This window comes from Pseudophryne corroboree, chromosome 1 (assembly GCF_028390025.1).
Source record: "Pseudophryne corroboree isolate aPseCor3 chromosome 1, aPseCor3.hap2, whole genome shotgun sequence".
Lineage (NCBI taxonomy): Eukaryota > Metazoa > Chordata > Amphibia > Anura > Myobatrachidae > Pseudophryne > Pseudophryne corroboree.
This window is the reverse complement of record NC_086444.1, coordinates 862,806,211-862,950,389: the sequence shown is the minus strand read 5'-3', so window position 1 is coordinate 862,950,389 and position 144,179 is coordinate 862,806,211. Positions and strand designations below refer to the sequence as shown.

The following is a 144,179-nucleotide window of genomic DNA, read 5'->3' as shown; positions in this document are numbered from 1 at the left end:
TCGCCCAGTGTGTAGGGCCTAATAGTCATGGCATTGAAAAAGTCTGTTGCAAGACGGATTGTAAATATTGTGACACTGCCACGATTATGGCAGTGTCACAATATTTACCCTATAATCATTTACTCTATAATCATAGACATATATTAAAGATATTTGAACACAAATTAATGTTAAAAAATACTGTATTAAAAGTGTAGAAGCAATAATTTTAACATAATTTAGTTTAGTATCATTTTACCACTTGCATATAATATACTATGTGAACTAGTATGTTCTGCAAATTTTTATTCAGTTACATTCATTAAAAAATACTCCCTCTTTTATTGTTTACTTTTTGAATACTACTGCATTTAAAATTTGGTCACTCACTTACAGATGGGTCCACGGTTATCTTGACTAGTTTTCTGCGCCTAGGCACAACATGACTTATTAGCATAAACCCTTCATCTATTGTTCTCAGCTGCAATACAATACAGAGAACAATACAGCAGGGGATTAAGGGGGTCATTCCGAGTTGATCGCAGCCAGCAACTTTTTGCTGCTGCTGCGATCAACTAATCCCCGCCTATGGGGGAGTGTATTTTAGCATAGCAGGGCTGCAATCGCTTGTGCAGCCCTGCTATGCTTAAAAAAATTCCTGCAAAACAAGACCAGCCCTACAGCTACTTACCCAGTGCGACGGATCCAGCGATGAAGTTCCCGGTCCTGACGTCAGACATCCGCCCTCCTTTCGCCTCGACACACCTGCGTTCTTCTTACCACTTCCAGAAAACGGCCTCCAACGGTGAGTATCCGCCGCGGACCGCCTCTCCGCTGTCAATCTTCTTTCGTCCAGCGCTGCGTCTTTTCTTCTCGCTAGGCGCTCCGTTGCCTGGTGACGTCTGTCGCCCTGCAGCGGCGCGGGTGCGCAATGCGCACGCCACGCATGTGCTGTTCTGACCCGTTCGCACCGCAGCGAACAACCGTTGCATGCGAAAGGGTCAGAATGACCCCCTAAATCATTACAGCAGGGGATTAAGTCCGACTAGCCAGTCTCAGTTAATCCTATTAAAGGTCAAGATAAACTTGGACCCATCTGTATGTCCTTTGTTTTTGTTTTGTTTTTGTTTATTTTCCCATTTGTATTGGGCTCTTGTTGCCCTTTTTCTGTATTTAGTCCTATATTGACTGGCCATTTAAAATAAGAATTATAAAATTAGTACATAAAATGTTCTATATATACTTGTTATTGAAATTCATGTACCACTGAAAACTCCAATAAAAATGTTTTGGAAAAAAAAAATTAATACATAAAAAAATACCTCCTAAAAGAGTACTAGCCATTGTGTTTCCTGAAATACTTGTACAAATACAGAAGAGTCTTAGCTGTGATGGCTATTTAATAAATAGCTTTTATTTGGAATTCCAAAATGCATTAATATTGCAGATAGCATAATAAATCAGGAACTGGCGGGGCAAGGGTCTGGAAATGTGCGTGTCCAACACAATGATAGTAAATTCTGCCTACATGAGCATTGTTTATATATAGTGAGGCCATGTAGCTGATACTCTATTTATTTTCTTTCTAAACTCCCAGTTGATATAAATCTTTATCTTTGAAGTGAGTCCAATATCCCAGCACTCATTTAATTAGTGTAAATTTACATCTGCATTAGGGAGTAGTAGAGTCGTCAGCATCAATATAGACTTGTAAATAATCACAGAATAAAATAGCAGGTCAGTAAGCGTGCAGGGAATGTGCACAGAATGCAGATCTTACATTGTGAAATATTAATTAATAGTCATTTTGAAGTTCTGCACATTATGCTGAATAATAATTACAAGTATCACTGTATACCAGTAGATCATATATAATATGGAGTAAAACATATGTAATCTCCAAAATACTTCATACATAATAGGTTAGGAGACCGCCGGTCACGACACCTCCACCTACATCCCGCTCCCTCACTATCCTGACGGTGGGCAGAGTGTGAATAGAACCTGTGGCCTGCAGCCTGGCAAGCGCAGTGAGCCCGCAAGAGGCTTGTTGCGCTTGCCTCCCCCTCTCCCGACATTCTGCGGCCGGGTTCACGGTGTCGGGGTGCTGACCGCCGGGATCCCGGGTACCGGTAATGCAATACATACCCATTATAACAGCTGTCATTAACTACAGTAACATCTTACTACCATTACAAGCATAATCAAATGATAAAAGTTTTGCTCCGTAATTCTCTACTGCCAAAAGAATCTGTCAAACCGAAATACATGTTACGGTATGTAGTTTAAACTTGCATTGGTAACAATTACATTACAGTATCTATCTATATATATATATATATATATATATTAGTGATGAGCGGGTTCGGTTTCTCGGAAACCAACCCACCCGAACTTCAGCCTTTTTACACGGGTCCGAGCCGTGCTCGGATTCTCCCGTGTGGCTCGGGTAAACCGAGCGCGCCCGAACGTCATCATCCCGCTGTCGGATTCTCGCAAGATTCGGATTCTATATAAGCAGCCGCGCGTCGCCGCCATTTTCACACGTGCATTGAGATTGATAGGGAGAGGACGTGGCTGGCGTCCTCTCCGTTATAGTAGAAAAGACTGAGTGACTTAGTTATAATTGTGGGGAGGATTGGGGACGGGGAGCAGCTGTTAGGGAGTACAGTGCAGGGTTTTGATTATAATACCACCAGTGAGTTTAATCCGTTGTTTCTCTGCCTGAAAAAAACGCTCCACCATATCTGTGCTCACTCAGTGTGCTGCACTGCTGCATGATATATCTGTGCTGAGTGCACTGCTCACACTGCCTAATTGTGGGGACTGGGGAGCAGTTATAGCAGGAGTACAGTGCACAGTTTTGCTGACAGTGACCACCAGTCCAGTATACGTTTGTCTGCCTGAAAAACACTCCTGTGGTGGCTTTTTTTTTCTTCATACTACTAGTTTAGCAGTCTGCTGACAGTGTCCACCAGGTCCGTTATTATTATACAGTATATTATATATATATAGCAGTACGGTAGGCCACGGCTGTACCTACCTCTGTGTCGTCAGTGCACTCGTCGTCCATAAGTAATATAATACTATACTATCCATCCATCTACATTGTATACCTGTGGTGGCTTTTTTTTTCTTCATACTAGTTTAGCAGTCTGCTGACAGTGTCCACCAGGTCCGTTATTATTATTATACAGTATATTATATATATATATATATATATATATAGCAGTACGGTAGGCCACGGCTGTACCTACCTCTGTGTCGTCAGTGCACTCGTCGTCCATAAGTAATATAATACTATACTATCCATCCATCTACATTGTATACCTGTGGTGGTTTTTTTTTTCTTCATACTAGTTTAGCAGTCTGCTGACAGTGTCCACCAGGTCCGTTATTATAATACAGTATATTATATATATATATATAGCAGTACGGTAGGCCACGGCTGTACCTACCTCTGTGTCGTCAGTGCACTCGTCCTCCATAAGTAATATAATACTATACTATCCATCCATCTACATTGTATACCTGTGGTGGTTTTTTTTTTCTTCATACTAGTTTAGCAGTCTGCTGACAGTGTCCACCAGGTCCGTTATTATTATACAGTATATTATATATATATATATATATATATATATATATAGCAGTACGGTAGGCCACGGCTGTACCTACCTCTGTGTTGTCAGTGCACTCGTCGTCCATAAGTAATATAATACTATACTATCCATCCATCTACATTGTATACCTGTGGTGGCTTTTTTTTTCTTCATACTAGTTTAGCAGTCTGCTGACAGTGTCCACCAGGTCCGTTACTATTATAAAGTATATTATATATATATATATAGCAGTACGGTAGGCCACGGCTTTACCTACCTCTGTGTCGTCAGTGCACTCGTCGTCCATAAGTAATATAATACTATACTATCCATCCATCTACATTGTATACCTGTGGTGGTTTTTTTTTTCTTCATACTAGTTTAGCAGTCTGCTGACAGTGCCCACCAGGTCCGTTATTATTATACAGTATATTATATATATATATATATATATAGCAGTACGGTAGGCCACGGCTGTACCTACCTCTGTGTCGTCAGTGCACTCGTCGTCAATAAGTAATATAATACTATACTATCCATCCATCTACATTGTATACCTGTGGTGGCTTTTTTTTTCTTCATACTAGTTTAGCAGTCTGCTGACAGTGTCCACCAGGTCCGTTATTATTATACAGTATATTATATATATAGCAGTACGGTAGGCATCGGCTGTACCTACCTCTGTGTCGTCAGTGCACTCGTCGTCCATAAGTAATATAATACTATACTATCCATCCATCTACATTGTATACCTGTGGTGGTTTTTTTCTTCTTCATACTAGTTTAGCAGTCTGCTGACAGTGTCCACCAAGTCCGTTATAATTATACAGTATATATATATATATATATATATATATATATATATATAGCAGTACGGTAGGCCACGGCTGTACCTACCTCTGTGTCATCAGTGCACTCGTCGTCCATAAGTAATATAATACTATACAATCCATCCATCTACATTGTATACCTGTGGTGGCTTTTTTTTTCTTCATACTAGTTTAGCAGTCTGCTGACAGTGTCCACCAGGTCCGTTATTATTATACAGTATATTATATATATAGCAGTATGGTAGGCCACGGCTGTACCTACCTCTGTGTCGTCAGTGCACTCGTCGTCCATAAGTAATATAATACTATACTATCCATCCATCTACACTGTATACCTGAGGTGTTTTTTTTTTCTTCATACTAGTTTAGCAGTCTGCTGACAGTGTCCACCAGGTCCGTTACTATTATACAGTATATTATATATATATATATATATATATAGCAGTATGGTAGGCCACGGCTGTACCTACCTCTGTGTCGTCAGTGCACTCGTCGTCCATAAGTAATATAATACTATACTATCCATCCATCTACATTGTATACCTGTGGTGGCTTTTTTTTTCTTCATACTAGTTTAGCAGTCTGCTGACAGTGTCCACCAGGTCCGTTATTATTATACAGTATATTATATATATATATATATATATAGCAGTACGGTAGGCCACGGCTGTACCTACCTCTGTGTCGTCAGTGCACTCGTCGTCCATAAGTAATATAATACTATACTATCCATCCATCTACATTGTATACCTGTGGTGGCTTTTAGTTGTGCACATTAAAATATGGAGAACAAAAATGTGGAGGTTAAAAAAATAGGGAAAGATCAGGATCCACTTCCACCTCGTGCTGAAGCTGCTGCCACTAGTCATGGCCGAGACGATGAAATGCCATCAACGTCGTCTGCCAAGGCCGATGCCCAATGTCATAGTACAGAGCATGTAAAATCCAAAACACAAAAGATCAGTAAAATGACCCAAAAATCAAAATTAAAAGCGTCTGAGGAGAAGCGTAAACTTGCCAATATGCCATTTACGACACGGAGTGGCAAGGAACGGCTGAGGCCCTGCCTATGTTCATGGCTAGTGGTTCAGCTTCACATGAGGATGGAAGCACTCATCCTCTCGCTAGAAAAAAGAAAAGAATTAAGCTGGCAAAAGCACAGCAAAGAACTGTGCGTTCTTCGAAATCACAAATCCCCAAGGAGAGTCCAATTGTGTCGGTTGCGATGCCTGACCTTCCCAACACTGGACGGGAAGAGCTTGCGCCTTCCACCATTTGCACGCCCCCTGCAAGTGCTGGAAGGAGCACCCGCAGTCCAGTTCCTGATAGTCAAATTGAAGATGTCAGTGTTAAAGTACACCAGGATGAGGATATGGGTGTTGCTGGCGCTGGGGAGGAAATTGACAAGGAGGATTCTGATGGTGAGGTGGTTTGTTTAAGTCAGGCACCCGGGGAGACACCTGTTGTCCGTGGGAGGAATATGGCCATTGACATGCCTGGTCAAAATACAAAAAAAATCAGCTCTTCGGTGTGGAATTATTTCACAAACAAATGCGGACAACAGGTGTCAAGCCGTGTGTTGCCTTTGTCAAGCTGTAATAAGTACGGGTAAGGACGTTAACCACCTCGGAACATCCTCCCTTATACGTCACCTACAGCGCATTCATCATAAGTCTGTGACAAGTTCAAAAACTTTGGGTGACAGCGGAAGCAGTCCACTGACCACTAAATCTGTAATCAAGCTCCTGCAAACCACACCACCAACTCCCTCAGTGTCAATTTCCTCCTTAGACAGGAAAGCCAATAGTTCTGCAGGCCATGTCACATGCAAGTCTGACGAGTCCTCTCCTGCCTGGGATTCCTCCGATGCATCCTTGAGTGTAACGCCTACTGCTGCTGGCGCTGCTGTTGTTGCTGCTGGGAGTCGATCGTCATCCCAGAGGGGAAGTCGGAAGACCACTTGTACTACTTCCAGTAAGCAATTGACTGTCCAACAGTCCTTTGCGAGGAAGATGAAATATCACAGCAGTCATCCTGCTGCAAAGCGGATAACTGAGGCCTTGGCAGCCTGGGCGGTGAGAAACGTGGTTCCGGTATCCATCGTTACTTCAGAGGCAACTATAGACTTGATTGAGGTACTGTGTCCCCGGTACCAAATACCATCTAGGTTCCATTTCTCTAGGCAGGCGATACCGAGAATGTACACAGACCTCAGAAAAAGAGTCACCAGTGTCCTAAAAAATGCAGTTGTACCCAATGTCCACTTAAATACGGACATGTGGACAAGTGGAGCAGGGCAGACTCAGGACTTTGTATCACCGCTTTCTAGAATACGCACACAGCTGAAAACCTCTTACGGCAACTGAGGAAGATCATAGCAGAATGGCTTACCCCAATTGGACTCTCCTGGGGATTTGTGGCATCGGACAACGCCAGCAATATTGTGCGTGCATTACATCTGGGCAAATTCCAGCACGTCCCATGTTTTGCACATACCTTGAATTTGGTGGTGCAGAATTATTTAAAAAACGACAGGGGCGTGCAATAGATGCTGTCGGTGGCCCGAAGAATTGAGGGCCACTTTCGGCGTACAGGCACCGCGTACAGAAGACTGGAGCACCACCAAAAGCACCTGAACCTGCCCTGCCATCATCTGAAGCAAGAGGTGGTAACGAGGTGGAATTCAACCCTCTATATGCTTCAGAGGATGGAGGAGCAGCAAAAGGCCATTCAAGCCTATACATCTGCCCACGATATAGGCAAAAGAGGTGGAATGCACCTGACTCAAGCGCAGTGGAGAATGATTTCAACGTTGTGCAAGGTTCTGCAACCTTTTGAACTTGCCACATGTGAAGTCAGTTCAGACACTGCCAGCCTGAGTCAGGTCATTCCCCTCATCAGGCTTTTGCAGAAGAAGCTGGAGGCATTGAAGGAGGAGCTAAAACAGAGCGATTCCGCTAGGCATGTGGGACTTGTGGATGGAGCCCTTCATTCGCTTAACCGGGATTCACGGGTGGTCAATCTGTTGAAATCAGAGCACTACATTTTGGCCACCGTGCTCGATCCTAGATTTAAAACCTACGTTGTATCTCTCTTTCCGGCAGAAACAAGTCTGCAGAGGTTCAAAGACCTGCTGGTGAGGAAATTGTCAAGTCAAGCGGAACGCGACCCGTCAACAGCTCCTCCTTCACATTCTCCCGCAACTGGGGGTGCGAGGAAAAGGCTACGAATTCCGAGCCCACCCGCTGGCGGTGATGCAGGGCAGTCTGGAGCGAGTGCTGACATCTGGTCCGGACTGAAGGACCTGGCAACGATTACTGACATGTCGTCTACTGTCACTGCATATGATTCTGTCACCATTGAAAGAATGGTGGAGGATTATATGAGTGACCGCATCCAAGTAGGCACGTCAGACAGTCCGTACGTATACTGGCAGGAAAAAGAGGCAATTTGGAGGCCCTTGCAGAAACTGGCTTTATTCTACCTAAGTTGCCCTCCCTCCAGTGTGTACTCCGAAAGAGTGTTTAGTGCCGCCGCTCACCTTGTCAGCAATCGGCGTACGAGGTTACTTCCAGAAAATGTGGAGAAGATGATGTTCATTAAAATGAATTATAATCAATTCCTCCGTGGAGACATTCACCAGCAGCAATTGCCTCCAGAAAGTACACGGGGACCTGCGATGGTGGATTCCAGTGGGGACGAATTAATAATCTGTGAGGAGGGGGATGTACACAGTGAAAGGGGTGATGAATCGGACGATGATGATGAGGTGGACATCTTGCCTCTGTAGAGCCAGTTTGTGCAAGGAGAAATTGATTGCTTCTTTTTTGGTGGGGGCCCAAACCAACCAGTCATTTCAGTCACAGTCGTGTGGCAGACCCTGTCGCTGAAATGATGGGTTCGTTAAAGTGTGCATGTCCTGTTTATACAACATAAGGGTGGGTGGGAGGGCCCAAGGACAATTCCATCTTGCACCTCTTTTTTCTTTCATTTTTCTTTGCGTCATGTGCTGTTTGGGGAGGATTTTTTTGAAGGGCCATCCTGCGTGACACTGCAGTGCCACTCCTAGATGGGCCAGGTGTTTGTGTCGGCCACTTGGGTCGCTTATCTTAGTCACACAGCTACCTCATTGCGCCTCTTTTTTTCTTTGCGTCATGTGCTGTTTGGGGAGTATTTTTTTGAAGGGCCATCCTGCGTGACACTGCAGTGCCACTCCTAGATGGGCCAGGTGTTTGTGTCGGCCACTTGGGTCGCTTATCTTAGTCACACAGCTACCTCATTGCGCCTCTTTTTTTCTTTGCGTCATGTGCTGTTTGGGGAGTATTTTTTTGAAGTGCCATCCTGCGTGACACTGCAGTGCCACTCCTAGATGGGCCAGGTGTTTGTGTCGGCCACTTGGGTCGCTTATCTTAGTCACACAGCTACCTCATTGCGCCTCTTTTTTTCTTTGCGTCATGTGCTGTTTGGGGAGTATTTTTTTGAAGGGCCATCCTGCGTGACACTGCAGTGACACTCCTAGATGGGCCAGGTGTTTGTGTCGGCCACTTGGGTCGCTTATCTTAGTCACACAGCTACCTCATTGCGCCTCTTTTTTTCTTTGCGTCATGTGCTGTTTGGGGAGTATTTTTTTGAAGGGCCATCCTGCGTGACACTGCAGTGCCACTCCTAGATGGGCCAGGTGTTTGTGTCGGCCACTTGGGTCGCTTATCTTAGTCACACAGCTACCTCATTGCGCCTCTTTTTTTCTTTGCGTCATGTGCTGTTTGGGGAGTATTTTTTTGAAGGGCCATCCTGCGTGACACTGCAGTGCCACTCCTAGATGGGCCAGGTGTTTGTGTCGGCCACTTGGGTCGCTTATCTTAGTCACACAGCTACCTCATTGCGCCTCTTTTTTTCTTTGCGTCATGTGCTGTTTGGGGAGTATTTTTTTGAAGGGCCATCCTGCGTGACACTGCAGTGCCACTCCTAGATGGGCCCGGTGTTTGTGTCGGCCACTTGGGTCGCTTATCTTAGTCACACAGCTACCTCATTGCGCCTCTTTTTTTCTTTGCGTCATGTGCTGTTTGGGGAGTATTTTTCTGAAGGGCCATCCTGCGTGACACTGCAGTGCCACTCCTAGATGGGCCAGGTGTTTGTGTCGGCCACTTGGGTCGCTTATCTTAGTCACACAGCTACCTCATTGCGCCTCTTTTTTTCTTTGCGTCATGTGCTGTTTGGGGAGGATTTTTTTGAAGGGCCATCCTGCGTGACACTGCAGTGCCACTCCTAGATGGGCCAGGTGTTTGTGTCGGCCACTTGGGTCACTTATCTTAGTCACACGGCTACCTCATTGCGCCTCTTTTTTTCTTTGCGTCATGTGCTGTTTGGGGAGTATTTTTTTGAAGGGCCATCCTGCGTGACACTGCAGTGCCACTCCTAGATGGGCCAGGTGTTTGTGTCGGCCACTTGGGTCGCTTATCTTAGTCACACAGCTACCTCATTGCGCCTCTTTTTTTCTTTGCGTCATGTGCTGTTTGGGGAGTATTTTTTTGAAGGGCCATCCTGCGTGACACTGCAGTGCCACTCCTAGATAGGCCAGGTGTTTGTGTCGGCCACTTGGGTCGCTGAGCTTAGTCACACAGCTACCTCATTGCACCTCTTTTTTTCTTTGCGTCATGTGCTGTTTGGGGAGTATTTTTTTGAAGGGCCATCCTGCGTGACACTGCAGTGCCACTCCTAGATGGGCCAGGTGTTTGTGTCGGCCACTTGTGTCGCTTAGCTTAGTCACACAGCGACCTTGGTGCACCTCTTTTTTTCTTTGCGTCATGTGCTGTTTGGGGAGTATTTTTTCAAGTGCCATCCTGTCTGACACTGCAGTGCCACTCCTAGATGGGCCAGGTGTTTGTGTCGGCCACTTGGGTCGCTTAGCTTAGTCACACAGCGACCTTGGTGCGCCTCTTTTTTTCTTTGCGTCATGTGCTGTTTGGGGAGTATTTTTTTCAAGTGCCATCCTGTCTGACACTGCAGTGCCACTCCTAGATGGGCCAGGTGTTTGTGTCGGCCACTTGGGTCGCTTAGCTTAGTCACACAGCTACCTCGGTGCAAATTTTAGGACTAAAAATAATATTGTGAGGTGTGAGGTGTTCAGAATAGACTGAAAATGAGTGGAAATTATGGTTATTGAGGATAATAATACTTTGGGATCAAAATGACCCCCAAATTCTATGATTTAAGCTGTTTTTGAGGGTTTTTTGAAAAAAACACCCGAATCCAAAACACACCCGAATCCGACAAAAAATTTTCAGTGAGGTTTTGCCAAAACGCGTCTGAATCCAAAACACGGCCGCGGAACCGAACCCAAAACCAAAACACAAAACCCGAAAAATTTCCGGTGCACATCACTAATATATATATATATATATATATAATATATATTAACATTACATTACAATACGGTATCTGCACAGACTGGTATATTTTACCATAATCCACAGTGACATCTGGTGGCACAAAAGTATAAATAAAAATATTTATTATTAGTTGAAGTAAGAAAATATGCAAATGTTTATATTTCAATGTTAAACAAGCCTTACTGTAAGAATACACTTTTTAAATGTATTACAGTGTTAATGTACAACTTTTTACTAAACACAAAAAAATCATTGCCAAATCTTCAGTGGGAAAAATGTACATGTTGTTTGTGCAGATAGATGCATATTACTGTTATAATAGACTGTGTAATTTTATATGTGTACAGTGTCTGAAACAGGGACTGTGAATGTGTGTCAGGGGCCCACACTGCAGGATCCACGACTATGGAATCTATGAACTAAGCCTTAGAGAGAGATACAGTGGATGGAGATAAAGTACCAACAAAACAGTCCCTGTCATTTTTAAAACACAGCCTGTAACATGGCAGTTCTTAGTTTATCGGCTGGTACTATATCTCTCTCCACTTTATCTCTCTCCAAGGTTGACGGGCTAAATCAGTAAGGATAGCAAATTCTGCTAATCAGCAGAATTTGCTATCCTTGTGCTCGCATGTTGGGGCCCGCCCAGCATACTGACTGGCGCTTCCCCCCCTCGACAAGCAGAAATTGCAATCGCTTTGCAATTTCTGCTTGTCAGCAGAAAATAAAGATGACTCCTGCCGGCGCAGCTTAGCTGCGGCTGCAGGTGTCCCGGCGCCATTTTACCTGTCGCGGCGGCTGCGTTTGATGTCACATAGCACTCCCTCGATACGCCCCCATTTGCGCCGCACCGCCCACCGTTCGGGTAGCCCCGCCCCCACAACGCTCTGTCTCCTCCCTGGAAATGGAGCATGTGCACAGCGTCTATTCACTGCTGTTCTGCATTGAGTGCAGGAGCCTCCCGACTGCCCCCCCACTGCGGGACACTGCGGCCCGCGGGTGGGACAGCGGGACAGTCCCAAAAAAACGGGACTGTCCCGCAAAAATCGGGACAGTTGGTAGGTATGGTACAGTATATAGACCCCTTAGTCTTATTTTACATTGAAGCTGGGTGGCTAATGGCACTGCACTTCATCGGAAGTACATTTGCCACCTCTCTAAAGGGAATGCGGTAGCAATACCGCCGGTTGGGATCCTGGCGCATGAGATACCAGTGCTGGAATCCCGACACATTAGAATCACGAAAGGAGCCAGCATACCAGTGCTGGGATCCCGAATGTTGGGATCCAGATCGCACAGACAGCGGGGCACGTAAGTACCAGTGACGTGCGGTGGGGTGAGGCAGGTGAGGCAGAGTACTGTCATACTAACGTTTGGGCCAGAGGTTTGACTGCGTAAAGTATATGAAAAATACAAACAATGGGGTATATTTACTAAGATTCGTATTTTCCCGTTTGAGGTCAAAGTTCAATCACGAATGACATCGAAAGTGTAAAGTTGCAACTTTTTGAATTTTGGGGGTAATTCCAAGTTGATCGCAGCAGGAAATTTTTTAGCAGTTGGGCAAAACCATGTGCAGTGCAGGGGATGCAGATATAACATGTGCAGAGAGAGAGAGATTTGGGAGGGTTATTTTGTTTCTGTGCAGGGTAAATACTGGCTGCTTTATTTTTACACTGCAAATTAGATTGCAGATTGAACACACCACACCCAAATCTAACTCTCTCTACACATGTTATATCTGCCCCCTCTGCAGTGCACATGGTTTTGCCCAACTGCTAAAAAATATCTTGCTGCGATCAACTTGGAATTACCCCCTTAGTACGACGAATTTACTAAGCTGCCGTATTCTGCATTTTCAGATTTACCGATGTCGATATCATTCGTTTTTTTAGGCAGTATTTTACGTGAGTGACTTGTAAAACACTGCCGACTTTAATACAATTAATCTCGGCCGGATCTGATAGATCCGTGCTGGGCTTCATTGTGCACCTTTTAAAAAATTGTAATCAGTGTTAAAATAAAATAAAAAATTGCGTGGGGTCCCCCCTCCTAAGCCAAACCAGCCTCGGGCTCTTTGAGCCGGTCCTGGTTGAAAAAATATGGGGGAAAAAATTATAGGGGTACCCCCATATTTAAACAACCAGCACCGGGCTATGCGCCTGGTCCTGGTTCCAAAAATATGGGGGACAAAAAGCGTAGGGGTCCTCCGTATTTCTGAAGCCAGCACCGGGCTCCACTAGCCAGATACATAATGCCACAGCCGGGGGACACTTTTATATAGGTCCCAGCGGCCCTGGCATTACATAACCAACTAGTCACCCCTGGCCGGGGTACCCTGGAGGAGTGGGGACCCCTTCAATCAAGGGGTCCCCCCCTCCAGCCACCCAAGGACCAGGGGTGAAGCCCGAGGCTGTCCCCCCATCCAAGGGCTGCGGATGGGAGGCTGATAGCCGTTTTGTCAAAAAATTTATATTGTTTTTAGTAGCAGTACTACAAGTCCCAGCAAGCCTCCCCCGCAAGCTGGTACTTGGAGAACCACAAGTACCAGCATGCGGAGGAAAACCGGGCCCGCTGGTACCTGTAGTAGTACTACTACTAAAAAAATACCCCAATAAAAACATAAGACACACACCTTGAAAGTATAACTTTAATGCATACATCCACACCTCCATATACACATACTTACCTATGTTCACACGAGGGTCGGTCCTCTTCTCCATGTAGAATTTATGGTGTACCTGTTGAAAAAATTATACTCACAAAATCCAGTGTAGATGGCTCCGCTTTTAATCCATTTGTAATCCAGGTACTTGGCAAAATAAAAAAACGGATACCCGACCTCGCACTGAAAGGGGCCCCATGTTTTCACATGGGACCCCTTTCCCCGAATGCCAGGAACCCCTCTGACTTATGTCTAAGACGGTTCCATCAGCCAATCAGGGAACGCCACGTTGTGGCATTCTCCTGATTGGCTGTGTGCTCCTGTACTGTATGACAGGCAGCACACGGCAGTGTTACAATGTAGCGCCTATGCGCTCCATTGTAACCAATGGTGGGAACTTTGTGGTCAGCGGTGAGGTTACTTTCGGTGTGTGTGTGTGTGTTGTGTGTGTGTGTGTGTGTGTGTATTTGTACACGGGTCCTTTCCGGGATTCCTATGGCGGAAACGGGACCTGGTTCACATTGACCCGGCTTACCCATTCACACAGCACCGCGAGTCAGGTTGAACCAGTGTTTAACCCTGCTAGTTATCCAGGTTGAAATACTGGGTCGCTTGACCCGGGTTATTTCAACTGGCCCCTTCCAGACTGCACCACAAACCCGGGTTGCTGCACATTCACGTGCAAGAACCGGGTTATTGCTGGCAGTCTGAAAGGAGTTATACATATGCACAGAACATATACACGTATACACATACAGAACATGCATATACAGAACACATACTGTATACACACATAGAACACAGACATAAACAGATACATATACTGTACACACACTTACACTGACTTCTGGAGCCTATCTTGAGCAATGAGGGAGGATGCCACCGGCAAACCAGCACCTGCCCCCCACCCCCTCTTGGCAAGTGGTTTAAATTGTGACAATAGTATATAATATGATTACTAGAGCTGCCACCACATCATGCAGTTTAAGCATACTTTCTACTTTGAATGTCTCCTCTCCGGGAGAAGCCCGGAGAGGAGACGCTGCAGGAGACTTCGGGGGCGGAGGCGGGCTGTGACATCATCATGCCTCACCCCCACATCCGCAAAACACCACGATTCGCGGGTCGTGGGAAGGGGGCGGGGCTAAAATGACACGATTCGCGTCATTTTAACCCCTTCCTCACTCCACGGACCCGCGAACTCAGGAAAGTATCTCTCCATCTTGCCCCCATCACTAGGATGCGGACAGGATGCGGGAGACCTGCCTACTCTTCCGGGGATGCGGGGGGCTACCCCAAAAATCGGGAGCCTCCTGCAGCTTCCGGGAAAGTAGGCAAGTATGACTTTAAGGGACAGAGCAGAGATGCTGCTCGTGCCCATTTGTAGCAGCTACTTCTACCAAGTTTGCTGTGAGTGTGTATTTGAGTTCTCAATCAGTGCACTGGACCAGAGAGTAGCTACCAGGAAGAAGAGACAGGAGCCTTACTCTGAGGTGGGAGAATATGTGCTTAGAAAGTGCAGTACTGGTTCTATTATGTTTGTGTAATTATTTATTTATTTATTATGGTAGGTTCTTCTACTGCTCCCCCAGAATCCCGCATTTGCTCCAATGTTCCGCAGAGTGGCAGATTGTCGAATGCCTTTGGAAACCCCCCTCTAGAAATCCTGCGTTTGCCACTGGAGGATGCCACAGCAGCAGGAAGTCTGAATGACTCTGGGCAGGTGCATGCATTATAATTAGGCCCCACCCACACAGCATAACGATGGGTCAGGTGGGAGGAAGCGGAGCCAATATGACGTGAGTATATGAAAATCATGTCATATTGCCCCACCACCACCACCGACCTATGAATCGCAGCATACAGCCACGAGGGGGTGGGGCTCCCAACACAGATCATGGGACAAAGTGTATAAAAAAATATTGGAGCATAAAAGGAGGTTTCTGGGTACTCAGAAACCCCCCCTGCATGCACTAGTGTTATGTTTACTACAATATGGGAGTAATTCAGAGTTGATCACAGCAGCAAATTTGTTAGCAGTTGTGCAAAACCATGTGCACTGGAGGGGGGGCAGATATAACATGTGCAGAGAGAGTTAGATTTGGGTGGAGTGTGTTCAAACTGAAATCTAAATTGCAGTGCAAAAATAAAGCAGTCAGTATTTTCCCTGCACAGAAACAAAATAACCCACCCAAATCTAACTCTCTCTGCAAATGGGGTGTGGTTCATCAAATCGACAGTGTCTAGGTCAACAATGTTTAGGTCGACCACTATAGGTCGACAGTCACTAGGTCGACATGGATGGAAGGTCGACAGGATTTCTAGGTCAACATGTGCTAGGTCGACAGGTCTAAAGGTCGACATGAGGATTTTTTTTTTTTTTTTGGTGTCGTTTTCTTCGTAGAGTGACCGGGATCCCAAATTAGTGCACCGCGTCCCCTCGCATGGCTCGCTTCGCTCGCCATGCTTCGGGCATGGTGCCTTCGCTTCGCTCGGCACACTTTACCGTTCCAATCGTAGTCCACGTGGATCGTTAAGTATGAAAAAATTCAAAAAAAGAAAAAAAATGTGAAAAACTCATGTTGACCTTTAGACCTGTCGACCTAGCACATGTCGACCTAGAAACCCTGTCGACCTTCCATCCATGTCGACCTAGTGACTGTCGACCTATAGTGGTCGACCTAAACATTGTCGACCTAGACACTGTCGATCTTCAGACCGGATCCCCTGCAAATGTTATATCTGACATGCCCCCCCTTGTAGTGCAGGGCCGTAACTACGTGTGTGCCAAGTGGGCTTGGCACACAGCGCAGTTGCCCTGAGGGCGCACGGCCAGCGGCATGTAATGAGTCAAATTGACTCATTACATGCCTCTGAAGTCTGCGCCGTGCGCCGCCGCGCTGTGGAGGAGAGCTACAGCGCCGGGCAGGTGAGAAGGAGGAGGAGGGAGGGGGACTGGAGCCGCAGCAGCGCTATTTCATTGGTAGTAAGCGCCGCTGCAGCATCCCCCTCTCCTTCCGTATTGGCTGCCCGGCGCTGCTGTGGATGCTGGGATGCGGTTCCTCCATCCCAGCATCCACAGCAGCGCCGGGCAGCCAATACGGAAGGAGAGTGGGATGCTGCAGCGGCGCTTACTACCAATGAAATAGCGCTGCTGCGGCTCCAGTCCCCCTCCCTCCTCCTCCTTCTCACCTGCCTGCACCGAGGGAGCTGCACGAGGAGCCTGTCAGCGGGGAGATGGTAAGTATGTATCTCTCTTTCTCTCTCTCTCTCTCTCTCTCAGGGGGACACCGTCTGCCAAAATGTGTAAAAAGGGGGCCTGGCTGCCGCAATGTGTAAAAAGGGGGACTGGCTGCCGCAATGTGTAAAAAGGGGGCCTGGCTGCCGCAATGTGTAAAAAGGGGGACTGGCTGCCGCAATGTGTAAAAAGGGGGCCTGGCTGCCGCAATGTGTAAAAAGGGGGACTGGCTGCCGCAATGTGTAAAAAGGGGGACTGGCTACCGCAATGTGTAAAAAGGGGGACTGGCTGCCGCAATGTGTAAAAATGGGGACTGGCTGCCGCAATGTGTAAAAAGGGGGACTGGCTGCCGCAATGTGTAAAAAGGGGGACTGGCTGCCGTAATGTGTAAAAAGGGGGACTGGCTGCCGCAATGTGTATAAAGGGGGACACCGTCTACCGTAATGTGTAAAAACGGGGACGCTGTCTGCCGTAATGTTAAAAAAGGGGACGCTGTCTGCTGTAATGTGTAAAAAAGGGGACGCTGTCTGCCGCAATGTGTAAAAAGGGGGACTGGCTGCCGCAATGTGTTAAAAGGGAGACTGTCTGCTGTAATGTGTAAAAAGGGGGACGCTGTCTGCTGTAATGTATAAAAGGGGTTCTACCTGGTGTAGTGGCGCTACTGTGCAGCGTAATTTGAATAATGTAGACACTGTGCACCGTAGTATGAATTGCTATTATTTTGTGGCCACGCCCCTTCCCCATGAAGCCACGCCCCTATATATATTTTTGCGCGCCTACGGCGCGCACTGCCCTATCTTACATGGGGGGCGCCAATGTCGTTTCTTGCACACAGCGCTAAAATGCCTAGTTACGGCACTGCTGTAGTGCACATGGATTTGCACAACTGCTAACAAATTTGCTGCTGCAATCAAGTCTGAACTACCCCCTAAAACCAAGCCATTAAGCAAATGCATGTACAGTATAGCCTGAAGTAGGCTCATTGGCAATTATACAAGATATAAAATTAACACATGTGAATTATTTTACTATTTTTATAACTTCATTAGTACAGTATGTTTACAGTTGTTTCACATGTGCTAAATTATAGAACGCACACATTTCTAAACAGTTTTAACCATTCACCATTTCATGACACTGTAAATACAATTTACATTCACTTCATGTCAACTATATAATAGTAATTAAAAAGACACTTGCACACAAAAATATTTAATTTGTAAAATAAATAAAATATATTAGATTCATTAGGACTTCCCTTTGCTGGCCTGGATTCAATATAGTGCTGGAAACATTCCTTACAGATTCTGGTCCATGTTAACACTGTAGCATCATGAGTTGCAATAGATTTGTCTACTGCGCATTCATGCGGCAAATGTCCCTTTCCACCGCATGCAAAATATGCAGTAATATAGTAAATAACTGTGGAGGCCATTAGAGAACACTGAAGTCCTTGTCAGGTTCATGGAACCAGTTTGAAATGACGTGTGCTTTGGACAACACGGTATCCAGTCGTAAGTAGAGTTTAGAAAATGGGAAGATAGGAAGACCGTGGCCATAAATCTGGTAATTAGCAATAATCAGGTAGGCTGTGGCATTTAAATGATACTCATTTGGTACTAAGCCCCAGATTTATTAAGCTTTGGAGAGTGATAAATTGCATAGTGATAAAGTACCAACCAATCAGCTTCTAACTGTCATTTTTCAAACACAGCCTGTAACATGACAGTTAGGAGCTGGTTGTTTGGTACTCACAGAGTTATTCATGTAGTGATATATAAGCAAAAAACACAGCAAGGACAGATACGATCATATTTATACACTGAAGAAAAAAGAAGACTTTTCTTTATTAGTATAAAGTCAAGTGTGCTGAGAGGTCATTATTGAAAAGTAACCTGTATTTGGGTGTAGTAGGGTATGCCGGCAGCCGGACACCCTGCGACCAGCATACCGGCGCCGGAAGCCCGACCGCTGGAATACGGCAGTGGCCAGCGCAAATGAGCCCCTTGCAGGCTCGCTGCGCTCGCCACGCTGTGGGCACGGTGGCGTGCCACGCTATCTATTCTCTCTCCAGGGGGGTCGTGGACCCCCAAGAGGGAGAAAATGTGTCGGTATGCCGGCTGTAGGGATTCCGGCGCCGGTATATAATGTGCCGGGATCCCAACAGCCGGCAACCTGAAGACCACCCCTTTATTTGGTATGCATTAAAAAAGCTTATTCTACTAGCAAAAATTGGCAGTTTTGTGTATCAAGATTAGTAGTGATAAATACAAATCATAAATGATTCAAGTGTAAGTATTTGTTTCTGATGATTATATTATATTCAGTGTGCTAGAATCGCACATACTGTACTAGTAGACCCTTGATCCTTTCTTAATTTTGTATTACTTGCATATTATTTCTGTTCAAAAGACAGCTCCATCCTCCCCATTCGATCCATAGTGAATTAAGCCCACTGTCCCATTATAGCCGCTCATAAACATCCATATTAATCTCCAGTCTGGAAGTCTAGTGCTTCATAATTCATAATACAATTAGTCATGTGCATTGTAGGCTTACATGTCACAAATACAGTACACTGTGAACATTAAAGTGCAGGATTTATATGTATATTTAAATCCATTTGTCGAAGTCGAAAAATATTGCAGTACACACATCACGTACAAACTACACACAGATGGCCTCCGTGCGTGTACTTGTTCTGCAGTGCGTGCGCATATTCGCAATTTGCGTATGGTTGCTCCCGCGGTCCTGCACATTAGCGCGTGGTATGAGTATTTACGGTAGGGTTTGTGGACGCATGGAAAAGCTATCAAAACACATTACATATTTAATCCAAATAGTGCACAATGTACACATAGTCTCCCTGCATCACACCAGCAAGTTACAAAAGTTTAATTGGTATCAGAACAAAGGGATTCACCTTTACAGGATAGGAGGGGACAGAACAAGGTTATAAGGTGGTGTTTGGTATCCAGCTGTAGGGTATTTTAAGGGTAATATTCCGGTGTTGGTTTGCAGAAGATCGCATGTTCCTGCGAATAGTTATGTGCAGGAGCAGAATATAGATATAAACTGTATTTACTGTACATTAGATATGCGGCGGGAACCCAGAGGAGACCACCCACAAGTGCATCTTGAACAGACATCGCCCACCTATTCAAACCAACCTATGACCTCTCCTGTACTGTAAATGACAATCCCTGTGTCCAATGGACAAAGATATTACAGTATCCATTGTGTTAAGTTTTGGAAGATTGTATAAAAGGAGCTAGCAGCAGGCCTGGTCTCTCTCTCTCTCTCTCTCTCTCTCTCTCAAGACTCACAAAGTTATCTATCTAGATGACAGAGGACCAGACTGGGTAGCGCGGCGAAATTCAAACAAGTATGTACCATTGACTGTAGCCATTGTTCTAGTGTATTGTATTGCTTTGTGATTGTGACCCCCTTTCAGTAATAATATGCTGTGGTGTCGGAACCCAGCAGTTTAAATACAAATCTGGTGTCGTGTTTTCCTTTCCCTGCTAAGGTTTAAAGTGTATTACTATCGCATGCATATCTGTTAAGGGTTCACTGTGTAACTTTGGGTGTGTACGCACTGTGTGTACTTTGTACAGCCAGTGCGGCATTTGTACGCAAAGTCCGTACACGGTACGGGACTCTGTACGCTTATGGTGTAATAAGTACGTAGATTGTGGATTAAGTATAGCGGCCGCAGCGGCTTCATTTAAAGTGTATGAAATGTCTTTTTAAAGTGTTGCTTTTAGTCCTGTATGTAAATCAGCATTTACAATTGGGGGCATCGTCCGATTTCCACATACTCACAGCCTAACAGGTCATAGCAGACTTAATCTATCAGCAAAGGGCAGAAAGACAGTATCCTACGTAACCTTTTCGTGGTCGATGGATGAACTGAAAACCCTACTTGTGTGCTGATTAGATGACGTCTGCTCTGTATGGTTTGCAGAGGTGCTGGTAGAACCCGTAATACAACAGGAAAAAAGCTATTTAAAACTCTGTGAATTTTTTTTGGCGCCAAATAGCGTACACAAAAGGCACCCATACTTTGCATACCCTCTCACATTGTTGCCATAAAACTCAGATTGCTAATTTCATTTTGATCTGTGTGAAACCGGAGATATTTGTTGCTATATAGTTAAAAAATAAAATAAGTGTTTAAGGAAGTAAGTGTAAAGATACAAACTCAGTCTGGCCTGGTTGTAAAGGTTTATACAGAAAAAACTGGGTGTTGTGTTAAGTGAGTGATTATAGTTAGCATTGCTCACATTTATAGAAGTTGTGGGATTTGTTTTACTGCAGACGCACGGTTTTGTACACGTGTCTCTGACAAAGTACAGGACTGCGCAAGCAGCGTAAAAAGACACGCACGGTCGCGTATTTACGCAAAGTGCGTAAGAAGTGTGGGCGATAAGTACAAATTACACAATAGTGTCGTTTAGTTCAAAGGTGGGACAGTAGCCATGCTACAATAGCACAAAACTACTCGGTTTCTAAAGCAGATTAGTATAAAACTTTTGTTTAAACTGTATTGCCTCTGGGGTAAAGCTGCCTATCTGAATGAATTAACATTTTCTGTACAGAAAAACCAAAGTGTATTTGAGTGAGCGAACGTAGGAGAGAGTGGATTTGAACCCCGGAAATCGGGTCCCGTGGTACACCAAGTAAGTGGAGGCTTGGTGGCGCGAGGCGGCTGACTCAAGTTAATATAGATTGAAATACGCAAATCGTGAGGAGATTTGCAGAGGAGCGTAATAGGGAATTGTGGATTGTGTAGTATTGAAGTAAAAAGGTTTTTTGTTACGCTCCGAGCTGAGGGTCGCAGTTTGTACATCGACCCGTGGTTGTACGGCAGATAGGTAACAAGTACCTATACACTGTGCGATTGGACCGCGCGTTTGTTGGTGCGATATATAGCTCAACTTGATACCCCTTTTACGAGCTTTTTGCGTAAAATCGCGGTATCATTAGCGCTGTATAGAGCATACGCAAGCGTGATTTGTGTATAAGTGTATAGGGAGTTTTCGCTGGTCTCTCTCAGGAAAATCTCCAGCGGCAGATATTTACTGGAAAAGGTAAGTCACTCCTAACACTTCCAGTAAATAGAAACTAGATAGGGCCTCACTGGGTACGCGGTGGTCACTATTGGAGTGAGTCGTGGTACTCAGCGGAGAAGGAGCGAGTGAAAGCGCTAAGTGTCTTTCACCGTCTATCTGCGGTGTGCATTGGGGATTGCGTTTATTGGCAAAAAGTCCGCGATGGGATCCAATTGCACAAGCAGTGGGCGTTTAGTAGCTAGGGTTCAGGCTGAAGAAGAGGGACCGAAAAGGTCAGAATTGCGACCGAGAGGGTCACCAAGGTTTATTATGTGTGAAAAGTATGGTTCACACACGGAGGCTTTTTGCAATGACAAAGATAGGGTACCATTCCCTAAGGTGGGCAGCTTTTAACCAGAGGTATTGCAGAACTTAAGGATAAGTATATGTCTGATAAAATCCAGAAAACAAAGGATTAGACATACAGATTGTTTAAACTTATGGCAGCAAGAGGGGGATGTGCAAAGGGAATTAGCTTGCGCAGCAGGTTCCAAACCTAGCGGGAAAACAATGGCGACCGCACCACCACCACCATATATTGTTGGGGAGAAAGTGGCTACAAGCAATGGTGCATTGGTACAGGATAGGAATGTGATTGATAAATGTACTAACGCTAACCCTTGCCTATCCAGCATCCGCCAATAGCCCCATCTTCCCTGTGAAAAAGAGTGGGGGGAGGGGTTACAGACTAGTGCAGGATCTAAGGGGGATAAACAAGATAGTTGAGAGCCAAATCCCGTAGTGCCCAATCCAGCTGTCATCCTCATGCAAATTCCCTCTACTGCAAAATTCTTCACTGTCATTGACCTCTGTTGTGCTTTCTTTTCTGTCCCTCTTCACCCTGACAGCCAGTACCTTTTTGCCTTTACATACAGGGGAGTACAGTACACCTGGACTCATCTCCCCCAAGGTTTCATTGACAGCCCAAGTATTTTCTCCCAGGCTTTGCATGACTGTTTACAATCCTTCCAACCTGAGAGTGGATCAGTACTAATACAGTATGTTGATGACTTATTGTTGTGTTCTGACTCACTCGAATCGTCCTTGAAAGACACGAAACAGCCTCTGTTTCATCTTTCCCAAACGGGACACAAGGTTTCAAAGGATAAGTTGCAGTTGTGCAGGACCAGGGTCAAATATTTGGGACATTGCTTGTCTCAAGGACTGAGACACGTCACTGCTGATAGAATACAGGCGATTCGTGACATGACTCTGCCACAAATGCAGCAACAGATCCGCACTTTCCTTGGAATGTGTGGGTACTGTCGAAACTTGATTCCAGGGTACTCTATACTGGCTTTACCTTTGCAAGAAATGGTCTCTTCGAACAAACCAGAACGGATCTCGCACACAGATGAGTCCGAACTGGCATTTGAGAGACTCAAACAGTGCCTATCACAGGCACCTGCATTAGGTATGCCAGATTATGAGAAGCCCTTTGAATTGTATGGTACAGAAAGTGCAGGGTGCGCGGCAGGCGTTTTAACTCAGAGACATGGTGATGCCAGCAGACCGGTAGCTTATTACAGTGCACAGTTGGACACTGCAGCGCGGTCTCTCCCCACTTGCTTGCGAAGTGTTGCAGTGATAGCTTTGCTGGTAAGTAAAAGCGAGAACGTAGTGTTAGGACATGACCTGACCATTCATACACCTCATGCAGTATCAGCCTTACTAAACTCAGCCCAAACCAGACATGTCTCATCTGCACGGTTTACAAAGTGGGAATTATCACTGATGGTCCCGGTAAATATCACCATTAAGAGATGCAGCTCACTAAATCCTGCAACTTACTTGCCAAGTGTGCCTGGACAGGCACAAAGGGTGGAGGATGAGAATGTTGGTGAAGGAGGATTTAGTGCAGACACTGATACGCATGATTGTATGGAATACCTGAACCAGACTTTCACAGCAAGACCTGAGATCAGTGACAACCCACTGGAAGGAGTAGACTTTACCTTCTACACTGACGGTAGTTGCCACAGACAGACAGAATCGGGAGACTTGTGCACTGGATATGCAGTTGTAGATGACGAAGGTATTATAGAAGCTGAACCCCTGGGCCCACCGCACTCAGCACAAGTTGCTGAGTTGGTCGCCCTAACCAGAGCATGTGAAATGGCCAAGGGTAAGTCAGCTAATATATACACAGATTCAAGGTACGCCTTTGGAGTGGTGCATGATTTCAGGGCCCTATGGCGCCTTGGAAATTTCATGACGGCAGCTGGCACACCTGTAGCGCATGCGTACCACATCAGAAGGCTTTTGACAGCAATACAGGAACCAGACAGAGTGGCTGTTATCAAGTGCAAAGCACACACTTACAACCAAGACCCAATTTCACTTGGTAACAGCCGTGCAGATGAAGCTGCTAAATCAGCAGCAAGCACCCCCATACAAACGAACATCACATCACTGATGACATTTAACACGATCAACACACAACAATTAATCGAAATGCAAAATTTGTGTTCCATACCGGAAAAGGCAGTCTGGAGGGCAAAGGGGTATGGCCAGGAATCCTCAGGACTGTGGACAGGTGGACATGGTAAGCCGGTGGCCCCCAGAGCATATCTTCCAAGCCTAGCTGAGGCGGCACACGGTCTGACTCATCTGGGCAAAGAGGGTATGTGCAAGCTGGTAAGAGCCTACTGGTGTGTGCCAGGATTCTCTTCTCATGCAGGTAAGAGAGCAATGACATGCTTTACTTGCTTGAGGAAGAATATTGGAAAGACAATACCAACAGAGCCATCCCATATCCCTCCTACAGACGGACCTTTTCAGGTAATACAAATCGATTTCATACAGTTACCACCCTGTAGGAAATTAAAATATGTGTTAGTTTGTATTGATGTATTTTCCAACTGGGTAGAAGCGTTTCCTGCTGCCACAAATACTGCTACGTTCACTGCAAAAAAAATTGTGCAGGAATATGTGTGTAGATATGGTATCCCTAGAATAATTGAAAGTGACAGGGGTACCCATTTTACAGGTGAAGCCTTTCAGGTCATGTGCAAACTGATGGGAATTAATAGCAAGCTGCATACTCCGTACCGTCCACAGGCAAGTGCAAAGGTAGAGAGAGTGAACAGCACTATTAAGAACAAGCTGAGCAAATTAATGGCTGAAACTGGATTGCTGTGGCCAGAAGCTTTGCCACTAGTGTTGTACAGCATCAGAACCACTCCCAGGTCTCCCCTTAACTTATCACCCTTTGAAATTCTTTTTGGTCGACAACCTCATGTAATGATAGACCCCCAGGATGATTTGAAATGTAATAATGAAGTGACTGTGAAATATTTGGTTGGGATGAGCCAGCAGCTGAGAAATCAACAAAGAAATTTAAAGCTGGTGATCCCTGACCTACCGAACAGTAATTGTCATGACATTGAGCCTGGGGATTATGTAATGATTCAAAATTTCTTACGCTCAGGTTGCCTCATAAACAGGTGGGAAGGACCATACCAATTCTTGTTAACCAGCACGACAGCATTGAAGGTCGCCGAAAGAGAGACTTGGGTCCACTCATCCCACTGCAAGAAGGTTGCTGACCCGGAGAGAACTCGTGACAAAGAGCAGAGTGTAGAGAATCTCGTATCACTGGAGTGTCTGTTCCGGGAAAATTGAGTGGCAGGACTGTTTAAGGGCATCTGAGCACAGAGAGTAACAAGATCTAGAATGGTTGTCGTACCATTTTTCTTTTTTCACCTCCGTCTGCAATTTCCTTTCTTTTTCTCCTTCTTATTTTCCTCCTTTCCCCTAACGAAATGGATCGATCACAAGAGACTGCGTTTAGGGTTCTGTTAGTAATTCTGGTTTTGATCAGGACAGTTTGTTTTGGTGAGGGTCCCAGAGAGGTCGAGCAGGGATCTGGAATGGGTTCTGATGGTGAGTACGAAGTTGTAGGATCTCAGGAGCAGCACATCACTTTAGTAAAGGCTGACATCAGTAAGCGCTCTGGTAGTCAGGGAGCTCGGAGGCACTGTGAGGGGTTATTGTCTGATGAATATTGTATTTGTAGGAATTGTGAGAATATAGTAGAGGATGGGTGCATCCAGAGATGTCAGTCCAACCTTAATATCAACATGGACCGCCATCCGTTGAGTGATTACCACTCACTAGTGGGTAAGGTCTTAAACCAGACAGAATGCTGGGTGTGCTCACAAGTACCTCAAGGTCAGTGTAAGTCAGGATTAGTACCATACCCTTTAGCAATAGATGAGGTACTCTAATTGCGGGGTGGGAGACCGGTGGACAAGAAATTCAATATCTCTAGGCCCCCTAGTTTGAAGCTCCACCAGTATCATGTAGACAGGTCCTTATTGTGTTTTATTTCCAATTACCGAAAACCGGGAAATTGGGAAGTGGCGTGGAATAACCAGACAATGACCTTTTCATACAGAGCTGATAGGATACCCATAGACTCTGTACTTGTACGCCAAATAGCCAACAGTGGGAGGTATTATTGGTATAGGTATACTCGTGGGAGCAAGACCATGTGGGTTGGAAAAGTATTGCCAGGGTGTTGTGCTCATATCATCCAGCCCGATACTTGTACTGAGCAGATGGGAGAACTAGGGACTGGTTTCTTTACTTGGAAAATTTGTAATATGGTGATGTTATATTTTGTCCCCTATGTTCTCCCAGATGATGCCTATTTCATATGTGGGAGGAAGGCGTACAAGTGGCTTGCCCCGAGCTCAGAGGGATTGTGTTATATTGGGAGAGTACTACCAGAGGTCATGACCATAACCCAAGATAAAATGAAAGACGTTCACCGCAGTGCTCAGGCTCCTTATACTCATACTCACTACGAACACATCATCAAGAAACACCTCATAGATAGGGCAGAGCACGCAGCCTCTGATTTGATCCATGAATCCACAGGGATTCAGTTCCTTCTCGCATTAGACATTACCCGTACTGCCAGAGGAACTATAAATTATAGGTATATCCATGCGCTAGCGAACTTGATAGATAATATCACTGAGATGTATGACGACACCTTCAGGTATACGGGAAGGGAGTTACAAGCTTACAAGAAGGAACTGATCCAGCACAAGATGGTCCTTAATTATGTCACAGCTGTGACAGGTGGGTACTGTGTTACTCTGGCAACTCAATATGGTGTGAAGTGCTGTACTTATATTACGAACAGCACTGACGACCCAACGGAGATTATCGATCAAAAGATGGACGATATCTTGCAGTTGAAGTGGGAGTTCAGGAGGAAGCGCAACCTTACCTTAGCGACTGTGAGTAATGAACTGACCGGCAGGGTCTCATGGTTGAACCCACGCAAATGGTTCTCAGGTTTAGGAGAGTGGGCTCAGAATGTCATTATGAGTGTTGGGAAGTTTCTCCTTTGTATCCTGGGAGTCGTCATAATTATTGGTTCGATATTTAGGTGTGTTCAAATTCTAATGCGGCGCAAGCACGGCACAAATTTAATGAGTCTAAGGAGCGAGGGCGCTGTTATAGCAGCAGATTTAATTTACGACCCATCCATAGAGACAGTGTTATGATAAGGATTGCAAATGAATTTCATGGCCTGTTTCTTTCACCCGTTTTTCTTTTTTTGTCTCCCCCTCTGCCCAGATACATCCATCCGGAAAAGACATCAGCCCTACCCAAAATGTTTATGTGAATGTATTTTTATATATGTGTCTTATCTTCATCTCTGCAACCTCCAGCTAATGGCACACATAGTCGACAGGTGATATCCACATATACTAGCACTCACATATGTTTCCCCATCCATGTTTCATCAACTAAATGTGCACCCCATTTGTTGGAACAAGAAGCCGAAAAGAGCTCGGTAGTGTTTGTTGGCCCATTTACAGACCCTTAATACGGGATGAGAAGGATTTAATGTATACTTTGCAATACCTCGAAGCTGATGTAGAACATATACGGCATGATGATACATGCCCCTCAGACATGGATTCATACATACATGCTTTTACTATTCCAATAGGTCATACATTTCCCACCTACAACTCTCCCTCGATCATCCAAACTTCTGTAGATATTGTAGAGATATTTTTCTGTTTATTGATTAGGCAGTGGCAGTTATTGGTGACTGCCAAAGGGTGGACTGTCGAAGTCGAAAAATATTGCAGTACACACATCACGTACAAACTACACACAAATGGCCTCCGTGCGTGTACTTGTTCTGCCATGCGTGCGCATATTTGCAATTTGCGTATGGTCGCTCCCGCGGTCCTGCGCATTAGCGCATGGTATGAGTATTTACGGTAGGGTTTGTGGACGCATGGAAAAGCTATCAAAACACATTACATATTTAATCCAAATAGTGCACAATGTACACATAGTCTCCCTGCATCACACCAGCAAGTTACAATAGTTTAAATGGTATCAGAACAAAGGGATTCACCTTTACAGGATAGGAGGGGACAGAACAAGGTTATAAGGTGGTGTTTGGTATCCAGCTGTAGGGTATTTTAAGGGTAATATTCCGGTGTTGGTTTGCAGAAGATCGCATGTTCCTGCGAATAGTTATGTGCAGGAGCAGAATATAGATATAAACTGTATTTACTGTACATTAGATATGCGGCAGGAACCCAGAGGAGACCACCCACAAGTGCATCTTGAACAGACATCACCCACCTATTCAAACCAACCTATGACCTCTCCTGTACTGTAAATGACAATCCCTGTGTCCAATGGACAAAGAGATTACAGTATCCATTGTGTTAAGTTTTGGAAGATTGTATAAAAGGAGCTAGCTGCAGGCCTGGTCTCTCTCTCTCAAGACTCACAAAGTTATCTATCTAGATGACCGAGGACCAGACTGGGTAGCGCGGCGAAATTCAAACAAGTATGTAGCCATTATTCTAGTGTATTGTATTGCTTTGTGATTGTGACCCCCTTTCAGTAATAATATGCTGTGGTGTCGGAACACATGTTATATCTGTCCCACCTGCAGTGCAACATGGTTTTGCCAATTAGAGGAAAATGTTGTTTTGCAAGCAACCTTGAATTAGGCCAGAAGTCTGTATGCTTCTCTGAACATTTTAAATCTGCCCCACCTGCAGTGTAGCGTCGTTTTGCCCAGGTGCATAGTTACTTGTTCTTTCTTACTTTGGGGGTACTTCCAAGTTGATCGCAGCAGGAAATTTTTTAGCAGTTGGGCAAAACCATGTGCACTGCAGGGGGGGCAGATATAACATGTGCAGAGAGAGTTAGATTTGGGTGGGTTATTTTGTTTCTGTGCAGGGTAAATACTGGCTGCTTTATTTTTACACTGCAATTTAGATTGCAGATTGAACTCACCACACCCAAATCTAACTCTCTCTGCACATGTTATATCTGCCCCCCCTGCAGTGCACATGGTTTTGCCCAACTGCTAAAAAATTTCCTGCTGCGATCAACTTGGAATTACTCCCTTTATTCCCAACTCAGAATCAGGCCCAATTTCCAGCAGAAACTATGTCTGTCTGCTTAGTAACCAGGTGTGTTAGATAAAAAGATAAATTCTCGAGAGATAACTAGCCAAATTTAAAATCCCAGAACATTTCCTCTGGGGCTGTAGTAGTCCTGATCAGTTACCACCTGGGACTAATTTATCAACTGGTTTGGGTTAAAAAAAAGTAACATAAAACAGCAAAATAAAACACAATACATTGTGGAGGACAACTTTAGTAAGATTATTTATTTTACCAATGTCTCAAATGTCTTTTACCAAAAGGGTATTCGGCAACCCCTGCAAACTATAAATTTGCGCCCTTCCATACTTTACAAAAGGGACAGCACATATAATTCTCCTTGTAGCAGTGACGCTTATACACATAATGCTCCCTGTAGTAATGCTGGTTACACACGTAACGCCCCCTGTAGCAGTGACACTTACATCCGCAACACCCCCTGTACCAGTGACGCTTACACACGCAACGCCTCCTGTATCAGTGACGCTTACACATGTAAAGTCCCCAGTAGTAGTAATGCTTGCACACGTAACGCCCTCTGTAGTAGTGACGCTTACACACGTAACGATACCTGTACCAGTGACGCTTACACACGTAAAGCCCCCAGTAGTAGTGATGCTTGCACATGTAATGCCCCCTTTAGTAGTGACGCTTACACATGTAATGCCCCCTGTAGTAGTGACGCTTGCACACGTAACACCCCCTGTAGTAGTGACGCTTGCACACGTAATGCCCCCTGTACCAGTGATGCTTGCACACGTAACGCCCCCTGTACCAGTGATGCTTGCACATGTAACACCCACTGTACCAGTGACCCTTGCACACGTAACGCCCCCACTGTAGCAGTGACGCTTACACATAACGCCCCCTGTAGCAGTGATGGTTATACATGACGCCCCAGTAGCAGTGACGCTTACACACATTATGCTGCACAGTCACACATACACACACCACATACATACACACACAAACTGTACATACATTACAAACATACACAGTAGCACATACAGTACGCACACATAAATGTAGATCATAGGCGCCGATTCCATGGGTGCTCCCGGCCTGAGCACCCACGGACCGCGAAGAGCACCAACGGAACCAGCCGCTGCCACCGTAAAGCTAGCCGCCGCTGCCCCCTCAGTAGACTGAGATGCGCTGGGGGCTGCGGAAGTACTTCTGTACCATAGCAATGTAAAAAAACAACCAAAAATGTCTGCCGCCGAGGAGGAGACAGACACTAGAGGTCACATTTGACCTCTAGTGCTTGTCTCCTCGGCGGCAGGTATTTTAAGAGGGTGTTTCTTTACACTGCTATGGTACAGAAGCGCTTCCGCAGCCCCCAGTGCATCTCAATCTACTGCGGGGGCTAGCAGTAACCACTGATGCCCGCTCCCACTCTCCCTAACTTTACTGAGGCAGCGGCCAGGAGACACCTGGCAACATGCAGGAAACCCCTGGCAATGCACAGGAGACCCCTAGCAACGTGCATGAAACACCTGGCAATGCACAGGAGACTCCTAGCAATGTACATGAAACCCCTGGCAACGCACAGGAGACCCATAGCAATGTAAGTGGCATTATTGTTTGTGGGTATAAAACTGTGTCAGGGCCATAACTGTGTGTATCATAATATGTAATTGGCATTACAGTGTGTGGCATAATGCATAATGGGTGTTATGGTGTGTAGCATAACGTGTAATAGACATTACGGTGTGTGCAGAGACGTTTCTAGAGAGGAGGGGACCCGTGTGCCGGCTCCGTGTGTGGGCCCCCTCCTCTCCTGTAGCCGTCACTGACACTGTCAGCGCTCTCAGCACCAAGACTCTGGCACAGTTTCAGAGTCTACAGCGCATGCGCAGGACTCAAAAAAAAAAAAGTCAGCCGTGCTATTTTTCCGGAGTCCTGCGCATGCGCTGTTGACTCTGGCACTGTGCCAGAGTCTCTAGCGCTCAATGCGCTAGCAGTGGCGGTGATGGCTACGGGAGAAGAGCGGGCCCACACAGTCACCGAGGATGCCGGAAAGGTGAGTATAGAAGAAATGGGTGCAGTTTGTTCGGTGTGGGCCCCCTCTGGACCCAGGGGCCCATGTGCACCACACACACTGCACCCATTAAAGATTAGCAAGTGTGTGTGTGGCATATAGTGTAATAGACATTACGGTGTGTGGCATATTGCGTAATGGGCATTACAGTGTGTGGCATATTGTGTAATAGGCATTACAGTGTGTGGCATATTGTGTAATAGGCATTACGGTGTGTGGCATATTGTGTAATGGACATTACGGTGTGTGGCATATTGTGTAATGGGCATTACGGTGTGTGGCATAAAGTGTAATGGGCATTACAGTGTGTTCCATAACGTGTAATGGGCATTATGGTGTGTTGCATAATGTGTAATGGGCATTAGTCACTGCCGCGGCCGCCCGTTCATTCCGGCTGCTGCCTCCCGCTGAGCACCCACAAGCAAAAATATAAATCGGCACCTATGATATAGATACTGTATACACACACACATATATATACATACATATACTCACACACACTTACACTCACACACTCTCTTTCCAGCCGCTTACATAAGGAAGTCTGGCAGCTCATCCTCCTGTGTTGCAGGCTGCAGACTAGCCCCATGTAGACCCGCCCCTTTTTCCCATGTAGATCTGCCCCCATTCATGTCTGCACACTGCACTCTGTGAGTCTGTGACAGGGGAGGGGGAGAAGAGGCATCATGCTGCCGGCCCGCTGCCTGTGGTAGACTGTGACAGGCACAGCAGCCGGCATCAGCAGGGACATTTGCTCAGCACAGGGATACTGGGCAGGGAAAGCGCCTCTCCTCCCTGGCGCCTCCCTGCACTGCATCCCTTTGCTGAGCGGTTAGCGCAGAGCCTGCATAGACATTTGCATACACATACTGTTTATGATCAGTATGTAAATGTGATTCTACAGCAGTATGCTGACTGAGCTGTACACATATTTATGTATGCAGTGCCCCAGCAGCAGTCATTACTATTATTGGCATTTACACCTTCCGTATGCTGGATGCAGGATATAAAGCATACTGTGCACAGTACACATGCATCACTCGAAATGGTGAGGAGCTGTGGAAAACACATGCCCAGGTGAAGGCTGGTGAAGGTTCTAAAATGCTCAGCACCAGAGGGGTCGAAATGGGGGTGGGTAGGTGGTTAGGAGGCAGCTCCCCCCCCCTCCCCCAGACATGAGAGAGGCACTGATACTGGGGCAGAGGAGTGCTAGGTGAAGTACCGCTGCCACACTTAGTGCCTGCTCGACCATAACATGCACACACAGTCACACCAGGGCATTGGCTCAGTAATGGCCTGGTGTCACTGCTGGAGATCAGGCTTTTTCTGCTGAGGATCGCTGGGGAACAGGGACTTGCTGGCACACGCTGCCCAGCAGGATAGCCAGGGCAAGAACCTGCTGCTGACGTTTGGAGTGGAGGACGGCTTTAAATTTGCCACCAAAACTGTCATATATCTGCTGACCTCCTGCCATGTGGTCACCATACTGCAGATATAGTAATGCAAATAATACAGTAATGATTCACCCACACACATGATTAGCATGTCACCCACTGTCGCAGTGTGCTGGGAAGCTAGGGACGCCAAACTAAAATTATATCTTGCCCCCCCCAACCTAAAAATGTTCTAATGCCCCTGCTCAGCACGGCATATACCGCATGGTATATTGAAGATAGGCATATGTGAACACATCTGTAAAACGACAATATCCTGTATGAAAAAGTTTGATCTGCATTACAACATGCAGTTGTCAAGTAAATGGATACTTTGAATATAGGTATTGCCTAAAGAATCCACAATTCAAAACTGCACACAAGAGTATATTTACTAAAAGCCGATTTTAGTTCTATTTAAAATCAACCAGAATAGAACCAACATCCCCACAAAATAGACTACAGTGTTTCTATTCCAAATAGCGCATTTACTAAAAATCAATTTTGAGTTCCTTTTAAAAAATGCTAGGTGATGTGCGTTCTGCTTTGAAGTTCTAAAAGTTTCCATTCATAAAAAAATCGACCCAAAATCGATAAAACTATTATCAAAAATCTACCAAAAAATAGACCCAAAATATACAAAAGCATTCTATTGGTCAAAACAGGTCACATGCACTGTACTACTCACAAACACCTTCATTCCTGGGCTAATTTGCATATCCACAATTTTGCTGTACCTGTCAATGTCATGATTTATGCAGTCAGAATGCCCCACATGCTTCTATACCATGTTTGTTTTCATCATATTGATGTTTCAGACAATTTTACATGAAAAAAAAAAATCAAATAGAACTATTTCTGATCTATTGAAAATGGTGATTTTGGGTCGATGTTGGGTTGATTTTCAAATAGACTATTAGGAAATATGGGTTAGGAATTGAACTCTATGTTAAAGTATTGAAGGTTCTATTGTAGTTCTATTTAAGTGTAAAGTTCTAATACAGTCGGTTTTTGGTCGATTTTGACTTTAGTAAATACCTGTCACACAAAATTGACTGAAAACCAAAATCAACTTTTAGTAAATATACCCCACAGAGTCTATCAGCTTCTGATTATTCACCCCTTTCAGTGTGTACATCCTCATCCTCACAGAGTATTAATTCGTCCCCACTGGAATCCACCATCACAGGTCCCTGTGTACTTTCTGGAGGCAATTGCTGGTAAAGGTCTTCCTGGAGGAATTTATAATTCGTTTCGATGAACATTATCTTCTCCACATTTTGTGGAAGTAACCTCTTACGCAGATCACTGACAAGGTTACTGGCTGCACTAAACACTCTTTCAGAGTACACACTGGAGGAGGGGCGACTTAGGTAAAATAAAGCCAGTTTGTGTAAGGGCCTCCGAATTGCCTCTTTTTCCTGCCAGTATACACATGGACTGTCTGACATACCTACTTGGATGCTGTTACCGATATAATCTGCCACCATTTTTTTCAATGGTGACAGCATCATGGTGGTCATTCCGAGTTGTTCGCTCATTGCCGATTTTCGCTATATTGCGATTAGTCGCTTACTGCGCATGCGCAAGGTTCGCAGAGCGCATGCGGTTAGTTATTTTACACAAAAGTTAGGTATTTTACTCACGGCATAACGAGGATTTTTCATCGTTCTGGTGATCGTAGTGTGATTGACAGGAAGTGGGTGTTTCTGGGCGGAAACTGGCCGTTTTATGGGCGTGTGTGAAAAAACGCTGGCGTTTCTGGGAAAAACGCGGGAGTGTCTGAAGAAACGGGGGAGTGTCTGGGCGAACGCTGGGTGTGTTTGTGACGTCAAACCAGGAACGAAACTGAATGAACTGATCGCAATGGCTGAGTAAATCTGGAGCTACTCAGAAACTGCTAAGAAATTTCTATTCGCAATTCTGCAAATCTTTCGTTCGCAATTCTGCTTTACTAAGATACACTCCCAGAGGGCGGCGGCTTAGCGTGTGCAATGCTGCTAAAAGCAGCTAGCGAGCGAACAACTCGGAATTAGGGCCCATATGCAGTGACAGTAGACATGTCAGTAATTGTTGGCAGGTCCTTCAGTCCAGAGCAGGGGCCTAATTCAGTAAGGATAGCAAATTATGCTAATTACCAGAATTTGCTCTCCTTTGGATCGCATGCTGGGGGCCACCCATCGCAGGGCAAGGCCGCCCAGCATGCTGACCGGAGCCTCCCATGTGATCGCAATTTCTGCTTGTTAGCAGAAACTAAGGAAGCCTCCTGCAGGCGCAGCTTAGCAGCACCCGGAGACCTGCCACCACCCTCCTGATAGCCGCCGTGATCACACCGCTGACACTCCACCATTTAGCTGCCCCCACCCCCCATTACGCCGCAACGCTCCGTCTCCTCCAAGGAAACTGACCGTTGCCAACACTTGTGTCCGCTGGAAAGAGAGATACAACGTAGGCTTTAAACCTAGGATCGAGCACGGTGGCCAAAATGTAGTGCTCTGATTTCAACAGATTGACCACCCTTGAATCCTGGCAAAGAGACTCAGTTTCAGAGTCTACAGCGCATGCGCAGGACTCAAAAAAAAAAAAGTCAGCCGTGCTATTTTTCCGGAGTCCTGCGCATGCGCTGTTGACTCTGGCACTGTGCCAGAGTCTCTAGCGCTCAATGCGCTAGCAGTGGCGGTGATGGCTACGGGAGAAGAGCGGGCCCACACAGTCACCGAGGATGCCGGAAAGGTGAATATAGAAGAAATGGGTGCAGTTTGTTCGGTGTGGGCCCCCTCTGGACCCAGGGGCCCATGTGCACCACACACACTGCACCCATTAAAGATTAGCAAGTGTGTGTGTGGCATATAGTGTAATAGACATTACGGTGTGTGGCATATTGCGTAATGGGCATTACAGTGTGTGGCATATTGTGTAATAGGCATTACAGTGTGTGGCATATTGTGTAATAGGCATTACGGTGTGTGGCATATTGTGTAATGGACATTACGGTGTGTGGCATATTGTGTAATGGGCATTACGGTGTGTGGCATAAAGTGTAATGGGCATTACAGTGTGTTCCATAACGTGTAATGGGCATTATGGTGTGTTGCATAATGTGTAATGGGCATTAGTCACTGCCGCGGCCGCCCGTTCATTCCGGCTGCTGCCTCCCGCTGAGCACCCACAAGCAAAAATATAAATCGGCACCTATGATATAGATACTGTATACACACACACATATATATACATACATATACTCACACACACTTACACTCACACACTCTCTTTCCAGCCGCTTACATAAGGAAGTCTGGCAGCTCATCCTCCTGTGTTGCAGGCTGCAGACTAGCCCCATGTAGACCCGCCCCTTTTTCCCATGTAGATCTGCCCCCATTCATGTCTGCACACTGCACTCTGTGAGTCTGTGACAGGGGAGGGGGAGAAGAGGCATCATGCTGCCGGCCCGCTGCCTGTGGTAGACTGTGACAGGCACAGCAGCCGGCATCAGCAGGGACATTTGCTCAGCACAGGGATACTGGGCAGGGAAAGCGCCTCTCCTCCCTGGCGCCTCCCTGCACTGCATCCCTTTGCTGAGCGGTTAGCGCAGAGCCTGCATAGACATTTGCATACACATACTGTTTATGATCAGTATGTAAATGTGATTCTACAGCAGTATGCTGACTGAGCTGTACACATATTTATGTATGCAGTGCCCCAGCAGCAGTCATTACTATTATTGGCATTTACACCTTCCGTATGCTGGATGCAGGATATAAAGCATACTGTGCACAGTACACATGCATCACTCGAAATGGTGAGGAGCTGTGGAAAACACATGCCCAGGTGAAGGCTGGTGAAGGTTCTAAAATGCTCAGCACCAGAGGGGTCGAAATGGGGGTGGGTAGGTGGTTAGGAGGCAGCTCCCCCCCCCTCCCCCAGACATGAGAGAGGCACTGATACTGGGGCAGAGGAGTGCTAGGTGAAGTACCGCTGCCACACTTAGTGCCTGCTCGACCATAACATGCACACACAGTCACACCAGGGCATTGGCTCAGTAATGGCCTGGTGTCACTGCTGGAGATCAGGCTTTTTCTGCTGAGGATCGCTGGGGAACAGGGACTTGCTGGCACACGCTGCCCAGCAGGATAGCCAGGGCAAGAACCTGCTGCTGACGTTTGGAGTGGAGGACGGCTTTAAATTTGCCACCAAAACTGTCATATATCTGCTGACCTCCTGCCATGTGGTCACCATACTGCAGATATAGTAATGCAAATAATACAGTAATGATTCACCCACACACATGATTAGCATGTCACCCACTGTCGCAGTGTGCTGGGAAGCTAGGGACGCCAAACTAAAATTATATCTTGCCCCCCCCAACCTAAAAATGTTCTAATGCCCCTGCTCAGCACGGCATATACCGCATGGTATATTGAAGATAGGCATATGTGAACACATCTGTAAAACGACAATATCCTGTATGAAAAAGTTTGATCTGCATTACAACATGCAGTTGTCAAGTAAATGGATACTTTGAATATAGGTATTGCCTAAAGAATCCACAATTCAAAACTGCACACAAGAGTATATTTACTAAAAGCCGATTTTAGTTCTATTTAAAATCAACCAGAATAGAACCAACATCCCCACAAAATAGACTACAGTGTTTCTATTCCAAATAGCGCATTTACTAAAAATCAATTTTGAGTTCCTTTTAAAAAATGCTAGGTGATGTGCGTTCTGCTTTGAAGTTCTAAAAGTTTCCATTCATAAAAAAATTGACCCAAAATCGATAAAACTATTATCAAAAATCTACCAAAAAATAGACCCAAAATATACAAAAGCATTCTATTGGTCAAAACAGGTCACATGCACTGTACTACTCACAAACACCTTCATTCCTGGGCTAATTTGCATATCCACAATTTTGCTGTACCTGTCAATGTCATGATTTATGCAGTCAGAATGCCCCACATGCTTCTATACCATGTTTGTTTTCATCATATTGATGTTTCAGACAATTTTACATGAAAAAAAAAAATCAAATAGAACTATTTCTGATCTATTGAAAATGGTGATTTTGGGTCGATGTTGGGTTGATTTTCAAATAGACTATTAGGAAATATGGGTTAGGAATTGAACTCTATGTTAAAGTATTGAAGGTTCTATTGTAGTTCTATTTAAGTGTAAAGTTCTAATACAGTCGGTTTTTGGTCGATTTTGACTTTAGTAAATACCTGTCACACAAAATTGACTGAAAACCAAAATCAACTTTTAGTAAATATACCCCACAGAGTCTATCAGCTTCTGATTATTCACCCCTTTCAGTGTGTACATCCTCATCCTCACAGAGTATTAATTCGTCCCCACTGGAATCCACCATCACAGGTCCCTGTGTACTTTCTGGAGGCAATTGCTGGTAAAGGTCTTCCTGGAGGAATTTATAATTCGTTTCGATGAACATTATCTTCTCCACATTTTGTGGAAGTAACCTCTTACGCAGATCACTGACAAGGTTACTGGCTGCACTAAACACTCTTTCAGAGTACACACTGGAGGAGGGGCGACTTAGGTAAAATAAAGCCAGTTTGTGTAAGGGCCTCCGAATTGCCTCTTTTTCCTGCCAGTATACACATGGACTGTCTGACATACCTACTTGGATGCTGTTACCGATATAATCTGCCACCATTTTTTTCAATGGTGACAGCATCATGGTGGTCATTCCGAGTTGTTCGCTCATTGCCGATTTTCGCTATATTGCGATTAGTCGCTTACTGCGCATGCGCAAGGTTCGCAGAGCGCATGCGGTTAGTTATTTTACACAAAAGTTAGGTATTTTACTCACGGCATAACGAGGATTTTTCATCGTTCTGGTGATCGTAGTGTGATTGACAGGAAGTGGGTGTTTCTGGGCGGAAACTGGCCGTTTTATGGGCGTGTGAAAAAACGCTGGTGTTTCTGGGAAAAACGCGGGAGTGTCTGAAGAAACGGGGGAGTGTCTGGGCGAACGCTGGGTGTGTTTGTGACGTCAAACCAGGAACGAAACTGAATGAACTGATCGCAATGGCTGAGTAAATCTGGAGCTACTCAGAAACTGCTAAGAAATTTCTATTCGCAATTCTGCGAATCTTTCGTTCGCAATTCTGCTTTACTAAGATACACTCCCAGAGGGCGGCGGCTTAGCGTGTGCAATGCTGCTAAAAGCAGCTAGCGAGCGAACAACTCGGAATTAGGGCCCATATGCAGTGACAGTAGACATGTCAGTAATTGTTGGCAGGTCCTTCAGTCCAGAGCAGGGGCCTAATTCAGTAAGGATAGCAAATTATGCTAATTACCAGAATTTGCTCTCCTTTGGATCGCATGCTGGGGGCCACCCATCGCAGGGCAAGGCCGCCCAGCATGCTGACCGGAGCCTCCCATGTGATCGCAATTTCTGCTTGTTAGCAGAAACTAAGGAAGCCTCCTGCAGGCGCAGCTTAGCAGCACCCGGAGACCTGCCACCACCCTCCTGATAGCCGCCGTGATCACACCGCTGACACTCCACCATTTAGCTGCCCCCACCCCCCATTACGCCGCAACGCTCCGTCTCCTCCAAGGAAACTGACCGTTGCCAACACTTGTGTCCGCTGGAAAGAGAGATACAACGTAGGCTTTAAACCTAGGATCGAGCACGGTGGCCAAAATGTAGTGCTCTGATTTCAACAGATTGACCACCCTTGAATCCTGGCAAAGAGACTCAGTTTCAGAGTCTACAGCGCATGCGCAGGACTCAAAAAAAAAAAAAGCCAGCCGTGCTATTTTTCCGGAGTCCTGCGCATGCGCTGTTGACTCTGGCACTGTGCCAGAGTCTCTAGCGCTCAATGCGCTAGCAGTGGCGGTGATGGCTACGGGAGAAGAGCGGGCCCACACAGTCACCGAGGATGCCGGAAAGGTGAATATAGAAGAAATGGGTGCAGTTTGTTCGGTGTGGGCCCCCTCTGGACCCAGGGGCCCATGTGCACCACACACACTGCACCCATTAAAGATTAGCAAGTGTGTGTGTGGCATATAGTGTAATAGACATTACGGTGTGTGGCATATTGCGTAATGGGCATTACAGTGTGTGGCATATTGTGTAATAGGCATTACAGTGTGTGGCATATTGTGTAATAGGCATTACGGTGTGTGGCATATTGTGTAATGGACATTACGGTGTGTGGCATATTGTGTAATGGGCATTACGGTGTGTGGCATAAAGTGTAATGGGCATTACAGTGTGTTCCATAACGTGTAATGGGCATTATGGTGTGTTGCATAATGTGTAATGGGCATTAGTCACTGCCGCGGCCGCCCGTTCATTCCGGCTGCTGCCTCCCGCTGAGCACCCACAAGCAAAAATATAAATCGGCACCTATGATATAGATACTGTATACACACACACATATATATACATACATATACTCACACACACTTACACTCACACACTCTCTTTCCAGCCGCTTACATAAGGAAGTCTGGCAGCTCATCCTCCTGTGTTGCAGGCTGCAGACTAGCCCCATGTAGACCCGCCCCTTTTTCCCATGTAGATCTGCCCCCATTCATGTCTGCACACTGCACTCTGTGAGTCTGTGACAGGGGAGGGGGAGAAGAGGCATCATGCTGCCGGCCCGCTGCCTGTGGTAGACTGTGACAGGCACAGCAGCCGGCATCAGCAGGGACATTTGCTCAGCACAGGGATACTGGGCAGGGAAAGCGCCTCTCCTCCCTGGCGCCTCCCTGCACTGCATCCCTTTGCTGAGCGGTTAGCGCAGAGCCTGCATAGACATTTGCATACACATACTGTTTATGATCAGTATGTAAATGTGATTCTACAGCAGTATGCTGACTGAGCTGTACACATATTTATGTATGCAGTGCCCCAGCAGCAGTCATTACTATTATTGGCATTTACACCTTCCGTATGCTGGATGCAGGATATAAAGCATACTGTGCACAGTACACATGCATCACTCGAAATGGTGAGGAGCTGTGGAAAACACATGCCCAGGTGAAGGCTGGTGAAGGTTCTAAAATGCTCAGCACCAGAGGGGTCGAAATGGGGGTGGGTAGGTGGTTAGGAGGCAGCTCCCCCCCCCTCCCCCAGACATGAGAGAGGCACTGATACTGGGGCAGAGGAGTGCTAGGTGAAGTACCGCTGCCACACTTAGTGCCTGCTCGACCATAACATGCACACACAGTCACACCAGGGCATTGGCTCAGTAATGGCCTGGTGTCACTGCTGGAGATCAGGCTTTTTCTGCTGAGGATCGCTGGGGAACAGGGACTTGCTGGCACACGCTGCCCAGCAGGATAGCCAGGGCAAGAACCTGCTGCTGACGTTTGGAGTGGAGGACGGCTTTAAATTTGCCACCAAAACTGTCATATATCTGCTGACCTCCTGCCATGTGGTCACCATACTGCAGATATAGTAATGCAAATAATACAGTAATGATTCACCCACACACATGATTAGCATGTCACCCACTGTCGCAGTGTGCTGGGAAGCTAGGGACGCCAAACTAAAATTATATCTTGCCCCCCCCAACCTAAAAATGTTCTAATGCCCCTGCTCAGCACGGCATATACCGCATGGTATATTGAAGATAGGCATATGTGAACACATCTGTAAAACGACAATATCCTGTATGAAAAAGTTTGATCTGCATTACAACATGCAGTTGTCAAGTAAATGGATACTTTGAATATAGGTATTGCCTAAAGAATCCACAATTCAAAACTGCACACAAGAGTATATTTACTAAAAGCCGATTTTAGTTCTATTTAAAATCAACCAGAATAGAACCAACATCCCCACAAAATAGACTACAGTGTTTCTATTCCAAATAGCGCATTTACTAAAAATCAATTTTGAGTTCCTTTTAAAAAATGCTAGGTGATGTGCGTTCTGCTTTGAAGTTCTAAAAGTTTCCATTCATAAAAAAATCGACCCAAAATCGATAAAACTATTATCAAAAATCTACCAAAAAATAGACCCAAAATATACAAAAGCATTCTATTGGTCAAAACAGGTCACATGCACTGTACTACTCACAAACACCTTCATTCCTGGGCTAATTTGCATATCCACAATTTTGCTGTACCTGTCAATGTCATGATTTATGCAGTCAGAATGCCCCACATGCTTCTATACCATGTTTGTTTTCATCATATTGATGTTTCAGACAATTTTACATGAAAAAAAAAAATCAAATAGAACTATTTCTGATCTATTGAAAATGGTGATTTTGGGTCGATGTTGGGTTGATTTTCAAATAGACTATTAGGAAATATGGGTTAGGAATTGAACTCTATGTTAAAGTATTGAAGGTTCTATTGTAGTTCTATTTAAGTGTAAAGTTCTAATACAGTCGGTTTTTGGTCGATTTTGACTTTAGTAAATACCTGTCACACAAAATTGACTGAAAACCAAAATCAACTTTTAGTAAATATACCCCACAGAGTCTATCAGCTTCTGATTATTCACCCCTTTCAGTGTGTACATCCTCATCCTCACAGAGTATTAATTCGTCCCCACTGGAATCCACCATCACAGGTCCCTGTGTACTTTCTGGAGGCAATTGCTGGTAAAGGTCTTCCTGGAGGAATTTATAATTCGTTTCGATGAACATTATCTTCTCCACATTTTGTGGAAGTAACCTCTTACGCAGATCACTGACAAGGTTACTGGCTGCACTAAACACTCTTTCAGAGTACACACTGGAGGAGGGGCGACTTAGGTAAAATAAAGCCAGTTTGTGTAAGGGCCTCCGAATTGCCTCTTTTTCCTGCCAGTATACACATGGACTGTCTGACATACCTACTTGGATGCTGTTACCGATATAATCTGCCACCATTTTTTTCAATGGTGACAGCATCATGGTGGTCATTCCGAGTTGTTCGCTCATTGCCGATTTTCGCTATATTGCGATTAGTCGCTTACTGCGCATGCGCAAGGTTCGCAGAGCGCATGCGGTTAGTTATTTTACACAAAAGTTAGGTATTTTACTCACGGCATAACGAGGATTTTTCATCGTTCTGGTGATCGTAGTGTGATTGACAGGAAGTGGGTGTTTCTGGGCGGAAACTGGCCGTTTTATGGGCGTGTGTGAAAAAACGCTGGCGTTTCTGGGAAAAACGCGGGAGTGTCTGAAGAAACGGGGGAGTGTCTGGGCGAACGCTGGGTGTGTTTGTGACGTCAAACCAGGAACGAAACTGAATGAACTGATCGCAATGGCTGAGTAAATCTGGAGCTACTCAGAAACTGCTAAGAAATTTCTATTCGCAATTCTGCGAATCTTTCGTTCGCAATTCTGCTTTACTAAGATACACTCCCAGAGGGCGGCGGCTTAGCGTGTGCAATGCTGCTAAAAGCAGCTAGCGAGCGAACAACTCGGAATTAGGGCCCATATGCAGTGACAGTAGACATGTCAGTAATTGTTGGCAGGTCCTTCAGTCCAGAGCAGGGGCCTAATTCAGTAAGGATAGCAAATTATGCTAATTACCAGAATTTGCTCTCCTTTGGATCGCATGCTGGGGGCCACCCATCGCAGGGCAAGGCCGCCCAGCATGCTGACCGGAGCCTCCCATGTGATCGCAATTTCTGCTTGTTAGCAGAAACTAAGGAAGCCTCCTGCAGGCGCAGCTTAGCAGCACCCGGAGACCTGCCACCACCCTCCTGATAGCCGCCGTGATCACACCGCTGACACTCCACCATTTAGCTGCCCCCACCCCCCATTACGCCGCAACGCTCCGTCTCCTCCAAGGAAACTGACCGTTGCCAACACTTGTGTCCGCTGGAAAGAGAGATACAACGTAGGCTTTAAACCTAGGATCGAGCACGGTGGCCAAAATGTAGTGCTCTGATTTCAACAGATTGACCACCCTTGAATCCTGGCAAAGAGAATGAAGGGTTCCATCCACAAGTCCCACATACTTAGCAGAATCGCTCCGTCTTAGCTACTCCTTCAATTTCTCCAGCTGCTTCTGCAAAAGCCTGATGAGGGGAATGACCTGACTCAAGCTGGCAGCGACTGAATGACTTTACGTGTGACAAGTTCGAAGGGGTGGAGAACCTTGCACAACACGGAAATCATTCTCCACTGCACTTGAGTCAGGTGCATTCCCCCTCCTTTGCCTATATCATAGGTGGATGTATAGGCTTGAATGGCCTTTTGCTGCTCCTCCATCCTCTGAAGCATATAGAGTGTTGAATTCCACCTTGTTACCACCTCTTGCTTCAGGTGATAGCATGGCAGGATCAGGAGTGTTTGCCGACGTTCCAGTCTTCGGCATGCATTCACTGAATGTCAAAAGTGGTCCGCAATTTTTCGTGCCAACGACAGCATCTCCTGTACACCCTTATCATTTTTCAAAAACTTCTGCACCACCAAATTAATTGTATGTGTAAAACATGGAAAGTGCTGGAATTAGCCCAGATGTAATGCACGCACAATATTGGTGGTGTTGTCAGATATCACAAATCCCCAGGAGAGTCTAAATGGGGTAAGCCATTGTGTGATGATGTCCCTCAGTTTCCGTAAGAGGTTGTCAGCGGTGTGCCTCTTACGGAAACCGGTGATACACAGCATAGCCTGCCTAGGAATGAGATGGCATTTCTGAGATGCGGCTGCTGTTGTTGCTACGGAAAGCAATACATCTACCCAGTGGGCTGTCACAGTCATGTAGTCCTTAGTTTGCCCTGCTCCACTTGTCCACATGTCCATGATTAAGTGGACAGTGGGTACAACCGCATTTTTCAGGACACTGGGGAAACTTTTTTTTTAATGTCCCTGTACAGTCCACGAATCGCTTGCCTAGTGAAGTGGAATCTAGAAGGGATTTGGTACTGGGTACACAGTACGTCCAGCAACTGTCTAAATCCCATTGTACTAATGGCAGATACTGGACGCAAGTCTAACATCAGCATAGTTGTTATGGCCTCAGTAATCCGCTTTGCAACTGGGTGACTGCTGTCATATTTCATCTTCCTCGCAAAGGACTTTTGGACAGTCAATTGCTTTGTTGAAGTAGTCTTCCAACTTCCTCTCTGCGCTGACGATTGACTCCCAGCAGCAACAACAGCAGCTGCAGCAGCAGTAGGCGTACCACTCAAGGATCCTCCAGAGGAATCCCGGTTAGGAGAGGACTCGTCAGTCATGCCAGTGACATGCCCTGCAGAACTACTTAGGTTACTGACTGAGGAAGAAATTGACATTGAGGGAGTTGGTGGTGTGGCTTGCAGGAGCTTGGGTACAACAGGAAGAAGGGATTTAGGTGTCATTGGACTGCTTACACTCTTACCTAAAGTTTCTGAACTTGACAATGACTTATGATGAATGCGCTGCAGGTGACGTATAAGGGAGGATGTTTCTAGGTGGTTAACATCCTTACGCCTACTTATTATGGATTGACAAAGGCAACACATGGCTTGACACCTGTTGTCTTGATTTGTGGAGAAATAATTAGAAGAGGTGGCTTTTTTGGTATTTTTCCCAGGCATGACAATTGGCTTTTTCATTCCATTGACCACAGCTGTCTCCACTGGTGCCTTATTCAAACAAACCACATCACCATCAGAATTCTCATCGTCAACTTATTCCTCAGCTCCAGCTACACCAATATCCTCCTCATCCTGGTGTACTTCTACAGCAGGCATTCCCAACCACGGTCCTCAAGGCACACCAACAGTGCAGGTTTTAGTGATATCCAGGCTGCAGCACAGATGGTTAAATCAAAATAACTGAGCTACTAATTAAGTCACCTGTGCTGAAGCCTGGATATCACTAAAACCTGCACTGTTAGTGTGCCTTGAGGACCGTGGTTGGGAATGCCTGTTCTACAGTGACATCCTCAATCTCCATATCAGCAACTGGACTGGTGGTGTTCGTCTCAGCTCTTGTAGGGGGCGTGCAAATGGTGGTGGGAGCCCCCTCCTCCCACACAGTCTTGGGAAGGTCAGGCCTAGACATCGCAACCGTGGACACACTTGGAATCTCCTTGGGGATTTGTGATATCTCTGAATGCACAATTGCTTTTTCCTGTGCTTTAACAAGCTTAATATTTTTAATTTTTCGAGAGAAGCTGAACCACCAGTCATGAACATAGGCCAAGGTCTTAGTCTTTCCTTGCCACTTTGTGTCGTGAATGGCATATTGCCAATTTTACGTTTCTCATCAGAATTTTTTCCCCCTGATTATTAATTTTTGCTTCTTGGATTTTAGATGCCCGCTATGACATTGGGCATCGGCCTTAGCAGACGACGTTGATATAATTGCATCGTCAATGTCATGACTGGTGGCAGCAGCAGCTTCAGCACTAGTACTAGGAACTGGAAGTGGTTCCTGATCTACCACTATTTTTTAATCCAAATTTTTGTTCTCCATTTCACAGAAAAGCACCCCTTTATTATTACAGCATACAGAGCAGTGCCCCTTTATTTTCACAGTACCCCTGTATTTTACTGCATACAGGGCCAGTGTACTTTTATTTTAACAACAGCACCACTGTACTTTTACTGCACAAGAGACCAGTATACTTTTATTTTAACAGCACCCCTGAATTTTTACAGCATACAGGGCCAGTGTACTTTTATTTTAACAGCACCACCCCTGTATTTTTATTGTATACAGGACCAGTGTACTTGTATTTTAACAACAGCACCCCTGAATTTTTACAGCATACAGGACCAGTGCATTTTTATTTTCACAGCACCCCTGTATTTTTACAGCATACAGGGCCAGTGTACTTTTATTTTAACAACAGCACCACTGTATTTTTACAGCATACAAGACAGGGCCAGCACCCCTGTATTTTCACAGCATACAGGTGGGCAGTGCCCCTGCCCCCCTGCACAACAGTGACAGCCAGGACAGCAACACCTGTGTACAGCTGCAGCACCCATAACGGCACATGAAACACTAGTGACAGCCAGGGCAGCAGCCCTAACAGCACAGGGACACCAGTGACAGGAAAAGCAACCGTAGAGAGCACACACTGACCCCACCCAACGCCACCACCCATAGAGAGAGAGGTCTTTCTCCCTCACTCTCCAAGTTGGGAGTGAAAATGGCAGCAACGTTCGGCTGTTTATATGGAATCCAAAACCTGCAGGAATCCGACAGCGGGATGACGTTTTGCCTCTTTCTGGTTTCCGAGTCTGGCGGGAAGTCCTGGGCTGGACTCGGATTCTGGTTCGGAGCGTGATGGTCAGGGGGGTTCGGTTCTCTGAGAACCAAACCCACTCATCTCTACTTTAAATAATTGGACCCTATAGAATTGCATGAATCAGTCTGACTTGGCTAACCATTACATTCTGAAGGTGTGTACACACGGTGAGATCCTTGCTATGCCCAATTTTGGCTATGCGATTTCCTTTGAACTCCTACGATCTCTGTGCAGTGTGTTCTGACTCAGTCTCATAAAACAGCTTCTGTGATCACTGGTTCCTGTGCTGTATGCTCTGGTTCAGTATACTGTTACAGCTGTTATGTTTCGTAGTTCTGTTTCTAAATACAACCTACTGTACTACTGCTCTGATTCCTGGCAGGGCCTAGCTGGGTCTCTGGTGTGGCTCTTGAATGCGCATACACGTTCCGGTTTCCAGTTTGCCATCCAGGTACTCAGCATTTATTCCTGGCTGAGTTGGATGAGTTCTATATTGCTGCGTCTGCAGAGCTAATTCCCTTTATATTTACTTACACCATCGGCTGACATCTAGTGGCATATACTTTGGTACGCACTCTGAATTCAGCTAATCTGAATCCAATCCAGTCTCCGTCATGATCACTGTCTGCACTCACCTCAGTTACAGGCACACACCTAATGTGGTAAGAACAGTACTAGACTTACCTTGGGGTCTCTTCTTGCTGGCTACACTGAGCGGCACTAGGCCCACCTGTCATTGAATTTACCTGGACTCTGCTAATATTATACTGTGACTCATTAAGGAGTGTATTCCTGCAATGTGTCGGGACATTCATTTATCTGTCTTATACTCTGCAAGTGTGGAAACTAGCTGCATGAAAATCTGTTACATACAGGGGATGCGTTTAATTTGCCAGCTGTCGGGATCCCGGTAGTCAGAATACCGACGCTGACAGACAAAAATGCAGTGGCTGTGGCATACAAGACACCCATAGGGTGGGAATAGATCCTGTGGTGAGCGCAGCAATCCACAGAGTCCGCAGCGTGGTGAGCACAGTGAGGTCAAAAGCGGACTCTTTGTGCTCGCCCCGCTGCCGGCATTTTGGCTGGTGGGATGCCGCTGTTGGGATAGACAGCTGACATCCCGTCTGTCGGTAAATCATACGGAATCCATATACAGTGGTGCCTGAGAGTTTTGGAACCCATTCAGAATTTTCTAGATTTCTGCTTGAATTTGTGTAAAAGAACCTCAGAAGTTCTAAAAGTACACAAAGAGAACCAAATCAAACAAATGAGACAAAAAAATTAGATATGCTCATTGTTTTTTATTTGTGAATATCAGACTTTGATAGATCCCTGTTCTTCTAAAAAGACAGGTTGTCCACTCACACCTGACTGCCATCCCATAGACTGAAATGACCTGACTTCAATTTCACCTTTAAAATATCTGCTAAGCCTAAATATTCACATACTTCTGCCACTCACAGATATGTGATATTGGATCAATTTCCTCAATAAGAAAATGAGTAAGTTTAAATTTTTTGTCTCATTTGCTTTTATTTGCTTCTCTTTATCTACTTTCAGTACTTGTGTGAAAAACTGAGGCAGTTTTAGGCCAAATTTCAGCAGAAATATAGTAAATTCTGAAGGGTTCACAAACTTTGAAGCACCACTGTATTTATGAGTTTTTATTCAATTTATATATTTATTATTATTTTATTTATTTATTTATTTATTTTGGGGGGGATATGACCTGGGAGAGCAGAGATTGGAAGGGATGGAGACAGCCTACTCTCCTTTTTTAATTCTACCTTACTTTTTATTATGGAGTTGTCATATAATGTAATTTTTCACAACATCAAACAAAATATTGCAAACATTTAAAAGTGTTAAAAACATGGCTTGGAAAGGCTCATAAGTACATTTCATATTTCTTTTTATTTTACACATTTCAATATGAATAAAATACATTTCCATACACTGCTCAAAAAAACATAGGGAACACTTAAACAACACAATGTAACTCCAAGTCAATCACACTTCTGTGAAATCAAACTGTCCACTTAGGAAGCAACACTGATTGACAATTTCACATGCTGTTGTGCAAATGGAATAGAAAACAGGTGGAAATTATAGGCAATTAGCAAGACACCCCCAATCAAGGAGTTGTTCTGCAGATGGTGACCACAGACCACTTCTCAGCTCCTATGCTTTCTGGCTGATGTTTTGGTCACTTTTGAAAGCTGGCGGTGCTTTCACTCTAGAGGTAGCATGAGACGGAGTTTACAACCCACACAAGTGGCTCAGGTAGTGCAGCTCATCCAGGATGGCACATCAATGCGAGCTGTGGAAAGAAGGTTTGCTGTGTCTGTCAGCGTAGTGTCCAGAGCATGGAGGCGCATGTGTCTACTTAAACGATCCGAAACAGACTCCATGAGGGTGGTATGAGGGTCCGACGTTCACAGGTGGGGGTTGTGCTTACAGCCCAACACCGAGCAGGACGTTTGGCATTTGCCAGAGAACACCAAGATTGGCAAATTCGCCACTGGCGCCCTGTGCTCTTCACAGATGAAAGCAGGTTCTCACTGAGCACATGTGAATGACGTGACAGAGACTGGAGACGCCAAGGAGAACGTTCTGCTGCCTGCAACATCCTCCAGCATGACCGGTTTGGCAGTGGGTCAGTAATGGTGTGGGGTGGCATTTCTTTGGGGGGGCCGCACAGCCCTCCATGTGCTCACCAGAGGAAGCCTGACTGCCATTAGGTACCGAGATGAGATCCTCAGACCCCTTGTGAGACCATATGCTGGTGCGGTTGGCCCTGGGTTCCTACTAATGCAAGACAATGCTAGACCTCATGTGGCTGGAGTGTGTCAGCAGTTCCTGCAAGACGAAGGCATTGATGCTATGGACTGGCCCGCCCGTTCCCCAGACCCGAATCCAATTGAGCACATCTGGGACCTCATGTCTCGCTCCATCCACCAACATTTGCACCACAACATCCACCAACAATTGCACCACAGACTGTCCAGGAGTTGGCGGATGCTCTAGTCCAGGTCTGAGAGGAGATCCCTCAGGAGACCATCCACCAACTCATCAGGAGCATGCCCAGGCATTGTAGGGAGGTCATACAGGCACGTGGAGGCCACACACACACACTACTGAGCCTCATTTTGACTTGTTTTATGGACATTACATCAAAGTTGAATCAGCCTGTAGTGTGTTTTTCCACTTTAATTTTGAGTGTGACTCCAAATCCAGACCTCCATGGGTTAATAAATTTGATTTCCATTGATAATTTTTGTGTGATTTTGTTGTCAGCACATTCAACTATGTAAAGAACAAAGTATTTAATAAGAATATTTCATTCATTCAGATCTAGGATGTGTTGTTTAAGTGTTCCCTTTATTTTTTTGAGCAGTGTATTATGTGATTCACCACAACCCTATCCACAAAACTCTAATGTCTGAAAACAAGATTCCAATACTCTTGAGAAGTAAAATTGCTGTTCCTGTCGACCAAAAGTCTGAGAGCTTCTGCTTCTTTTTTTGATTGCTCAAAACTAGGCTTCCACATTTGCCTCATTGTGGACTTAGTTGTGAGTTCTGGCCTGAATGAAAAGGCTTCTGGGGCTGGACAAGTCAGGTGCGTTGAATTAGCTTTCCATTGCTTGACATTTAGACCCTGTTAAACAAAAAAGTGCATTAATAAAGCATACTTTCAGCATTTCTGGAGTATTTTAGGTTTCCCAATTATATTTTCTTTCATATTATTTTGATAAAGTGTTAATAAGCTACATTTATTTTTTATCTTTCTTTCCCTGGTACCACCAGTAGGCTGTGGAAACACAACTACCATGGTGATATGCATGTGTGTGCGTGTGGGATGAGGGTGGTGGGGGTTAGATTAATAGGGGTAAAATAGGATTTTAATACCTACCGGTGAAACCTTTTGTCTTAGTCCGTAGAGGATGCTTCAAGAACCATGGGGTATAGACGGGATCCGCAGGAGACATGGGCACTTTAAGACTTTGAATGGGTGTGAACTGGCTTCTCCCTCTATGCCCCTCCTCCAGACTCCAGTTTAAGTAACTGTGCCCAGGGAGAAGGACATTTCGAGGAAAGAATTTATTGTTAAACCACGGTGAGCATCTTACCAGCTCACCCCTCCAGTATGCCGCAGAACGTGGCATTCAATAGAACACCAGCCGACGGCATGAAGAATATGCCGCAATACGCTGACATAAAGCGTAACACAACCTGTGTGTAAACACAACCAATAACAGCATAACACATGCCATGGCATGAATATCGTCACCAACAGGCTGACTTAAATGCAACACACCATGTGTGTAAACATACCCAATAACTGCAGATACAGTACGCACTGGGACGGGCGCCCAGCATCCTCTACGGACTAAGAGAAAAGGATTTACCGGTAGGTATTAAAATCCTATTTTCTCATACGTCCTTGAGGATGCTGGGGATGCTTCAAGAACCATGGGGTTTATACCAAAGCTCTAGAACGGGCGGGAGAGTGCGGATGACTCTGCAGCACCGATTGACCCAACAAGAGGTCCTCAACAGCCAGGGTATCAAACTTGTAAAACTTCTCAAAGGTGTTTGAACCCGACCAAGTAACTGCTCGGCAAAGCCGTAATGCTGAGAACCCTCGTGCAGCCGCCCAGGATGAGCCCACCTTTCTGCTAGAATGGGCCTTCACCGATTTCGGTAACGGCAATCCAGCCGTAGAATGAGCTTGCCGAATTGTATTACAGATCCAGCGTGCAATAGTCTGCTTGGAAGCAGGAGTCCCAATCTTGTTGGGATCATACAGGACAACAGAGCCTCCATTGTACTAATCTGAGCCGTTCTGGCGACATTAAGACAAAGCCGCTGATTCAGACACCCGCCTTGCAGATGCCAAGGCCAACAGCATGACCACTTTCCAAGTGAGGAATTTGCGCTCAACCTTATGTAAAGGTTTTCAAACCAATGAGATTGCAGGAACTGCCACACCACGTTAAGATCCCATGGTGCCACTGGGGTCACAAAGGGAGGTTGGCTGTGCCGCACTCCTTCCACGAAGGTCTGAACTTCTGGAAGGGCGGCCAATTCTTTCTGAAAGAAAATTGACAAGGCCAAAATTTGTACTTAAATGGAGCCTAACTTTAGGCCCGCATCCACACCTGCTTGCAAAAAATGGAGAAAACACCCCAGATGAAATACTTCCGTAGGAGCCTTCGTGGATTCACATCAAGACATATATTTTCTCCAAACACGGTGATAATGTCTCGCCGTTACTTCTTTTATAGCCTGAAGTAGTGTGGGAATGACTTCACTGGGAATACCCTTTCGGGCTAGGATTTGGCGTGCAACCGCCATGCCGTCAAACACAGCCGCAGTAAGTCTTGATACACACACGGTCCTTGCTGTAACAGGTCCTCTCGTAAAGGAAGAGGCCAGGGATCTCCTATGAGTAATTCCTGAAGATCTGGATACCAGGCCCTCCTTGGCCAGTCTGGAACAATGAGTAGTGCCTGAACCCTTGTTCTTCTTATGATCTTTATCACCTTTGGAATGAGTGGAAGTGGAGGGAACACATAGACCGACTGAAACACCCACGGTGTCACTAGGGCATCCACTGCTATTGCTTGAGGGTCCCTCGACCTGGAACAATGTCTCTGAAGTTTCCAGTTGAAGCGAGACGCCATCATGTCTATTTGAGGAATTCCCCAATGACCATCCACTTCTGTGAAGACCTCTTGATGAAGACCCCACTCTCCTGGATGGAGATCGTGTCTGCTGAGGAAGTCTGCTTCCCAGTTGTCCACGCCCGGAACGAAGACTGCTGACAGAGCGCTTGCATGTCTTTCCGCCCAGCAAAGAACTTTTGTGGCCTCCGCCATTGCCGCTCTGTTCTTTGTTCCACCCTGGCGGTTTATGTACGCCACTGCTGTTATGTTGTCCGACTGAATCAAGACGGGCAGACCGCGAAGATGTTCCGCTTGCAGAAGGCCGTTGTAAATAGCCCTTAATTCCAGAATGTTTATGTGCAGACCAGCTTCCTGGCTTGACCATTTTCCCTGGAAAATTTTCCCCCTGAATAACTGCTGCCCAGCCTCGGAGACTTGCATCCATGGACACCAGGATCCAATCCTGGATCCCGAACCTTCATCCCTTTAGGAGGTGAGAACTGTGCAGCCACCACAGGAGAGATTCTGGTCCTGTAAAATAGGATTATTTTCTGGTGCATGTGCAGGTGAGACCCGGACCACATGTCCAACTGGTCCCGCTAAAACCACTCTGGCATTTAACCTGCTCACTGAATGGCCTTGTAGGCCACAACCATCTTTTTCATCAACGGAACTTATTGATGGATTGACACTGTTGCAGAACTGACCCAACTCTGAATCCTTAGAGCTTTTTCAACTGGAAGAAACAAACTCTCAACAGTTCTGTATCTAACATTATTCCCAACGCCGACAACCGCGTTGTTGGGATCAACAGTGATTCTGGCAAGTTCAGGAGCCAACCACTTTGTTGAAGAACTGTCAGGGAGAAAGCAACGTTTTGCACCACTTGTTTCTTGACCTCGCCGTACTCAGGAGAGCGTCCCAGTACAGAATAATAATTACTCTTTAACTATCGAAGGAAAACCAACATACCGCCATCACTCCGGTGAATTGGTAATGACAATCCTGAATAGCAAACCCAGGTAAGCCTAATGTGGAAGAAACCGTACTTAGACCCTCTTTCTCCTTTTACAGATTGGAGATCCCTGCCCTGAGAGATTCCATCTTGTAGTACAACTTCTTAAGTAGAAATTTTTGGGATTTTAAATATAGGATTGTTCTGACCGAGCCGTCCGGCCTCAGAAGCACGAAAAAGCTTGAATAACAGCTTCTTTTTTGTGTGTGTGTGACCGGGACAGCAGGACAATGACCTGATCCTGACAACTCTTGTATGGCGTCGCATACTACCTCCCAGTCCAGAGGAGAATCGGTAAGGTCTATTCGAAAAAACAGTGAAGGTAATCGTCTGGAAACTCCAATATGTCCGTTCCAGTACTGACTAAAGGTGTGGGCTCCCGCAAGATAGACCCAGCGTTATGCGGTGGATGTGGCAGAAACAGAGGATTATTTCTGCTTCTGCGAACTTGAAAAGGCTGCTGACCTCTTACCTTTTCACCTTCCTCTACCTGCAAAGAAAGGGAAAACCGTATCCATTCGGTCGAAATGACTGCATCCTACAAAAATGCGTCACCAACCGTTGTGAGGGAACATATGTCAAGAAGGTACACTTACCAGTGGTATCTGCCGAGATCAACTTAATAAGCCATCCCCAAACCAGGTTTCACCTTCATAGGGAAGAGACTCCAGTTCTTCTCGGACTCAGCCTCAGAATTCCATTGGTGAATCCACAACGCCCTCCTAGTCGAGACCGCCATGGAATTGGCTCGCGAACCCAAGAGTCCTATATCCCTTGTAGTCGCACGGCAGTATGCTGCAATGATATAGACATGACCCAACTTAAGGAGTACCCTGCATACAACTACTCCCCCATGCGCATGTAATGCCAGTATAAACAACGCACATGCGGACACATAATTAGAGTATCACATATCTTCCTGCATACGATCCTTTGTGACAGGGCCCCTTGCAGAACAGGGGGTGACTCTCACTTTATTCTATCCACGGCGGGAAAAGAATAAACACTCTGAATCCTTGACCCAGAGTTTTTTTTCAACAGAGCGCTCAGCACATGAGAAGGAATAACTTTACCTCAGCATTCATTATAAATTTCATGTATATATATATATATATATATATATATATATATATATACACACATATATATATATACCTTTAAATGCACCTATACACATATATCCATATATATATATATATATATATATATATATATATATATATATATATTAAAAAAAAAAAAACACGTATACATATATCCTTTTGTCAGGAACAGCAGGGTCCCTAGTGACGTTAATACGTTCTAATGTGTATGAACATGCACTGAATGCCGATTTTGTGGATCTAATCAGGAAACATTATGGTCGACATAAGAAACATTATTCGAGTCGATCTCAGGGAGTAGTAACTGGGCAAAATAAAATTTTTGCAATCCCGAGGGGTCTGAGAGAAATCTATTCTATGAATACGACTCCCTCCATAAATATTATCATGTCTGTGATCGTGCCACAGACCTATGTAACCTTACTATACATACATATACATATAGCTCTTTCTGATATGCATCACATTATCATGCCAAGTTCCACCCAGTCAAATATTGTTGGTGCCGACAGGGTCACCCCCCCCCCTCCGCGTCTCCCATATAGTTTTCTCTTGGAAAAAATATACCTCTACCGGCATGTTGACATTTATTTTCATGTACCAAGTACCATTAGGAGTCATTCCCTTTGTGGCAGAGCACTCAGCCTCAGATATGCCGACACACGTGTACCAAACACCCACCGACATTACACTGGCTATAAGGGATAGACCCCAGTACATTCTGTCAGGGAAACACAGAAGGAGTTTACCAGCTCATTTCCACGGCGCTCATGATATAGTGTGCTTTATTTTTAACTTATTTTGCACCAAACAATTGTGCCCCCCCCTCGTTTTTCACTCTGATCTGTACAGCGGTGCTTTGGACGGACCAGCGTCTCTGTGAGGAGAAAAAGGCGCTGAAATGAGCTGTGAGGGGGAAGTCCCGCCCCCTTAATGGCGCGCTTCAGCCCCGCTATTACTTACATATACTTATACTGGCGGGGGTTAAATATAGTGCCTAGACACGTATATACTCGATTGCCAGTCTCTGTTGAGGATTTATATGCTGCCCAGGGCCCCCCGCGCCCTGCACCATACAGTGCCTGTGTGTGTGGGAGCATGGCGCACAGCGCGGCCGCTGTGCGGTACCTCAAAGCCGTCACTGAAGTCTTCTGATCTTCTTCTACTCACCAGTCTTCTGACTTCTGGCTCTGCAAGGGGGGTGACGGCGTGGCTCCGGGAATGAGCATCTAGGCGTACCTAGCGATCAGACCCTCTGGAGCTAATGGTGTCCAGTAGCCTAAGAAGCAGAGCCTTGAAACTCACAGAAGTAGGTCTGATTTCTCTCCCCTAAGTCCCACGATGCAGGGAGCCTGTTGCCAGCAGGTCTCCCTGAAAATAGTAAACCTAACAAAAAGTATTTTTTCTGAGAAACTCTGGAGAGCTCCTCAGTGTGCACCCAGTCTCACTGGCCACAGAATCTAACTGGAGTCTGGAGGAGGGGCATAGAAGGAGGAGCCAGTTCACACCCATTCAAAGTCTTAAAGTGCCCATGTCTCCTGCGGATCCCGTCTATACCCCATGGTTCTTGAAGCATCCCCAGCATCCTCTAGGACGTATGAGAAATTTACTATTAAAGCTTCTGAAAACGAAAAGTGGTGATGTTGCCCATAGCAACCAGATTCTATCATTTCTCTATTGCATCCTAGAAAATCATAGACAGAATCTGACTGGTTGCTATGGGCAACATCACCACTTTTCATTTTTAGATGCTTTTAGTAAATATACCGTATTGTCAGTAGCAAGGTTATTTAAGGTCAACCTTGCGGTTCCCATCATTGACTACAATTAATCAGTTCCCATCATTGACTTCAATGGAGCAGTTCCCACCACTGAAGTGAATGGGGGAAGTTTTGATTGAAAGTCTCCTATGGAGCCGCCCACTGCTCTCCTAATTACATGAGACACGTAGTCCCGGCATTCACGTAGAGGAGCAGTGTGTATTATCACATACAGTTACTCATGTCCAGCATGGATTAGGTTGCATTTGTTTTAACCTCTTGGATGCCTACATGGAATGAAGAGGACCTCATCTACACCAGAGACAGGAGAGTATGATTTTTTTTTGCAGCAGCAAATGGGGATGCTACTTGGACATGGGGACCAAATGGCTACAGGGAGTCTAGATTAAGTATGTGTGAGTGTGTTCATTAAAGTTGTATATTCATTTTTATTTATCTTACATCCTAGAGGATGCTGGGGTCCACATTGGTACCATGGGGTATAGACGGGTCCATTAAGAGCCAATGCCACTCCTACCAGACTCCATTTAGAAAATGTGCCTGACGGAGCTGGTCACAGCTAGGGGAGCTCCACAGGAGTTTTCCTGCTTTTCTCATTTTTATTAGAGTATAGGCACAGGGAGGCTGCTGGCAACAGCCTCCCTGCTTCGTGGGACTTGGGGGGGGGGGAGTAATGTCCAACCCTGAGAGGTTAATGGCCACTATCACCGCTGACAGGACACTGAGCTCCTGAGGGTGATGATCGTTAGCCGCCCCAGGCGACCGCTCACTCCCGCAGCATGCTGCCACCCCCTAACAGGGCCAGAAGATTCCGGTGGCGAGTGAGTCACCGGCGCCCCTGACAAGCGAGGAGCCGGTGTGAATGGCGGAAACAGGGTAGGAGCGCAGTACAAACTACGCTGCGGAGTGCTCAGCGGTACATCAGTGTGGTGGCCAGGAGGGGCGCCCTGAGCCAGCGACGTTAATACCCTACACTGGTCACTAAAAGGGCTTTCAGGGACCTCGGTAACTGTAGCTCTCATCTCCCAGCCCCAGTGTGCTTTGCAGGTCCGGCTTCAGCAGCCACAGCAACACCTGCATGATTAACACTGCGGGCGGGACCGGAAGGAGGAGACTGTCCAAGATCCCTGCGCTCACTCTGGACCCTGGAGTACACTCCCCAGCACAGCCGCGAGTTCAAGATGAGAGACAGGGACTGTCCAAATCTTGAGAGTGTTATAGTTCTAATTTTGTCACCCTCTCCTTGTCACCTACCCTCTCCCTATCACCCTCTCCTTGTCACTCACCATCTCCTGTCACCCACTATCTCCCTGTCAACATCTACCTATCACCCTCTCCTTGTCACCCCGTCTCCCTGTCACCCTCTCCTTGTCACCCACTATCTCCCAGTCACCCTCTCCTTGTTAAATTATGAAGAAAATATTTTATATTAATTGAGGCAATATTAATAGTTAAATGACCATCCATGCTGGCACTTATAGCGCCACAAGGTTGTCATTTAAATGGTGCTTCTATAATTAATTAATTTAATGAGGGGGGCAGGCTGAGAGGCACAGAGTGAATGTGGACGCTGTGAGGCTGTGAAGGGGGTAGGCTGAAAGAGACAGGTGGGATGCTGAAAGACAGAGTATAGGGGGCAGTCTGAAACACACAGAGGCACAGAGTGAAAGGGGGGGGCTGGCTTGTTTCAGTGTATTTTATGTAGATCTGTGCGACACATGGTCATTCTCCTACAAACGTCATACCGAAGGCGGGTGCACAGAAATGAGGCGTGGCCTTGTCAGGCCACACCCTATTTTTGCGCACGTGCCTTCAGCGCGCACTTGATGTCCGTCTCTTTGGCTTAACGGCAGATACTTTCGGGCTCTTTTCCTCTGACTGGTTGGCCACCCCTGCTCTAGGATCTCCCCTAGCTGTGATCGGCTCCTCCGGGCACATTTTCTAAACTGAGTATGGTAGGAGGGGCATAGAGGGAGGAGCCAGCCCACACTCTCAAACTCTTAAAGTGCAAGTGGCTCCTAGTGGACCCATCTATACCCCATGGTACTAATGTGGACCCCAGCATCCTCTAGGACGTAAGAGAAAAGCTAGGTTTTAAAAATTACTACAATAAAGAGTACCCCCACAAAGAGGTAAATCTTTCTAGGTTTCCTGTTCTTTAACGGGAAAACCCTTGCCTTTTGATTCAATTATAAATTTCGTCCGGGGAGCACCACCAACACTGAAAATAAGTACAAGATCGTTCATATCTTTCCCTTATATCTTTAAGTGTATAGGGCCCTTTAGTATAATGGGCATTTAACAAAGAAAAAAGTACTTGGATAAAATATTTCTGTATTCCTCAGGCTAATGAGGAATCAAAGTAGAAAATGAGTCTCAGGAGAGGTACATTTTGTGGGCTGGTGAAAGTAGGCAGATGTTGGTTTACTGCATTTAAACCGTGGTTAGTAACATGCTCTTTAGAACAGCAGGTGCCAATGTGTCAACAGGTATACAACCTTCTCCATCTGTTTAAATTATGTATTGCTTGTAGTTGAAAGCATTCTACGTGAGCAGAATTCATGGGTGAAATAAAGTCATGCTTTGCATTCAGGGACTGAGTGGAACACATACCGTATATACTCGAGTATAAGCCGACTTTTTCAGCACTTTTTTTTGTGCTGAAAAAGCCGCCCTCGGCTTATACCCGAGTCAGTGGAAGAAGGGACACGGAGGGCACAGCGCGCGGCTCTCCTGTGTCCCTCCTGCGTCTCCGGTGGCGTGTGTGTGTGTGTGTTAAATGAACTGCCCGTTCGTGAGCTCTGATTGGCTCACGAACCGGCACTTCATTTAACACATACACGCCGCTGGAGACGGAGATGCAGGAGGGACACAAGAGAGCCGCGCGCTGTGCCCTCCGTGTCCCTCCTTCAGAAGACAACGCGGGAGCCAGGGCCGGAACTAGGGGGGGGCTAGGGGGGCAGGCGACCTGGGCGCCGGATTGGAGGGGGCGCCGAGACCCCCTAACACCCGCCGCGGCACTTTTAAACCCCCTTCTCCCGAGTGCCCAGCTCAGGGGGCGGGGTTTTGCGGAATGACGCGATTGCGTCGTGACGTCACGGCGCAAACGCGTCATTCCACGAAACCCCGCCGGAGGAGGGAGAAGGGGGAGCCGCGCAGACGAGGAGGGAGAGGCGGCTGAAGAGCGGCGAGAACCGCTTCAAATGTAAGTCAGCCCCTCTCCCTTCCTCTCTCTCTCTCTCTCTCCCTCCACCACCTGCCGCAATGTGTAAAATGGGGACCTGTGCCTGCCGCAATGTGTAAAATGGGGACACTTTTTCCTGCCGCAATGTGTAAAATGGGGACACTTGCCAGCGTACTGTGTAAAATGGGGACCTGTGCCTGCCGCAATGTGTAAAATGGGGACACTTGCCAGCGTACTGTGTAAAATGGGGACCTGTGCCTGCCGCAATGTGTAAAATGGGGACACTTGCCAGCGTACTGTGTAAAATGGGGACCTGTGCCTGCCGCAATGTGTAAAATGGGGACACTTGCCAGCGTACTGTGTAAAATGGGGACCTGTGCCTGCCGCAATGTGTAAAATGGGGACACTTGCCAGCGTACTGTGTAAAATGGGGACCTGTGCCTGCCGCAATGTGTAAAATGGGGACCTGTGCCTGCCGCAATGTGTAAAATGGGGACACTTGCCAGCGTACTGTGTAAAATGGGGACCTGTGCCTGCCGCTATGTGTAAAATGGGGACACTTGCCAGCGTACTGTGTAAAATGGGGACCTGTGCCTGCCGCAATGTGTAAAATGGGGACACTTGCCAGCGTACTGTGTAAAATGGGGACCTGTGCCTGCCGCAATGTGTAAAATGGGGACCTGTGCCTGCCGCAATGTGTAAAATGGGGACACTTGCCAGCGTACTGTGTAAAATGGGGACCTGTGCCTGCCGCAATGTGTAAAATGGGGACACTTGCCAGCGTACTGTGTAAAATGGGGACCTGTGCCTGCCGCAATGTGTAAAATGGGGACACTTGCCAGCGTACTGTGTAAAATGGGGACCTGTGCCTGCCGCAATGTGTAAAATGGGGACACTTGCCAGCGTACTGTGTAAAATGGGGACCTGTGCCTGCCGCAATGTGTAAAATGGGGACACTTGCCAGCGTACTGTGTAAAATGGGGACCTGTGCCTGCCGCAATGTGTAAAATGGGGACACTTTTTCCTGCCGCAATGTGTAAAATGGTGACACTTTTTCCTGCCGCAATGTGTAAAATGGGGACACTTTTTCCTGCCGCAATGTGTAAAATGGGGACACTTGCCAGCGTACTGTGTAAAATGGGGACACGTGCCTGCCGCAATGTGTAAAATGGGGACACTTTTTCCTGCCGCAATGTGTAAAATGGGGACACCTGTCTGCCGCAATGTGTAAAATGGGGTCACCTGTCTGCCGCAATGTGTAAAATAGGGACACTTTTTCCTGCCGCAATGTGTAAAATGGGGACACCTGTCTGCCGCAATGTGTAAAATGGGGTCACCTGTCTGCCGCAATGTGTAAAATGGGGAATGGGGACACTTGCCTGTCGTACTGTGTAAAATGGGGACACTTTTTCCTGGATATGAAATTTATGTTAGAAAAGGCAATTTTTCAGGTAAAAAAGTTCTGAAAGAGATATATATATATATATATCATATTTTTATTCATTTATTTATTTATTTATTATTTTTATTTATTTATTGTAAAAGATTTATTTATTTTTGCGGGGGGGGGGGGGGGGGGGGGTGTCAAATGACTACCTTGCCCCAGGTGACAAAAATCCTAGTTTCGTCCCTGCCGGGAGCGACGGAGGGTAAGTACCCTTCCTGGCACTGTGGGGCATATCTGGCAGCATGAGGGCACATCTGGCACTGTGGGGCATATCTGGCAGCATGAGGGCACATCTGGCACTGTGGGGCATATCTGACATATCTGGCAGCATGAGGGCACATCTGGCACTGTGGGGCATATCTGGCAGCATGAGGGCACATCTGGCACTGTGGGGCATATCTGTCATATCTGGCAGCATGAGGGCACATCTGGCACTGTGAGGCATATCTGGCAGCATGAGGGCATATCTGGCACTGTGGGGCATATCTGGCACTTTGGGGCATATCTGGCAGCATGAGGGCATATCTGGCACTGTGGGGCATATCTGGCAGCATGAGGGCATATCTGGCACTGTGGGGCATATCTGGCAGCATGAGGGCATATCTGGCACTGTGGGGCATATCTGGCAGTATGAGGGCATATCTGGCACTGTGGGGCATATCTGGCAGTATGAGGGCATATCTGGCAGTATGAGGACTGTGTACGGCTAGAGCTGCATTTCCCACCCTAGGCTTATACTCGAGTCAATGAGTTTTCCCAGGTTTTTGTGGTAAAATTAGGTGCCTCGGCTTATATTCGGGTCGACTTATACTCGAGTATATACGGTAATTAGTATAAACAAAACTAGCAATATTAAGGAGAGGATTGAATGACCATTTCCAAGTCATCAACCAGTTCTGAGCCAAACACACATTAGAACCGGGGGCATAAATAGAATATCAATAAAATAGAAATAATAAATGGAAACTGAAAACAAATTTATATGCATGCATCCTATATTTTTCTAACCTGTTCCTAAGACTTTCCATTTGTAGGATATATTAAAAAAAAATAAGATTTTAAACCTACCAGTAAATCTTTTTCTCCTAGTCCGTAGAGGATGCTGGGGACTCCGTAAGGACCATGGGGTATAGACGGGCTCCGCAGGAGACATGGGCACTATAAAGAACTTTTAGTATGGGTGTGCACTGGCTCCTCCCTCTATGCCCCTCCTCCAGACCTCAGTTAGAGAACTGTGCCCAGAGGAGATGGACAATATGAGGATTTTGTTAATCTAAGGGCAAGATTCATACCAGCCCACACCAATCATACCATATAACCTGGAATATATGCAACCAGTTAACAGTATGAACAAAAAACAGTATCAAAGACCGATTCTAACTGTAACATAACCCTTATAAAAGCAACAACTATATACAAGTCTTGCAGATGTAGTCCGCACAGGGACGGGCGCCCAGCATCCTCTACGGACTAGGAGAAAAAGATTTACCGGTAGGTTTAAAATTTTATTTTCTCTTACGTCCTAGAGGATGATGGGGACTCCGTAAGGACCATGTGGTTTATACCAAAGCTCCCTACTGGGCGGGAGAGTGCGGATGACTCTGCAGCACCGACTGAGCAAACGCAAGGTCCTCATCAGCCAGGGTATCAAACTTGTAGAATTTTGCAAAAGTGTTTGAACCCGACCAAGTAGCTGCTTGGCAAAGCTGTAATGCCGAGACGCCTTGGGCAGCCGCCCAAGAAGAGCCCACCTTCCTAGTGGAATGGGCCTTTACTGAATTTGGTAACGGCAATCCAGCCATAGAATGAGCCTGCTGAATCGTGTTACAGATCCAGGGAGCAATAGTCTGCTTAGAAGCAGGAGCGCCAACCTTGTTGGCCGCATACAGGACAAACAGAGCCTCTGTTTTCCTAACCCTAGATGTCCTGGCTACATAAATCTTTAAGGCCCTGACTACATCCAGGGACTTGGAGTCCTCCCAGTCCCCCGTAGCCACAGGCACCACAATAGGTTGGTTCATATGAAATGAAGAAACCACCTTAGGCAAAAATTGAGGACGTGTCCTCAACTCTGCTCTATCCACATGGAAAATCAAATAGGGGCTCTTGTGGGACAAGGCCGCCAATTCGGACACCCGCCTTGCAGATGCCAAGGCCAATAACATGACCACCTTCCACGTGAGAAATTTTTATTCCACTGTTTGAAGAGGTTCAAACCAGTGAGATTTCAGGAAACTTAACACCACGTTAAGGTCCCACGGTGCCACTGGGGGCACAAAGGGGGGCTGGATGTGCAGCATTCCCTTTACAAACGTCTGGACTTCTGGGAGAGAAGCCAATTTTCCTCTGAAAGAATATAGATAGGGCCGAAATCTGTATCTTAATGGAGCCTAACTTCAGGCCCATATCCACTCCTGTCTGTAGAAAGTGGAGAAACCGGCCCAGATGGAATTCTTCCGTAGGAGCATTCTTGGCTTCACACCAAGATACATACTTCCTCCAGATACGGTGATAGTGCTTTGCCGTCACCTCCTTCCTAGCCTTTATCAGAGTAGGGATGACTTCCTCCGGAATACCTTTCCCAGCTAGGATTCGGTGTTCAACCGCCATGCCGTCAAACGTAACCGCGGTAAGTCTTGGAACACACATGGCCCCTGCTGTAACAGGTACTCCTGAGAGGAAGAGGCCACGGATCTACTGTGAGCATTTCCTGAAGATCTGAGTACCAGGCCCTTCGAGGCCAATCTGGAACAATGAGTATTGTCTGCACTCTTCTTTGTCTTATGATTCTCAATATTTTTGAGATGAGAGGAAGAGGAGGAAACACATAGACCAACTGAAACACCCATGGTGTCACTAGGGCGTCTACTGCTACTGCCTGGGGGTCCAGTGACCTGGCACAATACCTCCGAAGCTTCTTGTTGAGGCGTGACGCCATCATGTCTATTAGAGGAATTCCCCAACGACTTGTCTCTGCAAAAACTTCTTGATGAAGTCCCCACTCTCCCGGATGGAGATCGTGTCTGCTGAGGAAGTCTGCTTCCCAGTTGTCCACTCCCGGAATGAAGACAGCTGACAGAGCGCTTACGTGATTTTCCGCCCAGCGAAGAATCCTGGTGGCTTCCACCATCGCCACTCTGCTCCTTGTCCCGCCTTGGCGGTTTACATGAGCCACGGCTGTGACGTTGTCTGATTGAATCAGAACCGATAGGTCGCGAAGAAGATTCTCCGCTTGTCGTAGGCCGTTGTATATGGCCCTCAATTCAAGTATGTTGATGTGTAGACAAGCCTCCTGGCTTGACCATAATCCCTGAAAATTTCTTCCTTGTGTGACTGCTCCCCATCCTCGGAGGCTCGCCTCCGTGGTCACCAGAACCCAGTCTTAAATGCCAAACCTGCGACCCTCTAGAAGGTGAGCACTCTGCAGCCACCACAGGAGAGACACCCTGGCCCTGGGGGACAAGGATATTCTCTGATGTATTTGTAGATGGGACCTGGACCACTTGTCCAGAAGGTCCCACTGAAAAGTCCTCGCATGAAACCTGCCGAAGGGGATAGCCTCGTAGGCTGCCACCATTTTTCCCAGAACACGAGTGCATTGATGAACAGACACTCTTTTTGGTTTTAGCAGGTCTCTGACCATGTTCTGGAGATCCTGGGCTTTTTCTAATGGGAGAAAAACCCTCTTTTGTTCCGTGTCCAGAATCACGCCTAGGAATGATAGCCGAGTCGTTGGAACCAATTGTGACTTTGGCAGATTGAGAATCCAACCGTGCTGTTGCAGCACTTTCAGGGAGAGCGACACGCTCTTCAGCAATTGGTCTCTCGATCTCGCCTTTATCAGGAGATCATCCAAGTATAGGATAATTGTGACTCCCTGCTTGCGCAGGAGCACCATCATCTCCGCCAATACCTTGGTGAAAATCCTCGGGGCCGTGGAAAGCCCAAACGGCAAAGTCTGAAACTGGTAATGACAGTCCTGTACAGCGAATCTCAGGTACTCCTTATGAGGGGGGTAAATGGGGACATGAAGGTATGCATCCTTTATGTCTAGTGACACCATCAAATCCCCCCTTCCAGGCTGGATATTACAGCTCAGAGCGATTCCATCTTGAATTTGAACTTTTTGAAGTACAGGTTTAGGGATTTTAGATTTAAAATGGGTCTGACCGAACCATCCGGCTTCGGGACCACAAACAGGGTTGAATAATACCCTTTTCCCTGTTGGACCAGGGGAACCTTGACCACCACTTGCTGTCGACACAGCTTTTGAATTGCAGCTAACACCGCTTCCCTCTCCGGGGGTGAAGCTGGCAAGGCCGACTTGAAAAATCGGCGAGGGGGCACCTCTTCGAATTCCAGCTTGTTGCCTTGGGAGACAATTTCCATCGCCCAAGGATCCACGTCTGAAAGAATCCAGATCTGGCTGTAAAGTTGAAGGCGTGCCCCCACTGGTGCGGACTCCCTTAGGGGAGCCCCAGCGTCATGCGGTGGATTTTGTAGAAGCCGGGGAGGACTTCTGCTCCTGGGAACTAGCCGAAGCAGGTGTTCTCTTTCCTCTACCCTTACCTCTGGCAAGGAAGGAGGAGCCCCGACCTCTACTGGACTTATGCGACCGAAAGGACTGCATCTGATACTGTGGAGTTTTCTTTTGCTGTTGGGGAACAAAAGGTAAAAATGTAGATTTACCCGCGGTAGCTGTGGCAACCAGGTCTGCGAGCCCCTCCCCAAACAACACTTCACCCTTGTAAGGTAAAACCTCCATATGCTTCTTTGAGTCTGCATCATCCGTCCATTGGCGGGTCCATAGAGCTCGTCTCGCAGAAATAGCCATGGCATTGGCTCTGGACCCAGCAGCCCAACGTCTCTTTGAGCGCCCCTCATATATAAGACTGCGTCTTTAATGTGGGCTAAGGTTAATAAAATGGTATCCTTGTCTAGGGTATCAAGGCCAGCTGACAAGGTATCTGTCCATGCTGCAACCGCGCTACATACCCATGCCGATGCTATTGCCGGTCTGAGCAAAGCACCTGTATGCACATAAATAGACTTTAAAGTAGTCTCCTGTCTGCGATCAGCAGGATCCTTGAGGGCTGCCGTGTCCGGAGACTGTAGCGCCACCTTCTTAGACAGGCGTGTTAAAGCCTTGTCCACCCTGGGAGAGGATTCCCAACGTACCCTGTCCAGTGCAGGGAAAGGATACGCCATAAGAACCCTTTTGGGAATCTGCAGTTTTTTATCTGGAGTTTCCCAAGCTTTTTCAAATATCTCGTTAAGCTCATGAGATGGGGGAAAGGTTACCTCAGGTTTCTTTTCCTTATACATGTGCACCCTCGTGTCAGGCACAGAGGGGTCATCTGTGATATGCAAAACATCTTTTATTGCAATAATCATACACTGAATACTTTTTGCCACCCTTGGGTGCAATTTAGCATCATCGTAGTCGACACTGGAATCAGAATCCGTGTCGGTATCAGTGTCTACTATTGGGGATAGGGGACGTTTTTGAGACCCAGAAGGACCCTGTGACCCAGTCCAATCCGTGGATTGACTCCCTGATTTCTCCCTGGACTCTGCTTTGTCCAGTCTCTTATGTAATGAGGCCACACTTGCATTTAACATATGCCACAGGTCCATCCAATCATGAGTCGGCGTTGCCAACGGAGACACACCACTCATCTGCTCCACCTCCTCCTTGGACGAGCCTTCCGCTTCAGACATGCCGACACACACGTACCGACACCCCACACACACACAGGGATATATCTATAAGGGGACAATTCCCCAACAAGGCCCTTTGGAGAGACAGAGAGAGAGTATGCCAGCACACACCCAGCGCCAACTGACTCTGGAATAAAACCCAGATAGCGCTTTTTATATATATATATACCAATGTGTATACACTCACTGCGCCTTAAAATTGCGCCCCCCTCCCCCCTCTTTTTAGCCCTCTGTCACCGAGTTCAGCAGGGGAGAGTCCGGGGAGCCAGCTTCTCTGCAGCTTCTGTGGAGAAATCTTCTTATACTCACCCGGCTTCTATCTTCCGGCTCTGTGAGGAGGACGGCGGCGCGGCTCTGGGACGAACGGCGGGGTGAGACCTGCGTTCCGACTCCCTCTGGAGCTAATGGTGTCCAGTAGCCTAAGAAGCAGGGCCTATCATTTAAGTAGGTCTGCTTCTCTCTCCTCACTCCCACGATGCAGGGAGCCTGTTGCCAGCAGTGCTCCCTGAAAATAAAAAACCTAACAAAATTCTTTTTCAGAGAAACTCTGGAGAGCTCCTCTGTAATGCATCCTATCTCCTCTGCACACAAAATCTAACTGAGGTCTGGAGTAGGGGCATAGAGGGAGGAGCCAGTGCACACCCATACTAAAAGTTCTTTATAGTGCCCATGTCTCCTGCGGAGCCCATCTATACCCCATGGTCCTTACGGAGTCCCCAGCATCCTCTAGGACGTAAGAGAAATTATAATTTGATTCTACAATATACAGCACATCAGCACTTTTTGTTTAGTTAAATACTCTTCTACATGTATGTATATTTTTTAGCAGACAAAGAAGACTTTTGAGTTTGATATTTTAGGTAAGTCAAAGAGTTCCAGAACATCTTCCATTATCATCACTTAATGAAACTGCAGGTATTCTAAATGCATTTCACCTAAACCTCCCCTTGTGTTTTAATCTGAAGCAGTGATACAATTTAGCCTGCTGGCTTCCCAGAGAATGCAAATTGTGATGTTACCAAAAGGAGAAGGCTGTGATTGCTACATGTTAACAGAAAAACTGCTGAGTCTGGATTCTATTAAATCTGACATGTTAGGACAAGGAATGTGCACGTTTCAAGCCTTTACATTTGAAAAAAATATAATTATGGAAAAATATATTAAACATATTCTCAAGCAAAAAAAAAAAAAAAAAAGAAACACACACACACACACACACACACACACACACACACACACACACACACACACACACACACCTTACTGTTATAGAACTAGTAAAAACATAACAATTTTGCTTGTTTAAAGTATATTTCACCTGTATTATTATTATTATTATCACATATTGGTAAGGCGCCACAAGGGTACAGCAGCGTTGTAATTCTTTATCTAATTGTAATGTAAATTACTTTTAATATGATAATGCAAAATATCCAGAATCTTGCAGCGTATTGTATGACTAAAGGTTTTTGTTTTCTTTAATGTTTATTCTGTACTTTGGAATTTAAGTTAACTACTAACTATACTCAGTCAGGGAATAATTGTATTAAAACTATCAAATATATAGCAAGACAGCACAGGTGAGCATATGATATTAATTATAAACTAAAATACACAAAAAAAATATCAATAATACAGAACACACTTTAAATAATAATAAAACAAACAAAGGGGGTAATTCAGATCTGATCGCTGCTGTGCGTTTTCGCACAGCGGGCGATCAGATCCTAACTGCACATGTGTATGCACCGCAATGCGCACGCGCGTCGGACAGCAATAACGGGCATTGCCGGTCAGCGACGGGATGGTGCGAAAATCCAATTGCACGGGCGTTCGCAAGGTGATTGAATGGAAGAGGCCGTTTGTGGGTGGCAACTGAGTGTTTACTGGGAGTGTCCGTAAACACGTAAGCGTGCCCAAGCGTTTTCAGGGAGGGTGTCTGACGTCAGCGCAGGCCACGATCAGCCTGTTCTCATCGCACTGGAGGAGTAAGTCCTGGGTTGTGCACAGACTGCACAAAGTGTTTTTTTGCAGCTCAGCTACACATGCGAACGCACACTTGCACGGCGAATTTACACTCCCTCTGTAGGTGGCAACTATCTGATCACAGGACAGCAAAATTAGCAGCCCAGCAATCAGATCTGAATTAGGCCCACTGGTTAGTTTTTGGCACACAGATATAAAACTAAAACTTAGTTATTGTAAAAAAAAAAAAAAAGATAGTCATAGCTGAATGTCATGGTCACTGGTTATGTATTCCCACGCACATGTGTTTTCAGTGCTAATTAGTTGTATTTGTACTTCAGAGACAGTGGGCCTAATTCAGATCTGATCACTGGGCTGCGTTTTTTGCTGCTCTGCGATCAGATAGTCCCCACCTACATGGGGAGGGTTAAATCGCTGTGCAAGGGTGCGGTCGCATGTGTAGCAGAGCTGCACAAACTAATTTTGTGCAGTCTCTGAGCAGCCCAGAACTTACTCTTCCCGTGTGATCGATTCCTGCTGATCGGGGCCGGAGCCGACGTCAGACACCCTCCCTGAAAAAGCCTGAGCCCGCCTGCGTTTTTCCAGACACTCCCTGAAAACGGTCAGTTGCCACCCACAAACGGCTTCTTCCTGTCAATCTCCTTGCAAACGCCCGTGCGAATGGATCCTTCGCACCAGCCCGTCGCTGACCAGTGAAGCCCGTATTAGCTGTGCAACGCGCCGGCTCAGTGCGGTTCATGCGCAGTTCAGATCTGATCGCCCGCTGTGCGAAAATGCACAGCAGCAATCAGATTCGAATTACTCCAAATGTCCATATGACCCTAATTGTTAGTAACCAAGCAAAGGAATATTAGTCAGTTTGTCAGGAGTTTAAAATGTTAGCAGTCTCTTATCCCAGTCACAGGGGTAAATTTACTAAAGCTGTTGATACAGATTTGGTGATGTTGCCCATAGCAACCAATTAGATGTTGTCTAGCATTTCTCTATTGCCTTTTAGAAAATGATAGACATCATCTGATTGGTTGCTATGGGTAACATCACCAATTCCCTGTTTTAGTAGCGTTAGTAAATATACCCCATGGTATTAGCCAAGCAATATTATAGTAATCTTATTAGTAGAAGCAGCTTGCATGCAATAAAGGTCACTTATTTGTTAGTATCTCCACAATTAGTAGGTGCAAAGGTATATTATTGTTACCTGCTCTGTGAGTACTGCATGCTTACCAGGTTATAGTACTATTAAACAGATTAATGTTCCTTGAATTATTATTATCCAACACACAGCTATAGTGCTATACATACCTTTTCCTGTAGTCGTATGTTATCCCACACTCTTCTACACACCATGCACTCAAAAGCATCAACGTAGTTGTCCTGCGTTACATCTTGCACACCCCAAGTTCTGTCTTTAAGGGCAGTAACTAAGTGATTGTTGCTGATATGACCTTGAAGTTTCCACTCTAAAAATTCCATATAGTGTCTGTCATCTTGGTCCAAGTGCTTAATGTATTGTGCAAGTTCTCGAGGATGCGAAAATCTGTCAACAATGATCACACTTTTATTGCTTGGCAGCCAGTCCTCAATGTTACTGGCCCCATAATATACTGGAATAGACCCCAGTTTAAGAGGTCTCCACAACTTCTCAGTTATGTAATCCTCACAAACCGCATTTTCAAATGCAAGGATGAACTTGTACTGAGCAAGTATGTTGTAGAACTGGGTGTCATCCATGAAAGATGGGTTGCTGACTTGTGGAGGTAAGTCTCTGTTATGCAAGCACTCACCATAGGAATCTACAGCAATATAATTCATTAGTTCTTTAACATAAGTATCCCGATCTGATGGGGGATCACAGTCAGACTGCACATATACTACTGGAGCAAGCCTTCTTCTCAGAGCATTCTTTTTTCGCAAAGGTACAAAGTACTCAAGAGATGTCAGGGTCTGCAGATCCTCCAGATATTGGCTTGTCAATGGCAAATGGGAATGTCGGCTGAATGTAGCAGTGTGGTTAAACATACTTATGGTTGGTTGATGAAACAGTTTGTAGTTGTTTTTTGGGGACTCTTCATGAAATAAAGCCCATTCATGATAAAACTTACGTGGAAGTGGTAAGCTGCCTGTGCTGAAATCTGTGCCTATAAACACAATACAACTGTCACAATGAATATTAGTCACAATGAATATTAACAAACAGCATCATTAGTAACCTTTACTTAGATGTTTTGTGTTACTCCACCATTTACATTCACTGCTATATTTAAAAAAAAAACTGGATTCCACAGGGAATAACATCGGGGTGTAGAGTTGGATCTTGATCCGAGACACCAACAGGCTAAAGCTTTGACTGTTCCCAGGATGCATTGCACCGCCTCCTCTATAACCCCGCCTCAAGACGCTGGAGCTTAGTTTCGTTAACCTGTCCAATGCAGTAGCAGGTAAAAGAGATGGTAGGTGTTAGTCACATAGAACCACATTCTCACGACAGGAGAAGGGACTAGCGGCTAATGCCATACAAACTCAAAGAAACTAAGTGCATCAGGGTGGGCGCCCCGTGGAATCCAGTGTACCTCGCAGAAAGAGCTTTAACTATGGTAAGTCTACCATAAATCTCCTTTTCTGCAGCGGGGTACACTGGTATTCTACAGGGAGTAACATTGGGGATATCCTAAAGCAGTTCCTCGTGGGAGGGGATGCACTGTAGCGGGTACAAGAACCCGGTGTCCAAAGGAAGCATTCAGGTAGGCAGAAGTATCAAAGGCATAGAACCTGATGAACATGTTCACTGAGGACCATGTAACCGCCTTGAACAACTGTTCAGCGGACGCGCCACGGAGTGCCGCCCAAGAAGGTCCAAAAGACCGAGTAGAATGAGCTTTGATAGCAGCAGCTGGGATACCAGCCTGCGCATAGGCTTGTGCAATCACCATTCTAATCCATCTGGCCATGGTCTGCTTATTTGCAGGCCAGCCACATTTGTGAAAACCAAAAAGTACAAAAAGGGTATCTGACCTCCTGAGGGAGACGGTCCTCTCTATGTAAATATGGAGAGCCCGTACCACATCCAAAGACCGCTCATTGGAGGACAAACTAGAAGAGATAAAGGCCGGAACCACAATCTTTTGGTTAAGATGAAAAGATGATACCACCTTAGGGAGATAACCAGGGCAAGTTCGAAGAACTACCCGGTTATGGTGAAAAATCAGAAAGGGTGGATGACAGGACAAAGCGCCTAAGTCTGACTCCCTCCTAGCAGAGGCAATAGCGAATAAAAACACGATCTTAAGTGTAAGACATTTTTGATCCACAGACTCAAGAGGTTCGAATGGAGACTCTTGCAGGGCATTTAAGACAATAGACAGATCCCATGGAGCCACAGGAGGGACATAGGGAGGCTGAATCCTTAAAACACCCTGAGTGAAAGTATGAACGTCAGGAATAGACGTAAGTTTCCTCTGAAACCATACTGACAAGGCATATATATGAACCTTGAGGGAGACCAGACGAAGGCCTAAGTCCAAGTCCTGTTGCCGAAAAGCCAAAAGTCTGGAAGTTTTGAAAGTATGTGCATCATAATTCTTACCAGCGCACCAGGTGATGTAAGAATTCCAGACCCTATGTCAAATCTGTGCGAAAGCCAGTTTACGGGCTTTCAACATAGTTTGAATAACCGCCTCAGAGAATCCCTTGGCCCTCAGGAGTGAAGCTTCAAGAGCCACACCATCAAAGCCAGTCTGGCCAGGTCCAGGTAGACACAAGGGCCCTGAATGAGGAGGTCTGAGCGTTGAAGAAGTAGAAGTAGAAGAGGACGATCTATCGAGAGACCCTGCAGGTCTGAGAACCAATGCCATCTAGGCCACGCTGGAGTGACTAGAAGTAGTATTCCTCTTTCTTGCTTGAATTTCCGCAGTACCCTGGGCTGGAGTGATACTGGAGGGAACACGTATGGCAGCCGAAAGTTCCATGGAATTGCTAGTGCATCCACAAACGCTGCCTGAGGATCCCTTGTCCTTGATTCGAAGACCGATACCTTGTGATTGTGTTGAGGCGCCATCAGATCTACATCTGGTACGCCCCACTTGTCCACTAGGAGTTGAAAGACTTCCGGATGAAGACTCCACTCTCCGGCGTGAATGTCCTGACAACTGAGGAAATCTGCTTCCCAGTTGAGGAATGAACACTGCTGATTTTGCTTGCAGATGGCGTTCCACCCAACGGAGGATATTGGATACTTCCAGCATTGCCATGCGGCTTCGAGTGCCGCCTTAATGATTCATGTACGCCACCGTGGTGGCGTTGTCCGACTGTACTTGAACAGGCCTGTTCTGTACTAGAGGCAGGGCCAATGTCAACGCATTGAACACTTACCGCAATTACAGAATGTTTATCGGGAGGAGAGATTCCTCCCTGGTCCACCGAACATGGAGAGAGTGTTGCTCCAACACCACACCCCAACCCCGCAGACTGGCATCCATTGTCAGGAGGACCCAGCTGGGGATCCAGAAGGGATGGCCCCTGCTCAACTGTTGGTCACCAGATCAGTGACAGACGAACCTCCGGAGTCAAGGAGATCATTTGAGACCTGATCCAATGAGGCAGGCCGTCCCACTTGGAAAGGATTAACCTCTGCAGAGGTTGGGAATGAAATTGAGCGTACTCTACCATGTCGAAAGCTGACACCATGAGGCCTAGTACTTGCATCGCTCTTGGGCGAGAGAGGAAATATCTGATCCTGTCCTGAAGTTTCAGGAATTTCTCTGGAGACAAAAACAATCGTTGGTTGTGTGTGTCCAGTAGTGCACCATGTCCGAGCTGGGACCAGCGAGGACTTTTTCCAGTTGATGAGCCACCCGTGGGCTTGTAGGAATTGGACCGTCAGTTCCAGATGACTGAGGAGGACCTCTTGGGAGTTCGCCAGGATCAGCAAGTCGTCCAGATACAGCAGGATTCCGATTCCCCGACGGCGGAGAAGAGCCGTCATCACGGCCATGACCTTGGTGAAGATCCGAGGGGGCCATAGCCGATCCAAAAAGGCAGTGCCTGGAATTGATAATGTAGGTTGCGAATAGTAAACCGCAGATATTGCTGATGCGACATGGCAATATGTATGTGCAGGTAAGCATCCTGTATGTCCAGGGATACCATATAGTCTTCGGGTTCCATGGCCAGCACTATAGAGCGCAGAGTTCCCATACGGAATTTGGATACTCTCACAAACTTGTTCAAGAATTTGAGGTTGAGTATAGGCCAGAAGGACCCATTTGGCTTCGGAACTAGAAAACAGGGTCGAATAGTATCCCCTGCCTCTCTGAGACAGAGGTACCGGCATTACCACTCCTGTATCCAGGAGGGATTGTACAACCAAGTGTAGAGCTTGCGCTTTTAACGGATACGCAGGGATAACCGCTGTGCAAAACTGGCGAGGGGGGCGTCTCTTTAAAGAGATCGCGTACCTGTGAGAGACAACTTCTCGCACCCAGGAGTCCGAAGTAGTCATTAACCAGGCCTGGGCAAACTGCAGAAGTTGGCCTCCCACCCTGGGGTCCCCCAGGGGGAGGCCTGCCCCGTCATGCAGCAGGCTTGTCTTGATTGGAAGCAGGCTGACGGGCGGCCCAGGATTGTTTAGATTTAGGCTTAGTGGTTTTGGAAGCACAAGCCTGTCGTGGATACGCCTGATCCTTTGCTTTTCCTGGAGGTCGAAAGGAACGAAAGGTGGTACTCTTAGCCTTCGGAACAGAAGGATTAGTATTTGGAAGAGACGCAGTCTTGGCAGCAGCCAAGTCAGTTACAATCTTGTTCAGATCCTCCCCAAATAGGATGTCTCCCTTAAAAGGGAGCACCTCCAAGGTCTTTTTGGAGTCCAGCTACACCTTCCAGGACCTCAACCACATAATTCGATGAGCCAGGATGGACGTAGTAGATGCCTTGGCCGCCATTACACCTGCATCAGAGGCCGCCTCCTGAATATAGTGGGAGGCTGTGGTAATATAAGATAGATATTGTCTGGCAGTGTCAGAAAAAAATAGGATTTTAATTACCTAATGGCAAATACTTTTCTCGTAGTCCGTAGAGGATGCTGGGGTCCATATTAGTACCATGGGGTATAGACGGGTCCACCAGGAGCCATTGACACTTTAAGAGTTTAATAGTGTGGGCTGGCTCCTCCCTCTATGCCCCTCCTACCAGACTCGGTCTAGAAACTGTGCCCGAGGAGGCAAAATACTTTGAGAGAAGGAATTACACAGATAGTGGCGAGATTCATACCAGCTCACACAACAGGCAAATCTGACTAACATGTCGGAACAACTCAGCAACAGCTGAAACAGTAAATAACAAAGAACTTACCTAGGAACCAGGCAGAACTGAACTATAAACCAATGCTGGAAAACGCAGCGCTGGGCGGGCGCCCAGCATCCTCTACGGACTACGAGAAAAGGATTTACCGGTAGGTAATTAAAAATAAGAATTTACTTACCGATAATTCTATTTCTCATAGTCCGTAGTGGATGCTGGGGACTCCGTAAGGACCATGGGGAATAGCGGCTCCGCAGGAGACTGGGCACATCTAAAGAAAGCTTTAGGACTAACTGGTGTGCACTGGCTCCTCCCCCTATGACCCTCCTCCAAGCCTCAGTTAGGATACTGTGCCCGGACGAGCGTACACAATAAGGAAGGATTTTGAATCCCGGGTAAGACTCATACCAGCCACACCAATCACACCGTATAACTTGTGATCTGAACCCAGTTAACAGTATGATAACAGAGGAGCCTCTGAAAAGATGGCTCCCAACAATAATAACCCGATTTTTGTAACAATAATAAGAATTTACTTACCGATAATTCTATTTCTCGGAGTCCGTAGTGGATGCTGGGGTTCCTGAAAGGACCATGGGGAATAGCGGCTCCGCAGGAGACAGGGCACAAAAGTAAAGCTTTTACAGGTCAGGTGGTGTGTACTGGCTCCTCCCCCTATGACCCTCCTCCAGACTCCAGTTAGGTACTGTGCCCGGACGAGCGTACACAATAAGGGAGGATTTTGAATCCCGGGTAAGACTCATACCAGCCACACCAATCACACCGTACAACTTGTGATCTAAACCCAGTTAACAGTATGATAACAGAGGAGCCTCTGAAAGATGGCTTCCTAAACAATAACCCGAATTAGTTAACAATAACTATGTACAAGTATTGCAGATAATCCGCACTTGGGATGGGCGCCCAGCATCCACTACGGACTCCGAGAAATAGAATTATCGGTAAGTAAATTCTTATTTTCTCTATCGTCCTAAGTGGATGCTGGGGTTCCTGAAAGGACCATGGGGATTATACCAAAGCTCCCAAACGGGCGGGAGAGTGCGGATGACTCTGCAGCACCGAATGAGAGAACTCCAGGTCCTCCTTTGCCAGGGTATCAAATTTGTAAAAATTTACAAACGTGTTCTCCCCTGACCACGTAGCTGCTCGGCAGAGTTGTAATGCCGAGACCCCTCGGGCAGCCGCCCAAGATGAGCCCACCTTCCTTGCGGAATGGGCCTTAACAGATTTAGGCTGTGGCAGGCCTGCCACAGAATGTACAAGTTGAATTTTGTTACAAATCCAACGAGCAATCGACTGCTTAGAAGCAGGTGCACCCAACTTGTTGGGTGCATACAGTATAAACAGCGAGTCAGATTTTCTGACTCCAGCCGTCCTTTAAATGTATATTTTTAAGGCTCTGACAACGTCCAACAACTTGGAGTCCTTCAAGTCGTCTGTAGCCGCAGGCACTACAATAGGCTGGTTCAGGTGAAACGCTGATACCACCTTAGGGAGAAAATGCGGACGCGTCCGCAGCTCTGCCCTATGTCGAATGGAAAATTAAATAAGGGCTTTTATAGAACAAAGCCGCCAGTTCAGATACTCTCCCGGCCGAAGCCAGGGCCAGTAACATAGTCACTTTCCATGTGAGATATTTCAAATCCACCTTCTTTAGTGGTTCAAACCAATTTGATTTGAGGAAATCTAAAACTACATTTAGATCCCACGGTGCCACCTTAGGCACCACAGGAGGCTGTATATGCAGTACTCCTTTGATAAAAATCTGGACCTCAGGGACTGAGGCCAATTCTTTTTGGAAGAATATTGATAGGGCCGAAATTTGAACCTTAATAGATCCCAATTTGAGACCCATAGACAATCCTGATTGCAGGAAATGTAGGAAAACGACCCAGTTGAAATTCCTCCATCGGAGCACTCCGCTGCTCGCACCACGCAACATATTTTCGCCAAATACGGCGATAATGCTTCGCGGTGACTTCCTTCCTTGCCTTTATCAAGGTAGGAATGACTTCTTCTGGAATGCCTTTTCCTTTTAGGATCTGGCATTCAAACGCCATGCCGTCAAACGCAGCCGCGGTAAGTCTTGAAAAAGACAAGTACCCTGCTGAAGCAGGTCCCTTCTCAGAAGTAGAGGCCACGGATCGTCCGTGACCATCTCTTGAAGTTCCGGGTACCAAGTCCTTCTTGGCCAATCCGGAGCCACTAGTCTTACTCCACTTTGCCGTATAATCCTCAATACCTTTGGTATGAGAGGCAGAGGAGGAAACACATATACCGACTGGTACACCCAAGGTGTTACCAGCGCGTCCACAGCTATTGCCTGCGGATCTCTTGACCTGGCGCAATACCTGTCCAGTGTTTTGTTGAGGCGAGACGCCATCATGTCCACCATTGGTTTTACCCAACGGTTTAATAGCATGTGGAAAACTTCTGGATGAAGTCTCCACTCTCCCGGGTGAAGGTCGTGTCTGCTGAGGAAGTCTGCTTCCCAGTTGTCCACGCCCGGGATGAATACTGCTGACAGTGCTATCACGTGATTCTCCGCCCAGCGAAGGATCCTGGCAGCTTCTGCCATTGCCCTCCTGCTTCTTGTGCCGCCCTGTCTGTTTACATGGGCGACTGCCGTGATGTTGTCCGACTGGATCAACACCGGTCTTCCTTGAAGCAGAGGTTCCGCCTGGCTTAGAGCATTGTAGATTGCTCTTAGTTCCAGAATGCTTATGTGAAGAGACTTTTTCAGGCTCGACCACACTCCCTGGAAATTTCTTCCCTGTGTGACTGCTCCCCAGCCTCTCAGGCTGGCATCCGTGGTCACCAGGATCCAATCCTGCATGCCGAATCTGCGGCCCTCCAATAGATGAGCCTCCTGCAACCACCACAGAAGGGATACCCTTGTCCTCGGCGACAGGGTTATCCGCAGGTGCATCTGAAGATGCGACCCTGACCATTTGTCCAACAGATCCCTTTGCATGGAATCTGCCGAAAGGGATTGCTTCGTAAGAAGCTACCATTTTTTCCCAGGACTCTTGTGCATTGATGTACAGACACCTTTCCTGGTTTTAGGAGGTTCCTGACCAGGTCAGATAACTCCTTGGCTTTTTCTTCGGGAAGAAAAACCTTTTCTGAACTGTGTCCAGAATCATCCCCAGGAACAGCAGACGAGTTGTCGGCATTAATTGGGATTTTGGAATATTCAGAATCCATCCGTGCTGCTTTAGCACCTCTTGAGATAGTGCTAAACCCATCTCTAGCTGTTCTCTGGACCTTGCCCTTATTAGGAGATCGTCCAAGTATGGGATAATTAATACGCCTTTTCTTCGAAGAAGAAATATTATCTCGGCCATTACCTTTGTAAAGACCCGAGGTGCCGTGGACAAACCAAACGGCAGCGTCTGAAACTGATAGTGACAGTTTTGTACAACGAACCTGAGGTACCCCTGGTGTGAGGGGTAATTGGAACGTGGAGATACGCATCCTTGATGTCCAAGGATACCATAAAGTCCCCTTCTTCCAGGTTCGCTATCACTGCTCTGAGTGACTCCATCTTGAACTTGAACTTCTTTATGTACAGGTTCAAGGACTTCAGATTTAGAATAGGCCTTACCGAGCCATCCGGCTTCGGTACCACAAAAAGAGTGGAATAATACCCCTTCCCTTGTTGTAGAAGAGGTACCTTGACTATCACCTGCTGAGAATACAGCTTGTGAATGGCTTCCAAAACCGTCTCCCTTTCTGAGGGGGACGTTGGTAAAGCAGACTTCAGGAAACGGCGAGGTGGCTCTGTCTCTAATTTCAACCTGTACCCCTGAGATATTATCTGCAGGATCCAGGGATTTACCTGCGAGTGAGCCCACTGCGCGCTGTAATTCTTGAGACGACCGCCTACCGCCCCCGAGTCCGCTTGCGAAGCCCCAGCGTCATGCTGAGGCTTTTGTAGAAGCCGGGGAGGGCTTCTGTTCCTGGGAAGGAGCTGCCTGTTGCTGTCTCTTCCCTCGTCCTCTGCCTCGTGGCAGATATGAATAGCCCTTTGCTCTCTTATTTTTAAAGGAACGAAAAGGCTGCGGTTGAAAGGTCGGTGCCTTTTTCTGTTGGGGAGTGACTTGAGGTAGAAAGGTGGATTTCCCGGCCGTAGCCGTGGCCACCAAATCCGATAGACCGACCCCCAAATAACTCCTCTACGCATCGCCTGTCCACTGTCGTGTCCATAAAGCTCTTCTGGCCGAAATGGACATAGCACTTACCCGTGATGCCAGTGTGCAGATATCTCTCTGTGCATCACGCATATAAAGAAATGCATCCTTTATTTGTTCTAACGACAGTAAAATATTGTCCCTGTCCAGGGTATCAATATTTTCGATCAGGGACTCTGACCAAACTACCCCAGCACTGCACATCCAGGCAGTCGCAATAGCTGGTCGTAGTATAACACCTGCATGTGTGTATATACCTTTTTGGATATTTTCCATCCTCCTATCTGATGGATCTTTAAGTGCGGCCGTCTCAGGAGAGGGTAACGCCACTTGTTTTGATAAGCGTGTTAGCGCTTTGTCCACCCTAGGAGGTGTTTCCCAGCGCTCCCTAACCTCTGGCGGGAAAGGGTATAAAGCCAATAACTTCTTTGAAATTAGCAGTTTTTTATCGGGGCACCCCACGCTTCATCACACACGTCATTTAATTCTTCTGATTCGGTAAAAACTACTGGTAGTTTTTTTACACCCCACATAATACCCTGTTTAGTGGTACCTGTAGTATCAGCTAAATGTAACATCTCCTTTATTGCCAAAATCATATAACGTGTGGCCCTACTGGAAAATACGGTTGATTCGTCACCTTCACTACCGGAATCAGTGCCTGTGTCTGGGTCTGTGTCGACCGACTGAGGCAAGGGGCGTTTTACAGCCCCTGACGGTGTTTGAGGCGCCTGGACAGGCACTAAGTGAGTGTCCGGCCGCCTCATGTCGGCAAACGACTGCTTAAGCGAGTTGACGCTATCCCGTAATTCCACAAATAAAGGCATCCATTCTGGTGTCGACCCCCTAGAAGGTGACATCCTCATATTTGGCAATTGCTCCGCCTCCACACCAATAACGTCCTCATACATGTCGACACACACGTACCGACACACAGCAGACACACAGGGAATGCTCTATACGAAGACAGGACCCACTAGCCCTTTGGGGAGACAGAGGGAGAGTCTGCCAGCACACACCAAAAAGCGCTATATATGACAGGGATAGCCTTATGATTAAGTGCTCCCTTATAGCTGCTTTTATATTAATATATTGCCATTTATTTTGCCCCCCCTCTCTGTTATACCCTGTTTCTGTAGTGCAGTGCAGGGGAGAGACCTGGGAGCCTTCCTGACCAGCGGAGCTGTGACAGAAAATGGCGCCGTGTGCTGAGGAGATAGGCCCCGCCCCTTTTCCGGCGGGCTCGTCTCCCGCTATTTAGTACATTTAGGCAGGGGTAAATATCTCCATATAGCCTCTGGGGCTATATGTGAGGTATTTTTAGCCTTTTTAAAGGTTTTCATTTGCCTCCCAGGGCGCCCCCCCCCCCAGCGCCCTGCACCCTCAGTGACTGCCGTGTGAAGTGTGCTGAGAGGAAAATGGCGCACAGCTGCAGTGCTGTGCGCTACCTTAAGAAGACTGCAGGAGTCTTCAGCCGCCGATTCTGGACCTCTTCTTGCTTCAGCATCTGTGAGGGGGCCGGCGGCGTGGCTCCGGTGACCATCCAGGCTGTACCTGTGATCGTCCCTCTGGAGCTTCATGTCCAGTAGCCAAGAAGCCAATCCATCCTGCACGCAGGTGAGTTCACTTCTTCTCCCCTCTGTCCCTCGTTGCAGTGATCCTGTTGCCAGCAGGAATCACTGTAAAATAAAAAACCTAAGCTAAACTCTCTAAGCAGCTCTTTATGAGAGCCACCTAGAATTGCACCCTTCTCGGCCGGGCACAAAAATCTAACTGGAGTCTGGAGGAGGGTCATAGGGGGAGGAGCCAGTACACACCACCTGACCTGTAAAAGCTTTACTTTTGTGCCCTGTCTCCTGCGGAGCCGCTATTCCCCATGGTCCTTTCAGGAACCCCAGCATCCACTTAGGACGATAGAGAAAACTATGTACAAGTATTGCAGACAATCCGCACTTGGGATGGGCGCCCAGCATCCACTACGGACTATGAGAAATAGAATTATCGGTAAGTAAATTCTTATTTTCTCTAACGTCCTAAGTGGATGCTGGGGACTCCGTAAGGACCATGGGGATTATACCAAAGCTCCCAAACGGGCGGGAGAGTGCGGATGACTCTGCAGCACCGAATGAGAGAACTCCAGGTCCTCCTCAGCCAGGGTATCAAATTTGTAGAATTTAGCAAACGTGTTTGCCCCTGACCAAGTAGCTGCTCGGCAAAGTTGTAAAGCCGAGACCCCTCGGGCAGCCGCCCAAGATGAGCCCACTTTCCTTGTGGAACGGGCTTTTACAGATTTTAGCTGTGGCAGGCCTGCCACAGAATGTGCAAGCTGAATTGTACTACAAATCCAACGAGCAATAGTCTGCTTAGAAGCAGGAGCACCCAGCTTGTTGGGTGCATACAGGATAAACAGCGAGTCAGATTTCCTGACTCCAGCCGTCCTGGAAACATATTTTCAGGGCCCTGACAACATCCAGCAACTTGGATTCCTCCAAGTCCCTAGTAGCCGCAGGCACCACAATAGGCTGGTTCAGGTGAAAACGCTGGAACCACCTTAGGGAGAAACTGAGGACGAGTCCTCAATTCCGCCCTGTCCGAATGGAAAATCAGATAAGGGCTTTTACAGGATAAAGCCGCCAATTCTGACACGCGCCTGGCCCAGGCCAGGGCCAACAGCATGACCACTTTCCATGTGAGATATTTTAACTCCACAGATTTAAGTGGTTCAAACCAATGTGACTTTTGGAACCCAAACTACATTGAGATCCCAAATTGCCACTGGAGGCACAAAAGGAGGCTGTATATGCAGTACCCCTTTTACAAACGTCTAAACTTCAGGGACTGAAGCTAGTTCTTTTTTGGAAGAAAATTGACAGAGCCGAAATCTGAACCTTAATGGACCCCAATTTCAGGCCCATAGACACTCCTGTTTGCAGGAAATGTAGGAATCGACCCAGTTGTATTTCCTCCGTCGGGCCTTACTGGCCTCGCACTACGCAACATATTTTCGCCAATTGCGGTGATAATGTTTTTGCGGTTACATCCTTCCTGGCTTTAGATCAGGATATGGAAGACTTCATCTGGAATGCCTTTTTTCCTTCAGGATCCGGTGTTCAACCGGCATGCCGTCAAACGCAGCCGCGGTAAGTCTTGGAACAGACAGGGTCCTTGCTGGAGCAGGTCCCTTTTAGAGGTAGAGGCCACGGATCCTCCGTGAGCATCTCTTGAAGTTCCGGTTACCAAGTCCTTCTTGGCCAATCCGGAGCCACGAATATAGTGCTTTCTCCTCTCCATCTTATCAATCTCAGTACCTTGGGTATGAGAGGCAGAGGAGGGAACACATACACTGACTGGTACACCCACGGTGTTACCAGAGCATCTACAACTATTGCCTGAGGGTCTCTTGACCTGGCGCAATACCTGTCGAGTTTTTTAATCATGTGGACGACTTCTGGGTGAAGTCCCCACTCTCCCGGGTGGAGGTCGTGCTGAGGAAGTCTGCTTCCCAGTTGTCCACTCCCGGAATGAATACTGTTGACAGTGCTATCACATGATTTTCCGCCCAGCGAAGAATCTCTGCAGCTTCTGCCATTGCCCTCCTGCTTCTTGTGCCACCCTGTCTGTTTACGTGGGTGACTGCCATGATGTTGTCCGACTGGATCAACACCGGCTGACCTTGAAGCAGAGGTCTTGCTAAGCTTAGAGCATTGTAAATGGCCCTTAGCTTCAGGATATTTATGTGAAGTGATGTATCCAGGCTTGACCCTAAGCAGTGGATATTCCTTCCCTGTGTGACTGCTCCCCAGCCTCGCAGGCTGGCATCCGTGGTCACCAGGACCCAGTCCTGAATGCCGAATCTGCGGCCCTCTAGAAGATGAGCACTCTGCAACCACCACAGGATGGATACCCTTGTCCTTGGTGACAGGGTTATCCGCTGATGCATCTGAAAATGCGACCCGGACCATTTGTCCAGTAGGTTCCACTGGAAAGTTCGTGCGTGGAATCTAACGAATGGGATTGCTTCGTAGGAAGCCACCATTTTTACCCAGAACCCTTGTGCATTGATGCACTGAGACTTGGTTCGGTTTTAGGAGGTCCCTGACTAGCTCGGATAACTCCCTGGCTTTCTCTTCCGGGAGAAACACCTTTTTTCTGGACTGTGTCCAGGAACATCCCTAGGAAACAGAAGACAAGTCGTCGGAACCAGCTGCGATTTTGGAATATTGAGAATCCAATCGTGCTGCCGCAACACTACCTGAGATAGTGCTACACCGACTTCCAACTGTTCCCTGGATCTTACCCTTATCAGGGAATCGTCCAAGTAAGGGATAACTAAAATTCCCTATCATTTCGGCCATTACCTTGGTAAAGACCCGGGGTGCCGTGGACCATCCCTACGGCAGCGTCTGAACTGATAGTGACAGTTCTGTACCATAACCTGAGGTACCCTTGGTGAGAAGGGTAAATTTTGACATGAAGGTAAGCATCCTTGATGTCCCGAGACATCATGTAGTCCCCTTCTTCCAGGTTCGCAATCACTGCTCTGAGTGACTCAATCTTGAATTTGAACCTCTGTATGTAAGTGTTCAAAGATTTTAGATTTTAGATTTAGAATCAGTCTCACCGAGCCGTCTGGCTTCGGTACCACAATAGTGTGGAATAATACCCCGTTCCCTGTTGCAGGAGGGGTACCTTGATTATCACCTGCTGGGAATACAGCTTGTGAATGGCTTCCAAAACTGCCTCCCTGTCAGAGGGAGACGTCGGTAAAGCCGACTTTTGGAAACGGCGAGGGGGAGACGTCTCGAATTCCAATATGTACCCCTGAGATATTACCTGAAGGATCCAGGGGTCTACTTGCGAGTGAGCCCACTGCGCACTGAAATTCATTGAGAACGGGCCCCCACCGTGCCTGAGCTTGTAAGGCCCTAGTGTCATACTGAGGGCTTGGCAGAGGCGGGAAAGGGTTTCTGTTCCTGGGAACTGGCTAATCTCTTCAGCCTTTTTCCTCTCCCTCTGTCACGAGCAGAAAAGAGGAACCTTTTGTCCGCTTGCCAACAAAGGACTGCGCCTGATAATACGGCGTCTTATTTTGAGAGGCGACCTGGGGTACAAACGTGGATTTCCCAGTTGTTGCCGTGGCCACCAGGTCTAAAAGACCGACCCCAAATGTCCCTTTTCAAAGGCAATACTTCCAAATGCCGTTTGGAATCCGCATCACCTGACCATTTTACTGGTAGAATTGGACAACGCACTTATACTTGATGCCAGTCGGCAAATATTCCGCTGTGCATCATGCATATATAGAAATGCATCTTTTAAATGCTCTATAGGCAATAATATACTATCCTTATCTAGGATATCAATATTTCCAGTCAGGGAATCCGACCATGCCAACCCAGCACTGCACCTCCAGGCTGAGGCGATTGCTGGTCGCAGTATAACACCAGTATGTGTGTGAATACATTTTTGGATACCCTCCTGCTTTCTATCAGCAGGATCCTTAAGGGCGGCCATCTCATGAGAGGGTAGAGCCCTTGTTCTTACAAGTGTGTGAGCGCCTTATCCCCCCTAGGGGGTGTTTCCCAACGCACCCTAACCTCTGGCGGGAAAGGGTATACACCAATACTTTTTAAGAAATTATCAATTGTTATCGGGGGGAAACCCACGCATCATCACACACCTCATTTTATTTCTCAGATTCAGGAAAACTACAGGTAGTTTTTTCCCTCACCGAACATAATACCCCTTTTTGGTGGTACTCGTATTATCAGAAATGTATAAAACATTTTCCATTGTCTCAATCATGTAACGTGTGGCCCTACTGGAAATCACGGTTGTCTCTTCACCGTCGACACAGGAGTCAGTATCCGTGTCGGCGTCTGTATCTGCCATCTGAGGTAACGGGCGCTTTAGAGCCCCTGACGGCCTATGAGACGTCTGGACAGGCACAAGCTGAGTAGCCGGCTGTCTCATGTCAACCACTGTTTTTTTTTTGTTTTTTTTATACAGAGCTGACACTGTCACGTAATTTTCAACAGTACATCCACTCAGGTGTCGACCCCCTAGGTGGTGACATCACTGTTACAGACACTCTGCTCCGTCTCCACATCATTTTTCTCCTCATACATGTCGACACAAACGTACCGACACACAGCACACACACAGGGAATGCTCTGATAGAGGACAGGACCCCACTAGCCCTTTGGGGAGACAGAGGGAGAGTATGCCAGCACACACCAGAGCGCTATATATATATATATATATACAGGGATAACCTTATATAAGTGTTTTTCCCCTTATAGCTGCTGTATGTTTTAATACTGTGCCTAATTAGTGCCCCCCTCTCTTTTTTTAACCCTTTCTGTAGTGTAGTGACTGCAGGGAAGAGCCAGGGAGCTTCCCTCCAACTGAGCTGTCAGGGAAAATGGCGCCAGTGTGCTGAGGAGATAGGCTCCGCCCCCTTTTCGGCGGCCTTATCTCCCGTTTTTCTGTATATTCTGGCAGGGGTTAAATGCATCCATATAGCCCAGGAGCTATATGTGATGTATTTTTTGCCATGTAAGGTATTTTTATGTTTTATTGCGTCTCAGGGCGCCCCCCCCAGCGCCCTGCACCCTCAGTGACCGGAGTATGAAGTGTGCTGAGAGCAATGGCGCACAGCTGCAGTGCTGTGCGCTACCTTATTGAAGACAGGAACGTCTTCTGCCGCCGATTTTTCCGGACCTCTTTGCTCTTCTGGCTCTGTAAGGGGGCCGGCGGCGCGGCTCCGGGACCCATCCAGGCTGGGCCTGTGATCGTCCCTCTGGAGCTAATGTCCAGTAGCCAAGAAGCCCAATCCACTCTGCACGCAGGTGAGTTCGCTTCTTCTCCCCTTAGTCCCTCGATGCAGTGGGCCTGTTGCCAGCAGGTCTCACTGAAAATAACAAACCTAAACTAAAACTTTCACTAAGAAGCTCAGGAGAGCCCCTAGTGTGCACCCTTCTCGTCGGGCACAGAAATCTAACTGAGGCTTGGAGGAGGGTCATAGGGGGAGGAGCCAGTGCACACCAGTTAGTCCTAAAGCTTTCTTTAGATGTGTCCAGTCTCCTGCGGAGCCGCTATTCCCCAATGGTCCTTACGGAGTCCCCAGCATCCACTTAGGACGTTAGAGAAATCCTATTTTCTCTTACTTCCTAGAGGATGCTGGGGTCCATATTAGTACCATGGGGATGTACCAAAGCTCCCAGTACGGGAGGCAACGCGCGGAGGCTCCTGCAACACTGCTTGACCAAACTTGAGGTCATCAGAGGCCAAAGTATCGAACTTGTAAAACTTGGCAAACGTGTTCGACCCAGACCAAGTAGCCGCTCGGCAGAGTTGTACAGCCGAGAGAGGCCGGGCAGCCGCTCAGGAAGATCCCACTCTACTCGTAAAGTGGGAAGATCCCACTTTACGAGTAGAGTGGGCCTGTATGGCAATCCAGCCGTGGAATAAGCATGTTGGATAGTGAACCTGATCCGGCGTGAAATCGACTGCTTAGAACCAGGACACCCAATTTTCTTGGGATCATAGAGGACAAACAGAGAGTCACTTTTCCTATGACGAGCTGTCCTCTTCACGTAAATCTTCAAAATCCTCACTACATCCAAGGCCTTTGAAGCAATTGAGGAGTCAGTAGCCACTGGCACCACAATAGGTTGGTTGATATGGAAAGCCGATACAACCTTAGGTAGGAACTGTGGACGAGTCCTAAGTTCCGCCCTGTCTTCAAGGAAAATCAGATAGGGGCTTTTACAAGACAAAGCCCCAATTCCGACACGCGTCGAGCAGAAGCCAAGGCCAACAAAGTGACCGCCTTCCACGTGGGAAACTTGAGATCAGCCTCCTGTAGAGGCTCGAACCAAGCAGACTGCAGGAACTGCAACACCATATCAAGATCCAGGGGCGCCGTTGGCGCCACAAAGGGGGGCTGGATGTGCAGAACCCCTTTTTAAAAGGTCTGAACCTCAGGGAGGACAGCCAATTGTTTTTGGAAGAAGATGGACAAAGCAGAGATCTGGACCTTGATGGAGCCCAATCTCAGTCCCATATCCACCCCTGCTTGCAGGAAAAGGAGAAAACGTCCAAGTTGAAATTCCACCGCAGGAAACTTCTTGGACTCACACCAAGAAACATATTTTTTCCAAATGCGATGGTAATGTTTAGACGTCACCCCCTTCCTAGCCTGTATCAGGGTAGGAATGACCTCACTCGGGATACCCTTCTGAGCTAAGATCTGCCATGCCGTCAAACGTAGCCGTGGTAAGTCTTGATAGGCGAACGGCCCCTGCAGAAGCAGAGCCTCCCGAAGAGGTAACGGCCTTGGATCCTCCAGCAGAAGATCCAGTAGATCCGCGTACCAAGCCCTCCTTGGCCAGTCTGGAGCAATGAGGATTGCCAGAACCTTTGTTCTTCTTACCAGTTGAAGAACGTTTGGAATCAGAGGAAGTGGAGGGAACACATACACTAACGTGAACACCCACGGTGTTACCAGTGCGTCCACCGCCACTGCTTGAGGGTCTCTCGACCTGGAACAGTACCTCCCCAGCTTCTTGTTGAGGCGGGAGGCCATCATGTCTATGTGAGGAACCCCCCACCAACCAGTTACCTCCTCGAACACCCCCGGATGGAGGCCCCACTCTCCCGGATGGAGATCGTGGCGGCTGAGGAAGCCTGCCGACATCGCCACCACGTGTCTTTCTGCTCAGGGGAGGATTCTTGACACCTCTGACATGGCAGCCCTGCTCTTCGTTCCGCCTTGTCGGTTTATGTAGGCCACTGTGGTCACGTTGTCCGACTGCACCTGAACAGCTCGATCCTGTAGAAGGTGTTCTGCTTGCAGAAGGGCGTTGTCGACGGCCCTTAGCTCCAAGATGTTTATCGGGAGAAGGGATTCTTGATCCGACCACCTTCCCTGAAAGGTTTCCCCCAGAGCGACTGCTCCCCAACCTCTTAGACTTGCATCTGTGGTTAAAAGGATCCAGTCCTGAACTCCGAACCTTCGGTCTTCCAGAAGGTGCGGAAGTTGTAGCCACCAGAGGAGTGAAATCCTGGCTTTCGGAGACAGGCGTATCCTCTTGTGCATGTGTTGGTGAGAGCCGACCACTGGTCCAATAGGTCCAGCTGAAAAGGTGGAGCATGAAACCTGCCGTACTGCAGAGCCTTGTAGGCGGCAACCATCTTCCCCAGAAGGAGGATGCATTGATGAACCGATACCCGGGTAGGCTTTAAGATATCCCGGACCATTGTTCGAATCACCAATGCTTTCTCCACCGGGAGAAAAACCCTCTGCACTTCCGTGTCGAGGATCATTCCCAGGAAAGACAGCCTCCTTGTCGGCTCCAGATGAGACTTTGGAAGGTTCAGGATCCATCCGTGCTTCCTGAGCAGCTGTGAGCGCGATGGATTGCAACAACCTCTCCCTGGACGACGCCTTGAGCAGGAGATCGTCCAGATACGGAATTATGTTCACCCCTTGCTTGCGGAGGAGAACCATCATCTCCGCCATCACCTTGGTGAAGATCCTTGGTGCTGTGGAGAGGCCAAATGGCAGCGCCTGGAACTGATAGCGACCGTCCAACAGTGCACACCTGAGATATGCCTGATGCGGCGACCAAATGGGAATGTGGAGGTAAGCATCCTTGATGTCCAGCGACACCAGGAACTCCCCTCTGTCAGTCCTGAGATGACAGCTCTCAGAGATTCCATCTTGAATTTGAACTCCCTGAGATAAGGGTTCAAAGACTTTAAGTTTAGAATAGGTCGTACCGAACCATGCAGTTTTGGTACCAAGAAAAGGTTCGAATAATAACCTTTGTTCCACTGCTGAGGTGGAACTGGGACAATGACCTCTGACACCATCAATTTTCTGATGGCCTCCAGAAGAATTGTTCTGTCCGCCAGCAGAGCTGGCAAGCCTGACTTGAAGAAACGGTGAAGTGGGGGATCTTGAAACTCCAGTCTGTACCCCCTGGACCCTATATCCAGGACCCAGGGGTCCAGGCCTAGACGACCCCCAGACATGGCTGAACTGCCGGAGTCTCGCCCCCACCTGACCTTCCTCCAGGTCTAGCTGTCCACCATCATGCGGAGGACTTAGGGGTATCAGAAGTGGGCTTCTGGGCTTGGGAACCTGTGGGAGCAGGTTTCTTTCCTTTGGCACTACCACCTCTGAAGAAGGTGTTCGAAGACTTGTTCTTTCTAGACCTCGCAGGCCGATAGGACAGAGACGTCGCCGGCGTAAAAGGCTTCTTTGTAGCCGGTGCAGCTGAGGGGAGAAAAAGTAGACTTACCCGCGGTAGCCGTGGCAATCCATCCATCCAGCGCCTCCCCAAAGAGAGCCTGACCTGTATAGGGTAGGCACTCCACACTCTTCCTGGATTCCGCGTCCGCAGACCATTGGCGCAGCCAGAGACCCCTGCGAGCCGAGACGGACATGGAGGAGATCCCCGCAGCCATGGAACCCAGGTCCTTCATGGAATCTACCAGGAATCCTACAGAATCCTGAATATGGCGTAAAAATAAATCAACGTCACCTTTATCCATCGGTCTATTCCTCCTGCAGAGCGATTGACCACCTGGCAATAGCTTTTGCAATCCATGCACAGGCTATAGTAGGCCGTAATATAGCCCCGGAAGCCGTGTAAATGGATTTAAGCATAGCATCCACCTTGCGATCTGTCGGGTCCTTCAACGCGGTAGATCCCGGGACTGGAAACACCACCTGTTTAGACAGCCTGGAGACAGAGGCATCGACTATCGGCGGGGACTCCCATCTTTTCCTATCTTCCTCTGGGAAGGGAAAAGCAACCAAGACCCTCTTAGGGATCTGAAATTTATTTTCCGAAGTTTCCCAGGCCTTTTCAAAGATAGCGTTTAATTCTTTGGATGCCGGCAAGGTGAGGGGGGACTTCTTATTATCTGTAAAAAAAGGCCTCCTCCACCTGCTCAGGAGCTGTGTCAGAAATATGTAAAATATCCCTCACAGCTTCAATCATGAACTGCACCCCCTTAGCAAGTGATGCCGTCCCCCACGACACATCCCCGTCACCGTCTGCAGTGTCAGAGTCAGTGTCCGTGTCATCCTGCGTCAGCAATGCAAGCGCACGTTTTTGAGACTGTACCGCTGGGGACCCAGAGGAAGCAGTATCAGACCACACAACAATAGAGGAATGTAGGATCTGACTGGCATGCTCAGTCCTAGCAACCCTGTCAGAAATCTGAGAAATAGTCCCCCTCAGAGAGACCAACCATTCTGGCTCTCTAGCAGGAATCTGCCCTACAACAGTGCAATCCTGATTACATGGTATGGAGTCTTCCTGGGAAGACAAATCCTCTGCAGCATATGAAACAGTGTCCCTCTGCAGCATATGAAACAGTGTCCCTAGGCATGTTGTCACACACACACCAAACACCCCACAAACACACAGGGTATTGGGTAGACAGAGTTTCCCCTCCAAGAATGGCAGAGAGACATCGAGATTGGAGCCAACCCACATGCAGCGCTATTAAAGGTATAGGGAGACCCCAACCCGCGCTGACTGTGTCCCTTAATAGGTGACACAGCCTATAACACAGCTTCCCCCCCTTCTACAACCCCCTGGTACCATACAGATAGCTGGAGTTGACCTGGAGGGACCTGGACATCCACTGGTAGTGATTGCAGGCAGGAAAATGGCGTTGAACGTTGCTGGGTCCTTTCTGAGGAGAAGCTCCGCCCCATCAATGGCGCTCTCTTCCCGCTCTTAGAAGATAATACTGGCCAGAGGATTTCATGCTGGCTTGGATCCGCAGACCCCAACAGGCTTGATATGGTCAGTGTAGGGTCAGGTGCTGGCTCAGGGCGCCCCTCACAGCGCCGCACCGCAGTACCCCTGAGCCGTCCAGTACCCTTAAGCCACCTTCTTCACACTGACCCCCCGCTTGTAAGGGGGGACAGTGACTAACTCGCCACACTTCAGCTCATTGAGGGGGTGGCGGCTGGCTGCCGGGGTGAGCGTTCCCCTGTGGCGGGGCGCGATCTGTCCCCCCCTCTGGAGCTCAATGTCCAGTCAGCGGAGGTAGTGGCTCAAAACCCCGCAGGGCGGACACTGCTCCCCCCTCAGTCCCTCGATGCAGGGAGGCTGTTGCCAGCAGCCTCCCTGTAAAATAACAAACTCTAAAAACACTTTTACTAGAGAAGCCCTGTAGAGCTCCCCTAGCTGTGACCGGCTCCTCCGAGCACAGTTTCTAAACTGAGTCTGGTAGGAGGGGCATAGAGGGAGGAGCCAGCCCACACTATTAAACTCTTAAAGTGCCAATGTCTCCTGGTGGACCCGTCTATACCCCATGGTACTAATATGGACCCCAGCATCCTCTAGGACGTAAGAGAAATCCTGCGGCAGCTCATCCTACAATTGCCTGAACCCATGCTTCAATACCTTTCGCAGCCCAGGAGGCTGCCATAGTAGGTCTATGTACAGCGCCAGTGAGGGAGTAAATAGACTTCAGGCATCCTTCCACACGCTTATCCGTCGGTTTCTTCAGTGAGGTGACAGTGGTGACAGGCAAAGTAGATGACACCACAAGACGGGCGACATGAGAGTCCACCGGTGGTGGAGTTTCCCACTTGTTACTCAACTGCGCAGGGATAGGATAACGAGCTAGCATCTTTTTAGACAGGGAAAATTTATTTCCTGGCGACGACCAGGATTCCTGACGTATGTCAATTAAGTGGTCAGAATGTGGTAAGACTACCTTAGCAACCTTCTGACGTTTGAACTTATCAGGTTTCTTAGACTCAGTAGTAGGCTCAAGGTCATCATCTATTTGAAGAATTAATTTAATAGCCTCCACCAGTTCAGGAACATCAACCTGGGTTGTAGATTCCTCATCAGAAGCAACTGTATCAGTGTCTGACGGATCAGTATATTTCCCATCCTCATCGGAAGAATTATCCGAAATATTAGTGGATTGTGAGGAAGAAATGGCCCTTTTAGGTGACCCCTTGGCCCCAGAGGGGCGTGGGGTAGACTTTTGTCTAACCAAGGATTGATTTAATTGTTGTAACTGGGTAGACAGAGTATGCGCCCAGGGCGAATTAACTACAGGGACAATATATGGCTGCAATGGCATAGGAGGTCCTATAGGGGGCGCAAGACGTGTCACAAGTGTACTTGGCATACTTGAGAACGCTGCCCAAGGTGGGTCCTGATTGGCCACAGGTGCTGCAGGTAGACTGGGTGTATGGCACTCAGCGCCTGAACCAGCAGCTAAAACTTCCCTCTCAGGTAAATCCGTGGCGCCAGTACTGCAGGATGCAGAAGCGTCTGCGGATTTCATGCCCTGTGTAGTAGACATTATAGGGAGTGTAGCCATAGAGCGTAACGGTACAATATAGCCTGACAAACACAATATCTGCAAAAAACCCCTATGTTATGCGACAGTAAATACAGGACACAAAACAGAGGATTAAAGCGATATGAGGTCACTGAAACACACAGTAAAAATACCAAATTGTATATTCTTTGTAACACTATATATGCAATGCAGAAGTTATTACATATAAACAATAAAACTGCAATGGACTAGTAATTTACATATAACTATGTATGAGTATAGATATAACAATGCACAGTAGATACTGGATGTATATCACAGAATACTTGTACCAAATATTCAGCTAGCAGTACACTTGTTCTTAACTAACACTGTCTGTAAAAGCACAGAGCTGATGAGACAGGTGGCTTTACAGAGGGGACAGAGCCCTGCAGTCCCGGAGATCAGCCCAGCTAGTAGTGAAGATGGCGCCAAAATCTTTATCAGGGAGTGAGGGAGAGAGAGACACAGCTCCAGGGCGGGAACACCAGCAGTAGATGGTGCCCGGAGCTGGGGGAGGGGCTACAGGTCACCGCCTTATCCCCCTATGCTCGACTTTACCATAGGCTCCATAGTACCCGGTGGTGAACGGATTTTAGTAAATCCGACCTGTGCTCCCTGCCCTGGTGGATATAGTGGGATCCCTGTGCAGTACAGTGTCCACGCCAGCGGCGCGGTCCGTCTCCTGGGACTGCGATTTACCGGCGGATCCCACCTTGAGGACCCTCTTAACTCCTCCCTGATGTGCAGCCACGCGATCCAGGAGAGCGTCAGCAGCGTGTGCCAAAAGTCCGGAGCGCCTCCGCTGCAAGTACCCAAGAACCAGGCCGCAGGAGTATGCAGCGCTGCTGGGGGAGGTGATGGAGCCGCAGCACAGAATGTCAGACTGACATAAATAGTGCTGCGGCCCTTGAAGTCTTCTAAAAAAGCTCTTTTCAGGGCTGCCTAGCGCAGCCCCACCTGTTAGTGACATGCACTGCAGGCACCAACTTACAAACTGAGCTCCAGTGCCTGGAGGCGGGGTTATAGAGGAGGCGGTGCAATGCATCCTGGGAACAGTCAAAGCTTTAGCCTGTTGGTGCCTCGAATCAAGATCCAACTCTCCCGATGTTATTCCCTGTGGAATACCAGTGTACACGCGGCAGAAATTGCAAATAATTCCCTGAAGTGACTGCATACTAACCTCATTTGTTCCATTAATTTAAGAGTGACTGTTCCTTTTGAGAGATAATGCTTTGAATGTGCAGAGACATGAAAACTAAATAGGCTTTGCTGTGGGTAAGGTGAAAATCCTTTTCAAAGCATTAACATTAAGTGGGATTCAGTTCATTGCCTCTGCAACAGTTGAGCGAAAGCACTTTGCGACTAGTATCTTTGTTAGTTTTCATTTATAGCCCAGAGAAGTGCGAACAGTGTTTACAATTATAGTAAACCGTATTAGGACACTACGAGAAACTTTATTCCATATTAAGAGTCTACAATGCTGATCCTGAATAATATATATCTATAAACAGTATACACATACAGCGGCTCTCAGAAACTTGAATGAAAAACGTGTATTCACAGCATGTCTGTCTGTTATTACCCAGTTTTATGTTATCACTGCTGTTCCAATTGTAAAGTGCAACAGAATATAATAATTGTACTGTCTTTTCTGTATGATGATGGAAAAACAAAGTGTTCTGTAGCTAACCTTCTGAAAATAAATGAATAAAAGCATACCATAAAATAGGACAGCTCTTGTCACTGGATTATTCAGATACGTTCTATTTATGGTGAAAAAACACTTGTCTTCTCCACACTTCCCCAGTCTTCCATTCTCACCAGTCAATGGGGACCACCAAAGCATGATGGGGTGGCTACCCACTCCATGTTCTGAGCTTCTATGGAATGTGTTTTTCGGTAACCCCTTCAGTAACGGATGGGACAGTTTCTTTCGCCGAACATCTTGCATAAGAGAGAGTTTTTGTTTCTGCTTTTCAAATCTACCCAGTTCAACCATCACCTTTGGAAAAACAACCATGATGTAAACAAAATCTATAAAGCCACAGTTTTATTATTTAGGTATAATTACAGAGTAAAAATAAAGTTGACTGTATGGTACAAGCAAACCAGGCAGTATTGTACATGTATGAAAAAAAAACAAATAAAACACATTTGTATACCTTGCAGCACAAAATGTTGTTTGTTAACTTACAGATTTGCATCCTTTAGCAGGCTTTGCCCTTAGATGTAAAGTTATACCCCTTTTCCACTTACGAGCACGGGTCGCAGCCGGGAGCCTGACACGGGAGCTGCCCCCTGCTGCGACCCGTGCTCAGCCCCTTTCCCATCAGCAGTCACAACCCGGCATATGCCGGGTTGGTGACGCTTCTAGTGACACGGCAGGGGCGGCGCAGGGAGATCACATGATCTCCCAGCGCCGCCCTTCCATACAGTGTAAATGGGAGCCGTGTCGCATCGACACGGCTCCCGTTTACACTACAACCCTACCCGGATCATTCCCGTGTCCTACCCAGGTAGATAGCCGGGTAGGATTCACGGGTCACTTGATCCGGGTTGACCCTTTTCCACTTGCAAAAAATACGGGTAAATGCGCGCCCCCGTGCATTTACCCGTGTTTTTTGAGCTAGTGGAAAAGGGGTATTACATACTACGGGGGAAATTTATCAAGTAGCAGTATTTTTTAGCAGTTTCAAAATCGCCATACATCACAGGTGATGTTGCATCCCAATACGCCAGATTTATTATGAAGTGGTTTGGAGGTTAAAATCAGCGATGTTCAGTGGTTTTTAAACCACTACATCAAATGCTGCTTAGTCAGAGCCCTCATCATTAAAACAATAATTATTGAATTAAAACTCACAGCCCCTACCCTTGACTAACTGGCCATGCTACTTGGCATCCAGCACAGTCCACTTTGCGCCCCTCTTGGGACTCTGCTCTGAGGGAGCCAGAAAAAAGGTAACTCAGCACACCCATATATACAAATAGTGCCCACCTGTTAATTTCTATAAATTATTAGTGTTCCATTATTTATTAGAATAACAGTGCTCCCATATTAGAATAAGTAATAGTACTGTCGAAGTCAAAAATATTACATAAAAAGAACATACAAACTAGACATATATAAGTCGCTATACTTGCAAATACGCGCAGCGAGCACAGCCATATATGGTAACACACGCATTTACACGGACATGCCACAGAGATGGATTCGACACTTATTTCATACAGTACATAACTATAATAATATCAAGCGCCAGACATCATGATGATTTTAAATTATATATAATGAAGTAATGTCATGTATCTGTATTATTTAAACGAAACAAGATAGACCGGTCATATTTACTATTAAAGCAACCAGATTAATGTGTAGATTCATTTGATACTTGTTATAAAGTTGTAGGACATTGCAACAAATAATTATGATTATATGTATGTAAGCTAAAATCACTTTTATTAGAACAATAGATATTCCAAACAGGTAGTGGACAGGAAGCTCAGGCCAGCCCCTTTGGACGTCCCCAAGGCTGAAACTGTTCAGCATATACAAAGAGACTAGTGACTCATCATGAATGAGTGAGTCCCCTCCCCCAGAAACTAGATAACACATTGCTGACCACACAGTAGGGCAGTTGCTTTTTTGGTACCAGAGGATGAAGGAGTTGCTGGCAGACCAGTTCCTGCATTTATTTAACAGAGAGAGAGAGAGAGAGAGAGAGAGAAAGAGAGAGAGAGAGAGAGAGAGAGAGAGTGATATGGAAAGACTAATTTATATAACTTAAGGATAATGGTATTGTATGCTGGCCTGTAACTGTATGTAACTGTGACTGTAACTGTATGTTTTAACTGCTTACTGTGTGAGTTGTAACCATGTAACTATAGGTATACTGTACTTGTAATATATTGAATCCATATCCTTTTAATAACAAATATATACATCAATGAGCTTTGGAACTCAGATAATGTGTGGGTGTATTGTTTTCTCTTATGGGATGCAGTGTTTTGCGATATACAGCGCACATTCATGGGATATGGTAATAAGAGGTGCAGGCGTTTACAATATATATTAGAGCTGGCATTTTTAATATTTGTGAGAAAGCAATTTGGCATTCACAGATGGGGGCTCTTACGGGATATCAGGGTCTTAATGATGCACTGTACATTACAAACGCGGCTGTAATTGACCGGCTCCGATGGACGCATCGCGACGCTGATGAAAATAACATCCACGTGTATTGTTGTGATATCAGTAAGCCAATGATATGAAATTTCAAGGGACAATGCGTTTCTCATATTAAAGATGCTAAAATGTATTTTTATTGTTGCAAAACAAAGTTCAAATAAGTCATATTGTGTTTGATTCAGATTGGATTGTTTCTGTTAAGTAGGGTTAAAAGTACATTTAAAAGTTGCTGCATAGCCTTGATATAGTTTTTTTTTTTAACTCAGACCTAAAATAACTTCTGGTGCTTGTATAATTTGTGATTTCTTTGTGACAAAGGAAGCCGCATGGTCTGTCCTCCATTTTGGACTAACCACATGGCCTGTCCACCATTTTGTGTAAACCTCATGGATGTGGAAAGGGGAGGAGCAGTGGCCATTTTAGGAAGGTCATTTTCTAAATAGCTTATTTTCATTCTGCTCAGAACAATCAGCTTTCCTTGGTCACATCAAACACCATTTATGAGTTACCAATGCATTTATTTAACCCATGCCATAATCAATTACAAATAGTTTCAATTGGGCCTAGTGATAGTAAATGGTAAGATAAATGCTTGGCTTAGGGTAAGAAATTGCACAGATAGAAAAAGGAAAGAAAGGGGTTTGTTTTTTTTTCTCTCTTTTTCCTTCCAAGACTTGTAGAATCTGCTTACTATAAGATAGCCATTGAAATGCAAATTAACCTGTGTAACTGCTTTTTCTTAGCAGGGAAAAGCAAATAGCTTTGATATGCAAATAAGAGGTAAGGTGTCTCATAGGAGACCAGTGAATGGTACACATATATATATATATATATATATATATATATATATATATTATTTTAATTATGTGTATATTTATATCAGTGTATGTTCTGCAAGATAGCTATCCAATCTGAATCATATTTAAATTATTGATTATTGCTAATCATTATAGATCTGTGTGAAATAGGATACATTTGTTGCTATATAGGTAAATTTGAAATAACAGTATTTTAAGGAAGTAAGTGTAAAGACACAAACGCAGGTCTGCATACAAGTTTATACAGAACAAGTTGTGTCTAGTGGGCAATAGTAATTAGTATTGTTCACATTTATAGAGCTGGGTGATTTGTTTTATTGCGGACGCAGGGTTTTGTACACGTGTCTCGGACAAAGTACAGGACTGCGCAAGCAGCGTAAAAAGACACGCACGGTCGCGTGTTTACGCAAAGTGCGTAAGAAGTGCGGGTGATAAGTACAAATTACACAATAGTGTCGTTTAAGTTCAAAGGTGGGACAGTAGCCATGCTACAATAGCACAAAACTACTCGGTTTCTAAAGCAGATTAGTATAAAACTTTTGTTTAAACTGTATTGCCTCTGGGGTAAAGCTGCCTATCTGAATTAATTACAATTTTCTGTACAGAAAAACCAAAGTGTATTTGAGTGAGCGAACGTAGGAGTGAGTGGATTTGAACTCCGGAAATCGGGTCCCGTGGTACACCAAGTAAGTGGAGGCTTGGTGGCGTGAGGCGGCTGACTCAAGTTAATATAGATTGAAATACGCAAATCGTGAGGAGATTTGCAGAGTAGCGTAATAGGGAATTGCGCATTGTGTAGTATTGAAGTAAAAAGGTTTTTTGTTACGCTCCGAGCTGAGGGTCGCAGTTTGTACATCGACCCGTGGTTGTACGGCAGATAGGTAACAAGTACCTATACGCTGTGCGATTGGATCGCGCGTTTGTGGGTGCGATATATAGCTCAACTAGATACCCCTGTTACGAGCTTTTTGCGTAAAATCGCGATATCATTAGCGCTGTATAGAGCATACGCAAGCGTGATTTGTGTATAAGTGTATAGGGAGTTTTCGCTGGTCTCTCTCAGGAAAATCTCCAGCGGCAGATATTTACTGGAAAAGGTAAGTCACTCCTAACACTTCCAGTAAATAGAAACTAGATAGGGCCTCACTGAGTACGCGGTGGTCACTATTGGAGTGAGTAGTGGTACTCAGTGGAGAAGGAGCGAGTGAAAGCGCTAGGTGCCTTTCACCATCTATCTGCGGTGTGCATTGGGGATTGCGTTTATTGGCAAAAAGTCCGCGATGGGATCCAATTGCACAAGCAATGGGCGTTTAGTAGCTAGGGTTCAGGCTGAAGAAGAGGGACCGAAAAGGTCAGAATTGCGACCGAGAGGGTCAGCAAGGTTTATTATGTGTGAAAAGTATGGTTCACACACGGAGGCTTTTTGCAATGAATGGTTATGTATGACTGACAAAGATAGGGTACCATTCCCTAGGGTGGGCAGTTTTGAACCAGAGGTATTGCAGAACTTAAGGATAAGAATATGTCTGATAAAATCCCGAAAACAAACGGTCAGACATACAAAGTGTTTAAACCTGTGGCAGCCCGGTGAGTTTGATCCTAAGGTATTGCAGGTGGTATGTTTAACCAAAGTCATATAAGACAAGAATGGAAATATAAGAACTGTTTGAACTTGTAGCAACAATAAACAAGTAGGAAGAAAAAAGAAAAAAAAAAGAGAATGCAAGTACACCGCCATATGTAGATGTGGAAGCAGTTACGGCCAGCATACAAACTATAGAAAATAATACAAATATGAAAAATATGACTGTAACCTATATATGTACTAATGAATGTTGAAGTTTTATTTAGGAGGAGAAGGTGACCTGATTGTTTTCAGCCATTTCTCAAGCACCCAGAGGAGTATCCAACTGGTAAAAGAAGAGCAGCAGCCTGTGGGGGAAGTGGCTGAGACCAGTGGAACAGGTAAGTATGGTATCATTCGTGTACATATATAGTAAAACCCAAAAATAAAACAAAAAAATCAAGAAAGTAACGTCAGAAATGGAAAAAAACCTGTCCGCACATTAGTATTTGCCAGCAGGAAAGCGGACAGAGACAAGGTAACCCCCGGGTATTTCTTTCAGTTACCATATAAGAAGTATTAATTCCTAGTAATGCCCCTAGTCAAGATGAGCTCGAAAATGTTTGTTGGACCTTGTACAGACTCTTAATACGGGATGAGAAGGATAGAATGAAATACTTCGCATGACCTAGAAGCTTGTTAAACTTTTTTTTTGTTTTTGTCTCTTGCAGTAATAGAAAACTCTCCATCTGGATAAGACCACTGGTAAACACTAATTCGGCAAATGGGAGGTGGCTGTCTCTGTGCAAATGGACGGGCTCAATAAGGCATTGAGTGTCAGGGTGCAGACTTCTTTGCAAAATTGGAAAGGGGTCACAATAGCTAATCTTAGATAGTGTGCTGTTGAACATTACAAGAATAGTGCTAGGCGCAGAAAACAACAGGTGGAGAGGTTGAGGACGGTAAGTATACTGGTACATACAGGAAAGACCCATCAGTCCAAACCCCAGATCCCTAATGGTCAATAATATGTTACACTTGTAGGAAGGAAGGGCATTTTTCCAGAGATTGTAGGAGTAGTAGGACACATAGTCGATATAGATCCCCTAGACAGAAAACACAAGCCACATTATTAAACACATAGACGGGACCAAGGGACATATAGTAAGGAATTATAAGCCATATAGAAAACACAGATTCGGCTAATGGGAAGAACAAAATAAATGCAACATTACCCTTTGACAAAACTTGCTGGGGTTAAGATGGGGCCTCTAAACTTTTGCTTCTTTTTCCTAGCAGAAATGGCCCCCGATTAACTTAATTTTGTTAGATATGATATACATATACTATGCTCCCGCTCAGGAAGTACAAAGTATGTTAGACACCCACGAAGACTAATGTCTCATTCTATTGTTCTAGATGCATGTCCATCACAGGTAGAGGAAATTATCTCACAGATACCGGATTCCCTATGAACTTAGGATGGACAGGGCACTGGATTGATGGCTGGGATAGTCCCAATAGTGATACGACAAACAGAGAAATTTTTTTAAGGGGAGTAGACCAAGTAGAGAATCACTTCCCAGTAGTTCCCAATCCAGTTGTCAAATTTTTATAAAATCTTCTTCACCTCTACAAACTCATCTGTCACCAACCTCTATTCTGTTTCTCTACAGTTTCCTCTTCATCTTTTGCGTTCACACAGGGTGGTACAATACATGGACCCAAGTACAGTTCAAACTCCACATGCCTAGGTCCTTCAGAGTTCTGCCCGAACCCAGTATATCTCAACAGCACAATGACACCAGTATTACTGCAGTGTGCCTTGTCATGCACAAAGGGTGGAGAATGGGAATATTGGTGAAGGGAAATTTTGTATAGACACTGATATGCCTGTTGGTGAATGGCAAACCTGACATTTTCTTTTTCTTCTTCCTTCTCTCCTCTAGAGATGTTTCTTTTTTCTTTTATTTTTTTTGAGTTATGCTCATGGTACTCTACATTGCAAACACACGATAGTTAAATTAAGATACAAAAAAATTGTGTTCCCTACAGGAAAAGGCAGTCTGGAGGACAAAGGGGTATGGCCAGGAGGCCTCAGGACTTTGGGCAGGTGGACATGGTAAGCCAGTAGCCCCCAGAGCATACCTTCCAAGTCTAGCTGAGGTGGTACACGGTCTGACTCATCTAGGCAAAGAGGGTAGGTGCAGGCTGATGAGAGCCTACTGGTGTGCGCAAGGATTCTATTCTCATGCAGGTAAGAGAGCAATGACCTGTCTTGTTTGCTTGAGGAAGAATATTGGTAAAGCAATACCAACAGAGCCATCCCAGATCCCTCCTGCAGACGGATCTTTTCAGGAAATACAAATCGACTTCGTACAGTTAACACCCTTTAGGAATTATTGTTATGTATTGGTGTGCACTGATGTTTTCTCAAACTGGGTAGAGGCATTTCCTGCCGCCACGGATGCTGCTGTGTTTACCGCAAAGGAAAATTGTGCAGAAATGTGTGTGTAGATAATGGTACCCCTAGAAGTAGGAGCAAAGCTTGAAATTGTACTATTGTGATCATAGATACTGCCACTAGTATTATGTAGCTTCGGAACCACTCCCAGATATTCACTTAACGAATCACCCTCTTCGAAAATTTGTTTTTGTTTTGGTATTTGTGTTTTTTTTGTTGTTTTTGGAAGATAACCTCATGCCATGATTGATCCGCACAATAATCAGAAATACACCAATGAGGTGACAGTACAGTACCTTATTGAGATGAGCCAGCATTTGAGAACTTGACATAAGAACTTGAAACTGTTGATTGCTGGTATGCCAAATACTAATTGTCTTGACTGTGAACCAAGAGACTGTGTGATTGTTCTTACGCTCAGGTTGCCTAATAGACAGGTGGAAAGGACCATACCAAGTTTTGTTGACAGCACTAAAGGTCGCCGAAAGAGAGACTTGGGTCCACTCGTCCCACTGCAAGAAGGTCGCTGACCCGGAGAGAACTCGTGACAAAGTAGTTTATTGCTCACATTCATCGAGTTTGTGTAGTTTGGTAACTGTGTGTTCGAAGTGAACTGTGTGTTCCAAGTGAACTGTGTGTTCAAAGAGCAAGGTGGAGAGCAAAGTGAACTGTGTGTTCCAAGTGAACTGTGTGTTTGTTACAGAGTAACTCCATTATATAAATTTTAGGGACAATATTATCATACAAGGAAGGAATGAATTGATAATATTGGCTTCTGTAACCTGAAGCCTAATTAACATCCCTACACTGTAGCCTTGGCTGAATAGACAATCCCAGCACACGGCCAGCTCAGCCCACTGATACAGCTAGCCCACATGCTGTGAAAGACACACCCACAGGTTGTATACCTGCACACTTGAAATCAGAGCTCACTCACTCAGAATCAATCTAGCTCTCAGAAGCATGGCTTGCTCATCACCAGGACCGATCTCCTTACTAAGGCTAAGTATCATACACAATATCTCATAGATAAATAGCATAGAATAGTTAAATATGTGTTTGTGGTAAAGTAGTTGTGAAATGATTGGCATAGAATAGTTAAATATGTAAATACATTTGACTTTAAGGTTAATAGTACTTGTGCAATCATGTGATTGTTGTGTGTTTGTGATAATACTCTATGAAATCTGTAATGAATTGGAACATTAGACAATCTGTAGAATAGCATCTCTGGTATACATACCTGGTATGGTGATTTATAACAGATTGTAGTGGTTTTGTATGGTGCATCTTGCTGAAGTATAGAAGTCAACACATACTTTCTTTTGTTACTGTAGTCATGTGCTTGTAGCAATGGCATGCTGATATTTGTGGTTACTTGGTGATCTGGTTTTGTGATGGCTCATAGGGACAGCATGAGATATGTGGTGCTGGTCCTGGAAGGCTGGAATTAGTTGGTTTTAGGCCTGAAAAGTTAGCATAATGTAGTACAGACTGGGATTGGCATATAATTACAGGCTACATTATATAACATAGCCAGCATACCATATGCTCTGGTTATTGAGATACTGCGTTGGCTTGGAATTGTGAAATGTGATTAGTTGGCTTGGAATTGTGAAAGGTGATTAGTTGGCTTGGAATTGTGAAAGGTGATTAGATTGCTTGGAATTGTGAAAGGTGATTAGATGGCTTGGAATTGTAATATAAGTTGGAATATAGTGGAGTCTTATGGCTTCTGCTATGTGATTATGGTGTAGCAAAGAATGCCATGTGTTTGGACTTGCAAATCTAAAATGGCTGCTGGCATTCCCTTTTGAACCATATGTTACAGACTTTGGAATCATGGGAGTTTTCCCAAAATGGAGTCTAGCTTCTGTCCCATGCGGTCTGTGGACAATGCAGCCACATGCTGCCCCTCCCCCACACACACACAAACACACACATACATATACTAAAACCAATCCCCTAAGGTATTTATTTAAGATATATATTGTCCAATATATATCAATAAATCTAGGATTTAGCCGAGTGCTTTGAGTAAATATCTCCCCAGTAATAAATACACACATACAGTACAGTACATACATCTCTCACACTTCTTTCATCCTATTTGTTTCTTATATAGTTTGAATCTGTGAAACTATTATATGGTGACTTGCATTGTATTTGACCAATACTGTTTAATGATAAAAGTGAATTCTATGAGTAGCAATTGTTTGTTGAAATACATTCTTATGATTTACATTCCATATGACTGGCGTGCATTCTTATATGAACAGAATATTCCTAATGATTTAAAGATATATATGTCTAAATGCAACCTCTGCGGGTTTGCTTATAAAAGGAAAATTATACATTTGCTTCAAAGATATGAAATATTGGGGGTAATTCCAAGTTGATCGCAGCAGGATTTTTGTTAGCAATTGGGCAAAACCATGTGCACTGCAGGGGAGGCAGATATAACATGTGCAGAGAGAGTTAGATTTGGGTGTGGTGTGTTCAATCTGCAATCTAATTTGCAGTGTAAAAATAAAGCAGCCAGTATTTACCCTGCACAGAAATAAAATAACCCACCCAAATCTAACTCTTTCTGCACATGTTATATCTGCCTCCCCTGCAGTGCACATGGTTTTGCCCAATTGCTAGCAAAAATCCTGCTGCGATCAACTCAGAATTACCCTCATAGTAATATAATACAAGCAATAGAATCAGACAGAGAAAAGGAGGGGAATAGAAAAGGAAAAAGTATACCCCCTTAACACGACCCCTTATCAGTGTTCAAAGAGCAAGGCAAAGAGAACCTTGTATCACTAGAGACTCTGTTCCGTGAAGACTGAGAGGCGGCACTGTTGAACACTACCTGAGCGTACTAAAGGATTGCAGAAAGACCAGTCATTGTAATTGATTTGTTATGAACAAGAGTTATTTTGTTCTATTTCTCTTTTCTCTCTTTCCCGCTGACAAACATTTTTTTTCAGGATATTCTATTTTTGCGAGGTTTTTTTATGAGGAGTCGAGTGTGGGACTGGAACTGGTTCTGGAGGAAGGAGTGATTTCCTTATAGGATCCCAGGATTAGGTAATCAGTTTGTTAAAGTCAGAGAAAAATCAAAGTTCTAGTAGTTATGGAGTTCAGAGGTAATCAGGAACAATCAGACAATGGCTATTCACACATTGCAGATAAAGAGCTCATTAATATATGTGGAAGAAAGGTTTATGAGTGGCTCTCCCCGAACTCCGAAGGTTTATGTTATTTAGGAAGGACACTACTTATAACCCTTGTTCAATGATGATCCAAAAATGGAAACAATGTTCAGAAAATGATAGGAATATGTAGATCATGAAAATTTTATATGTCACTGTCATGATTTGTTTGTGTCTTCTTCATCTACCCAGCAGAACCTCAATCGAATCCAAACATCCGTGTACAAAGACGTAGATACATGTATGTGTGAAATGTTCGTCGCAAATCAGACATTATAGGCCAAAACACTGTCCCAGCATACTCTATAGGTTGAATGTTGTCACACACCCAACCAGTGGTCCCGTGACCGCCGAGTGCATATAGAGGATGTCTCGTCCTTCTCCCTGTCTTCCCCAAATATAGTCAAGTGTCTGATTTGCGAAACGCATACATACATGTGTCTAGGTCACCGATTATTGTATGAAATATTTTTTTCTTATGTTAATAATTGATGGAAGTTATTGTTTGCTGCCAAAGGGTGGACTGTCGAAGTCAAAAATATTACATAAAAAGAATATACAAACTACACACATATAAGTCGCTACACTTGCAAATACGCGCAGCGAGCACAGCCATATATGGTAACACACGCATTTACACGGACATGCCACAGAGATGGATTCAACACTTATTTCATACAGTACATAACTATAATAATATCAAGCGCCAGACATCATGATGATTTAAAATTATATATAAATGAAGTAATGTCATGTATGTGTATTATTTGAACGAAACAAGATAGACCGGTCATATTTACTATTAAAGCAACCAGATTAATGTGTAGATTCATTTGACACTTGTTATAAAGTTGTAGGACATTGCAACAAATAATTATGATTATATGTATGTAAGCTAAAATCACTTTTATTAGAACAATAGATATTCCAAACAGGTAGTGGACAGGAAGCTTAGGCTAGCCCCTTTGGACGTCCCCAAGGCTGAACCTGTTCAGCATATACAAAGAGACTAGTGACTCATCATGAATGAGTGAGTCCCCTCCCCCAGAAACTAGATAACACATTGCTGACCACACAGTAGGGCAGTTGCTTTTTTGGTACCAGTTCCTGCGTTTATTTACAGAGAGAGTTGCTGGCAGACCAGTTCCTGCGTTTATTTACAGAGAGAGAGAGAGAGTGTGATATGGAAAGACGAATTTATATAACTTAAGGATAATGGTATTGTATGCTGGCATGTAACTGTATGTAACTGTGACTGTAACTGTATGTTTTAACTGCTTACTGTGTGAATTGTAACCATGTAACTATAGGTATACTGTACTTTGTAATATATCGAATCCATAGCCTTTTAATAACAAATATATACATCAATGAGCTTTGGAACTCAGATAATGTGTGGGTGTATTGTTTTCTCTTATGGGATGCAGTGTTTTGCGATATATAGCGCACATTCATGGGATATGGTAATAAGAGGTGCAGGCGTTTACAATATATATTAGAGCGGGCCTTTTAAATATTTGTGAGAAAGCAATTTGACATTCCCAGTACCCTTGTGTATCAGAATAATACTGACCCCTTATTTATTAGAATAATAGGGTCCCCAAACTTTGTTATAATTTTTTCAACTAAGGTACTGTCCCCTAAATTTCCCATTGCATTGTGTTATCATTAGTTTTTTGCCAACACTCTTATTTGCTTAATGCAATGCAATCCATTGATTAAAAGAAAACCCCACTAAAATGAGACAGGTCACTCACAAGTAGCATCTAAATGTACCATTATGAATTAAAGCTCAGAGCTTGGAGGAATTCTGAATAGAATGCCTGCAAGCTTGCCAAATGATCAATTTCTTAATTTAAATATTAGTTTACCTAGATAGCACTTAGTTTGTACTGTTATTGCCCACTAGTATTTACAGATCGCCAAGATATACCCAGTGCTCAGTAAATTCATCTGTATGTCTGTAAATCTGCCACCTACTGTACTGTGGGATATGTATCACGTGACTGGCGGTCGGGAGAGTGCCGGTCACCATACCGACACTCGCCACAGGTTCTATTCCCACTCTATGGGTGTCGTGGATACCTACAAGTGGGAATAGTCCCTGTTAGACGGCATGTCGACTGTTGGGATTGTGGGTGGGTGGGCGGTAGGTGCCTGTACTGTAGGTGCCGGTATTTTAAGCGGCGGTTTCCTGACCCCCGGTCATATAACTACATCCCGTACTGTGCATCTAACATATGCAGTTGCTAAAACCAAAAGCTTGTAGAATTAAATCACATATAGTACGTCACAAACTCAGCTTGCTTTCATGTTGTGCTGTAGCTGTTGTTAATTACATCCTTTACATCCATATGATAAACAAATCAGATCTTTTCCCCTTACCTGAAGTGTAACCAACAGGAAAAAGAATGTTATAATTAGGCATGAGGCCCAAAATGTGGTACCCCAGATCCTAATCATTTTTCCAAGTTGCTTGGCATCAACAAATCATTTTCAAAGATTGGTTTGCAAAGATATTCTATTTTCCATTGTAGACTATTCGTCTTTCGGAGCTGGAAAACCTAAGAAGAATATATAAATCAAAAGGTGCGTGTTATAAAATGTTTTAGTATTGAATATTTAAATTTCATATCACTTTGTAATATTATACTGTGCATTTGCAAATTACTGTAGTTACTGTATATTTAATACTGTAATAGCACAATTGTGATTTCCATCTGTTGCAATTACATACTATTTAAGAAGGCACCTATATAACATGTAGTTAATTACAATGTACCTAAAATACTTGTGTTGTATGTAGCTGAATGGGTGTGGGATGATAGATAGACAGTGTCTAGTTAGACAGTCAATCGACACCATATGTCGACAGGGTCAAAAGGTAGACATGAAAAAGGTAGGCAGTACAAAAGGTCGACAGGGTGAAAAGGTCAACATAAAAATGGTCCTGGCACGGAAGTGGAGCCATCGGGCGGGAGCGGAGGTGGCACTTGGCAATGAGATAATTTCCATACCGCCTCCTCCATAGTGTGAACGGGCCCCGGATCGAATCAACCCGGGTAACCCGTTCACACTGCACCTGACCCGGTAATAACCCTGCTTTATTCCCGGGTTGAAATATCGGGTCAAGGGACCCGGGAATAAGGGTCTTACCCCTTTCACACAGCACATTGACTCAAGTCGACCTGGCAATATACCAGGTTATTTATGCGATGTGAAAGGGGTATTAGAGATTTCAGATAATGAATGCGAGAGCTTAAACAGCTATGAAATGTGTATTTTTGTTAATTAACCTGATTGTTCTAAAAAGGATCCCAGCGGTCTGGATGGTCTCTCCTCTGGGCAGAAGTTGTGCTGGAACTTTCTGTCTCCCCAGCAGTTACTGTCTAGTTTTACTACATCTCCCAGCATGCTCCTTTGTGATTTCTGCTTTCTTTAGAAGTTACTACTTAGTAGGACTAAGAAGGGATTTCCTTTTTTTGCTGGCCCTCTGAAATGAATACTCCCCTAGTTATGTTTCAATGTGGTTTTAAAAAGGAATAGGCATGTCGGTCTCTCCAAATCTTGTGTTGCAGGAAGCTGTGTGTGTTTGGCAGCATCAGAGAAGTAGGAGGCAGAAGGAGCTGTTTATACTAGCATAGCCTGGGCAGCAGGTATTCTGAAGGCACTTGGTGGTCTGCTGGTGTACAGTATCCCTGTAAGATGCAGATGACAGGGCATAGTTGTTAGGGCTCTGCCATGTTGGTGAAGCGCAATGGCCGGTACCCGGAAGAGTTTGCTTGAGAAGTTTACATGAGATCTTGTTAGGTAATAATTATAAGATGTTGGTAAAAGCCATTTGGTGATTGTGTGATGTTACCTAGGAGGCTTGTGTTTTTTTTTATATTACCTTCCAATAAATGTGTGATTACAAGGCACCTTCTCCTTGTCTGCATGCGCGCTATATTTAAGAGGCTCAAGAATAAAGGTAGTCTTTAGGTCCTAAGGGGGACATTCTGACCTGATCGCTAGCTGCAGTTCTTCACAGCGCAGCGATCAGGTCAGAACTTCACATGCGCCGGCACCACAGAGCGCCGGCGCATGGCTACCTAGCGATCGTCTCTGCCTGATTGACAGACAAAGGCGGTCGCTGGGAGGGGGCGGCACGGCGGCGCATGGCTGTCGTTTTAGTGGGCGCTGTCCGGCCAAAGCAGGCGTGACCGGAGCGTGCTAAGGGCAGGACGCAGCGGCTGCGTGACATCACGCGCAGATGCTGCAACCCGGGCAGCGACGAGTAGCTCTTGGCCAGCACACAAAAGCTGCACTGGCCGGGAGCTACTCCTGAATTACAAAACCATCGCCGCTTTGTGATGCTTTTGCACTTTTAAACTTAGCACAGCTATGATCAAGTCTGAATCACCCCCTAAATCCGGTACCTTCACAATGTATGAGGAACAATGAATGGTACAGAATGACAGTTGCTCAAGTCAATTTATTGGTTCATAACAGGTGCAGGTAAGGGAGGGGTTAATCTAAACTACTCTGGTGGTCCCACACTACATGAAAATAGCACTTACTACATTTACTTACACATGCCCCATGGACAGAAGGCGCTCAGCAGCGTGTATTGAGCACTGGAGGTATACAATTATAAAAGGTAAAATTTGTATGTTCTAATTGTCCCTCTGTAAAGATTTACATATTAAAAATGGAATGCATATTGCTCTTGCTAGTTTATATATACACACACTCTATGTAAATGCTTCGACACTCATCTACAATGGGACATACTGTAAATCAATTTCATGACATGCCTCTCAGACCATGCCCTCTTTAGATCAATGTGCATAGGTGTTGCTTTCACAATCTACCTGAAATTATTTTTAAAAGTAGGTAAGTGTGGCACACATACAGTATACTAGTGTATTTATAAAACATCAAATTAAGATTAGCATGAGGTATGTGTATAAACGGGTGTGGTATGGAAGGTAGATCGTAACTAGGTCGACCACTATTGGTCGACAGTAACTAGGTCGACAGGTCAAAAGGTCGACATGAGTTTTTTATGTTTTTTTGGTGTCGTTTTCTTCGTAGAGTGACCGGGAACCCCAATTAGTGCACCATCGGGCAAGGTGCCTCGCTCCGCTACCCCTTCGCTCGGCACAGATTACCATTCCAATCGTAGTCCACGTGGATCGTTAAGTATGAAAAGTTTCAAAAAAAAGAAAAAAATTGTGAAAAACTTATGTCGACCATTTGACCTGTCGACCGGATCCCGTATAAACATTTGTAGATTGTAAGATTAGGGTATGGGTGTCCTCTCCTGGTGTAGAGGGCACCTCCAAACACACAACAGTCAGGAAAACAGCAAACCAGTCTAGGGTTTTCGTGCAATTTAACCTTGGCTAGTTTTATTGTACAGTACATAAAACAAAACATAAAATTGAATCCTAGCCCATCTGGGCACTAACTAAACTAAGATTCCCTCTCTCTGTTTGGTAGGACCTAATGCCCCTACCATAAATACAGGCACATGCACAGTACTTAAATCACAGGGGCAAATTTACTAAAGCTTCTAAAAAAGGGAATTGGTTATGTTGCCCATAGCAACCAATCAGATGCTGTCCATCATTTCTCTATTGCCTTTTAGAAAATGAAAGACAGCATCTGATTGGTTGCTATGGGCAACATCAATTCTGTTTTAGAAGCTTTAGAAAAATTACCCCACAGTGTCTCATCGCAGGCCTGCGGCCAGTTTTCCCAGGTAGTCAGACCCTGAGCCAAGCCTTAAATTAGCCTGATCTCAGCTGAAGGTCTAGAGACCTAAAATGGGTCTTGTTGATAGAGCCCTCCCTTCTCACTTAAGGCCCATATAGACGGGCCGATGTGGGAGAGATGTGTTCTGAGTGAACCGCTCAGCACACATCTCTCCCGCTGCTCAGCTCAGCGCGATGTGTGCTGAGCGTGCGGGGGGAGACGGGGGGGCCGCTTATTTCACCCAGCGGGTGAAGTGAGCGACCCGCTAGATTGGCCTGCATGCAGGCCAATCTAGCAGCAGCGATAGCGATGCGCGGGGCTGCGCATCGCTATCACTGCAAGGGGTACACACGGAGCGATCCATCTTAAATTCTAGGCAATCTAGTCAGATTGCTTAGGATATCGCTCCGTGAGTACCCCCCTTTACATCCACACCCCCAGGACCAATTTCCAGCTTTTACTGAAAGCCCAAACGCTAATCAAGTCTGTTTAGCAAAATAGGCATTTCCTGGGGGTTTAAAATACATAGGCCAGAAACCTGGGACAAACATATCTCCGGTTTATCACTCACCAGTGCTTCTATCACAAGACATACAATATACAGACTCAAAAAACATGCCATAAATTCATAGGACTGAACTATGTTTCTTAAACTAACCTATCAACAAGGAGGCATGAGGTTTTATAAATAAAAAAAAATAAGATTTTACTTACCGATAAATCTATTTCTCGGAGTCCGTAGTGGATGCTGGGGTTCCTGAAAGGACCATGGGGAATAGCGGCTCCGCAGGAGACAGGGCACAAAAAGTAAAGCTTTTCCAGATCAGGTGGTGTGCACTGGCTCCTCCCCCTATGACCCTCCTCCAGACTCCAGTTAGGTACTGTGCCCGGACGAGCGTACACAATAAGGGAGGATTTTGAATCCCGGGTAAGACTCATACCAGCCACACCAATCACACCGTACAACTTGTGATCTAAACCCAGTTAACAGTATGATAACAGCGGAGCCTCTGAAAGATGGCTTCCTTCAACAATAACCCGAATTAGTTAACAATAACTATGTACAATTATTGCAGATAATCCTCACTTGGGATGGGCGCCCAGCATCCACTACGGACTCCGAGAAATAGATTTATCGGTAAGTAAAATCTTATTTTCTCTATCGTCCTAGTGGATGCTGGGGTTCCTGAAAGGACCATGGGGATTATACCAAAGCTCCCAAACGGGCGGGAGAGTGCGGATGACTCTGCAGCACCGAATGAGAGAACTCCAGGTCCTCCTTAGCCAGAGTATCAAATTTGTAAAATTTTACAAACGTGTTCTCCCCTGACCACGTAGCTGCTCGGCAAAGTTGTAATGCCGAGACCCCTCGGGCAGCCGCCCAAGATGAGCCCACCTTCCTTGTGGAGTGGGCCTTTACAGATTTAGGCTGTGGCAGGCCTGCCACAGAATGTGCAAGTTGGATTGTGCTACAGATCCAACGAGCAATCGTCTGCTTAGACGCAGGAGCACCCATCTTGTTGGGTGCATACAATATAAACAACGAGTCAGATTTTCTGACTCCAGCTGTCCTTGCAATATATATTTTTAATGCTCTGACAACGTCCAGTAACTTGGAGTCCTCCAAGTCACTTGTAGCCGCAGGCACTACAATAGGCTGGTTCAGATGAAATGCTGACACCACCTTAGGGAGAAAATGCGGACGAGTCCGCAGTTCTGCCCTGTCCGAATGGAAAATCAGATATGGGCTTTTGTAAGATAAAGCTGCCAGTTCTGACACTCTCCTGGCCGAAGCCAGGGCTAGAAGCATGGTCACTTTCCATGTGAGATATTTCAAATCCACCTTCTTTAGTGGTTCAAACCAATGAGATTTTAGAAAGTCCAAAACCACATTGAGATCCCACGGTGCCACTGGAGGCACCACAGGAGGCTGTATATGTAGCACTCCCTTAACAAAGGTCTGGACTTCAGGGACTGAAGCCAATTCTTTTTGAAAGAAAATCGACAGGGCCGAAATTTGAACCTTAATAGATCCCAATTTGAGACCCATAGACAATCCTGATTGCAGGAAATGTAGGAATCGACCCAGTTGAAATTCCTCCGTCGGAGCACTCCGATCTTCGCACCACGCAACATATTTTCGCCAAATTCGGTGATAATGTTGCACGGTTACTTCCTTCCTTGCTTTAATCAAAGTAGGAATGACTTCTTCCGGCATGCCTTTTTCCTTTAGGATCCGGCGTTCAACCGCCATGCCGTCAAACGCAGCCGCGGTAAGTCTTGAAACAGACAGGGACCCTGCTGAAGCAAGTCCCTCCTTAGAGGTAGAGGCCACGGATCTTCCGTGATCATCTCTTGAAGTTCCGGGTACCAAGTCCTTCTTGGCCAATCCGGAACCACTAGTATCGTCCTTACGCCTCTTTGCCGTATAATTCTCAATACTTTTGGTATGAGAGGCAGAGGAGGAAACACATACACCGACTGGTACACCCAAGGCGTTACCAGCGCGTCCACAGCTATTGCCTGCGGATCTCTTGACCTGGCGCAATACCTGTCCAGTTTTTTGTTGAGGCGAGACGCCATCATGTCCACCATTGGTCTTTCCCAACGGGTTACCAGCAAGTGGAAGACTTCTGGATGAAGTCCCCACTCTCCCGGGTGAAGATCGTGTCTGCTGAGGAAGTCTGCTTCCCAGTTGTCCACTCCCGGGATGAACACTGCTGACAGTGCTATCACATGATTCTCTGCCCAGCGAAGAATCCTTGCAGCTTCTGCCATTGCACTCCTGCTTCTTGTGCCGCCCTGTCTGTTCACATGGGCGACTGCCGTGATGTTGTCCGACTGGATCAACACCGGTTTTCCCTGAAGCAGAGGTTCTGCCTGGCTTAGAGCATTGTATATTGCTCTTAGTTCCAGAATGTTTATGTGAAGAGACGTTTCCAGGCTCGTCCATACTCCCTGGAAGTTTCTTCCTTGTGTGACTGCTCCCCAGCCTCTCAGGCTGGCGTCCGTGGTCACCAGGATCCAATCCTGTATGCCGAATCTGCGGCCCTCCAATAGATGAGCACTCTGCAACCACCACAGAAGAGACACCCTTGTCCTTGGAGACAGGGTTATCCGCAGGTGCATCTGAAGATGCGACCCTGACCATTTGTCCAACAGATCCCTTTGGAAAATTCTTGCGTGGAATCTGCCGAATGGAATTGCTTCGTAAGAAGCCACCATTTTTCCCAGGACTCTTGTGCATTGATGTACAGACACCTTTCCTGGTTTTAGGAGGTTCCTGACAAGCTCGGATAACTCCTTGGCTTTTTCCTCCGGGAGAAAAACCTTTTTCTGAACCGTGTCCAGAATCATCCCTAGGAACAGCAGACGAGTTGTCGGCATTAACTGGGATTTTGGAATATTCAGAATCCACCCGTGCTGTTTTAGCACTTCTTGAGACAGTGCTAATCCCATCTCTAGCTGTTCTCTGGACCTTGCCCTTATTAGGAGATCGTCCAAGTATGGGATAATTAATATGCCTTTTCTTCGAAGAAGAATCATCATCTCGGCCATTACCTTTGTAAAGACCCGAGGTGCCGTGGACAATCCGAACGGCAGCGTCTGAAACTGATAGTGACAGTTTTGTACAACGAACCTGAGGTACCCCTGGTGTGAGGGGTAAATTGGAACGTGGAGATACGCATCCTTGATGTCCAAGGATACCATAAAGTCCCCCTCTTCCAGGTTCGCTATCACTGCTCTGAGTGACTCCATCTTGAACTTGAACTTCTTTATGTACAGGTTCAAGGACTTCAGATTTAGAATAGGCCTTACCGAGCCATCCGGCTTCGGTACCACAAAAAGAGTGGAATAATACCCCTTCCCTTGTTGTAGAAGAGGTACCTTGACTATCACCTGCTGAGAGTACAGCTTGTGAATGGCTTCCAAAACCGTCTCCCTTTCGGAGGGGGACGTTGGTAAAGCAGACTTCAGGAAACGGCGAGGTGGATCTGTCTCTAATTCCAACCTGTACCCCTGAGATATTATCTGCAGGATCCAGGGATCTACCTGCGAGTGAGCCCACTGCGCGCTGTAATTTTTGAGACGACCACCCACCGTCCCCGAGTCCGCTTGAGAAGCCCCAGCGTCATGCTGAGGCTTTTGTAGAAGCCGGGGAAGGCTTCTGTTCCTGGGAAGGAGCTGCCTGTTGCTGTCTCTTCCCTCGACCTCTGCCTCGTGGCAGATATGAATAGCCCTTTGCTCTCTTATTTTTAAAGGAACGAAAGGGCTGCGGTTGAAAAGTCGGTGCCTTTTTCTGTTGGGGAGTGACTTGAGGTAGAAAGGTGGATTTCCCGGCTGTAGCCGTGGCCACCAAATCTGATAGACCGACTCCAAATAACTCCTCCCCTTTATACGGCAAAACTTCCATATGTCGTTTTGAATCCGCATCGCCTGTCCACTGTCGCGTCCATAAAGCTCTTCTGGCCGAAATGGACATAGCACTTACCCGTGATGCCAGTGTGCAGATATCCCTCTGTGCATCACGCATATAAAGAAATGCATCCTTTATTTGTTCTAACGACAGTAAAATATTGTCCCTGTCCAGGGTATCAATATTTTCAATCAGGGACTCTGACCAAACTACCCCAGCACTGCACATCCAGGCAGTCGCTATAGCTGGTCGTAGTATAACACCTGCATGTGTGTATATACTTTTTTGGATATTTTCCATCCTCCTATCTGATGGATCTTTAAGTGCGGCCGTCTCAGGAGAGGGTAACGCCACTTGTTTAGATAAGCGTGTTAGCGCCTTGTCCACCCTAGGAGGTGTTTCCCAGCGCTCCCTAACCTCTGGCGGGAAAGGGTATAATGCCAATAATTTCTTTGAAATTATCAGCTTTTTATCAGGGGCAACCCACGCTTCATTACACACGTCATTTAATTCTTCTGATTCAGGAAAAACTATAGGTAGTTTTTTCACACCCCACATAATACCCTGTTTAGTGGTACCTGTAGTATCAGCTAAATGTAACGCCTCCTTCATTGCCAAAATCATATAACGTGTGGCCCTACTGGAAAATACGGTTGATTCGTCACCGTCACCACTGGAGTCAGTGCCTGTGTCTGGGTCTGTGTCGACCGACTGAGGCAAAGGGCGTTTCACAGCCCCTGACGGTGTTTGAGTCGCCTGGACAGGCACTAATTGATTGTCCGGCCGTCTCATGTCGTCAAACGACTGCTTTAGCGTGTTGACACTATCCCGTAGTTCCATAAATAAAGGCATCCATTCTGGTGTCGACTCCCTAGGGGGTGACATCCTCATATTTGGCAATTGCTCCGCCTCCACACCAATATCGTCCTCATACATGTCGACACACACGTACCGACACACAGCAGACACACAGGGAATGCTCCTAACGAAGACAGGACCCACTAGCCCTTTGGGGAGACAGAGGGAGAGTTTGCCAGCACACACCAAAAGCGCTATATATAACAGGGATAGCCTTATAATAAGTGCTCCCTTATAGCTGCTTTATATATATCAAAATATCGCCATAAATTTGCCCCCCCTCTCTGTTTTACCCCGTTTCTGTAGTGCAGTGCAGGGGAGAGACCTGGGAGCCGTCCTGACCAGCGGAGCTGTGAGAGGAAATGGCGCCGTGTGCTGAGGAGATAGGCCCCGCCCCTTTTCCGGCGGGCTCGTCTCCCGCTATTTAGTGAATCCAGGCAGGGGTTAAATATCTCCATATAGCCTCTGGGGGCTATATGTGAGGTATTTTTAGCCTTTATATAGGTTACATTTGCCTCCCAGGGCGCCCCCCCCCAGCGCCCTGCACCCTCAGTGACTGCGTGTGAAGTGTGCTGAGAGGAAAATGGCGCACAGCTGCAGTGCTGTGCGCTACCTTTAGAAGACTGCAGGAGTCTTCAGCCGCCGATTCTGGACCTCTTCTGACTTCAGCATCTGCAAGGGGGCCGGCGGCGCGGCTCCGGTGACCATCCAGGCTGTACCTGTGATCGTCCCTCTGGAGCTGATGTCCAGTAGCCAAGAAGCCAATCCATCCTGCACGCAGGTGAGTTCACTTCTTCTCCCCTCAGTCCCTCGTTGCAGTGATCCTGTTGCCAGCAGGACTCACTGTAAAATAAAAAACCTAAGCTAAACTTTTTCTAAGCAGCTCTTTAGGAGAGCCACCTAGATTGCACCCTTCTCGGCCGGGCACAAAAATCTAACTGGAGTCTGGAGGAGGGTCATAGGGGGAGGAGCCAGTGCACACCACCTGATCTGGAAAAGCTTTACTTTTTGTGCCCTGTCTCCTGCGGAGCCGCTATTCCCCATGGTCCTTTCAGGAACCCCAGCATCCACTAGGACGATAGAGAAATAGGATTTTAATTACCTACCGGTAAATCCTTTTCTCGTAGTCTGTAGAGGATGCTCGGGTCCATATTACTACCATGGGGAATAGACGGGTCCACCAGGAGCCATTGGCCCTTTAAGAGTTTGAGAGTGTGGGCTGGCTCCTCCCTCTATGCCCCTCCTACCAGACTCAGTCAAGAAACTGTGCCCGAGGAGACGGACATCTTCGAGAGAAAGATTATACACAGATAGTGGCGAGATTCACACCAGCTCACACAACAAGGCAAACCAAGTAAACTAAGTTGAAACCCAGCAACAGCTGAACATTACTAAACCAAGTAACAAGGCAGTACTTAACTAAGAACAAAGCCGTACTGAACCAGATAACCACTGCAGGATAATGAAGTGCTGGGCGGGCGCCCAGTATCCTCTATGGACTACGAGAAAAGGATTTACCGGTAGGTAATTAAAAATAAGAATTTACTCACCGGTAATTCTATTTCTCATAGTCCGTAGTGGATGCTGGGGACTCCGTAAGGACCACGGGGATTAGCGGCTCCGCAGGAGACTGGGCACAACTATAAAGAAAGCTTTTAGACTACTGGTGTGCACTGGCTCCTCCCACTAAGACCCTCCTCCAGACCTCAGTTAGGATACTGTGCCCGGAAGAGCTGACACAATTAGGAAGGATTTTGAATCCCGGGTAAGACTCATACCAGCCACACCAATCACACCATATAACTCGTGATACAATACCCAGTTAACAGCATGATAACAACTGAGCCTCTCAACAGATAGCTCAACAATAACCCTTTAGTTAAGCAATAACTATATACAAGTATTGCAGACAATCCGCACTTGGGATGGGCGCCCAGCATCCACTACGGACTATGAGAAATAGAATTACCGGTGAGTAAATTCTTATTTTCTCTAACGTCCTAAGTGGATGCTGGGGACTCCGTAAGGACCATGGGGATTATACCAAAGCTCCCAAACGGGCGGGAGAGTGCGAATGACTCTGCAGCACTGAATGAGAGAACTCAAGGTCCTCCTCAGCCAGGGTATCAAATTTGTAGAATTTTGCAAACGTGTTTGCCCCTGACCAAGTAGCAGCTCGGCAAAGTTGAAGAGCCGAAACCCCTCGGGCAGCCGCCCAAGAAGAGCCCACTTTCCTCGTGGAATGGGCTTTCACTGATTTAGGATGCGGCAGTCCAGCCGCAGAATGTGCAAGCTGAATCGTACTACAGATCCAGCGAGCAATAGTCTGCTTAGAAGCAGGTGCACCCAACTTGTTGGGCGCATACAGGATAAAGAGCGAGTCAGTCTTCCTGACTCCAGCTGTCCTGGAAACATACATTTTTAGGGCCCTGACTACATCCAACAACTTGGAAGCCTCCAAGTCATTTGTAGCCGCAGGCACCACGATAGGTTGGTTCAGATGAAAAGCTGATACCACTTTTGGGAGAAACTGGGGACGAGTCCTCAATTCTGCCCTATCCATATGGAAAATCAGATAAGGGCTTTTACATGACAAAGCCGCCAATTCTGAAACACGCCTGGCCGAAGCCAAGGCCAACAACATGACCACTTTCCACGTGAGATATTTCAAATCCACGGTTTTCAGTGGCTCAAACCAATGTGACTTTAGGAAATCCAACACCACGTTGAGATCCCAAGGTGCCACTGGAGGCACAAAAGGGGGCTGAATATGCAGCACTCCCTTAACAAAAGTCTGAACTTCAGGTAGTGAAGCCAATTCTCTCTGGAAGAAAATCGATAGAGCCAAAATCTGGACCTTAATGGAACCCAATTTAAGGCCCATAGTCACCCCTGACTGTAGGAAGTGCAGGAACCGGCCCAGCTGAAATTCTTCCGTTGGGGCCTTCCTGGCCTCACACCACGCAACATATTTTCGCCATATGCGGTGATAATGGTTCGCGGTTACTTCTTTCCTAGCTTTTATCAGCGTTGGAATGACTTCCTCCGGAATGCCTTTTTCCTTCAGGATCCGGTGTTCAACCGCCATGCCGTCAAACGCAGCCGCGGTAAGTCTTGGAACAGACAGGGCCACTGCTGCAGCAGGTCCTGTCTGAGCGGTAGAGGCCATGGGTCCTCTGACATCATTTCTTGAAGTTCCGGATACCACGCTCTTCTTGGCCAATCCGGAACAATGAGTATAGTTCTTACTCCTCTTCTCCTTATTATCCTCAGTACCTTTGGTATGAGAGGAAGAGGAGGGAACACATAAACCGATCGGTACACCCACGGTGTTACCAGAGCGTCCACAGCTATCGCCTGCGGGTCTCTTAACCTGGCGCAATATTTTTCTAGCTTTTTGTTTAGGCGGGACGCCATCATGTCCACCTGTGGTTTTTCCCACTGGTTTACAATCATTTGAAAGACTTCAAGTCCCCACTCTCCCGGGTGGAGGTCGTGCCTGCTGAGGAAGTCTGCTTCCCAGTTGTCCACTCCCGGAATGAACACTGCTGACAGTGCTAACACGTGATTTTCCGCCCATCGGAGAATCCTTGTGGCTTCTGCCATCGCCGTCCTGCTTCTCGTGCCGCCCTGTCGATTTACATGGGCGACCGCCGTGATGTTGTCTGACTGGATCAGTACCGGCTGGTTTTGAAGCAGGGGTTTTGCCTGACTTAGGGCATTGTAAATGGCCCTTAGTTCCAGAATATTTATGTGCAGGGAAGTCTCCTGACTTGACCATAGTCCTTGGAAGTTTCTTCCCTGTGTGACTGCTCCCCAGCCTCGAAGGCTGGCATCCGTGGTCACCAGGACCCAGTCCTGTATGCCGAATCTGCGGCCCTCTTGAAGATGAGCACTCTGCAGCCACCACAGCAGAGACACCCTTGTCCTTGGAGACAGGGTTATCAGACGATGCATCTGAAGATGCGATCCGGACCACTTGTCCAACAGGTCCCACTGAAAGGTTCTTGCATGAAACCTGCCAAATGGAATCGCTTCGTAGGAAGCTACCATTTTTCCCAGGATCTGCGTGCAGTGATGCACCGACACCTGTTTTGGTTTTAGGGAGGCCTCTGACTAGAGATGACAGCTCCTTGGCCTTCTCCTCCGGGAGAAACACTTTTCTCTGTTCTGTGTCCAGAACCATCCCTAGGAACTGCAGGCGTGTCGTAGGGACCAGCTGTGACTTTGGAATGTTTAGAATCCAGCCGTGCTGCTGTAGCACTTCCCGAGATAGTGCTACCCCTACCAACAACTGCTCTCTGGACCTCGCCTTTATCAGGAGATCGTCCAAGTACGGGATAATTAAAACTCCCTTCCTTCGAAGGAGTATCATCATTTCCGCCATTACCTTGGTAAAGACCCTCGGAGCCGTGGAGAGACCGAACAGCAACGTCTGGAATTGGTAATGACAATCTTGTACCACAAACCTGAGGTACTCCTGGTGAGGATGGTAAATGGGGACATGTAGGTAAGCATCCTTGATGTCCAGCGATACCATGTAATCTCCCTCGTCCAGGCTTGCAATAACCGCCCTGAGCGATTCCATCTTGAACTTGAATTTTTTTATATATGTGTTCAAGGATTTCAAATTTAAAATAGGTCTCACCGAACCGTCCGGTTTCGGTACCACAAACATTGTGGAATAGTAACCCCTTCCTTGTTGAAGTAGGGGCACCTTTACGATCACTTGTTGTGAATACAGCTTTTGAATTGCCTGTAACACTGTCTCCCTGCCTGAGGGAGTGGTTGGCAAGGCAGATTTGAGGAAACGGCGGGGGGGGAGACGTCTCAAATTCCAGTTTGTACCCCTGAGATACTATTTAAAGGATCCAGGGATCCACCAGTGAGCGAGCCCACTGATTGCTGAAATTTTTGAGACGGGCCCCCACCGTACCTGGCTCCGCCTGTGGAGCCCCAGCGTCATGCTGTGGACTTAGAGGAAGCGGGGGAGGACTTTTGCTCCTGGGAACTGGCTGTATGCTGCAGCTTTTTCCCTCTACCTCTGCCTCTGGGCAGAAAGGACGCGCCTTTAACCCGCTTGCCCCTATTGGGCGGAAAGGACTGTACCTGATAATACGGTGCTTTCTTTGGTTGTGAGGGAACATGGGGTAAAAATGTAGACTTCCCAGCTGTTGCTGTGGAAACGAGGTCCGAGAGACCCTCCCCGAACAATTCCTCACCGTTATAAGGCAGAACTTCCATGTGTCCTTTGGAATCTGCATCACCTGTCCACTGCCGAGTCCATAACCCTCTCCTGGCAGAAATGGACATTGCACTAATTTTGGATGCCAGCCGGCAAATATCCCTCTGTGCATCCCTCATGTATAAAAGTGCGTCTTTTATATGCTCTACGTTTAGCAAAATAGTGTCCCTGTCTAGGGTATCTATATTTTCTGACAGGGAATCTGACCACGCAGCAGCAGCGCTGCACATCCAGGCTGAAGCTATAGCCGGTCTCAGTATCACACCCGTGTGTGTATATATAGATTTCAGGATAGCCTCCTGCTTTCTATCAGCAGATTCCTTCAGGGCGGCCGTATCCGGAGACGGTAGTGCCACCTTCTTTGACAAGCGTGTGAGCGCTTTATCCACCCTAGGGGATGTTTCCCAGCGTGACCTATCCTCTGGCGGGAAAGGGTACGCCATTAGTAACCTCTTAGAAATTACCATCTTTTTATCAGGGGAAGCCCACGCTTCTTCACACACTTCATTTAACTCTTCAGATGGAGGAAAAGCTACTGGTAGTTTTTTCTCTCCAAACATTATACCCTTTTTTGTGGTACCGGGGGTAACATCAGAAATGTGCAACACATTTTTCATTGCCTCAATCATGTAACTTGTGGCCCTACTGGAAGTTACATTAGTCTCTTCGTCGTCGACACTGGAGTCAGTATCCGTGTCGACATCTGTGTCAACCATCTGAGGTAGCGGGCGTTTTAGAGCCCCTGATGGTTTTTGAGACGCCTGGGCAGGCACAGGCTGAGAAGCCGGCTGTCCCACATTAGGTATGTCGTCAAACCTTTTATGTAAGGAGTCGACACTATCACGCAATTCCTTCCACAGCACCATCCACTCAGGTGTCGACCCCGCAGGGGGTGACATCACATTTACAGGCATCTGCTCCGCCTCCACATAAGCCTCCTCATCAAACATGTCGACACAGCCGTACCGACACACCGCAAACACACAGGGAATGCTCTGACAGAGGACAGGACCCCACAAAGCCCTTTGGGGAGACAGAGAGAGAGTATGCCAGCACACACCAGAGCGCTATATAACACTGGGATCCCACTATCAATGAGTGTTTTCCCTATAGCTGCTTTTTTATATATATTACATATATATATATATCTATACTGCGCCTAAATTTAGTGCCCCCCCTCTCTTTTTTACCCTTCTGTAGTATTCTCAGACTGCAGGGGAGAGCCAGTGAGCTTCCTTCCAGCGGAACTGTGAGGGAAAAATGGCGTCAGTGTGCTGAGGGAGAAGCCCCGCCCCCTTTTTGGCGGACTTTCTCCCGCTTTTTCTGTGATACTGGCAGGGGTAATTTTACATCTATATAGCCTCTGGGACTATATATGATGTATATTTTGCCAGCCAAGGTGTTATTTATTGCCCTCAGGGTGCCCCCCCCAGCGCCCTGCACCCATCAGTGACCGAAGTGTGAGGTGTACATGAGGAGCAATGGCGCACAGCTGCAGTGCTGTGCGCTACCTTGGTGAAGACCGAAGTCTTCTGCCGCCGATTTTCCGGACCTTCTTCGTGCTTCTGGCTCTGTAAGGGGGACGGCGGCGCGGCTCCGGGAACGAACACCAAGGTCGGGTCCTGCGGTCGATCCCTCTGGAGCTAATGGTGTCCAGTAGCCTAAGAAGCCCAAACTACCACCTGTTAGGTAGGTTCGCTTCTTCTCCCCTTAGTCCCTTGCTGCAGTGAGTCTGTTGCCAGCAGATCTCACTGAAAATAAAAAAACTAAATATACTTTCTTTCTAGGTGCTCAGGAGAGCCCCTAGTGTGCATCCAGCTCAGCCGGGCACAAGAATCTAACTGAGGTCTGGAGGAGGGTCTTAGTGGGAGGAGCCAGTGCACACTAGTAGTCTAAAAGCTTTCTTTATAGTTGTGCCCAGTCTCCTGCGGAGCCGCTAATCCCCGTGGTCCTTACGGAGTCCCCAGCATCCACTTAGGACGTTAGAGAAATCCTATTTTCTCTTACGTCCTAGAGTATGCTGGGGTCCATATTTCCATGGGGATGTACCAAAGCTCCCAGAATGGGAGGGAGAGCGCGGAGGCTCGTGTAGAACTGATTGACCAAACTTTAGGTCCTCAGAGGTCAAAGTATCGAACTTGTAGAACTTAGCAAACGTTTTCGACCCTGACCAAGTAGCCGCTCGGCAAAGCTGTAAAGCCGAGACACCCCGGGCAGCCGCCCAGGAAGAACCCACCGTAGAATACGCATGCTGGATAGTGAACCTGATCCAGCGAGAGATCGTCTGCTTAGAAGCAGGACACCCAATTTTCTTGGGATCATACAGGACAAACAGAGAGTTTGATTTTCTGTGACGAGCAGTCCTCTTCACATAGATTTTCAGAGCCCTTACAACGTCCAAGGACTCTGAAGTAATTGAGGAGTCAGTAGCAACTGGCACCACAATAGGTTGATTAATATGAAAAGCCGACACAACTTAGGAAGAAACTGCTGACGTGTCCGGAGCTCAACTCTATCTTCATGGAAGATCAAGTAGGGGCTCTTACAAGACAAAGCCCCCAACTCCGACACACGTCTAGCAGAAGCTAAGGCCAACAACGTGACAGCTTTCCACTTGAGAAACTTGACCTCAACCTCCGGTAGAGGCTCAAACCAATTCGATTGGAGGAACTGTAACACCACGTTAAGATCCCAGGGTGCACAAAGGGAGGCTGGATGTGCAGAACCCCTTTCAAGACAGTCTGAACCTCAGGGAGGGAAGCTAGTTGTTTCTGGAAGAAAATGGATAGGGCCGAAATCTGGACCTTTACGGATCCCAACCTCAGGCCCATATCCACACCTGCTTGCAGGAAGAAGAGAAACCGTCCCAGTTGAAACTCCACCGTAGGAAACTTCTTGGATTCACACCAAGAGACATACTTTTTCCAAATGTGATGGTAATGTTTAGATGTTACTCCTTTCTTAGCCTGTATCAGGGTAGGAATAACCTTGGTCAGAATGCCCTTTCAAGCTAATATCTGGCGTTCAACCTCCATGCCGTCAAACGTAGCCGCGGTAAGTGTTGATAAGCGCACGGTCCCTGTTGCAGTAGGTCCTCCCGAAGAGGAAGAGGCCTCGGATCTTCCAGCAGAAGACCAAGAAGATCCGCGTACCAAGCCCTTCTTGGCCAGTCTGGAGCAATGAGGATTGCCTGAACTCTTGTTCTCCTTATGAGTTTTAGAACTCTTGGAATGAGTGGAAGTGGAGGAAACACGTACACCGAATGGAACACCCACGGAGACACCTGGGTGTCCACTGCCACGGCTTGCGGGTCCCTTGATCTGGAACAATACTTCCGAAGCTTCTTGTTGAGACGGGAGGCCATCATGTCTATTTGAGGTACACCCCAAAGATCTGTCACTTCCGTGAACACCTCCGGATGGAGGCCCCACTCTCCTGGATGGAGATCGTGTCTGCTGAGGAAGTCTGCTTCCCAGTTGTCTACTCCCGGAATGAAGATTGCCGACAGTGCCAGGTACGCATCCTTGATATCCAGGGATACCAGAAACTCTCCCTCCTCCAGACCTGAGATCACTGCCATGAAAGACTCCATTTTGAATTTGAACACCTTCAGATACGGGTTCAGCGATTTCAAGTTCAAAATTGGTCTGACCGAACCATCCGGTTTTGGTACCACGAAAAGGTTCGAATAATAACCCTTGTTTTGCATATGAGGTGGAACTGGAACAATTACCTGTGACTTTTCCAATTTTAGAATGGCTTCCTGTAGGATAGCCCTGTCTGTCAGCAAGGCCGGCAAGCCTGATTTAAAGAATCGGTCAGGCGGGAGTTCTTGAAACTCCAGTCTGTACACCTGGGACACAATATCCTGTACCCAGGGATCCAGGCCGGACGACACCCAGACGTGCCCGAAACGACTGAGTCTCGCACCCACCAACTCTACCTCCAGGCTATGCGGTCCACCGTCATGCTGAGCATTTTGATGAAACAGAAGCAGGTTTCTGGTCCTGGGAGCCTGTGGGAGCAGGCTTTTTGGATTTCGCACGGCCACCTCTAAAGAAGGTGGTAGGAGGCTTAGACTTTTTGGCCTTAGCGGTCCGAAAGGACTGAGAAGCAGCTGAAGAAAATGGTTTCTGTGTAGGAGGTGTAGCAGAGGGAAGGAAAGGTGACTTACCCACGGTTGCCGTGAAAATCATTGCATCCAATGCTTCCCCAAATAGAGCCTGACCTGTGTAGGGTAGGTTCTCCACACTTCTCCTGGACTCCGCGTCTGCAGACCATTGGCGTAGCTAGAGTCCCCTGCGAGCAGATACCGACATGGAAGAAATCCGCGCAGTCAACGTACCCAGGTCCTTCATAGATTCCACCATGAACCCCGCAGAATCCTGTATGTTACGTAAAAACAATTCAATGTCACTTCTATCCATTGTATCCAAATCCTCTAGTAATGTGCCTGACCACTTTACTATGACTTTAGAAATCCATGCACAGGCAATAGTGGGCCTTAACGCCACTCCTGAAGCAGTGTAAATGGATTTGTGCGTAGTGTCAATCTTACGATCAGCCGGTTCTTTTAACGCAGTAGATCCAGGGACAGGTAAAACCACCTTTTTAGACAGTCTGGAGACAGATGCGTCAACAATGGGTGGGTTTTCCCATTTTTTCCTATCCTCCTCAGGGAAGGGAAAAGCAACCAGAACCCTTTTTGGGATCTGGAATTTTTTCTCCGGATTTTCCCTAGATTTTTCAAATATAGCGTTTAATTCTTTAGACGCAGGGAAGGTTAGCGAGGCTTTCTTATTATCTGTGAAGTAAGCCTCCTCAACCTGCTCAGGTGTTGTGTCAGTAATGTTTAACACATCTCTAATGGCCTCAATCATGAGCTGCATGCCCTTGGCAAGGGATGCCGCCCCCCTCAGCACATCCCCATCACCGTCTGCATCCAACTTAGAACCAGCTTCCCTGCGGCTGTGCAATACTATACACATCAGGCACCTGGTGAACAACTATTCTCAGCATGGCTAAATTGGATGCTTAAATATATGAGTAAATCTTAGAAGTAAATATACTTATTTATTTATTATACTTCAGTATGTAGGTAAAAATCAAATCCCCAGAATGCTATATATCTGCTGGGATGTAGTCGGGATCCCGGCGGTCAAAATCCTGACGCCAGAATCCCAACCACCAGAATGCTGGCAGCGCCACCACGGCTATTCCCTCGCCTGGGTGTCCAGGTCATGCATGGAGGTGGAATAGAACCTGTAGCGAGAACAGCGAGCCCGCCCCCCTGTCGGCATTCTGGCGGTCGGGATTCTGGCGGTCTGGATTTTGATTGCCGGGATCCCGTACCCAACGCATATCTGCCAACCTAGCTTCTTTTCATTGCTGCTACTTTTATTTCTCTAACGTCCTAGTGGATGCTGGGGACTCCGTAAGGACCATGGGGAATAGACGGGCTCCGCAGGAGACTGGGCACTCTAAGAAAGATTTAGTACTACTGGTGTGCACTGGCTCCTCCCTCTACTAACCCACACACTCCGGTCACTGTAGGGTGCAGGGCGCAGGGGGGGGCGCCCTGGGCAGCAATTGATTACCTCCTGGCAAAAAGCAGCATATATACAGTTGGACACTGTTATATGCATGAGCCCCCGCCATTAATTTTACACAAAATCGCGGGAGAAGCCCGCCGCTGAGGGGGCGGGGCCTTCTTCCTCAGCACTCACCAGCGCCATTTTCTCTCCAGAGCTCCGCTGAGAGGAAGCTCCCCAGGCTCTCCCCTGCAGAAGCACGATAGAGAGGGTGAAAAAGAGAGGGGGGGCACATAAATTTGGCATAAAAACAATATATACAGCAGCTACTGGGTTAACACTAAGTTACTGTGTGATTCCTGGGTCATATAGCGCTGGGGTGTGTGCTGGCATACTCTCTCTCTGTCTCTCCAAAGGGCCTTGTGGGGGAACTGTCTTCAAATAGAGCATCCCCTGTGTGTGTGGTGTGTCGGTACGTGTGTGTTGACATGTCTGAGGTAAAAGGCTCCCCTAAGGAGGAGATAGAGCAAATATGTGTGTGAGAGGGTGTCTCCGTCGACAACGCCGACACCTGTTTGGATATGTGTAAATGCTGAGGTGAATTTATTGCACAAAAGATTAGAGAACAGACAGGAAATCTACCCATGTCTGTCCCTATGTCACAGAGACCTTCAGAGTCTCACAATGCTCACTATCCAAAATAATAAACACTGATATCGACACGGAGTTTGACTCCAGTGTCGACTACGATAATGCAAAGTTACAGCCAAAATGGCTGAAAGGTATTCAATATATGATTATTGTAATAAAAGATGATTTGCATATCACTGATGACTCATTTGTCCCTGACACAAGGGTACACATGTTTAAGGGGAACAAAGCTGAGGTAAATTTCCCTCCTCTCATGAGGAAAAAGAGCGGGAATCTCCAGACAAGAGACTGCAGCTTCCCACAAAAAATTCTCAGGCAGTATCCTTTCCCCACTAGGGCCAGGATGTGATGGGAATCTTCCCCTAGGGTGTCACGTTTGCATAGAAGGTAGCACTAGCTATTCTCAGGGATCCTGCAGATAGCGTGCACATTCTAGTACAGGTTGTGTATCCCATATCCAAATATTCCGAAATACGGAATATTCCGAAATACGAACTTTTTTGAGTGAGACTGAGATAGTGAAACCTTTGTTTTTTGATGGCTCAATGTACACAAACTTTGTTTAATACACAAAGTTATTAAAAATATTGTATTAAATGACCCCCAGGCTGTGTGTATATAAGGTGTATATGAAACATAAATGAATTGTGTGAATGTAGACACGCTTTGTTTAATACACAAAGTAAAAAAAAATATTGTCTAAAATTACCTTCAGGCTGTGTGTATAAGGTGTATATGAAACATAAAAGCATTCTGTGCTTATATTTAGTTCCCATCACCATGATATCTCATTATGGTATGCAATTATTCCAAAATACGGAAAAATCCCATATCCAAAATACCTCTGGTCCCAAGCATTTGGGATAAGGGATACTCAACCTGTACACTACTCAGACCGGCGATTGTGTCGGCATGGGTTTATAGCGCTGTGGCAGCGTGGACAGGTACCTTATCAGCAGAGATTGAGACCCTAATATGCATATACAGGTTGAGTATCCCTTATCCAAAATGCTTGGGACCAGAGGTATTTTGGATATCGGATTTTTCCGTATTTTGGAATAATTGCATACCATAATGAGATATCATGGCAATGGGACCTAAATCTAAGCACAGAATGCATTTATGTTTTATATGCACCTTATACACACAGCCTGAAGGTAATTTTAGCCAATATTTTTTATAACTTTGTGCATTAAACAAAGTGTGTCTACATTCACACAATTCATTTGTGTTTCATATACACCTTATACACACAGCCTGAAGGTAATTTAATACAATATTTTTAATAACTGTGTGTATTAAACAAAGTTTGTGTACACTGAGCCATCAGAAAACAATAGTTTCACTATCTCACTCTCGCTCAAAAAAGTCCGTATTTCGGAATATTCCGTATTTCGGATATCTGGATATGGGATACTCAACCTGTATGTATATGTATATGTATATATGTATATATATATATATATATATATATATATATATATATATATATATATATATATATATATATATATAGAGAGAGATATATATATATATATATATATATATATAGAGAGATATATAGAGATATATATATATATATATATACATACACACACACACACATGAGAGAGAGAGAGAGATATATATATATATATAGATAGATATATATATATATTAAAGATGCTGTCTTAAGAGATAGGTGTATATATATATATATATATATATATATATATATATATATATATATATATATATATATATATATATATATATATATATAAATATATAAAACATGCCCAAAGAGACCTAGAGTCAAAGCTATGTCGATTTCTGCTTGACGTGTCCTGTAGAATGTGCAATGGACAGATGATGCAGACTTAAGAGGCATATGGAAGGCTGAGGATTGTGTGGAGAAGGGTTCTCGGACCTGGTCTCCACAGCTATAGCTGGTAATTCTGATATTTTGCTTTATATTCCTGCACAGCCTAGGAAAGCACGACATTATCAAATGCAGCCTTTCGAATAAAGAAACAAGAAAGTCAGAGGTGCGTCCTTTCTTGCTAGAGGCGGGGGCAGAGGAAAGAAGCTGCACAACACAGCTAGTTCCCAGGAACAGAAGTCCTCCCCGGCCTCTACAAAGATCCACCGCATGTCGCTGGGGCTCCACAGGCGGAGCTAGGCCCGATGGGGGCACGCCTTCGTAAGTTCAGCCACAAGTGGGTTCACTCCCTGTTAGATCCCTGGGCAATAGATATTGTGTCTCAGGGATACAAGCTGGACTTTGAGAAGATGCCCCCTCACCGACGGCCCTGCCGGCTTCCCCCCACGAGAGGGAAACAGTGTTAACTGCAATTCACAAATTGTATCTTCAACAGGTGGTGGTCAAGGTTCCCCTCCTTCAACAAGGAGGGGGTTATTATTCGACCATGTTGTAGTCCCGAAACCAGACGGTTCGGTCGGACCCATATTGAATTTAAAATCCCTGAACATATACCTGAAAAGGTTCAAGTTCTAAGAGCGGTTATTGCAAGCCTGAAAGGGGGAGGTTTTATGGTGACTCGGGACATAAAGGATGCATACCTTCATGTCCCCATTTATCCACCTCATCAGGCGTACCTCAGAATTGCGGTACGGGATTGCCTTGCCTTCACATCAATATCCTGGAACTAAGGGCCATATACAACGCCCTAAGTCAAGCGGAGACCCTGCTTCGCGACCAACCGGTTCTGATTCAGTCAGACAATATCACCGCAGTGGCTCATGTAAACCACGGCACAAGGAGCAGGGTGGCGATGGTAGAAGCCACCAGAATTCTTCACTGGGCGGAGAATCACTTAAGCGCACTGTCAGCAGTGTTCATTCCGGGAGTGGACAACTGGGAAGCAGACTTCCTCAGCAGGCACAACCTCCACCCGGGAGAGTGGGGACTTCATCAAGAAGTCTTCGCGCAGCTTGTAGGTCGGTGGGAACTGCCACAGGTGGACATGATGGCATCCCGCCTCAACAAAAAGCTACAGAGGTATTGCGCCAGGTCAAGAGACTCTCAGGCGATAGCTGTAGACGCACTGGTGACACCGTGGATGTTCCAGTCGGTTTATGTGTTTCCTCCTTTTCCTCTCTTACCCAAGGTGCTGAGAATCATAAGGAAAAGAGGAGTGAGAACAATACTCATTGTTCCGGATTGGGCAAGACGGACTTGGTATCCAGAGCTGCAAGGAATGCTCACAGAGGACCCATGGCCTCTGCCTCTAGGGCAGCATCTGTTGCAGCAGGGACCTTGTATGTTCCAAGATTACCGCAGCTGCGTTTGAGGGCATGGCGGTTGGACGCCGGATCCAAGTAGAAAAGAGGGATTCCGGATGAGGTTATTCCTACGCTGATAAGGGCTAGGAAGGACATGGGTGTGAGGCCAGGAATGCCTCTACAGAGGAAGTCCAGCTGGGCCGTTTCCTTCACTTCCTACAGTCGGGAGTGACTTTGGGCCTAGAATTGGGGTCCGTTAAGGTCCAGATTTCGGCCCGATCCATTTTCTTTCATACAAAAACTAGCTTCTCTATCCTGAAGTTCAGACGTTTGTAAAGGGAGTGCTGCATATTCAGCCCCTTTTTTGTGCCACCAGTGGCACCTTGGGATCTAAACGTGGTGTTGAGTTTCCTGAAATCTCACTGGTTTGAGCCGCTTAAGACCGTGGAGTTTAAATATCTCACGTGGAAAGTGGTCAAAAATTGGCGGCTTTGTCATGTAAAAGCCCCTATCTGGTTTTCCATATGGACAGGGCAGAATTACGGACTCGTCCGCAATTTCTGCCAAAGGTGGTGTCATCTTTTCATGTGAACCAACCTATTGTGGTGCCTGCGGCTACTCATGACTTGGAGGATTCCAAGTTACTAGATGTAGTCAGGGCTTTGAAGATTTATGTAGCCAGATCGGCTAGAGTCAGGAAACCTGACTCGCTGTTTATCCTGTATGCATCCAACAAGCTGGGTGCTCCTGCTTCAAAGCAAACTATTGCTCGCTGGATCTGTAACACGATTCAGCAGGCTCATTCTGCGGCTGGCTTGCCGCCTCCAAAATCAGTAAAAGCCCATTCCACAAGGAAGGTGGGCTCTTCTTGGGCGGCTGCCCGAGGGGTCTCGGCATTACAACTTCCGAGCAGCTACTTGGTGTACTTGCCGAGCAGCTACTTGGTCGAGTTCAAACACTTTTGCAAAGTTCTACAAGTTTGATACCCTGGCTGAGGAGGACCTTGTGTTTGCTCATTCGGTGCTGCAGAGTCACCCGCACTCTCCCGCCCGTTTGGGAGCTTTGGTATAATCCCCATGGTCCTTACGGAGTCCCCAGCATCCACTAGGACGTTAGAGAAATAAGATTTTACTCACCGGTAAATCTATTCCTCGTAGTCCATAGTGGATGCTGGGCGCGCCGTCCCAAGTGCGGACTTCTTTTGCAATACTTGTATATAGTTATTGCTTAAATAAGGGTTACGTTATGGTTGCATCAGGTTTGTCTGATGCTCTGTTGTTGTTCATACTGTTGACTGGGTATGTTATCACAAGTTATACGGTGTGGTTGGTGTGGCTGGTATAAGTCTTACCCTGGATTCCAAAATCCTTTCCTTGTAATGTCAGCTCTTCCGGGCACAGTTTCCTTAACTGAGGTCTGGAGGAGGGGCATAGAGGGAGGAGCCAGTGCACACCAGTAGTACTAATCTTTCTTAGAGTGCCCAGTCTCCTGCGGAGCCTGTCTATTCCCCATGGCCCTTTCGGAGTCCCCAGTATCCACTACGGACTACGAGAAATAGATTTACCGGTGAGTAAAATCTTATTTTATTTCCCATCAACAATTAACTGCTAAAATAGAATACAGAAGCTAAAGGCATTAGGATTAATTTAGCTGTTACGGCAACTGAAATACAAGTGATATTACATACAGATTACTGCACTATACAGCAACAAGTGGGCAGATAGGATGCTGTCTATTGTGCATCATAAGCTTTTACTATACAGTGTTGTACAGTAACAAGACTGAACTTTTCCTATTTACATATAGAGACATTTATAAACCCTAACAAAGGGCAGTAGTATTAGTGTATAAGAAACATGCATCACAGACTCAAACATGAATGCAGGAACAGCTTCATTAATTACAGTCTATCCCATTGCAAAACCAGACTGACGTAAATGAGTGTAAAAGGGATAAAACCCTGACATGCTTCCATTACTAACCATTCCTCCTGCAGCAGGGTTCCTTCCTCTGTCTGTGGATGAACAGAACACAATGACAATCACACACACAGTCAGCTTGCAGTAAACTGTGGACGGGTCCCTTCCGTACCGAGCACTGGGCAGATGACTGGTAATATGGGCATCACTGCAAGCGGAACCTGATCAGTCAGCCACAGAGATCCAGCTCACATCTTGCTGTAAGGACGTGGAGGCACGGCAACTGGGAGAGAGACAACAGCTCCAGCGAAATCCCGGTCTGGATTTATCACAGCTCAAGCTCCAGTTTACTTAAAATGAACGTCTCATTTCCTTGCGCCGACTCACAGTTGAATTCTAGCCGTATTTTCAGGATTGCTTAAGCAAACCATTCACCATTAACACTTGTTGAATTAATAGAACAGTAATTCACAGAGTGATCTCCTTAAGGGGGGTACACAAAAATAAGTGAATAAGAATCCATATTAAAATAGTAAAATAATACAAGGTAATACATCTAAAGGTTATTTTATCTGTAAATGTGCTCGTTAATTAGCACTCCTTTTCTCTGTGTGATAATACTCCTCTGTTTTTTCAGAATACAGTTTAACCCTCAGTCAGGCACAGCTGGCCTGACAGGTGCCGCAAAACTGTTCTCGCTCCCCTCTTCACCCCAAGGGGGCGCAGGGGCCTGTCCCTACTAGTATCTTCCTTTGTTCGTCGGGAGGCTTGCCACCTAGCAACAGCTGGTGGGTTAGGTGCAAGCCTCCCTGACGATCGCTGGAAGGGTGGTATTCATGTGACCGCCGGTCAGCTGACCGACAGTCACATGACCTCCTCCACCAGCCCGACGGTTTACTATCCCGATGGTCGGCATGCCGACCAACAGGGACTATTTCCACTCGTGGGTGTCCACGACACCCATAGAGTGGGAATAGAACCAGTGGCGACCGCAGGTCGCTACCGAGCCCGCAGCGTGGCGAGCTTGCTGCACTCGCCCCTCCCCGCCGGGATCCTGGCGTCGGTATGCTGCCGGGATCCTGGCGTCGGTAAGCTGACCGGCGGTCTCCTGACCGCCGGTCAGCAGTACTACACCCCGCTGGAAGGGTAAAGTGAAAGAAACTTTCACTTACCCTTCCACAGCCTGGGGAGAGCGGGGACAGAGCTGCGGGTCACGCGCGCGCATTCTGGGCACGTGTGCGCGCACCATATAAGGCGCTAGGCCCCGCCCCCAGGTTAGATTTTACCTCAGCGCTGCAGGATGGAGGACACAGTGTCTGTTTCAGCCACAGACACCCTGATAGTGTCCCCACAACGCAGCAAGAGAGGCAGGCAGCCTTCTAGGAAGAGCCTAGAAAAAGCTGCTGACACAACAACTTCCTCAGATGAGGATATAATATTTAAAATAGAGATGAGCGGGTTCGGTTTCTTTGAATCCGAACCCGCACGAACTTCACTTTTTTTTTCACGGGTCCGAGCGACTCGGATCTTCCCGCCTTGCTCGGTTAACCCGAGCGCGCCCGAACGTCATCATGACGCTGTCGGATTCTCGCGAGACTCGGATTCTATATAAGGAGCCGCGCGTCGCCGCCATTTTCACACGTGCATTGAGATTGATAGGGAGAGGACGTGGCTGGCGTCCTCTCCATTAGAATAGATTAGAAGAGAGAGAGAGAGAGAGAGATTGTGCAGACAGAGTTTACCACAGTGACCAGTGCAGTTGTTGTTAAGTTAACTTTTATTTAATATATCCGTTCTCTGCTATATCCGTTCTCTGCCTGAAAAAAACGATACACAGCAGTCACACAGTGTGACTCAGTCTGTGTGCACTCAGCTCAGCCCAGTGTGCTGCACATCAATGTATAAAAGCTTATAATAATTGTGGGGGAGACTGGGGAGCACTGCAGGTTGTTATAGCAGGAGCCAGGAGTACATAATATTATATTAATTTAAAATTAAACAGTGCACACTTTTGCTGCAGGAGTGCCACTGCCAGTGTGACTAGTGGTGACCAGTGCCTGACCACCAGTATAGTAGTATATTGTTGTATACTATCTCTTTATCAACCAGTCTATATTAGCAGCAGACACAGTACAGTGCGGTAGTTCACGGCTGTGGCTACCTCTGTGTCGGCAGTCGGCACTCGGCAGGCAGTCCGTCCATCCATAATTGTATAATTATATACCACCTAACCGTGGTATTTTTTTTTCTTTCTTTATACCGTCGTCATAGTCATACTAGTTGTTACGAGTATACTACTATCTCTTTATCAACCAGTGTACAGTGCGGTAGTTCACGGCTGTGGCTACCTCTGTGTCGGCAGTCGGCAGGCAGTCCGTCCATCCATAATTGTATTATTATAATATATACCACCTAACCGTGGTTTTTTTTTCATTCTTTATACCGTCATAGTGTCATACTAGTTGTTACGAGTATACTACTATCTCTTTATCAACCAGTGTACAGTGCGGTAGTTCACGGCTGTGGCTACCTCTGTGTCGGCAGTCGGCAGGCAGTCCGTCCATCCATAATTGTATTATAATATATACCACCTAACCGTGGTTTTTTTTTCATTCTTTATACCGTCATAGTGTCATACTAGTTGTTACGAGTATACTACTATCTCTTTATCAACCAGTGTACAGTGCGGTAGTTCACGGCTGTGGCTACCTCTGTGTCGGCAGTCGGCAGGCAGTCCGTCCATCCATAATTGTATTATAATATATACCACCTAACCGTGGTTTTTTTTTCATTCTTTATACCGTCATAGTCAGTCATACTAGTTGTTACGAGTATACTACTATCTCTTTATCAACCAGTGTACAGTGCGGTAGTTCACGGCTGTGGCTACCTCTGTGTCGGCAGTCGGCAGGCAGTCCGTCCATCCATAATTGTATTATAATATATACCACCTAACCGTGGTTTTTTTTTCATTCTTTATACCGTCATAGTCAGTCATACTAGTTGTTACGAGTATACTACTATCTCTTTATCAACCAGTGTACAGTGCGGTAGTTCACGGCTGTGGCTACCTCTGTGTCGGAACTCGGCAGGCAGTCCGTCCATCCATAATTGTATTATTATAATATATACCACCTAACCGTGGTTTTTTTTTTCATTCTTTATACCGTCATAGTCAGTCATACTAGTTGTTACGAGTATACTACTATCTCTTTATCAACCAGTGTACAGTGCGGTAGTTCACGGCTGTGGCTACCTCTGTGTCGGCAGTCGGCAGGCAGTCCGTCCATCCATAATTGTATTATAATATATACCACCTAACCGTGGTTTTTTTTTCATTCTTTATACCGTCATAGTCAGTCATACTAGTTGTTACGAGTATACTACTATCTCTTTATCAACCAGTGTACAGTGCGGTAGTTCACGGCTGTGGCTACCTCTGTGTCGGAACTCGGCAGGCAGTCCGTCCATCCATAATTGTATTACAATATATACCACCTAACCGTGGTTTTTTTTTCATTCTTTATACCGTCATAGTCAGTCATACTAGTTGTTACGAGTATACTACTATCTCTTTATCAACCAGTGTACAGTGCGGTAGTTCACGGCTGTGGCTACCTCTGTGTCGGCAGTCGGCAGGCAGTCCGTCCATCCATAATTGTATTATAATATATACCACCTAACCGTGGTTTTTTTTTCATTCTTTATACCGTCATAGTCAGTCATACTAGTTGTTACGAGTATACTACTATCTCTTTATCAACCAGTGTACAGTGCGGTAGTTCACGGCTGTGGCTACCTCTGTGTCGGAACTCGGCAGGCAGTCCGTCCATCCATAATTGTATTACAATATATACCACCTAACCGTGGTTTTTTTTTCATTCTTTATACCGTCATAGTCAGTCATACTAGTTGTTACGAGTATACTACTATCTCTTTATCAACCAGTGTACAGTGCGGTAGTTCACGGCTGTGGCTACCTCTGTGTCGGCACTCGGCAGGCAGTCCGTCCATCCATAATTGTATTACAATATATACCACCTAACCGTGGTTTTTTTATACCACCTAACCGTGGCAGTCCGTCCATAATTGTATACTAGTATCCAATCCATCCATCTCCATTGTTTACCTGAGGTGCCTTTTAGTTCTGCCTATAAAATATGGAGAACAAAAAAGTTGAGGTTCCAAAATTAGGGAAAGATCAAGATCCACTTCCACCTCGTGCTGAAGCTGCTGCCACTAGTCATGGCCGAGACGATGAAATGCCAGCAACGTCGTCTGCCAAGGCCGATGCCCAATGTCATAGTACAGAGCATGTCAAATCCAAAACACCAAATATCAGAAAAAAAAGGACTCCAAAACCTAAAATAAAATTGTCGGAGGAGAAGCGTAAACTTGCCAATATGCCATTTACCACACGGAGTGGCAAGGAACGGCTGAGGCCCTGGCCTATGTTCATGGCTAGTGGTTCAGCTTCACATGAGGATGGAAGCACTCAGCCTCTCGCTAGAAAACTGAAAAGACTCAAGCTGGCAAAAGCACCGCAAAGAACTGTGCGTTCTTTGAAATCCCAAATCCACAAGGAGAGTCCAATTGTGTCGGTTGCGATGCCTGACCTTCCCAACACTGGACGTGAAGAGCATGCGCCTTCCACTATTTGCATGCCCCCTGCAAGTGCTGGAAGGAGCACCCGCAGTCCAGTTCCTGATAGTCAGATTGAAGATGTCAGTGTTGAAGTACACCAGGATGAGGAGGATATGGGTGTTGCTGGCGCTGGGGAGGAAATTGACCAGAAGGATTCTGATGGTGAGGTGGTTTGTTTAAGTCAGGCACCCGGGGAGACACCTGTTGTCCGTGGGAGGAATATGGCCGTTGACATGCCAGGTGAAAATACCAAAAAAATCAGCTCTTCGGTGTGGAGGTATTTCACCAGAAATGCGGACAACAGGTGTCAAGCCGTGTGTTCCCTTTGTCAAGCTGTAATAAGTAGGGGTAAGGACGTTAACCACCTCGGAACATCCTCCCTTATACGTCACCTGCAGCGCATTCATAATAAGTCAGTGACAAGTTCAAAAACTTTGGGTGACAGCGGAAGCAGTCCACTGACCAGTAAATCCCTTCCTCTTGTAACCAAGCTCACGCAAACCACCCCACCAACTCCCTCAGTGTCAATTTCCTCCTTCCCCAGGAATGCCAATAGTCCTGCAGGCCATGTCACTGGCAAGTCTGACGAGTCCTCTCCTGCCTGGGATTCCTCCGATGCATCCTTGCGTGTAACGCCTACTGCTGCTGGCGCTGCTGTTGTTGCCGCTGGGAGTCGATGGTCATCCCAGAGGGGAAGTCGTAAGCCCACTTGTACTACTTCCAGTAAGCAATTGACTGTTCAACAGTCCTTTGCGAGGAAGATGAAATATCACAGCAGTCATCCTACTGCAAAGCGGATAACTGAGTCCTTGACAACTATGTTGGTGTTAGACGTGCGTCCGGTATCCGCCGTTAGTTCACAGGGAACTAGACAATTTATTGAGGCAGTGTGCCCCCGTTACCAAATACCATCTAGGTTCCACTTCTCTAGGCAGGCGATACCGAGAATGTACACGGACGTCAGAAAAAGACTCACCAGTGTCCTAAAAAATGCAGTTGTACCCAATGTCCACTTAACCACGGACATGTGGACAAGTGGAGCAGGGCAGGGTCAGGACTATATGACTGTGACAGCCCACTGGGTAGATGTATGGACTCCCGCCGCAAGAACAGCAGCGGCGGCACCAGTAGCAGCATCTCGCAAACGCCAACTCTTTCCTAGGCAGGCTACGCTTTGTATCACCGCTTTCCAGAATACGCACACAGCTGAAAACCTCTTACGGCAACTGAGGAAGATCATCGCGGAATGGCTTACCCCAATTGGACTCTCCTGTGGATTTGTGGCATCGGACAACGCCAGCAATATTGTGTGTGCATTAAATATGGGCAAATTCCAGCACGTCCCATGTTTTGCACATACCTTGAATTTGGTGGTGCAGAATTTTTTAAAAAACGACAGGGGCGTGCAAGAGATGCTGTCGGTGGCCAGAAAAATTGCGGGACACTTTCGGCGTACAGGCACCACGTACAGAAGACTGGAGCACCACCAAAAACTACTGAACCTGCCCTGCCATCATCTGAAGCAAGAAGTGGTAACGAGGTGGAATTCAACCCTCTATATGCTTCAGAGGTTGGAGGAGCAGCAAAAGGCCATTCAAGCCTATACAATTGAGCACGATATAGGAGATGGAATGCACCTGTCTCAAGTGCAGTGGAGAATGATTTCAACGTTGTGCAAGGTTCTGATGCCCTTTGAACTTGCCACACGTGAAGTCAGTTCAGACACTGCCAGCCTGAGTCAGGTCATTCCCCTCATCAGGCTTTTGCAGAAGAAGCTGGAGGCATTGAAGAAGGAGCTAACACGGAGCGATTCCGCTAGGCATGTGGGACTTGTGGATGCAGCCCTTAATTCGCTTAACAAGGATTCACGGGTGGTCAATCTGTTGAAATCAGAGCACTACATTTTGGCCACCGTGCTCGATCCTAGATTTAAAGCCTACCTTGGATCTCTCTTTCCGGCAGACACAGGTCTGCTGGGGTTGAAAGACCTGCTGGTGACAAAATTGTCAAGTCAAGCGGAACGCGACCTGTCAACATCTCCTCCTTCACATTCTCCCGCAACTGGGGGTGCGAGGAAAAGGCTCAGAATTCCGAGCCCACCCGCTGGCGGTGATGCAGGGCAGTCTGGAGCGACTGCTGATGCTGACATCTGGTCCGGACTGAAGGACCTGACAACGATTACGGACATGTCGTCTACTGTCACTGCATATGATTCTCTCAACATTGATAGAATGGTGGAGGATTATATGAGTGACCGCATCCAAGTAGGCACGTCACACAGTCCGTACTTATACTGGCAGGAAAAAGAGGCAATTTGGAGGCCCTTGCACAAACTGGCTTTATTCTACCTAAGTTGCCCTCCCACAAGTGTGTACTCCGAAAGAGTGTTTAGTGCCGCCGCTCACCTTGTCAGCAATCGGCGTACGAGGTTACATCCAGAAAATGTGGAGAAGATGATGTTCATTAAAATGAATTATAATCAATTCCTCCGCGGAGACATTGACCAGCAGCAATTGCCTCCACAAAGTACACAGGGAGCTGAGATGGTGGATTCCAGTGGGGACGAATTGATAATCTGTGAGGAGGGGGATGTACACGGTGATATATCGGAGGGTGAAGATGAGGTGGACATCTTGCCTCTGTAGAGCCAGTTTGTGCAAGGAGAGATTAATTGCTTCTTTTTTGGGGGGGGTCCAAACCAACCCGTCATATCAGTCACAGTCGTGTGGCAGACCCTGTCACTGAAATGATGGGTTGGTTAAAGTGTGCATGTCCTGTTTTGTTTATACAACATAAGGGTGGGTGGGAGGGCCCAAGGATAATTCCATCTTGCACCTCTTTTTTCTTTTCTTTTTCTTTGCATCATGTGCTGATTGGGGAGGGTTTTTTGGAAGGGACATCCTGCGTGACACTGCAGTGCCACTCCTAGATGGGCCCGGTGTTTGTGTCGGCCACTAGGGTCGCTAATCTTACTCACACAGCTACCTCATTGCGCCTCTTTTTTTCTTTGCGTCATGTGCTGTTTGGGGAGGGTTTTTTGGAAGGGACATCCTGCGTGACACTGCAGTGCCACTCCTAGATGTGCCCGGTGTTTGTGTCGGCCACTAGGGTCGCTAATCTTACTCACACAGTCAGCTACCTCATTGCGCCTCTTTTTTTCTTTGCGTCATGTGCTGTTTGGGGAGGGTTTTTTGGAAGGGCCATCCTGCGTGACACTGCAGTGCCACTCCTAGATGGGCCCGGTGTTTGTGTCGGCCACTAGGGTCGCTAATCTTACTCACACAGCTACCTCATTGCGCCTCTTTTTTTCTTTGCGTCATGTGCTGTTTGGGGAGGGTTTTTTGGAAGGGACATCCTGCGTGACACTGCAGTGCCACTCCTAGATGGGCCCGGTGTTTGTGTCGGCCACTAGGGTCGCTTATCTTACTCACACAGCGACCTCGGTGCAAATTTTAGGACTAAAAATAATATTGTGAGGTGTGAGGTATTCAGAATAGACTGAAAATGAGTGTAAATTATGGTTTTTGAGGTTAATAATACTTTGGGATCAAAATGACCCCCAAATTCAATGATTTAAGCTGTTTTTTAGTGTTTTTGGAATAAAACACCCGAATCCAAAACACACCCGAATCCGACAAAAATAATTCGGTGAGGTTTTACCAAAACGCGTTCGAACCCAAAACACGGCCGCGGAACCGAACCCAAAACCAAAACACAAAACCCGAAAAATTTCAGGCGCTCATCTCTAATTTAAAAGAAAAAAAATTATTAACCCTGTCATGTCGGATGACAACAGGGACAGCTCTGAGGAGGGAGAAGTCAGTCAGAATGCTGATACTCCTTCTCCTCCTGCATATTCTCACAGAGTGGTGAGAAAGTGCACAAGTAAAAAGAAACACACTGACCATGTTTCTTCTAGAGATGCCTGTTCAGGTAACAATATCTCTTTCCCAGGTATTGCCAGTGCTTGGAATACCTCTAAGGGCCATAGCAGAACCCCATCTCCTGCCCACAGCCGACATACATTCCCTGTCACTGATCGGCAACCTGCACAGGATCGCGCTCATAAGGGGACTAGTCATAGTCATACAACCCCCCTTTCCCACGCATTTAGGGAAACTGGTTACCCTCCAGTAGATTGGGAATCAGAGGAAGTAACCAGGACTAGCGCATCCTCTCGCAGAGGCGAATATAGTGACTTGCAGATGGCCCGTGTAGCAGGCTTACCTACCCTCCCGCATTTAGCGGGAGGCTCCCGATTTTTAATCAAGTCTCCTGGTACCCCGCAAACCTTGCTTTGCCTCCCGGTTTTTAGGATCCGTCTGTAAAAATCTGTACTGCGCATGTGTGAGTCCAGAAATGCTGGGGGCAGGGCTTGCACGGGACGGGAGACATCATTGCTGTTGTGTGTACTAGCGCCGTGTAGAGGCAGGCAGTCTGAGTGGATGCTCTTCAGTGTCTTCACTGCTGCTGGCCTCAGTGCTGCAGGACAGGCGCTGCAGGCAGAGACTGGATCCTGCTACAGGTAAATTACGGTACAGGATGTGCACTGTGGGAAGCTTACCAATGCAGGGACAGTATCAGCTGTTGAACGACAGCAGTGTCAAGGCCCTTCAGTGCCGATCCCACTGTCCGGGTGTTCCTTCCCCTGATCCCACAGAGACGTGAAAAGTTTTTTCCCTGGTACAGGCTCAGGCAGCAGTGGCAGCCATCCCACAGCTGAGGCCCCGCCCCTTACATAGGCCCCACCCCCTCCGCATCCCGCGATTTCCCCCTCTCAAAGTCCACACACCTTACTATGAGGTTCCACTGAACCATTCCAGCACGTTTCCTACTGGTAAGAGCTCATTGTTTGGACTCACCATTTCCATTGTATTTATTTATTTATTTTAGATGTGATCATTCAGTGTGGGTGCTGTAGGTGGGAGGGATAACATTATGGGAAATTACATTTACAATAGGTGGCTACTTTAATTGGTTTTTAGGACCTTTAAGTTCCTCTTTTCCCCCCTACTCCTTACCAGTCTGAGCGAGCAGGTAGCCATGTTTTGAATATGTAAGCCCCTATCTCACCACTCTTACAGGTTTAAAAAAATATAGAAACAAATTAGCTGTAGCTTGTGCTGATTTCCTGTCATGTGTACCCCCTTGCAGGCATCATGCTGATTATACGGGGGGGGGGGGGGGGGGATGAAGGGGGTATACAGTGCACATTTCTCTGGTTTGTAGTACATGGTGTTAAATTACTAAAGATGCCCCCTTATAGCATTTTGCTATGGGTAGTCTGTTCCTGCATACAGAAGCTGAGCTGTGGGAGCCTGCGTTACTGTAGCCGCTGATTAGCAGAGCCGCTCACTGAACTCTGGGTGTGAGGATGACTACATTGTGGTCAGCCAGCCTCATTCTATTCAGCTATTGCGGGGGCTATTGGTACGACACTGCCCAGTGCTTATATTGCAGATACAGTTATACCCCTTTTACACTCGCATGAAAATCCCGGGATATTGCACGTGAACGCGCATCATCCCGGGATTTCAGTCAGTGTGAAAGGGTACAGGGACAATTTCCCTGGTCGAGCATCCCGGGATTTCATCCCAGGTCTAAAGCAGGGTTGAACCCGGGACCGTCCCGGGAAGCTGGGTAGTGTGAAAGGGCCCGTCCCGGGATTCACTACCCGGGACTGTTAAAAAGGCCTCCGATTGGAGCTTTCATGGGCTCAGAAAAGATGATATCATCTTTCAGAGCCCTGGGGAGCATCCTTGATGCGTGTGAGGAAGGCAGCATGGCGACCTGGACAGACCAGGAGGTTAGAGAGTTGCTGAGCATTAGGGGAGAGGAGGAAATAATGAGGCAGATCACAGGCACAGTTAAAGATGCAGTCATTTATAAAAACATCTCCAAGATGCTGGAAGCCAGGGGAATCATCCGCACACAGCAGCAAGTGTTAAACAAAATGAAAACTCTTAAAAAGCAGTTTCTGAAGGTGCATGACAACAACAGGAAAAAGAGCGGTGTTGGCCGTATCGACTGGCAGTACTATGACATCTGTGCCAATATCTTTGGAAACACAGCTATATGCAGTCCGGTGAGTCTGTCTTCCAGTTCACAGTACACTGCTACAGAAGGCACTCCAGAAGAGACACAGACAAGCAGTGACGTCTGTCCGTCATCCCCGTTGTTAATTGACGACACACCTGAGGACAGCGACACATCCTCCCAGCCGTCCATAAACACATCCAGAAACGACGACAGCATAACTGCAACCATTGAAGACGTCGTGGAAGCTCAGACCAGTGACAGTGGGACTGTACAAAGTGCCGTCACTGTCACCCCAACTTTACAGAAAAACAGTAAGTACATGTTTACATGTTTACTCATAGCACAAATCCACAATTGTTAATCATCCGGTTATGTGTGTAGTATGAGTGGCCAGTGTGGCGGCAGCGTGGCGAGCGCAAATGAGCCCATTGCAGGATCACTGCGCTCAGCACGCTGCTGGCACGGTGGCACGCTTTGCAATTTCTGCCCCCACCCAGGGGGGCTTTGCATTTTTATAAATAGTTCAGTGTGTAGGTGGATTATAATGCCACAAACACATGTTTGCTAACGCTGCTATTTTTATATACGCTCATTTTGTATTTCTTCTCTTCACAGTTTACACCGTACCGCCTAGAAGGAAGAAATTGAACAGAGCGGAGCAAGTGGCTAAAGCCATGTCAAATGTCCTTGTCGACCAACTCCGAGAGATGGACGCTACAATGTCCGCACAGGAGGATGCAAGGCTCGACAGGTTTCTAGAGGCAGAACGCCAAATGCATGATGCATTCCTTTCCCAAGTCATGACAATGCAGGAACGCATGAGTAGAGAGCAGTATGACCGCCACAGGGAATTGCACCAAATGAACATGGCGTTCTATGAGCGTATGACCAATACCTCAAGAGCACCAATCCAACACCACAACTCACAATACCCCCCTGAGCAGGGTTTTTCATCATTTACTCCTGGTCCATACTATG

The 144,179-nt window shown here is 46.4% G+C and overlaps 1 protein-coding gene across 2 annotated transcripts; it reads right to left on the bottom strand.

Annotated features, from left to right (window-relative positions):
* Positions 1 to 48,697: 48,697 nt before the first annotated feature.
* FUT10 (fucosyltransferase 10) lies at positions 48,698 to 133,161 on the bottom strand. 2 transcript variants are annotated; one of them, XM_063920000.1, is made up of 5 exons: positions 132,582 to 133,161; positions 107,319 to 107,497; positions 94,415 to 94,697; positions 70,113 to 70,948; positions 48,699 to 50,562 (listed from the first exon to the last, which is right to left on the bottom strand). In XM_063920000.1, the coding sequence occupies exons 2-5, from the start codon at positions 107,394 to 107,396 to the stop codon at positions 50,338 to 50,340; spliced, it is 1,422 nt and encodes a 473-aa protein (XP_063776070.1). In that variant the 5' UTR covers positions 107,397 to 107,497; positions 132,582 to 133,161; the 3' UTR covers positions 48,699 to 50,337. The 2 variants fall into 2 exon arrangements, with proteins under 2 accessions (XP_063776071.1, XP_063776070.1); XM_063920001.1 differs by lacking the exons at positions 107,319 to 107,497; positions 132,582 to 133,161 and having other exon boundaries at positions 48,698 to 50,562; positions 94,415 to 94,715.
* Positions 133,162 to 144,179: the final 11,018 nt, after the last annotated feature.

Excerpts from the sequence above, each read along its gene's own strand:
- FUT10 (XM_063920000.1), bottom strand. The coding sequence starts at position 107,396 with ATGATTAGGATCTGGGGTACCACATTTTGGGCCTCATGCCTAATTATA. Across the intron at positions 94,698-107,318 it reads TCCTGTTGGTTACACTTCAG|GTGATGGTTGAACTGGGTAG; the intron begins GTAAGGGGAAAA and ends GTTTTTCCAAAG. Across the intron at positions 50,563-70,112 it reads ACATACGACTACAGGAAAAG|GGTCTAAATGTCAAGCAATG; the intron begins GTATGTATAGCA and ends TTTGTTTAACAG.